The sequence below is a fragment of the Chiroxiphia lanceolata genome, chromosome 26 (assembly GCF_009829145.1).
Source record: "Chiroxiphia lanceolata isolate bChiLan1 chromosome 26, bChiLan1.pri, whole genome shotgun sequence".
Classification (NCBI taxonomy): domain Eukaryota; kingdom Metazoa; phylum Chordata; class Aves; order Passeriformes; family Pipridae; genus Chiroxiphia; species Chiroxiphia lanceolata.
The window spans coordinates 1608755-1745119 of record NC_045662.1 but is presented as its reverse complement, the minus strand read 5'-3'; the positions used below and the strand labels follow the sequence as shown (position 1 = coordinate 1745119).

Here is a 136365-nt window from a genome sequence, read left to right as displayed (position 1 = left end):
AGCCTCCCACAGATCCGATCCTCGTGGTCCAGGAAGAGCCGGAGCTCCAGCGGCGACAGCTCGCAAAGAATTCCTTCCAGATTCCCATGGCTCCCCTGCGCTCCAGGCTGCCCAGCTTCAGGAGCCCTCGGAAAGGGTTGGAAAGACCTGGGGGAAAAGAGTGTCTTGGTTTAACTGAAAAAGGAGAAGCCAGGAGAGAGAGAGAGAAAAGCCAAGGGGGGCTCGAAGCAAGCAACCCAGAGGCATGGCAGCTTAGAGAGCCTGTCCTGGAGGATGGTGGCATGGGGCAGGAGCTGACAGGACCTTGGTCTCCACCATTTGTCCACCTGCACTTGGGTTTCTGTCCACCTGCATTTGGGTTTGAGGCTGAGAATGAGTGGGATGGCATAAAGAAAAGGTGTCCTGAGGGTGGACAAACCCTCTCCCCCTAAAACACTTCCCACCAGAGCCATCATGGGCTCAGCAATGCCTTGGGAAGCTGCTCTACTGTCTTCTGTGGCTCTTAGTGCTGCCACCAGCTCACACCAGCCAACAGCTGCTGCCCAAACAGCCCATCATGACCCGGGATAATCCCTGAGCACTGCCCAGGGCAGGCACTGGAGGGAAGCAGGAGGTGGCACGTACCCATCTGCCGGCGGTGCACCACACTGAGCCCTTTTGCTCCCGTTCTGGGGGACATTTTGGGTTTCCCACTCTCCGAGGAGGGCACCGAGAGCCTCTCCAAGTCAAGGGCACTGACGAGCCCCGGGGCCAGCCCCTCACTGTCCCCCTCAGGCCCGAAGCCATTGGTGTCTGCTGTGCTCCCACTGCTCTCTCCTGGGGAAGGTCTGTAGAAATCATCTTCTGAGATCCAGCTCTTTCTTTTCTGTTAAAAAATTAAATATATTAATTATCAAACTTATCGAACACCCTGTGCCCCTCACACACACATGTCCACAAAGATCCCTCCTTTGTGCAGACCAAATTCCAGGCACTGATGTGTGGGATCCAGTGGGAGGTTCCTCTGCCCATAGCAGGGGAGTACAACAGATGAGCTTTAAAGTCCCTCCCAACCCAAACCATTCCATGATTCTCTGCTGCCATTCCCAGGAGGATGGCTCCCCCTGCTCCTTCCAGTCAGGGACAGTGGGACTGTGTCAACAGCTGGGAAATACTGGGATTCTCTCCTGGTGGGATTATAAAGTGCAAAATCAATCAGTTCTCTCCCCCTAAATCACTGTGGAGGGAGAGCACATTCCCTGCAGTGACCACAGGCATTTGGAGGGTCCTGATGGAGGGTGGGATTCCAGCCCTGCCATGGAACAGCATGAGCTTGCCTGGAGCAGCAGCACCAGCTATGTTCCAGGAGGAGCAGGGATGGGGAGAGGTACAGGAAGATGTCCAGGATGAAATAGAAGACCTGTGGCTCACAAACACTTGGCCTGAGCCATGCAGGGAAAAAATAAAGCAGGGAAGGCAGAAGAAATCTTTGTCTGCTATGTCAGGAGGGATGAGACCCATGGGCAGAAGAAAACATGGCTGTAACTTCTCCAGGAGTTCTTCTGGCTACAAGAATCACAGAATCATTAAGGTTGGAAAAGCCCTCCAAGATCTTCAAGTCCAACCTGTGACCAATTCCCCCTTGTCACCAAACCCAGAGCACTGAGTGCCACGTCCAGTCATTCCTTGGACACTTCCAGGAATGGGGATTCCACCACCTCCCTGGGCAGCCCTTTCAGTAAAGAAATTCCTCCTGAAAGGCACAAGGTTCTGGGACAAGGTTCCTGAACAAAGAGCAGTAGGAAAAAACCCAGCTCAGTGCCCTGGCACGAGGGAGCAGCATCCCTACACTCAGGGCTGCATCCCACCAGGAATGTCCTCTCAACTTCCCTTCCCAGCTTTCCAAGAGCCTTTTATCCTGAATAACAAGGTAAGTGACAGCACTAGAGCTGTCACCACCCTGTGGCAGAATCATGGGGGGGTGGTGCAGCTCCTGCAGCTCCCAGCTTACTCCTGGGGCAGGAATGCAGGTTGCTCCGTGAGTCATGGGAGAGCAGGGGGAATTTCCTGTTGACACAGTATGTTATACATAGATTAGGTCAAACTGGCTCAAGGCCACGAGGAAGCAGCGGAAACGGGATAAGCGGGAGGGAACTGAAAGGAGCAGAGAGCAGGAACGGTCTGGGGGGTATGAGGTATATCTTAACCTCACCAGGGTGGAAAGGATGGGAACCAGGATGGAAACAATGGGAACCAGGACGGAAAAGTCAGTAACAAATTAGACAGAGGACGAGGCTGTTCAAAGAGTTTCCTAAAAGCAAAAGCGAGTGGATGTGGCTCAGCTCCGTGTGGCAGCAGGGGAAATCCGCCGCTGCTCAAGCCCAGCACCCGGGAATGCCATCCCACTCTGGGAACAGATGTGCTGCAGGAGGGTTTTTTCCGCTGGGAAACTACTTTATTTCCTGTCCAGTCACCCTTTTCCTCCTCTTACGTGGACCATAAAGGAAGAAGAGTCCCCATGAGAACCTCGATTCCAGGGCTGTTGTATCTCTTGCACACAGCCCACAGCCAGATTTGGTGTGAGAGCTCATCCCTCTCCAGATATCCTTAACAAACTTCCTGCTGCAGCCACTCCTGGACAGGGATGACTGACAGGCCAGGCAGGGCTTCAAAGGCTTTGGTGTCTCTTTTACCAGAGAATACAGACTTTGATCCAATTTCTCCCAGAGCAGCTGCATGGATACTACTCCATGGAGTCCAGGAAGATGCTTGTGGAGTGGGAGTATCACTGGCAACCAAGTGGGAGCAGCGCAGAAGATGGGCGTTTGGAGAAATCAATTTCTGGGAGTGTTTAAAGCCAGGTTGGGTGGGCTTGGAGCAACCTGGTCTAGTGGAAAGTGTCCCTGCCCATGGCAGGGGGTCAGAACTGGATGATCTTTAAGGTCCCTTCCAACCCAAACCATTCTGGGATTCCCAAATTCTATGAAACCGCTGCCTACTCAAAAAACCATCGTGAGTTTTGTTTCTCCTTTTCCATTAGGTCAGGGAGCAAAACACCAAGGAGATGGGAAGGGAAGGAGCTGTAAGACCTACCGGACAGCCCAGCAGCGGAGAGAGCAGGTACTCGGCCGTGGGACTCCGGACTGCCAGGCTGCCCTCGCCGCTGCCGCGCTCCCCTCTGCTTGGACCATCCCTCCGTGGGGCTGGAATGCTGGCTGTGCCACCAGCATCTCCCTCCTCATGGCTGGTGGGTGCTGTGTCACCTGTTGGAGCGGAGCTGTTGGTGCCGGGGGGTGGTTCCTGGTGCACTCTGGGGGTCGGTGCCGGGGGTCCCGCGGGCAGCCGGGGGGAACAGCCCAGCACACTGGGGACCAGCCGTCCCTCCGGAGCCTCTGGGCTCGGCCTGGCTTTGCTGAACTCGGACAACACCCTTGAAAGGGAAAAATGATTGGTCTGAATGCAGCTGCAATGGCCAAAACCTGTAAAACCCCCCCAGTTATTGTAAATTATAACCATGTAAAAAGGGCTCGGCAGCACTGCCGGCCTCCATGGGCTGGCAGCACGGTGTGGGCTGGAAAATCCCAATGATGCCAACAGAAAAATGTGGGATTTGTGCCCCACAGAGCAGCCTCAGCCCCATGGCACGGCAGCAGGACCCTGCCTGCAATGGGAGCATTCCCCAGTTACACACATTAAAGGGGTTTGATTCCATGGATGCGGGGAGTGCTGGGTGCTCCCACAGCCCCAGCCCCACATACGGCTCCTGGATGCAAATCCAGCCTTGGACCATGTGCCAAATTTCAACTGTTTTCGTTAATGAGCAATTAATAGTGGAGCCTGGCCAGAGGAGTGGCTGTTCCCATGGCCCCGCTTCACTGCCAGCCCCAGAATCAAACCAGCCCAAGATTAAAACTTGAAACAGCATCTCCATCACGAGTTTAATCCAATCAAGGCAGGTTCTTCCAGGACCTTTGGAAGATGCAAAATCCTGAAAGTAGGGAATGATGCTGTTATAGATGGGGGAGCACAGCCTGCAGCTCTAAACCCTCCTGAAGACCTTCACTGGGAAGAGGCATCATCCCGAGGCTGGGCTCCCTCAGAGTCACATTTTAAAGGTGGTACGGAAAATATTTACTGACTTCTCAGAGCTTATATAACCCTGGAAATCTTTGTGCTGGATGCTCGGCAGGAATAAATCACAAGGATGACAAACCAACAACCTCCCTCCTCTGAATGATCTGCAGAAGCTGCAAATTATAACCCTCCTTGTGACCAAACTCATTTCTTTCCCCTCATGGAAAGCCCTGGAGTAACCCCCAGCGTGCACCAGGGAGATGTGACATTCCTGAAACCAGGGAGCAGCATTTTTCTGACATTTCTGCCCTGCTAAAGAGGACACACACACATTTCAGTGGCCACAAGCTCATTTGCAGTGCAGCAGGGGCTCAGTGAGCTGTGCCGAGCGGTTCGTAAAAACAACGAAGGCCCTTTCCAGGAGGAAAAAAATAGCTTGTGAAAGAAAAACAGGGAGAAAGGCTTCCTTCTTATAGAGAGAAAATAATGAGAGCCCAGAGAGGGTTAAAAATCCCTTTGGAGAGGAGAGCTGGGGCAGGACTCACTCTTGCAGTGACCTGTCCAGGTCCTCGGCGGTGGCCGTGCCCAGGTCGGAGTCGCAGGACAGCGGCTCCTCGCTGCGCTCGGGGCTGCGGGCACAGGGAGCTGGCGGGATGCTGTCGGAGCCCAGGCTGGAGGAGAGCTGGGACGAGCTCGTGGTGTTCAGGCTCAGCGAGGATGAGGTGAGCTTGATCTTGCTGCTGGCTTTGCCGATGGGCAGCACCGAGGGCTGGATCTCGATCTCGTCCGACCCCGACGACTGCGAGATGGAACCCAGCGACGCTTTCCTGTGGGGCTCGGATGTGAGGGGCTCCAGCAGCTCCGAAACGGGACACAGACCCGACAGGGACAGGGGGGTGATGGTCCACTCATTCAGAACTGCTGATTTATAGGACAGCTCGAAGGTTAGGGACGATAAACCCTGCAAGTAGCAGAGGAGAAACTCGCACTCCTCGGCATCCAGGAGCAGAGCGGGCGCTTGGTAGTACTCGGACAGTCGGGAGCGATCCCGCAGGAGCAGCTTCAAGTAACACTCCATGAGCCCATCATTCAGTGCCAGCCTCAGCCAGGCACGGCAGCGACCCACGTCTGTGTTGATAAACATGAGCTGTTCCAGTTCCGAGACAATATTCCTGGGAAAAAGGAGGACAAAGGACAGAACAGGACGTGAGCAGCTCCGTTTAGGTCCATCACGGGGCAGAGGAGAAGCAAAGCCTCCATCAGGAACTGCCCAACCTGCTCTGCTATGGGGAGTTTAGAAGCTGGGATAAATCAGGCTGTGGAAAATCTCTTTCCTTCATGGAAAATGTGGTTTGCCATGGAGAAAAATAGCTCCCGAATGCCCCAAAGCTAAATATGTTGGTAAGGACCGAAGGCAGCCCTTGGGTGCCTCGGCTTCTTCTCCTCTCTTTGGCTGGAGGCATCTCCCACCCATTGCTTGCCCTGGACCAAGGATGCAGAGGGGGGAATTCCTACTGTCCCTGCATATTAGTGGGGTTTGTGCTGGCTGGATCCTCCTTGGTGACAACCACGTGTCTAAATCCTCACTTCAAATTTAAAAGCAGCCAAAACACAGTGAAAACTGCTGTGGCAGCCCCAAAAAAACAACCTGGCTTGGGTCGAGCTCCTCAAGCAATCTCAGCCTCTGGAATTCAACTGTTCTTCCCTAAGATCCAACAGCGACACCACGGTCCCTGGATCCTGCCTGCTCCCAGCTCACACTGGCACCACAGACGCCTCAAAAACCAGGGCAAAAGTTTTGTAAGACTTCTTTTTTAATCTGTCTCTCAAGACAGAAGAAATAAACCTTCAAAGGGCACAAAAATATCCCCTGTAGAATGTGAAAGAATTATTTTCATCCGCTCTTTCATAATTCAGGAGTCGGTGATGGAGCTGGATGAGGCTTTCAGAACAATTTGTGTGGGGGCTGTTATTTACTGTGGGAGAATTTAGCTTAGGGAGTGGCTCAGAAAAACCCCAGTAAATAGTAGTCACCCAGAGAGACCTCCTCGAAGGCTGTTGGGATGTGGGGAAACAGGGCCAACCAGCCCCAGTAGATCCAGGTCAGGAGAGAGACCAGATCCCTGCATGTGCATCCCATAAACAGCTGCTGCCAGACACCACTGCAGTCACTGGGGTTCCACGGGGGACCTGGAACCACCACATACAGCCTGGCACCCAAAAATAAATAGAAAGGGGTGTGTCTTCACAGTTTCATCCCTCAACTGTTTGGGGACATCGGCTCACCCCCAGCACATGCTCAGAGGGGCCATAGGGGGCCCAGCCCCTCTCAGCACCGCAGGGGCTTCGTTCTCCTACCTCCAACCCCCCAAACCCCTGTGAGGGTGCCTCTTCCCCAAACTGAATGGACTGAGCATGCAGGATGGGGTAGAGATGCATTGAGCCATCCTGCTGTCCACCATTCCCTGAATTTTACTGCACCAAAGACAAGGGATAAATGCGAGCACACAAATCCCTCTCAGCGGCAACAGGCACTCACCGATGGGTGATGCTCTTCAGCAGGCCCCAAAAGACCGGCTGGGGAAGGGGTCCCCGACCCCCTGATTTCTTCCCTTTCCCCCCAGTCTGTGCCTTGATGTGCTTGGCCTTCAGCCCATGCACAAAAACAGCTTCCAGGGCGCTGCAGAGTGTGTTGGCATTGCCGTCATCGCTGGTGACGACGGCGTCCGAGCTCACGTACTGCTTCTGCAGAGCCTTGATGGCATTCACCAGCTGCTTCTTGATCAGCTGAAAGGCAGGAGGTGCATGTTTGGATCATAAAAAGAAAATGATTAGGAAGGTTTTCATGTAAAAGGGCTTAAAACCAGCAAGGCTCATTCACAGCAAAGCACCACGTGATTCCTGCCTCCTCCTTTGCAGTGGCTGAACTGGGAGCACTGTAGCTGAACTGGTTGAGCTGGGGTCTCACACTCTTGGCATTACAGTTCATGTAGCTTATTTTGTTAAAAAAATAATAATTAATGCAATTTTGTGGTGTTTCAGAGCTGGGGTTGCTTTTGGAGCATGTGGTGCTTCCTCTGCAGGCAGCAAATGGCTTAAGGGGGTAGGGAAGGCAATTTCTCGGGGGAAACACGAGGATTAAGTAAGTGTGGGTGAGAAAGGAGAAGCTCAGAGGAGGGAACAGAGCCCCTGAGCTCGTGCAGGTCAGCCCAAGTAGCATGTGACATGTGACACGCTGACTGGTCCCACCAGCAGAAATCAAAGCCATCGACCTCGCTGGTCATGCTGGTTAAACCTCAGGCACTGCTGGGATGGGCCCCCAAAACAGAGGGGTTTGGAAGGACACCGGGGTTCAGCTCCTGCCTTTGAAGAGACTCAGCAGGTTCTGAAGCTGGAACTTGGGATTTTTACCTTCCAGCAGCTTTGCTTCTCTCTCCCACCAGTCAAAAGCAGGAAGTTCAGTGAATTTTACGCTTGTGGAGAGGATTTTTTTCCTCATGCAGCTGAGCCTGGGTGTCTCAACCAACCTTATTTCAAATCCAGGTTGTGTTTACAAGCAGGCACTTGGAAAACACCACAAATTCCTCTGGGGCCCTGCCATGTTTCAGCATCAGGCAGCATTCCAGGCAAACGCTGAACATTCCCTGACCAGGGCTTGGGCAGACTTTGATTCGAGCCTGGGTTGGCTGCACTAACCCATATTAAATTTCCAGCCTGGGATATTTTTTTCAGCATCTAAATAAGATTTCCAGCAGCTGGAGCTCAAGGACAACAGTGGGGGGAGTGTGTCCCTTATTGGGGTGCTGTTTTCCAGCTGCCCCCCAGGTCTGCTGGCCCAAGGAAGGAGCACCACGGGCTGAGAGGATTAAAGAGTGCAAATGATTTTATCAGCCACATATGGAGTCATCCTGCTGTGGGATGAACTAAACACTCAGGTTTAACTGCTGCTGTTGATATTGTTAAAGGTGTTTAAACTCCCAAAGTTGGGTGAAGAGACCCCAAACTGGGGGGGGGGTGACAATACCACTTCACCCAGGTATTGGGGCTGAGCACCTTCCCTGCCCCACCCATGTGGGGTCTTGCAAAGCCCCACACACCTTATTTCCTTTAATCCCCCTGCCCAGACAAACCATCCCAATCCCAATATAAACCATCCCAATCCCAGCTGGCAGCACCCACGTCCCCAGCAGTGACTGGGGGTTGCACTGGGCAGTACCTGGAGCTATGTGGGGAGCACTGGGGTGGGTCTGGCTCACCTGTATAGCTTCCTTGGGATCATCGAGATGGCTGGAATGCATCTCCACTGCTGCCGCTCCCGGTGCCGGGCGCTGCCTTCACATGTCACCTGGGGAGAGGAGGAGATGTCTGAGCACCCAGTGGGGTTACACCCGACTCACTTGCCACCTGAAGGGCTTCTGGTGCCACACAAAAGGGGTGGATCGTGCACCGAGGAATTCTGCAGGTGCTCATGGCCAGGATGCTGCTGGATCCGAGCTGGGAGTGAGCTACAACCTCATGAAAAGGTGCCACACTTTCCAGGGACCAGGAGAGTTTTGGGCAAAACAGAGCATGGCCAAGAGCCTGGGAGGGAGTAATTAACCCCTGCGAGGTTCCAGCAGGCAGCCCCCAGGCTGGGTGAGCTGCCAGGCAGGTCCAGCCAGCAGCACCACATGCAGGGCCAGGGACGGCTGCCCTTCTCCCTGTGTCACCTGCAATGTCTGAGCCTGAAGGATGGCACCCAAAAACCATGGGAGTGGCATGAGGTGGCCTGGACAAGGGGGTGTCACCCCAAAGCAGGCTGTGGGAAGATATGAGGAGGAGGAGGAGCAGCAATGCTGCTGCCCAACCCAGCTGGGACAGACTCTCTGGGCACAGAGCCGTCTGGGAAGATGGGAAGGAATCATGGAATCCCAGAATGGCTTGGGTTGGAAGGGACCTTAAGGACCATCCAGTTTCACCCTCTGCCATGGGCAGGGACACCTTCCACCAGCCCAGGTTGCTCCAAGCCCTGGCCAACCTGGTCTTCGACACTTCCAGGGATGGGGTAGCCACAGCTTCTCTGGGCACCCTGTGCCAGGGCCTCACCACCCTCATGGATACGAATTTCTTCCCAATATACAGTCTGAATCTCCTCTTTTAGTTTAAACCCAGTCTCCCTTTTCTTGTCACTTGTCTGCCTGTGTAAAGTCACTCTGCACCTTTTTTATAAGCCCCTTTAAGCACTGGAAGGCTGCAGGTTCTCCATGAGGCTGATAAACCCCAGGACTTTCCCACTCCAGGGGGTGCAGATGCCAGGGCTGCTCTGAGGCTTTGGTGGGAGACAGAGAAAAATCAGTGCCCTCCCACTATGGGAAACCCTGGAAAACCAGATGTGAGCAGGCAGTGGCAGCCTGGCTGGGTCATCTGCCACTGCAGGGGGTTTGCAGACAAGGGACCTTTGACTTCTGACTCTTGGCTTCCTGCCCTGTTCCTCTCTGGGAGCCATTTGCCAAAACCGAGGTGTCCCTGGAGCCCCTGAGGGCAGAACACGTGGCTGTCAGAGAGATGCCCATGGCACAGCTGGATCCCTGACCAAAAACCATGGATCCCAGCATGGTAAAGGGTCCAAGAGCTGCTCCAGCACTTGCTACTGCCCCAAGTTTCCTAAGGATGTGAGAGGTTGGAGGAGGAATTTATTCACAGAATCCCAGAATTGTTCAGGTTGGAAGGGACCTCAAAGTCCACCTAATCCCACCTTCCACTAGCCCAGGTTGCTCCAAGCCCCGTCCAACCTGGCCTTGGACACTTTCAGGGATGTGGCAGCCACAGCTTCTCTGTGCCAGTGTCTGACCCCCCTCCCAGGGAAGAATTTCTTGCCAATACCCCACCTAACCCTGCCCTATGGCAGTGGGAAGCAATTCCCTCTTGTCCTATTAAGCCATTCCCTTAAGTTGGAATCACTTGACATCCAAGAGAAGGAGAGCCCAGCACTGGCCACAGGGTTGGATATGCCCCTGGCAGACAATGGCCTTGGAATGGGCATCGATGTTTTAGGTTTTATTTCCAAGCCAACACAAAAATCCCAGAGCTTTCCCTGAGCAGAGCTGATGGTATCAACCTGCCCCTCTGCTGCCAAGCCTGGGCAGAACTGTGCTTTACTGAACAGCTCCTACATGGCCATGGCCAGTCCCAAGGGCAGTGGTGGTCCAAATCCAGAGCAGTTTAAACCCAGAGCAGCCCAAATCCAGAGCAGTTTAAATCAGGAGCAGCCCAGACCAAGAGCAGCCCCTGCAGGTACCCCACCAGCCACTCCTGCTGGGAGCAGCAGGACAAGAGCTCTTTGGGGCCAAACCCTGGATTGATCCTCAGTGTTTCCAGAGTTCACAGGCAATTTCAGAGAAAAGGAAACTGTTTTTGCCACAACTTGTCATAAGATTTCCTCCCTTTGAGTTGCAACACAGAAATGGGAGAGTGCAGGGATTACAGGGAAGTTGACCTCTGGCTCAAGAGGCTGCTGGGGGGTTTGGGGAGCGAGGCAACCCCTAAGGGGCAGCAGTGGTTGATGAGGACAGCAGGGAGCCATCCCCATCTCTGCCCTCCATCCAGGAGGCTCTGGTTCTTTGGGGCTGGACAAACTCTGTACCCTTTCCCACCACATCCTGTGAACAAGAGACACATCCCACCTGAGACACTGAGGGTGGGAGAAGACCCAAGGGTGGGCATAGGGTAGCATTTCTCATGCCCAGACAGGCAGCACAGGTGTTTCAGCTCCAGGACTGCAGCCACCACCCGTGCTCTTGGCATTGGCCACCCTGACATCCTGAGCTGGTCACAGGGAAAGGGGTGACAGTGGTGGTTTTGCAAAGACCTCGTCTTAAGTTTTACAAAGACCTTGCCTAAGTTTTACAAAGCGAGTGTTATTCCCCCAAAAGACATGTTCCTTTGCCAACATCACCTCCTCCAGCAACTGCAGGAGGTAAGACACTGAGGGCACTCGCCGCCTTCACCACAGGACTCTCCACTCCCACCACGACCAGTCCGACCAGTTTGTTCCAGCACCACAAATCCACGCGGCACCACTTATGTTGGGACAACATTTTCCTGAATAATGAGTGCAAGGAACCAGCTCCAAGGTGGATTTCACCCAAGACTTGTGCTGGGAGGAAATTGAGGAACACAGGGAAATCGGATCGGCAGCCCTGGCACTGGCTCTAGAAGGAACCAGGGGGCTCTGGAGCACTACCAGGCAGATCCTGGAAAGCCACGGCTGTTCCCTGTGATCCTGAAGGCATAAGAGATGGGATGGATGTGCAAACACAGACAAGCCCATCTACAGCAGAGAAAACCCACGAGGTTTCCCAGCAGTCACCACCCCCGCAGCTCGAGTGAAAATCAAACAAGTGAGGAACAGCCCCAGAGAAGGAGTTTGACCTACCGAGGAGGAGAGACACTGGCGCAAGGGCAGAGCTGCTGCTTTCCCAAACTGCTGCAAACCAGCCAGATTCTTTGGGATTCTTGCTGGAATCAAGCCTTGTGCCAGCAGAGGCAGAGCCCCCCGTCCCAGAGCTCGGCTCCTCAGTCTCCCAAGAAGTGAGTTATAAATAAACAGCAGGTCACTGCCTGTGCTCAGCGGGTGGAAAACAACAGCCCACGACGGCGGCGTGAGCTGGTGACTCAAGGCCTGGACACGGGGCCAGTCATTTTCCAAGCACGAGGGCCGTGCCAGTCACCTTCTGCCCCAGGACATGGGGGTTCTGACGGGATGGTGGGTCCAAGGGCCGGTGTGGGGACAACCCTGTCCTCCCACCCAGCTCCTGCATTCCACCCTGGCCACGCTAAAAACACAAGCTGAGCCCAGGCAGAGGCAGCCTGGCAGCAGAGGAGGCAGCTGGCATGGCTGGTGGGGTGGCTGGGTGGAGGATAAAACCCCTTGGAAACAGGTTGGCAAGGGTTAGGGCTGGACAGATCACCCTCATGGTCTGACTTTGGCTCCTTCCCTGCACCCAGCCTGGCCTGAGGCAGCACTGCTGTGATACTCAGGGCAGGAACACAGGCCTGGCATGAGGAACAGGTCCATCACACCACCCTCATCCCCACGGAACCCTCTCCTCACAGCTCACAAACCTGCTGGTGGCCAGGGAAGTGTTGTCACCGATGAACCCTCCGAGTTCTGCCCCGCGGGAGCCCAGGAGCAGCCGGGGCAGGAGGAGCAGCCACTGAGCTCCCAGCCTGGATGGTGAGACTGCGCTTCCCAACACTCCAACCCGGGAATTCCCTTCAACCTGTTGCCTACTCCTGCACCAGGCTACAATTTGCCGGAGCCGCAGGGAGAGCTGGAGTTCATTTTCCGAGGGAGCTGCCGCGCAGGGGCAAAGCGGGTTCTGAAACCCCCAGCGTGTCGAGGCAAGGTGTTCCCAGATTTAATACTCCCAGTTTTTGTGTCCCTTCAGATTCCCGGCGCTGGAGTTTCCCAGTTGGTTTTCCCGGTGCCATCCGGCGCAGCGGGGGGTTCGCATCCGTGGGGATGGGAGACAGGGGGTCACTGGAAGGGAAGGCAACAAGGAGATGACTTTTTAAACTCTGTATTTTCACAATAACTACCCAGAGCTGGTCACTTTCAGTGAAAAACCCGTGGTTTATTGAGGATGGAATGCCTGATAAACCAGGGAAAGCTGCAGGGATCCCACAGGCAGTGGGATCTCGGGCCGGTGGAGGAACAGGCCGAGAGGTTTGGGGTGTCAGTGCTGGTGGGAGGGGATTGAGGACCAGGCACCAACCCGCTGTGGGACCCCACAGAAGGGTGCACCTGACCTGCTGCCACCCCACCCTAACCCTGACCTGTGTGGGGCCTGGCACGGGTGGGCTGGGGGTCTGGGGGCCGTTGGGTGGGGGGACATCGGGCCCTGCCTGGGGAGGTGCAGGCTGGTGTGGGGAAGGGTCAGTGGCCGTGGGGAGCTGGAGGGGGGCAGTGTTTGCTTGCACCACTCTGCACCCCCTCACCCTGCGCCCCATCAGACACCTCATCACCCTGTACCCCATGGCCCCCATCACCTGCACCCCTCGTCAGACCCCTCATTACCCTGCACCCCCTGTCAGACACCGATCACCTGCACTCCCTGTCAACCCACAATCACCCTGTACCCCCGTCAGACTCCCATCACTCTGTGCCCCTTGTCAGACCCCTCACCCTGTGCCCCCATCACTCTGTACCCCTTGTTAGACCTCAATCACCCTGTACCCCTTATCAGACCCCCGCTCCCCGCACGCCCCGTCTGCACCGCACGGGCCCTCCCCTGCACTCCACGGACGCCCAACACCCCTCACGCCATGTCAGACCCCCCCTCACACCGCCCCCCCGTTACCCCCCCCATTCCCACCCCCCCTCACCGGCTCCGCGCCTCCGCCCGGGGAACCCGGAAATGCCGGGAGCGCGCACGACCCGCCCCTCGTGACGTCACCGCGCAGCCGGGCCACGCCCCTCCCGCCTTCCCGCGGGCACCGCGCGGGGGCGCGCGCGGGCACCGGGACGGGGCCACAGGGACGCGGTGGGATGTCCTGAGCTGGGAGGGAGCGCAGGGAGCGTCCGCTCCGACCCCTGGCCCTGCACACACCGCCCAGCAATCCCACCCTGTCCCTCAGAGCGTTGTCCAAACCCTCCTGGAGCTCTGGCAGCCTTGGGGCCGTGCTCACTGCCCTGGGGAGCCTGGTCAGTGCCAACCACCCTCTGGGGGAAGGACCTTTCCCTGAGATCCAACCTGACCCTGCCCTGGCACAGCTCCAGCAGTTCCCTGGGTCGTGTCACTGACCACAGAGAGCAGAGATCGGAGCTGCCCCTCCACTGCCCCTCGGGAGGAATTTGAAAACACCGGTGAGGTCTGACCTCAGTTCCCTCTTCTCCTGCTGAACAAACCAAGTGACCTCAGCCTCCTCATACGACTTCCTCTCAAGGCCTCTCATCGTCCTCATGGCCTCCTTTGAATGCTAATATTCAGTGTCTTCTTTTATATTGTGTCCCCCCCAAACTGCCCCAATATTGCAGGTGAGGCTGCCCCAGGTCAGAGCAGAGTGGGACAGTCCCTTCCCTCTGGGCCCGATGCCCCCCGGGACGGGGTTGGCCCTCCTGGCTGCCAGGGCACTGCTGAGTCACGGCCAACTGGCCACCCACCAGGACCCCCAGGGCCCTTTCCCACAGCTGCTCTCCAGCCTCTCATTCCCCAGTCTGTACACACACACGGAAACAACCTCCCCCTGCGCCAGACACTTCCCCTTTCCTCCCCCCCCGACACCCGGCGTCTCACAGGACACTCTGGCTCCAGAAAAACGGGATTTATTGGGAGAGCATTCCCAACCGGGAAAGACAAAACCAGCTGAACAAAAGGGGCTGCGGGGAGGGGACTCTGCCACACGTGCTGACCCCCTGGACATTGCAGCCCTGGCAAGGCTGCGCGCTCCGGAGCCTGCGCGGCGGCAGCGGCTGCTCAGGACACCGGGGGCTGCCTGGATCACCTCTTCCTATTCCCTAAGGAGGAGCTTTGGAGGTCCCAGGGCATCCCACCCCCCTGTTCCCAGGTCCCCAGGGAGATCTATGGGGGTTCTAACCCATCCCACCTCCCTCTTCCCACCCCCCTGTTCCCAGGTCCCCAGGGAGAAGCTTGGAGGGTCCCAGGGCATCCCACCCCCTTTCCCAGGTCCCAGGGAGGCTCCTCAGGGTGTCCTGAGCACGGCAGCCACCTGCAGCATCCTCTCTGCAGAGAGGGGTCACGGAGTCAGCGGCCCAGATTTTGGGGGGCTGGAGGCAGGGCAGCGTCCGGCCAGGAGCATCTTGGCTCTGGGCAAAGGCATTTCATCAAGCTTCTTCCATCTGGAATAACAGAAAGGAAATCACATCCAAGGAAGTAACAGTGAAGGAAATAACATTCAAGGAAAGGGTCAAGGAAACATCAGTAAGGAAATAGCCAAGGAAACAGACTCCAAGGAAATAGGATCCAAGGAAATAAGACTAAGAAAATGACAAGGAAATAACAGTTAGGGAACTAGGTTTCAAGGATATAGCCACCAAGGGAATAGCATCCAAGGAAACCTCAACAGTTCCTATAGCAGAACAAGACCTGAAGAAGCAGCACAGGTATTGCTTGTCTTAAAACATCCATCAGGCCCTCGATTCCCAGGAAAACAACTCCCTGGATGTGCTGTGCAATGCAGAGTACTGGGGTCTGGAGGAAGAAATTTTCCTACACACTTCAACTTGCTGGGAATACTCTGGGTTTGACTTTGAAGTGGTGGGAAACAGGCAAGTGCTGGAAAGTGCCGTGGAGGGGAATGATTGGGAGAGGTGAGGGTGTGTGCAGAGGGGCAGCACTGGAATGTGCTCCCTGCTCTTACCTGCTCTACATCCTTTGCCTTGTTGTACTCCTCCTTCCTCCCTCTCCGCCACAGTATTTTAAAGAACCTGATAAAAAAAAGGGAAAATAAAGATCAAAAGTGAAGACAGCTGTTGATGGTGGTTGAGGGCAGAAAGGCTGAGTGTGCCCTGCCCTGTCAGGGAAGCAGCCACTGGAGGAGTCGGGAAGTGACATTTCCAGCAGGGCAAACCATTGGAGTTTGCAAGGGAGATGGGGTAAAAAAGGCTTTTGGGCATCATCTCCACAGAATTCCCTGCTCCCAGTCCATGAACAGGGAGGTTTGGCCAGGGAGGGCAGCAGCAGTGCCAGCACCTCTCCCTGCTTCTGGCAGGTGTTTCAGCAGAGCCTGAGGAATTTGGGGAGCCCCAGAAGGGACAGTGCTGGCTGGTGTGGCTGGGAATGAGCCCTGGCTGGGAAAGGCATCTGGAAAGGATGGGAACGAGTTCTTTAAAAGCCTCTCTGGGGAGCAGGGCAGGGAGAAATAGGGCAGAGCCGTCCCCAGAGGAGAGTCTTGCTGGGAACTGGAGCAGAGAGGGATTTCCTTGTGGTGGCAGCAATGTGGGACCCCCCAGAGCCCAACCCCCAGGCCAGCAGCGGTGCAGAGAAGGGCTGGTTGGGATGTGCTCTGACATCTGTGCCCATCGCTCCCACTCTGGGCTCCTTTGCTGGGTCTCTCCCAAAAGCAACGTGTTTTAAACACAGGCAGGGGAGTCTTTGGCAGCGGCTCCTGCAAGGCTGGGGGGCCTGGAGATGAGTTGCTCTTCAGAGTAAAGACTGTTGTTGGCACAGCAGTGGCACGAGCAGGGAGTGATTACCTTCTCAGCAATGATTTCCTACAGCATCGGGGTTGGAAATCATCTTCATGAGGCTCGGAGCATATCTGGGGATGGAGAAAGAGAGACTTGTAATATCAGATTTTTCTTGTCATGCTCTGCAAAAAAACGGAGGCCAAAAGGTTCTTCCTCCAACCCAGCCCATTCTACACACGTGCAAGTCTCTGCCAGCAGCCACAATTTTTACAAAAGACTGTCTGCCCTTCTCAGCTTCCTGTTTCCCCCTGCCTCCGGAACGTGAATGAACACCCAGAGCTCTCCTAAGCCCATTGCTGCATGGCTGAAGGCAGGAGAGCAAAGCAAAGCTTTGCTGGGGAGAGTCAGGACGGATGCCAGGACAAGCTTCCCCCAAGCAGGCTGAACCCTGCTGAGCTGGGGGTGTGGATGCTGCCACAAGCTCCAGGGTTGGCCAAACATCTCCTGTGCTACCCGGCACGTGCACGGGGCTCCTCAGCTGGGCTCTGCAGCTGCAGGGCTTGACTGACAGCTGTCTGTCAAAGGAGTTACTGGCTTACCTCAATGAGACAATGCAATATGAAATATGTAACATAGAAGATCAACACCAATATCGCAAACTGGAATCTCTCCCGGGACTGTTTCATTGCTTTCTGCTGGGACAAAATGAGACAAGTTCAGCAGGGGAGAGAGGGTTGCTCTTTCCATTCCCCATTGCCCTGAAGGACACATCCAGCAGTGCCCAGCAGCTCTCCTACCTCCTTTCTGTGTTCCTTGCCCTCCTCCAAGGTTGTGCGTCTGGAGATGTTCCCTCGCAGAAGACACTGTCTGGTGAAAGCAGAGGCTCCCTCGCTCTCTTGTCTCTTGCTGAGGAGATTTATAAGCAGCCCAGTCTTGGAGACCATCTTGGCACAGGCCAGCTGCAGCCCGGGCAGGCTGCAGTCCGTCCTCAGGGCTCGCTCCATGTGGGCCATGAACATCCGCAGGCCTTCGTCCGGCACCAGCAAGCGCAGGGAACGATCGACCGTGGTTTCAAAGTCCTCTCCTGGAACGGGCAAAACGTCTGGGCCCTCAGGGCTACCTGGCTTGTTGAGGAGCCTGGACCCTTCCTCTTGTTGCTTCCAGGCTGTCTCCATGGTGTCAAGGATGAGGGGGAAGTGCCCACCTGGAGAGGAAGGCTCTCCTTCAGCCCTGTCCTCTACCCTGCTGATTGCAGCGGGGCCGTTGTTAACCAGCGGGTCAGACAGAAAATCCAGGTTCCTGTTTAGACCCTGCTGGGCTTTGCTTTCTCTGCCTGTGGGCTCTCCCTGGGCTTTGGCAGGGCCCAACGCCTGGTAGAAAAGCAGATTTTGGCCAACCCAATACTGGCTGTCGGTCTTCTTGTGTTCTTTCTTTTTCCAAATGTATTTCCGTATTGGAGATGGAGCTACATCCACACCTTTGTGGTGTCCAAAGACAGAGTCTTCATCGGTGGGGTTTAACCCACCAGCTCCATCCCAGGGGTTTAATGCCTGCCAGTTCAAATGGGAGCCCTTCTGCTTTCGTTCCCAGACTATGATTGACTTTTGCTCCGCATCCTTCTCCCTGACAGGCTGGGGCTGGCGTGAGACGATGCTTTTCACAGTCATGATGTTTTTAGCCTTGTGCAGATTATTCTTGACATCATCATCAGCTGTTTTGCCTTCCTGCCTGGAGAGGTGCTCAGGGGGATATGAATTTGCTCTGGAATCCTTGAGGCTGCTGACATCCCCCTCAGTGCTGCTCAGGGTCAGGGCAACCCCAAGAGTTACAGTTCCATGGTCTCCCAGCGAAGGCTCCTTGGCCCTGAGGTTCAATACTGGGCTGCTCTTTGCTTTTCCGGAGGGCTCCACTTCCATTACTTCTCCCTGTGTCTGTGCCACAGGACCTGTGTGAGCTGGAGAACACCAAGACAGCAGATCAGCAACTCGGCACAAACACAGGGGCAGAGGTTTACCCCAGCAGCAGGAGCTCCTCTCTGAGACAAGGGAGTGGGTGAGGGGAGTGGTGGATGTGTTGGGGAGGGGAGAAGACTCCTTAAATCACTCTGATTGTCCCCTCAGGGCAGAACAGGAGAGGTTTCTTTTCTGGTGTCTCCCAGGGCTCTCTTTGGACGGGAGGGAAACATCCCAGGGAAATGGGTTTGCTGTTGGAGACTCTCCCACAGCTCGATGTGAGCCAGTGCTGGTTTCTAAATTCCCCAAAAAGCTTTGAAACTCCGAGTGAGCCTGGCAAGGAGAATCAAGTCTGACACGGGATTGTGGAATTCACCTGGAGCAGGAGCTGCAGGCTGTGCCTGGGCTGGGGCAATGGCTGGGTGGGGTGGTTGGTCACCCCGAGACTCTGCAGGAACCAGTGAAGAGAGAGAGAGCCCAGACTGAAGATCAGCCCAGAGGCTGCTGAGGCACTAACAGTGTTTGGTGTTCATCTAATGCCCTGCAAAGCACATGGGGGCTCCTGCCCTCTCTCCTGCACATGGGCAGGGAGGTGACACAGAGCCTGCAGAGCCTGTTGAGGGGCATCCACGCTCCTTCTGGGTCTTGGGCTTCCCAGGGTGGGTTTGAGGCAGGTTGGGGCCCACGTCACCGTGCCAGAGCAGCACAAACACTGCTGCACCCTTTGGCCACATGTGTGCTGGGTCAGGGACCCCTCTGGCCCCTGAGCTGTGACTGGCCTAGCAATGGTGGCACTGGAAAGGCTCAGGAGGTTCTCAGGGGAAATTGGGGGTTAGAAGCAGTGCCTGGGAAGGGCACAGGACAGGCCTGCTTTCCTTGGCCACATGCACAGGGTGGTTTGGAAGCTCCTGTGTTTGTTTAGCCCAGAGAGCTCTTTCTTATCCAGACAGTATTTGACACACCAGATATGTGTAATGACAAGGAACTTTCCAACCCATGCTTGTTCCAAGTCTTCTGTAAGGGGAGATCAGGAATTGCCCCAAAACGGGGCCGTGCTGCAGCATCTCCTCAGGCTGGAGGCAACTGGGCACATTTGAGGGCTCCCCCAACCTCAGCAGGACACCCACCAGCACACTGGGCACTGCTGCTGCTGCACAGGTTCTGGCAGAGGAACTGGATGGTCCTGCACGGGGTCTCGGTGCTGGCATGCTCCTGGCAGAGGCAGCAGGCCACATCACTGGGCAGTTTGCTAAAGACAAGAGGTTATTGATTGGAGGAAAACCCAGCGTCCCAATCCATGTCTCTGAGGCCATGGGGGGCAACCCACAGATAAGGCCTCGGGGATGTGCTTCCATGTCTGCCACAGCTCTGGAAAACTTCCCTCACGTGAATCCCAAAACACCAAAAACGTGATTTTTCCTTTGAAAGTGGAACTGGTCCCAAAAAAACACTTGAGAGAGAGAAACAGACCCGCCGTGATCTAAACCCCCCTTTGAAATTCTGCCTTGGAGCTGCTGAGTTTGGGAGGTTCCTGGAAGTCAACAGGAACCCTAAAGCTTCCTGGGGTTGTTGTGATTTAGTGGCAGAGGGATTTGTTTCCCAGGCAGCCCCTCTGTCTCAGCACTGAGGCTCTGCTGGTGGCTGGCCCTCAGTCCCACCTACTCACAGGGTTTCCAAGTGCACTGTTGTCTGCAGGAGCAGCAGCAACGTCTGCGGAGTCACTTGAGTTGCACTCAGGTCCCTGCGAGCATTTCAAAGACCACATTCAGTTTTCAGGTGACATTCCCACAGCTCTGCTCTGAGAGCAAGCCCAGGCCCCTGAGGAGCGTGGGGGTGCTGGCAGAGGGATCCACTTCTGCCTAATCAAAGACAAGCCATTCAAGACCCCACTGGCCTTCTGCTTTGCCCTGCTCCAAACCATGGCCTTGCAATCAGGAGGGGACCCTGCAGCTCTCGGGGCAGACAGATGCCAACAGAAAGGATTCTCCAGCTCCAAACCCTCCTGCTCTTCCCTGGGGGCAGCTCCAGTCCCTGAAGGAGGCAGGAGCCCCAGACTGCTGCCAACAGTGCTCAGGCAGGACTGGAGCATTCCCAGAGCCCTCTGGCCACTCCGTGGCCCCAGACCTGGATGGTCTCTTGTTTCTGAAAGTTTCTGTCCCAGCTGCTTGGGTGCTTTGCAGCTGGGGACACACCACAACTGATTGGACTTGTTCTGCCAGTGCCAGGGACATTTGTGCCTCCAGCACAAAGAGGCTGGGAGAAGAGGCAGGTTTGCTCCTGGATCTCTGCTTTCCTGAGGACAGGCCACTGGAGAGACACAAAGATCTCTGTTGATCTGCTCCAGAGGAGTCAATACTTACAAATAGTTGACTGAAGGCAGCTTGAAGAATGCTGTGTCAGCAATCACGGTCAGGGGGTTGTGGCTTAGGATCCTGAAAAAGCAACAGAGAGCTGTGAGGGGTGATGGGAAGGACGTGAGCTCTGTGGGTCAGGGCAGGTGGGGATGGCCTGGCTGGTTCAAGGAAGCCCTGGAGAAGAGAAGCAGGTCAAGGGAAAGGGGCTTTCTGGCTGCAGACTCCTGGTGCTCCCTGGCTGACATCCACAGTGGGATTCAGTACTTTACACAGGGCAGAGCAGCTCTGCCCCACTGTCCCTGCAGGGTCTGGCTCTGATGGGCCTTTGGACCTTGTCCCACTTACAGCTCCTCTAGAAACTGCATCCCGTGCCATGCCTGGAAAGTGCCGCTGTGGATCTGTGTGAGGCCATTCCCACTGAGGTTTCTGGGGAAAGAGAAGATGACAGAAATCAATCGGGTCTGTCCTACAGGATGCTGGGGCAAAGAAGGATCCCTTTGGAGGAAATGTGCTTTTACCAGGGGACATTAAGTGACTGTGCTGAAAACAGGAGCATTTTCTAACACAGAAAGGGTTCTAAACAGAAAGATTTCACTAAAGACACCACAAAGAAACTTCCTGACTCACAGAAGCCTCAAGAAAGGCAGTGGCTCAAAAGCACCTTCCTCAATCAACAGGATCCTATTGCCAGACAAGTCCCTGTTCCAATGAGAAGACAAAATGTTCATTCCATGGGCACTGTCCTTTTGACTTGCATTTGCAGCCTGGAACCCAGGAGGACAAAGGCCACTTGCCCAGGGCTGGGCTTGCCCAGAGCAGCAGGGCCCCAAGGGAGGGGGAGGCAGTAGCCCGGCATGGTGGGCAGGGGCCAGTGCTTACAGGTGCTTCAGCAGGAACAGCCCCTCCAGGGAATGGCTCTTCACTGCCTGCAGCTCATTGTCCCTGAGGACTCTGCAATGACACAAACGGACAATGGTACAGCAGCCGCTCCACAGGAGGCAATGGCATGTTCCTGGGAAAATACCCTGCGGCAGCTTTCCTGAAGCAGCTCTTGGGGCCCCTGCAGGGATGGTCCCCACTCATGGCCAGCAGGCCCTTGCTCCTGGCTGGCTGGAGCTGGGCGGAGCCTGATCCCTGGGCAAACAGCCACGGGGACGGTCCCGTGCCCGGCACACAGCTCACGGCGTTTCTTGGCATCCTGGGAAGGCCTGGGGAGTCACAGCCCTCCGTGCGGAGCAGCCCAACTTTGACTTCACTTGGGAAGGAGTTCTGTGGTGCTGCTGCTCCAAAACCAGACCAAAGGATGGAAAACACCCCAACTGCTGACATTTGAAATGCTGCCTGGCACTTACAGAGTCTCAGTCCAGGGGTATTCCTTCCATGCTTGTTTAGCCAAAGTAGCAATCGAGTTGCCAGTGAAATCTCTGCAAAGGAACAACAGACCCCTGAGGAAAAGCCCTTCCCCTGCCCATTTGGCTGTGGAGCTGGAAGTGGGATTTCCCTGGAGAAGGCACGGCTTGGCCAGCCTGGCTTCACCCTGACAGTGCAGCACAACCCCCCAAAGGCACCGTGTCTCCTGGCAGTGACTCTGCCGGCTGTCCCGGCTGGGCTTTCCAGCAAGAAGAAGGCGTCGAGCAGGGGAAGCTGGAGGGGGTGTGTGGGGCAGCCAGGACTCACAGGACGGTGAGGGCCCGTCGGGGGGTGGCCGGGGGCACGGTGGCCAGGCCGGCGTGGCGGCAGTCCAGCAGTCCACGCCTCTGGCAGCGGCAGGGGTGCGGGCAGAGCTCCTTGGACTCTCCTGGGCAGGGAGTCACTGCCAGCAGCAGGGCCAGCAGGAGCAGAGCACGCACGACACGTGTGAGGAAGTCCATGGCGAACCACGACTGGCTGGAGTCGCCTGGGATGCAGAAAGAAGGGCTTGCCTTGGTGGTGTTCATGTCACAGTGGGGATGGTGACGTCACAGTGGGGATGGTGACGTCACAGTGGGGATGGTGACATCACAGTGGGGATGCTGACGTCACAGTAGGGATGCTAATGTCACAGTGGGGATGCTCTTATCGCAGTGGTGGTGCTGCATCAGAGTTCACAGCTGGACTGGAGTTCAGGCGACTCTGTCACCAAATGACTCTGCCATAGAGCCATAAAACCATGGAATCCTGGAATGGATTTGCTTGGAAGGAGCCTTAAGGCTCATCCAGTTCCCCCTGCCACTTCCACGGGCAGAGGCACTTTTCACTAGAGCACTTTGCTCCAAGTCCTGTCCAGTCTGGCCTTGAACACTTCAGGGACAGGATGGGGGAGCCACAGCTTCTCTGGGCAATCTGTGCTGGTGTCTCAGCACTCTCACAGGGAAGAATTCTCCCCCAATACACAATCTAACCCTGTTCTCAGTCAGCGTGAAGCCATTCTCATTTGGATTGGGTTTGCGTGGCCAGGTTTTGGGAGTGGAGGGGAGGCTACAGGGGTGGCTTCTGTGAGAAGCTGCAGGAAGCTTCCCCCATGTCCAACTGATCCAATGCCAGCCAGCTCCAGGACGGACATGTCTCTGGCCAAGGCTGAGCCAATCTGAAATGGTGGTAATGCCTCTGAGATAACATCCTTAAGAAGGAAAAAAAAGTTATTGCACAGGTGTAATTGCAGCCAGAGTAAAGTGAGAATGTGTGAGGGGAACAGCTCTGCAGACACCAAGGTCAGAGGAGAAGCAGGGGCAGGAGGTGCTGCAGGCTCTGGAGCTGAGATTCCCCTGCAGCCCATAGTGAAGACCCTGCTGAGGCAGCTGTGCCCCTGCAGCCCAGGGAGGACCATGGGGGTGCAGAGATCCACCTGCAGCCTGTGGAGGAGCCCACGCTGCAGCAGGTGGATGCCTGAAGGAGGCTGTGAACCATGGGAAGCCTGTGCTGGAGCAGGGAAAGGACTCTGGCTCCTGTCCCTGAGCAGTGGCCGAACAACGTGGGATGAACTGACCGTGTCCCCCATTCCCGTCTCTCTGCGCCGCTGGCGCGGAGGAGACAGATCCCGGGAGGGAGGGAGGGGTGGGGGAAGGTGTTTTTAAGATTTATTTTACTCCTCATTTTGGCGCTCTGATTCTGTTGGCGATAAATGGAATTACTATCCCCAAGCTGAGGCTGTTTTGCCCATGACGGCAATTGCTGAGTGATCTCTCCCTGTCCTTATCTCAGGAACCTTTCCCTGTATTTTCTCTGCCCTGTCCAGTTGTGCAGGGTGCTGACAGAGGGACTTTGGAGGGCACCCGCCATCGAGCCGGGGTTAACCCACCACACGACTGCTCTGGGAGACCGAGGGGAGCTTTTGAAACCCGGGGAAAGCTCGACATTCCCGGCAGGAGACGCTGAGGGAGCCGCAGCCCCGCAGGGCGGGAAGCGTTGGGACCATGAGAGGCGGCAGCTCCACCTCAGCGCGGCGGCACCGTGAGGGAGCCCCGTCCCAAAGAAGCCGAGGGGAGCTTTGGGAACGCCGGCAAAGCCCCAAAGCCCCACAGCAGCGGCAGCAGAGGCGCCGCGGCCTCGGCAGGGAAGCGCCGCAGCTGCGCCTCAGAGGCAGCTCCGCCTCAGCGCGGCGGCCCCGGGAGCCGCCCCCCCCACGCCCTCAGCACAAAAGCGCGGGCCAAGGGGTCGGGCCGGGCCGGCTCGGGCAGCGCTTGGGCACGGCGGGCTCCAGGCACAGGCTCACAGCACCACGGAGGGTGGAAAAGGCCTCCGACACCATCCAGGCCAACCTGGGACCGGCCAACACCTTGTCAGCTACACCGGAGCCCTGAGTGCCACTGCCAGGCCTTTCTTGAACACCCCGGCAATGGGGACTCCACCACTCCCTGGGCAGCCCATGCCAAGGACTGACCACCCTCGCCATGCACAAATTCCTCCTGAGCTCTCTGTTTTCTCTCTCACACACCCTGACAATTATTGGAAGCCTATTCAGAGCCACATTAAACAAAGCTGTGTCACAAGGTTGTGCCTTAACCCTCTCTGAGATGATGGCCATGCTCGATGACACCGGCCCCTCAGGCAGGGTCAGTGTCCAGCTGGTGTCAGAAATCCTCTCACCTTGGAAGCCCTTTTTGCTCTCCAGCAGCTCAGGGGTCACAAAATCCTCCAGAACTACAGGGAGGGACGAGGCTGCCTGGAGGAGTGAGACAGGAGCCTCTGAGTGGTGGGAAATACCCTCGCCCATAAACTTCCCAGTTGTCACTCCTGAACATTTCCCTCCTCTCCCGGGGGTTCCCTGGTACACCAAGAGCTCCCTCTCTGTTTCCACCGCTCAGTTCAGCTCCCAAGGGTGTGCAGTGGCATCAGGAGTGAAAAGTCTCCAATCGTCAGCCTGGGAGCCAGGCGGGTCTGAGGGAGCAGGGCAAAGGGATGCCAGGAATGGACACAAGTCCCTACTTGGGGCAGCAGCAATTCCCCTTCCAGCCGGTCTCACCTTCCCAGGAGGTGGTTTTGCACCTTGAGGGCTGGGACAGTGATGCTGTGGATGAAGCTCTGTCCAGGCCTGAGGAGTTCCCCAGGGTGAGTCCATCCACCCATGCTGGTTGAGAGGGTCCCCTGGGACACTGCCCTGAGGGGCAAAGAAGTCCAGGAAGAGTGGACATTCTCCAAGAAGGAAACCTTAGGGCACAGGCAGGAACAGGCTGTGCCCATGTGCCAGAGGACAAGCTCGCAGGGAAGCACAGCAGCTGAGGAGGGAGCTTTGGCTGGGACTGAGGGAAAAGACAGAATTTACAGCTTTGGAAGAAGGGGCAGCAATGCAGGAGAACGGCGAGGATGTCACCAAGTTATGCAGGGAGAAAGTTAGAAAGGCAAGAGCCCAGCTCAAACTTAATCTGGTCACTGCTGTAAGAGACAACAGAAAGAGCATTTACAAAGACATCAACAAACAGAGGAGGAAAAAGGAGAATCTCCATTTTTTATTGGATGCAGGGGGTAACATTGCCACAGAGGATAAAGAAAAGACTGAGGGCTTGATGCCTTCTTTGGGGTGCCCACAGCCTCCTCTGTAGGGAGGGAAAAGTGCGCCGGCTCTGGGGGTGCACTGGAGTGACTGGGCACAGGCACCTTGTCCTGGGGTGCTGGCACTGCCCCACTGTGGCTTTGGGGTGCTTTTCCCTGGGGTGCTTTTGGCTTCCCTCTGCAGTAAGAGCAAGGAAATAACAGTCAAGGAAATAGCATCCAAGGAAAGCCTCGGCGGTTCCTCTACTGGAACAGGAGTTAGAGAACAAGCACTGCCATTGCTCTTCCTTCCTCCTCACCTCCTTGAAAGTCTTCTCTCCCTCACGTGCCTTCTTTATGTTGTATCGCTTTCCGGAATGCTTTTTCCTTGGCATCAAGGACATCCATGATGTATTGAACAAAGAGCAACTCAGCTTCGCTGAGCTTGGGCGTTCTCTGGAAAGTGCCATGGAGGGGAATGACTGGGAGAGGTGAGGATGAGCAGGCAGTGTGGGCAGAGGGGCAGCACTGGAATGTGCTCCCTGCCCTTCCCTGCTCTACAGCCTCTCCCTCGCTGTACTCCTTCTTCCTCCCTCTACATTGAAGTTTCTCAAAAAACCTGAAGAAATCAAAAGGGGAAAATAAGGATCAAAAGTGAAGACAGCTGTTGATGGTGGTTGAGGGCAGAAAGGCTGAGTGTGCCCTGCCCTGTCAGGGAAGCAGCCACTGGAGGAGTCGGGAAGTGACATTTCCAGCAGGGCAAACCATTGGAGTTTGCAAGGGAGATGGGGAAAAAAAGGCTTTTGGGCATCATCTCCACAGAATTCCTGCTCCCAGTCCATGAACAGGGAGGTTTAGCCAGGGAGGGCAGCAGCAGTGCCAGCACCTCTCCCTGCTTCTGGCAGGTGTTTCAGCAGAGCCTGAGGAATTTGGGGAGCCCCAGAAGGGACAGTGCTGGCTGGTGTGGCTGGGAATGAGCCCTGACTGGGAAAGGCATCTGGAAAGGATGGGAACGAGTTCTTTAAAAGCCTCTCTGGGGAGCAGGGCAGGGAGAAATAGGGCAGAGCCGTCCCCAGAGGAGAGTCTTGCTGGGAACTGGAGCAGAGAGGGATTTCCTTGTGGTGGCAGCAATGTGGGACCCCCCCAAGCCCGACCCCCAGGCCAGCAGCGGTGCAGAGAAGGGCTGGTTGGGATGTGCTCTGACATCTGTGCCCATCGCTCCCACTCTGGGCTCCTTTGCTGGGTCTCTCCCAAAAGCAACGTGTTTTAAACACAGGCAGGGGAGTCTTTGGCAGCGGCTCCTGCAAGGCTGGGGGTGAGTTGCTCTTCAGAGTAAAGACTGTTGGTGGCACAGCAGTGGCACGAGCAGGGAGTAATTACCTTCTCAGCAATGATTTCCTACTGTGTTGGGGTTGGAAACAATCTGCACAAGATCCGAAGCACAACTGGGGAAGGACAAAAGGAGACATGTAACATCAGAGTTTTCTTGCCATACTTTGCAAAACAAGAGAGGGCAAAAGCTCTCCTAACCCCATTGCTGCATGGCTGAAGGCAGGAGAGCAAAGCAAAGCTTTGCTGGGGAGAGTGAGGAAGGATGCCAAGACAAGCTTCCCCCAAGCAGGCTGAACCCTGCTGAGCTGGGGGTGTGGATGCTGCCACAAGCTCCAGGGTTGGCCAAACATCTCCTGTGCTACCCGGCACGTGCACGGGGCTCCTCAGCTGGGCTCTGCAGGCAGCTACAGGGCTTGACTGACAGCTGTCTGTCAAAGGAGTTATCAGCTTACATGGAGGACACACTTGAGCATCACAAAAACAGTGGTGACGGCAGACAGGAGTACCACTAAGGATATTTCTTTGTCCCTGGGCTGTCGTTTCTAGAGTGAGAAAAGGAAACAAGATCAGCAGAGGAGAGAAGGTTGCTCCTTCCATTCCCCATTGCCCTGAAGGCCACATCCAGCAGTGCCCAGCAGCTCTCCTACCTCCCCTGTGTGTTCCTTGCCCTCCTCCAAGGTTGTGCGTCTGGAGATGTTCTCTTGCAGAAGACACAATCTTGTGAAAGCAGAGGCTCCCTCGCTCTCTTGTCTCTTGCTGAGGAGACTTAGAAGCAGCCCAGCCTTGGAGACCATCTTGGCACAGGCCAGCTGCAGCCCAGGCAGGCTGCAGTCCGTCCTCAGGGCTCGCTCCATGTGGGCCATGAACATCCGCAGGCCTTCGTCCGGCACCAGCAAGCGCAGGGAACGATCGACCGTGGTTTCAAAGTCCTCTTCTGGAACGGGCAAAACGTCTGGGCCCTCAGGGCTACCTGGCTTGTTGAGGAGCCTGGACCCTTCCTCTTGTTGCTTCCAGGCTGTCTCCATGGTGTCAAGGATGAGGGGGAAGTGCCCACCTGGAGAGGAAGGCTCTCCTTCAGCCCTGTCCTCTACCCTGCTGATTGCAGCGGGGCCGTTGTTAACCAGCGGGTCAGACAGAAAATCCAGGTTCCTGTTTAGACCCTGCTGGGCTTTGCTTTCTCTGCCTCTGGGCTCTCCCTGGGCTTTGGCAGGGCCCAACGCCTGGTAGAAAAGCAGATTTTGGCCAACCCAATACTGGCTGTCGGTCTTCTTGTGCTCTCTCTTTTTCCAAATGTGGTTCTGCCTTGGAGACAGAGCTACATCCACACCTTTGTGGTGTCCAAAGACAGAGTCTTCATCGGTGGGGTTTAACCCACCAGCTCCATCCCAGGGGTTTAATGCCTGCCAGTTCAAATGGGAGTCCCGCTGCTTTTGCTGGCTGGCCTTCTTATTGTGCTGTTTCTGAGTCCAACCATAGTTCTGCTTTGAAGATGGTGCTTCCTCCTCCTCTTCTCTATCCTCCACTTCCTCCATCCCAATGATGTTCTCAGTCTGTTCCACAGCATCGTAGTAGTCCTGAATATTGACAGACCTGGAGAAACGACGGCCCTTTGCTGTGGAGTGCGAAGGGGAGTGTTTTGAAGGCAGTGTGGATACTTTGTGGTGTCCAGAGTCGTCCTCAGTGGGGTTTAACCCACCAGCTCCATCCCAGGGGTTTAATGCCTGCCAGTTCAAGTGGGAGCCCTTCTGCTTTTGTTCCCAGACTATGATTGACTTTTCCTCCGCATCCTTCTCCCTGACAGGCTGGGGCTGGCGTGAGACGATGCTTTTCACAGTCATGATGTTTTTAGCCTTGTGCAGATTATTCTTGACATCATCATCAGCTGTTTTGCCTTCCTGCCTGGAGAGGTGCTCAGGGGGATATGAATTTGCTCTGGAATCCTTGAGGCTGCTGACATCCCCCTCAGTGCTGCTCAGGGTCAGGGCAACCCCAAGAGTTACAGTTCCATGGTCTCCCAGCGAAGGCTCCTTGGCCCTGAGGTTCAATACTGGGCTGCTCTTTGCTTTTCTGGAGGGCTCCACTTCCATTACTTCTCCCTGTGTCTGTGCCACAGGACCTGTGTGAGCTGGAGAACACCAAGACAGCAGATCAGCAACTCGGCACAAACACAGGGGCAGAGGTTTACCCCAGCAGCAGGAGCTCCTCTCTGAGACAAGGGAGTGGGTGAGGGGAGTGGTGGATGTGTTGGGGAGGGGAGAAGACTCCTTAAATCACTCTGATTGTCCCCTCAGGGCAGAACAGGAGAGGTTTCTTTTCTGGTGTCTCCCAGGGCTCTCTTTGGATGGGAGGGAAACATCCCAGGGAAATGGGTTTGCTGTTGGAGACTCTCCCACAGCTCGATGTGAGCCAGTGCTGGTTTCTAAATTCCCCAGAAAGCTTTGAAACTCTGAGTGAGCCTGGCAAGGAGAATCAAGCCTGACACGGGATTGTGGAATTCACCTGGAGCAGGAGCTGCAGGCTGTGCCTGGGCTGGGGCAATGGCTGGGTGGGGTGGTTGGTCACCCCGAGACTCTGCAGGAACCAGTGAAGAGAGAGAGAGCCCAGACTGAAGATCAGCCCAGAGGCTGCTGAGGCACTAACAGTGTTTGGTGTTCATCTAATGCCCTGCAAAGCACATGGGGGCTCCTGCCCTCTCTCCTGCACATGAGCAGGGAGGTGACACAGAGCCTGCAGAGCCTGTTGAGGGGCATCCACGCTCCTTCTGGGTCTTGGGCTTCCCAGGGTGGGTTTGAGGCAGGTTGGGGCCCACGTCACCGTGCCAGAGCAGCACAAACACTGCTGCACCCTTTGGCCACATGTGTGCTGGGTCAGGGACCCCTCTGGCCCCTGAGCTGTGACTGGCCTAGCAATGGTGGCACTGGAAAGGCTCAGGAGGTTCTCAGGGGAAATTGGGGGTTAGAAGCAGTGCCTGGGAAGGGCACAGGACAGGCCTGCTTTCCTTGGCCACATGCACAGGGTGGTTTGGAAGCTCCTGTGTTTGTTTAGCCCAGAGAGCTCTTTCTTATCCAGACAGTATTTGACACACCAGATATGTGTAATGACAAGGAACTTTCCAACCCGTGCTTGTTCCAAGTCTTCTGTAAGGGGAGATCAGGAATTGCCCCAAAACGGGGCCGTGCTGCAGCATCTCCTCAGGCTGGAGGCAACTGGGCACATTTGAGGGCTCCCCCAACCTCAGCAGGACACCCACCAGCACACTGGGCACTGCTGCTGCTGCACAGGTTCTGGCAGAGGAACTGGATGGTCCTGCACGGGGTCTCGGTGCTGGCATGCTCCTGGCAGAGGCAGCAGGCCACATCACTGGGCAGTTTGCTAAAGACAAGAGGTTATTGATTGGAGGAAAACCCAGTGTCCCAATCCATGTCTCTGAGGCCATGGGGGACAACCCACAGATAAGGCCTCGGGGATGTGCTTCCATGTCTGCCACAGCTCTGGAAAACTTCCCTCACGTGAATCCCAAAACACCAAAAACGTGATTTTTCCTTTGAAAGTGGAACTGGTCCCAAAAAAACACTTGAGAGAGAGAAACAGACCCGCCGTGATCTAAACCCCCCTTTGAAATTCTGCCTTGGAGCTGCTGAGTTTGGGAGGTTCCTGGAAGTCAACAGGAACCCTAAAGCTTCCTGGGGTTGTTGTGATTTAGTGGCAGAGGGATTTGTTTCCCAGGCAGCCCCTCTGTCTCAGCACTGAGGCTCTGCTGGTGGCTGGCCCTCAGTCCCACCTACTCACAGGGTTTCCAAGTGCACTGTTGTCTGCAGGAGCAGCAGCAACGTCTGCGGAGTCACTTGAGTTGCACTCAGGTCCCTGTGAGCATTTCAAAGACCACATTCAATTTTCAGGTGACATTCCCACAGCTCTGCTCTGAGAGCAAGCCCAGGCCCCTGAGGAGTGTGGGGGTGCTGGCAGAGGGATCCACTTCTGCCTAATCAAAGACAAGCCATTCAAGACCCCACTGGCCTTCTGCTTTGCCCTGCTCCAAACCATGGCCTTGCAATCAGGAGGGGACCCTGCAGCTCTCGGGGCAGACAGATGCCAACAGAAAGGATTCTCCAGCTCCAAACCCTCCTGCTCTTCCCTGGGGGCAGCTCCAGTCCCTGAAGGAGGCAGGAGCCCCAGACTGCTGCCAACAGTGCTCAGGCAGGACTGGAGCATTCCCAGAGCCCTCTGGCCACTCCGTGGCCCCAGACCTGGATGGTCTCTTGTTTCTGAAAGTTTCTGTCCCAGCTGCTTGGGTGCTTTGCAGCTGGGGACACACCACAACTGATTGGACTTGTTCTGCCAGTGCCAGGGACATTTGTGCCTCCAGCACAAAGAGGCTGGGAGAAGAGGCAGGTTTGCTCCTGGATCTCTGCTTTCCTGAGGACAGGCCACTGGAGAGACACAAAGATCTCTGTTGATCTGCTCCAGAGGAGTCAATACTTACAAATAGTTGACTGAAGGCAGCTTGAAGAATGCTGTGTCAGCAATCACGGTCAGGGGGTTGTGGCTTAGGATCCTGAAAAAGCAACAGAGAGCTGTGAGGGGTGATGGGAAGGACGTGAGCTCTGTGGGTCAGGGCAGGTGGGGATGGCCTGGCTGGTTCAAGGAAGCCCTGGAGAAGAGAAGCAGGTCAAGGGAAAGGGGCTTTCTGGCTGCAGACTCCTGGTGCTCCCTGGCTGACATCCACAGTGGGATTCAGTACTTTACACAGGGCAGAGCAGCTCTGCCCCACTGTCCCTGCAGGGTCTGGCTCTGATGGGCCTTTGGACCTTGTCCCACTTACAGCTCCTCTAGAAACTGCATCCCGTGCCATGCCTGGAAAGTGCCGCTGTGGATCTGTGTGAGGCCATTCCCACTGAGGTTTCTGGGGAAAGAGAAGATGACAGAAATCAATCGGGTCTGTCCTACAGGATGCTGGGGTAAAGAAGGATCCCTTTGGAGGAAATGTGCTTTTACCAGGGGACATTAAGTGACTGTGCTGAAAACAGGAGCATTTTCTAACACAGAAAGGGTTCTAAACAGAAAGATTTCACTAAAGACACCACAAAGAAACTTCCTGACTCACAGAAGCCTCAAGAAAGGCAGTGGCTCAAAAGCACCTTCCTCAATCAACAGGATCCTATTGCCAGACAAGTCCCTGTTCCAATGAGAAGACAAAATGTTCATTCCATGGGCACTGTCCTTTTGACTTGCATTTGCAGCCTGGAACCCAGGAGGACAAAGGCCACTTGCCCAGGGCTGGGCTTGCCCAGAGCAGCAGGGCCCCAAGGGAGGGGGAGGCAGTAGCCCGGCATGGTGGGCAGGGGCCAGTGCTTACAGGTGCTTCAGCAGGAACAGCCCCTCCAGGGAATGGCTCTTCACTGCCTGCAGCTCATTGTCCCTGAGGACTCTGCAATGACACAAACGGACAATGGTACAGCAGCCGCTCCACAGGAGGCAATGGCATGTTCCTGGGAAAATACCCTGCGGCAGCTTTCCTGAAGCAGCTCTTGGGGCCCCTGCAGGGATGGTCCCCACTCATGGCCAGCAGGCCCTTGCTCCTGGCTGGCTGGAGCTGAGCGGAGCCTGATCCCTGGGCAAACAGCCACGGGGACGGTCCCGTGCCTGGCACACAGCTCACGGCGTTTCTTGGCATCCTGGGAAGGCCTGGGGAGTCACAGCCCTCCGTGCGGAGCAGCCCAACTTTGACTTCACTTGGGAAGGAGTTCTGTGGTGCTGCTGCTCCAAAACCAGACCAAAGGATGGAAAACACCCCAACTGCTGACATTTGAAATGCTGCCTGGCACTTACAGAGTCTCAGTCCAGGGGTATTCCTTCCATGCTTGTTTAGCCAAAGTAGCAATCGAGTTGCCAGTGAAATCTCTGCAAAGGAACAACAGACCCCTGAGGAAAAGCCCTTCCCCTGCCCATTTGGCTGTGGAGCTGGAAGTGGGATTTCCCTGGAGAAGGCACGGCTTGGCCAGCCTGGCTTCACCCTGACAGTGCAGCACAACCCCCCAAAGGCACCGTGTCTCCTGGCAGTGACTCTGCCGGCTGTCCCGGCTGGGCTTTCCAGCAAGAAGAAGGCGTCGAGCAGGGGAAGCTGGAGGGGGTGTGTGGGGCAGCCAGGACTCACAGGACGGTGAGGGCCCGTCGGGGGGTGGCCGGGGGCACGGTGGCCAGGCCGGCGTGGCGGCAGTCCAGCAGTCCACGCCTCTGGCAGCGGCAGGGGTGCGGGCAGAGCTCCTTGGACTCTCCTGGGCAGGGAGTCACTGCCAGCAGCAGGGCCAGCAGGAGCAGAGCACGCACGACACGTGTGAGGAAGTCCATGGCGAACCACGACTGGTTGGAGTCGCCTGGGATGCAGAAAGAAGGGCTTGCCTTGGTGGTGTTCATGTCACAGTGGGGATGGTGACGTCACAGTGGGGATGGTGATGTCACAGTGGGGATGCTGATGTCACAGTGGGGATGCTCTTGTCACAGTGGTGGTGCTGCATCAGAGCTCACAGCTGGACTGGAGTTCAGGCGACTCTGTCACCAAATGACTCTGCCATAGAGCCATAAAACCATGGAATCCTTGAATGGACTGGCTTGGAAGGAGCCTTAAGGCTCATCCAGTTCCCTCTGCCCCTTCCATGGGCAGAGGCACTTTTCACTAGAGCACTTTGCTCCAAGTCCTGTCCAGTCTGGCCTTGAACACTTCAGGGACAGGATGGGGGAGCCACAGCTTCTCTGGGCAATCTGTGCTGGTGTCTCAGCACTCTCACAGGGAAGAATTCTCCCCCAATACACAATCTAACCCTGTTCTCAGTCAGCGTGAAGCCATTCTCATTTGGATTGGGTTTGCGTGGCCAGGTTTTGGGAGTGGAGGGGAGGCTACAGGGGTGGCTTCTGTGAGAAGCTGCAGGAAGCTTCCCCCATGTCCAACTGATCCAATGCCAGCCAGCTCCAGGACGGACATGTCTCTGGCCAAGGCTGAGCCAATCTGAAATGGTGGTAATGCCTCTGAGATAACATCCTTAAGAAGGAAAAAAAAGTTATTGCACAGGTGTAATTGCAGCCAGAGTAAAGTGAGAATGTGTGAGGGGAACAGCTCTGCAGACACCAAGGTCAGAGGAGAAGCAGGGGCAGGAGGTGCTGCAGGCTCTGGAGCTGAGATTCCCCTGCAGCCCATAGTGAAGACCCTGCTGAGGCAGCTGTGCCCCTGCAGCCCAGGGAGGACCATGGGGGTGCAGAGATCCACCTGCAGCCTGTGGAGGAGCCCACGCTGCAGCAGGTGGATGCCTGAAGGAGGCTGTGAACCATGGGAAGCCTGTGCTGGAGCAGGGAAAGGACTCTGACTCCTGTCCCTGAGCAGTGGCCAAACAACGTGGGATGAACTGACCGTGTCCCCCATTCCCGTCTCTCTGCGCCGCTGGCGCGGAGGAGACAGATCCCGGGAGGGAGGGAGGGGTGGGGGAAGGTGTTTTTAAGATTTATTTTACTCCTCATTTTGGCGCTCTGATTCTGTTGGCGATAAATGGAATTACTATCCCCAAGCTGAGGCTGTTTTGCCCATGACGGCAATCGCTGAGTGATCTCTCCCTGTCCTTAACTCAGGAACCTTTCCCTGTATTTTCTCTGCCCTGTCCAGTTGCACAGGGTGCTGACAGAGGGACTTTGGAGGGCACCCGCCATCGAGCCGGGGTTAACCCACCACACGACTGCTCTGGGAGACCGAGGGGAGCTTTTGAAACCCGGGGAAAGCTCGACATTCCCGGCAGGAGACGCTGAGGGAGCCGCAGCCCCGCAGGGCGGGAAGCGTTGGGACCATGAGAGGCGGCAGCTCCACCTCAGCGCGGCGGCACCGTGAGGGAGCCCCGTCCCAAAGAAGCCGAGGGGAGCTTTGGGAACGCCGGCAAAGCCCCAAAGCCCCACAGCAGCGGCAGCAGAGGCGCCGCGGCCTCGGCAGGGAAGCGCCGCAGCTGCGCCTCAGAGGCAGCTCCGCCTCAGCGCGGCGGCCCCGGGAGCCGCCCCCCCCACGCCCTCAGCACAAAAGCGCGGGCCAAGGGGTCGGGCCGGGCCGGCTCGGGCAGCGCTTGGGCACGGCGGGCTCCAGGCACAGGCTCACAGCACCACGGAGGGTGGAAAAGGCCTCCGACACCATCCACGCCAACCTGGGACCTTGTCAGCTACACCGGAGCCCTGAGTGCCACCGCCAGGCCTTTCCTGAACACCCCGGCAATGGGGACTCCACCACTCCCTGGGCAGCCCATGCCAAGGACTGACCACCCTCGCCATGCAGAAATTTCCTCTCTCACACACCCTGACAGCTATTGGAAGGCTATTCAGAGCCACATTAAAGAAAGCTGTGTCACAAGGTTGTGCCTTAACCCTCTCTGAGATGATGGCCATGCTCGATGACACCGGCCCCTCAGGCAGGGTCAGTGTCCAGCTGGTGTCAGAAATCCTCTCACCTCGGAAGCCCTTTTTGCCCTGCAGCAGCTCAGGGGTCACAAAGTCCTCCAGGGCTGCAGGGAGGGATGAGGCTGCCTGGAGGAATGAGACAGGAGGCACTGAGCAGCAGAAAATGCCCTCACCCAAACACTTTCCAGGTGGCACTCTTGAACATTTCTCTCCTGTCCCAGGGTTGCCTAAAAGCAGCACATAAAAGAAACTTCTAAGACTGAATTTGTGAGTTGTAGAAATCAGGCAGTCTTTAATTGGCTCTGAGATGCATTGCTCATCATTTTGCCAAAATGCACCTGCTTAAAAAGGAACTGGGTGTTGCCTGGCTGGGGGCCTCAGTTCCCCTCCTCATTGTTTCCTTCAATCACTTGGCTCAGCTAAAGGGAGTTTCTATCTTGTACATACTCTCAGTTCTTATACATTTCTGAATTCCAATGTCACGCAGGGTTCCCAGGGCCACCAAGAGCTCCCACTCTGTTCCACTACTCTGTTCAGCTCCCTGGGCTTTCAGAGAGTCCAGCATCTCATCGAAAAGCTGTTTATGTCCAACCCAATCCTGGCTGCCTCTCTCCTTGTGCTCTTTGTTTGTGCTTGAGCTTCAGGACCAACCACAACCTTGTCAGCTAGAAGGGAGCACTGAGTGCCACGTCCAGGCCTTCTTTGACCACCTCCAGGGATGGGGACTTCCATTCCCTGGGCAGCCCATGCCAATGCCTGAACAGCCCTTCCATGCAGAAATTCCTCCTGATGTCTGTGTCACCTTCTTGAAAGGCTTCTCTCCATCACTTGACTTCTTCCTAATGTATCTTCTTCCAGAATGCTTTTTCCTTGGCAACAAGGACATCCCTGATGTATTGAAGGAACAGCAACTTCGCTTTGCTGAGCTTGGGCACACCCTGGAAAGTTCCTGGAGCTCTCCTAATCCCAGTGCTGCAGGGCTGAAGGCAGGAGAGCAAAGCAAAGCTTTGCTGGGGAGAGTGAGGAAGGATGCCAAGACAAGCTTCCCCCAAGCAGGCTGAACCCTGCTGAGCTGGGGGTGTGGATGCTGCCACAAGCTCCAGGGTTGGCCAAACATCTCCTGCACGGGGCTCCTCAACTGGGCTCTGCAGCTGCAGGGCTTGACTGACAGCTGTCTGTCAAAGGAGTTATCAGCTTACATGGAGGACACACTTCAGCATCACAAAAACAGTGGTGACGGCAGACAGGAGTATCAAAACCAACATTTCTGGGCTGTCATTTCTGGAGTGAGAAAAGGAGATAAGATCAGCAGAGGAGAGAAGGTTGCTCCTTCCATTCCCCATTGCCCTGAAGAACACATCCAGCAGTGCCCAGCAGCTCTCCTACCTCCCTTCTGTGTTCCTTGCCCTCCTCCAAGGTTGTGCGTCTGGAGATGTTCTTTTCCATAGGACACTGTCCCGTGAAAGCAGAGGCTCCTTTGTTCTCTTGTCTCTTGCTGAGGAGATTTATAAGCAGCCCAGTCTTGGAGACCATCTTGGCACAGGCCAGCTGCAGCCCGGGCAGGCTGCAGTCCGTCCTCAGGGCTCGCTCCATGTGGGCCATGAACATCCGCAGGCCTTCGTCCAGCACCAGCAAGCGCAGGGAACGATCGACCGTGGTTTCAAAGTCCTCTCCTGGAACGGGCAAAATGTCTGGGCCCTCAGGGCTACCTGGCTTGTTGAGGAGCCTGGATCCTTCCTCTTCTTGCTTCCAAGCTGTCTCCATGGTGTCAGACAGGAGGGGGAAGTGCCCACCTGGAGAGGAAGGCTCTCCTTCAGCCCTGTCCTCTACCCTGCTGATTGCAGTGGGGCTGTTGTTAACCAGCGGGTCAGACAGAAAATCCAGGTTCCTGTTTAGACCCTGCTGGGCTTTGCTTTCTCTGCCTGTGGGCTCTCCCTGGGCTTTGGCAGGGCCCAACGCCTGGTAGAAAAGCGGATTTTGTCCAACCCAGTATTGGTTGCCTCTCTTCTTGTGTTCTTTGTTTGTCCACATGTAGTTCTGCCTTAGAGATAGAGCTACCTCCACATCCTTGTGCTGTCCAAAGACGGAGTTTTCATCGGTGGGGTTTAACCCACCAGCTCCATCCCAGGGCTTCAGTGCTTGCCCGTTCAAACCGCAGTCCCGCTGCTGGCACTGGACACCCGAGCACAGCCTCCCTCCCACACACACACGGAAACAGCCACACACACACACAGGCGCTTCCCCCGTCTCACAGGACACTCTGGCTGCAGAAAACGGGATTTGTTGGGAAAGACAAACCAGCTGAACAAAAGGGGCTGCGGGGAGGGGACTCTGCCACACGTGCTGACCCCCTGGACATTGCAGCCCTGGCAAGGCTGCGCGCTCCGGAGCCTGCGCGGCGGCAGCGGCTGCTCAGGACACCTGGGGCTGCCTGGATCACCTCTTCCTATTCCCTAAGGAGGAGCTTTGGAGGTCCCAGGGCATCCCACCCCCCTGTTCCCAGGTGCCCAGGGAAAAGCTATGGGGGTCCTAAAGTCATCCCACTTCTCTCTTCCCACCTCTCTGTTCCCAGGGAGAAGCTATTGGGGACACAAAGGCATCCCACCTCCCTCTTCCCACCCCCATGTTCCCAGATCCCCAGGGAGAACTTGGAGGGTCCCAGGGCATCCCACCCCGCCTCCTTTCCCAGGTCCCAGGGAGGCTCCTCGGGGTGTCCTGAGCACGGCAGCCGCCTGCAGCATCCTCTCTGCAGAGAGGGGTCACGGAGTCAGCAGCCCAGATTTTGGGGGGCTGGAGGCAGGGCAGCGTCCGGCCAGGAGCATCTTGGCTCTGGGCAAAGGCATTTCCTCAAACTTCTTCCACCTGCAATAATGACGGCGGCCTGAAGGATGCTCTCAGACTGCAGGTTGGCAGGCCAAAAGATTTTCTTACAAACAAACTTGTTCTGTTTAGCTACTTTTCCTCTGTCCACGCGCTCATATAATACATGTCATTGGTTAAGTGTTCTTGTTCACCTCTCTGTATCTCATCACTAATTGGTCTCCAGCTTCTGTGCACACGCCCCATCCTGTCTCCTGACAGGTCACCGGCGCCATCTCTTCTCATGTCCAAACACATTCCTCTATCTGCAGCTGCTTTTCTTCTCTTTCTCACACTTTCTTCCTTAATGACCTTTTACTTGTTCCTTTGCCAGGCCACAGCTGTAGCTCAAGGTCAAAGCTGCCTTACTACAGAAGAACAGCAAGGAAATCACATCCAAGGAAGTAGCACAGAAGGAAAGAACATTCCAAAAAAGGATCAAGGAAATAGATGCTGTTTCCTTTCTGTTCTTTCCTTGGCTATTCCCTTGGATCCTAGTTCCTTGGCTAGTTCCTAGGTTATTTCCTTAGATCCTGTTTCCTTATTGCTAAGAAGATAACAGTTCAGGAAATAGCCCCTGAGCAAAGTCTCAGCGGTTCCTCTGTTGGAACAGGGGCTGGAGCACTGGTCTGTGAAAGCAGAGGCTCCCTCACTCTCTTGCCTCTTGCTGAGCAGACTTAGAAGCAGCTCAGTCTTGGAGACCATCTTGTGCTGAGGTGCCAGAGTCTGACTGGGAACATTTTAAAGCCTGGAGAGAAATTTATGGCACATGACGGGACTCTATCTTATGGACTTGCTTGTTTATATCCCGTTTTAAACACTGTTTGATGTGTTTTCCTCATATGATTGCATTAACCCCATTTTCCTGTGTAGCCCGGGGCATGGCCAGGCTTGCCCAGAGCTGTTTTCCTGCCAGGAGTTGTTTGCTCCCTCATTTTCCCGCTCATCCCGCACTGATTGGCTGAGCAGTGCTGCAGTGCGGGGGGAGTCCCCATTGGGCCCTAATGTCCGACTCCTCCCACGCTCCTCCTCCCTTCCTGAGTTCCCCTATCCTGTTATGCCCTGGGATGTCAATCTCATGCTCCTCCCCTGTTACCAAGCCCTTCTGGCCCAGACCCTATATAAGTCCCTGCTCTGCCTCAATAAATTGTCATTGCACCCCGACCTTCTACTTTGTCAGTGTTCTCTGTGGAGTGTTACGGTCCCATTCCCTCACCCACCAGACCGTTGTCTGGCACCAGGTGATGAGGGGGAAGTGCCCACCTGGAGAGGAAGGCTCTCCTTCAGCCCTGTCCTCTACCCTGCTGATTGCAGCAGGGCCGTGTCTATTCACGGGACCTGTCGCCGGCAGAGACGCAGGGGAGCCCCAGCCCCGCCGCTCCGCCGGCCCAGCGCGGGGAGCCTTGAGCCCCTGACGAGCGGCAGCTCCACCTCAGCGCGGCGGCCCCGGGAGGGAGCCCCGTCCCAAAGAAGCCGAGGGGAGCTTTGGGAACGCCGGCAAAGCCCCAGAGCCCCACAGCAGCGGCAGCAGAGGCGCCGCGGCCTCGGCAGAGAAGCGCCGCAGCTGCGCCTCAGAGGCAGCTCCGCCTCAGCGCGGCGGCCCCGGGAGCCGCCCCCCCCACGCCCTCAGCACAAAAGCGCGGGCCAAGGGGTCGGGCCGGGCCGGCTCGGGCAGCGCTTGGGCACGGCGGGCTCCAGGCACAGGCTCACAGCACCACGGAGGGTGGAAAAGGCCTCCGACACCATCCACGCCAACCTGGGACCTTGTCAGCTACACCGGAGCCCTGAGTGCCACCGCCAGGCCTTTCTTGAACACCCCGCCAATGGGGACTCCACCACTCCCTGGGCAGCCCATGCAAGGACTGACCACCCTCGCCATGCACAAATTCCTCCTGAGCTCTCTGTTTTCTCTCTCTCACACCCTGACAATTATTGGAAGCCTATTCAGAGCCACATTAAACAACGCTGTGTCACAAGGTTGTGCCTTAACCCTCTCTGAGATGATGGCCATGCTCGATGACACCAGCCCCTCAGGCAGGGTCAGTGTCCAGCTGGTGTCAGAAATCCTCTCACCTTGGAAGCCCTTTTTGCTCTCCAGCAGCTCAGGGGTCACAAAGTCCTCCAGGGCTGCAGGGAGGGATGAGGCTGCCTGGAGGAGTGAGACAGGAGCCACTGAGTGGTGGGAAATACCCTCGCCCAAAAACTTCCCAGTTGTCACTCCTGAACATCTCCCTTCTCTCCCAGGGGCTCCCTGGTACACCAAGAGCTCCTTCTCCATTTCCACCGCTCAGTTCAGCTCCCAAGGGTGTGCAGTGGCATCAGGAGTGAAAAGTCTCCAATCGTCAGCCTGGGAGCCAGGCGGGTGTGAGGGAGCAGGGCTAAGGGATGCCAGGAATGGACACAAGTCCCTACTTGGGGCAGCAGCAATTCCCCTTCCAGCCGGTCTCACCTTCCCAGGAGGTGGTTTTGCACCTTGAGGGCTGGGACAGTGATGCTGTGGATGAAGGTCTGTCCAGGTCTGAGGAGTTCCCCAGGGTGAGTCAATCTACCCATGCTGGTTGAGAGGGTCCCCTGGGACACTGCCCTGAGGGGCAAAGAAGTCCAGGAAGAGTGGACATTCTCCAAGAAGGAAACCTTAGGGCACAGGCAGGAACAGGCTGTGCCCATGTGCCAGAGGACAAGCTCGCAGGGAAGCACAGCAGCTGAGGAGGGAGCTTTGGCTGGGACTGAGGGAAAAGACAGAATTTACAGCTTTGGAAGAAGGGGCAGCAATGCAGGAGAACGGCGAGGATGTCACCAAGTTATGCAGGGAGAAAGTTAGAAAGGCAAAAGCCGAGCTCAAACTTAATTTGGCCACTGCTGTAAGAGAGAACAGAATGTGCTCTCTTCCCTTCCCTGCTTTACAGCCTCTCCCTCGCTGTACTCCTTCTTCCTCCCTCTCCACTGAAGTTTCTCAAAGAACCTGAAGAAATCAAAAGGGGAAAATAAGGATCAAAAGTGAAGACAGCTGTTGATGGTGGTTGAGGGCAGAAAGGCTGAGTGTGCCCTGCCCTGTCAGGGAAGCAGCCACTGGAGGAGTCGGGAAGTGACATTTCCAGCAGGGCAAACCATTGGAGTTTGCAAGGGAGACGGGGAAAAAAAGGCTTTTGGGCATCATCTCCACAGAATTCCTGCTCCCAGTCCATGAACAGGGAGGTTTGGCCAGGGAGGGCAGCAGCAGTGCCAGCACCTCTCCCTGCTTCTGGCAGGTGTTTCAGCAGAGCCTGAGGAATTTGGGGAGCCCCAGAAGGGACAGCGCTGGCTGGCGTGGCTGGGAATGAGCCCTCCAGCTTCAAGGGGAGCAATCTGAAACTATGACACCTCTACATCCTCTAACTTCTTGTTCTTTCTCCACCTCCATCACAGAATTACAAAGAAACTGAAAACAAAAGAAAAAAACAGGAAAAGAAGCAGGCGGGTTTGGACAGGGAGGGCAGCAGCAGGGCCAACACCTCTTCCTGCTCGAGGGGCCTTTCAGGAGAGCCTAAGGAAGATTGGGAGCCCCAGCAGGGATGGCACTGAGTGGCCAACTCATCCAAGCCATCCAGGGGTGAGCAGCACTGTCACAGAGAAGGGCTGGTTGGGATGTGCTCTGACATCTGTGCCCATCGCTCCCACTCTGGGCTCCTTTGCTGGGTCTCTCCCAAAAGCAACGTGTTTTAAACAAAGGCAGGGGAGTCTTTGGCAGCGGCTCCTGCAAGGCTGGGGGGCCTGGGGATGAGTTGCTCTTCAGAGTAAAGACTCTTGTTGGCACAGTATTGACACGAACCACTCAGCAATGATTTCCTACTGTGTCGGGGTTGGGAACCATCTGCACAAGATCCAAAGCACAACTGGGGAAGGAGAAAGGGAGACATGTAACATCAGAATTTTCTTGCCATACTTTGCAAAACAAGAGAGGGCAAAAGCTCTCCTAACCCCATTGCTGCATGGCTGAAGGCAGGAGAGCAAAGCAAAGCTTTGCTGGGGAGAGTGAGGAAGGATGCCAAGACAAGCTTCCCCCAAGCAGGCTGAACCCTGCTGAGCTGGGGGTGTGGATGCTGCCACAAGCTCCAGGGTTGGCCAAACATCTCCTGTGCTACCCGGCACGTGCACGGGGCTCCTCAGCTGGGCTCTGCAGGCAGCTACAGGGCTTGACTGACAGCTGTCTGTCAAAGGAGTTATCAGCTTACATGGAGGACACACTTGAACATCACAAAAACAGTGGTGACGGCAGACAGGAGTACCACTAAGGATATTTCTTTGTCCCTGGGCTGTTGTTTCTGGAGTGAGAAAAGGAGATAAGATCAGCAGAGGAGAGAAGGTTGCTCCTTCCATTCCCCATTGCCCTGAAGGCCACATCCAGCAGTGCCCAGCAGCTCTCCTACCTCCCCTGTGTGTTCCTTGCCCTCCTCCAAGGTTGTGCGTCTGGAGATGTTCTTTTCCATAGGACACTGTCCCGTGAAAGCAGAGGCTCCTTTGTTCTCTTGTCTCTTGCTGAGGAGATTTATAAGCAGCCCAGTCTTGGAGACCATCTTGGCACAGGCCAGCTGCAGCCCAGGCAGGCTGCAGTCCGTCCTCAGGGCTCGCTCCATGTGGGCCATGAACATCCGCAGGCCTTCGTCCGGCACCAGCAAGCGCAGGGAACGATCGACCGTGGTTTCAAAGTCCTCTCCTGGAACGGGCAAAACGTCTGGGCCCTCAGGGCTACCTGGCTTGTTGAGGAGCCTGGACCTTTCCTCTTCTTGCTTCCAAGATGTCTCTGTGTTGTCAGGCAGGAGGGGGAAGTGCCCACCTGGAGAGGAAGGCTCTCCTTCAGCCCTGTCCTCTACCCTGCTGATTGCAGCGGGGCCGTTGTTAACCAGCGGGTCAGACAGAAAATCCAGGTTCCTGTTTAGACCCTGCTGGGCTTTGCTTTCTTTGCCTGTGGGCTCTCCCTGGGCTTTGGCAGGGCCCAACGCCTGGTAGAAAAGCGGATTTTGTCCAACCCAGTATTGGTTGCCTCTCTTCTTGTGCTCTTTGTTTGTCCAAATGTATTTCCGTATTGGAGATGGAGCTACCTCCACATCCTTGTGGTGTCCAAAGACGGAGTTTTCATCAGTGGGGTTTAACCCACCAGCTCCATCCCAGGGGTTCAGTGCTTGCCAGTTCAAACCGCAGTCCCGCTGCTGGCACTGGACACCCGAGCACAGCCTCCCTCCCACACACACACGGAAACAGCCTTATGATATCAGGGCGATAGTTGATGGCCTGCTTTCCACTGTGCAATCATCAGCCTTTGAGGCTGAGTGGAAAAAGCTCATAATTAAATATGTCAATGAAAAAATTGATAGGCGAGGAATTCCAGCAAATAATGCAATTGTTGTGCTATATAGAGAGGGCAATTATACCCGGTGGCAAGACCAGGCCCTTGTAGATTTAAAATATTTGGATATTACAAAAGAATTGGCAGTTGAGGCCTTGAAGAAGGTGGCCGAGCTGTACATCCAGATGCCATCCTTCACACTGATAAATCAAGGACCCAAGGAACCATTTGTAGACTTCATCACAAGGCTAAGGGAGGCAATTGCTTGCCAGGTTCAGCAGAAAGAAGTCAAGACATTTTATTTAATAAATTGGTATATGCTTAAGGACCCTAGCCTCCTTGAAATGATTGACACGTGCAAAAATGTGGGGTCCAGGTCTCATAAAGCCAGACTACTTGCTGCTGCTCTAACTGGACCACAAACATGCTTTAATTGTGGCAAAAAGGCCACATGAAGAAGCATTGCCCAAAATCAGCCGCTAAGCCTGACCCCTCACAAACCCAATCAGCGCCCCTGCAAAATTAAAATGTATGACACCAGAAAAGAAGGATGGTGACGTAGTTGGAAGAGAGGCAGCCATGGTCTGAGCCACGAGGAGAGAGGGGCCAGGAGCCCCACTGGGAACCAAGGCCCCCCAGCCCCCCCCTGCCACAGCTCGTGGGTTGAAAGGAAAAGGATAGGGCACTGCAAAAAGGCTAGGACACAGCTGAGGGTGAGGAAGCAATGCCGATTTTATTGAGGGAAACACAGACTTATATAGGGTGACTTTAGGGGTTGGGCTCAAGCAAGGGGAGGAGGGAAGGATTGACAGGTCAGGAAGGGTAAAGATTGGATATTAGGACTAGGAGGGGTGGTGACTTAGGGTATCTGGGGGAAAGGGCCAATGGGAGCTACTTCTGCACTGCAGCAAACTGTAGCCAATCACAGGCAGAGGAGCGGGAAAGCAGGGGAGAGCAACAGGCTCTGGCGGGAAAACTGTGAGGGGAGGAAGGAGACAATATGGAGGACAGGGTTTTAAAACAACAACCAGGGGCACAAACACACTGATAACTCCATAATAATAAACTGGGGTAAACTGGAAACAACTGGGGGTAACAGGGGTATAACTGTCCAGTCCATGTACAGCCCTTTTAGGCTGGAAAAGTCCATTCCAGTGGTAAAGGTCTTTTTAGGAATTATAAATTCTCCTCCACGCCTGATATCTCTCCCATTCCTCTCGGTTGTTCTCTTCATCGTCCCCAACACCCCCCGGCTGGGGCTGCGGAAACTCGGAAACAGTGTTAAACTGGGCTGAGTACTGTGGCCAAGAGCTGAAGGAGCCTTTCTCCACTGTGAGTGGGCAGCAGGAGCGGCAGCAGAGACAGTACCGAACAGAGAGCTGACCCCAAAATCTGGGCCGCTGACTCCGTGACCCCTCTCTGCAGAGAGGATGCTGCAGGCGGCTGCCGTGCTCAGGACACCCCGAGGACCCTCCCTGGGACCTGGGAAAGGGGGTGGGGGTGGGATGCCCTGGGACCCTCCAAGTTCTCCCTGGGGATCTGGGAACAGGGGGGTGGGAAGAGGGAGGTGGGATGCCTTTAGGACCCCCATAGCTTCTCCCTGGGAACAGAGGGGGGTGGGAAGAGGGAGGTGGGATGCCTTTAGGACCCCAATAGCTTCTCCCTGGTGACCTGGGAACAGGGGGGTGGGAAGAGAGAAGTGGGATGACTTTAGGACCCCCATAGGGTTGGTGGGGGGAGCATTCTGGTTCTCTGAACACCGCCACGAGAGAGAGACTGTGTTACCTATCAGCCTAAGGGCTTTTCCTGGACTAAAGTTAAAGGGAGAGGCTTAAAAGGACTGATAGAAATGTATAATATCTATAGTTGCCTTTAGGTTGTACAAGTATTTATTGTGTATTTATTGTGTAGAATAAAATGTATATACTTCCCCTTTCCCCTAGAGAAGCCTCTTGCCTGAAAGTTTTCTCTTTGGTGTTGAGATAAATTGTGGGAAGGGGTGGGGAAAGCCTGGAAATTGGATTTTGGACTTCTGTGGTGGCTCAAAGTGCCACAAGAGGTAAGGGCAGGGAGCAGGTGCCAGTGCTGCCTGTCTGTCTGCACTGCCTGCTCACCCTCACCTCTCCCAATCCTTCTCTTCCATGGCACTTCCCAGGGCTTTCTCTGAGCTCGGCGAGGGGGATTTGCTGGTGGCTCAATACATCATGGATGTGCTTGATAAAAGGAAGAAGAATCCCAGAAAGAGAGACAGCAAGGGAACACAGATGCCTTCCAGAAAGAGACAGAATGTGAAGAACTTCACCTGCGAGAAGGCAGAGAAGAAGTAAGAGGGATGCCAGTGCTCCAGCCCCTATTCCAACAGAGGAACTGCTGAGACTTTGCTCGGGGGCTATTTCCTGAACTGTTATCTTCTTAGCAGTAAGGAAACAGGATCTAAGGAAATAACCTAGGAACTAACCAAGGAACTAGGATCCAAGGGAATAGCCAAGGAAAGAACAGAAAGGAAACAGCATCTATTTCCTTGATCCTTTCCTGGAATGTTCCTTCCTTCTGTGCTATTTCCTTGGATGTGATTTCCTTGCTGTTCTTGTGTAGTAAGGCAGCTTTGACCTTGAGCTACAGCTGTGGCCTGGCAAAGGAACAAGTAAAAGGTCATTAAGGAAGAAAGTGTGAGAAAGAGAAGAAAAGCAGCTGCAGATAGAGGAATGTGTTTGGACATGAGAAGAGATGGCGCCGGTGACCTGTCAGGAGACAGGATGGGGCGTGTGCACAGAAGCTGGAGACCAATTAGTGATGAGATACAGAGAGGTGAACAAGAACACTTAACCAATGACATGTATTATATGAGCGCGTGGACAGAGGAAAAGTAGCTAAACAGAACAAGTTTGTTTGTAAGAAAATCTTTTGGCCTGCCAACCTGCAGTCTGAGAGCATCCTTCAGGCCGCCGTCATTATTGCAGGTGGAAGAAGTTTGAGGAAATGCCTTTGCCCAGAGCCAAGATGCTCCTGGCCGGACGCTGCCCTGCCTCCAGCCCCCCAAAATCTGGGCCGCTGACTCCGTGACCCCTCTCTGCAGAGAGGATGCTGCAGGCGGCTGCCGTGCTCAGGACACCCCGAGGAGCCTCCCTTGGACTTGGGAATGGGACCCTGCAAGCTTCTCCCTGGGGCCATGGGAACAAGGGGGTGGGATGCCTTTAGGACCCCCATTGCCTCTTCCTGGGTCCTGGGAACAGGGGTGTGGGGAGAGGGAGGTGGGATGCCTTTAGGACCCCCGTAGCTTTTCCCTGGGAACAGGGGGGTGGGATGCCTTTATGTCCTGGTTTGAGAGCCCCAAACTCCAATTCCCGAGTCCAAGCCCCCCTCCCACATCTCAGCCCAGTGTGAGATGGGTTTTCCAAACACAAGACAAGACTCAATATGGGGGGAAGGGGATTATATTACAATGAGTAGACAACTGACTATTATAATACATCATATACATAATCTTCACTATCTCTCCAGTGATAAATCAGTATTTACAATGGATCAGTACCCCCCTGGGGTAGCCCTGGGGGGTTACCATTTTTTTAACTGCAGGGGGAAAACTTTTTTCCCCCAGCACACTTTAGAACCCCCATAGCTTCTTCCTGGGTCCTGGGAACAGGGGGGTGAGAAGAGGGAGACAGAATGGCTTAGGACCCCCATAGCTACTCCCTGGGCACCTGGGAACAAGGGGGTGGGATGCCCTGGGCCCTCCAAAGCTCCCCCTCAGGGAATAGGAAGAGGTGATCCAGGCAGCCCCAGGTGTCCTGAGCAGCTGCAATGTCCAGGGGGTCAGCACGTGTGGCAGGGTCCCCTCCCCGCAGCCCCTTTTGCTCAGTTGGTTTGGTCTTTCCCCAAAAATCCCGTTTTCTGCAGCCAGAGTGTCCTGTGAGACGGGGGAAGCGCCTGTGTGTGTGTGTGGCTGTTTCCGTGTGTGTGTGGGAGGGAGGCTGTGCTGGGGTGTCCAGTGCCAGCAGCGGGACTGCGGTTTGAACGGGCAAGCACTGAAGCCCTGGGATGGAGCTGGTGGGTTAAACCCCACCGATGAAGACTCCATCTTTGGACACCACAAAGATGTGGAGGTAGCTCTATCTCTAAGGCAGAACTACATGTGGACAAACAAAGAGCACAAGAAGAGAGGCAACCAATAGTGAGTTGGACAAAATCCACTTTTCTCCCAGGCATTGGGCCCTGCCAAAGCCCAGGGAGAGCCCAGAGGCAGAGAAAGCAAAGCCCAGCAGGGTCTAAACAGGAACCTGGATTTTCTGTCTGACCCGCTGGTTAACAACGGCCCCGCTGCAATCAGCAGGGTAGAGGACAGGGCTGAAGGAGAGCCTTCCTCTCCAGGTGGGCTGGAATCAAGAAGAGGAAGGGTCCAGGCTCCTCAACAAGCCAGGTGGCCCTGAGGGCCCAGACGTTTTGCCCGTTCCAGAAGAGGACTTTGAAACCACGGTCGATCGTTCCCTGCGCTTGCTGGTGCCGGACGAAGGCCTGCGGATGTTCATGGCCCACATGGAGCGAGCCCTGAGGACGGACTGCAGCCTGCCCGGGCTGCAGCTGGCCTGGGCCAAGATGGTCTCCAAGGCTGGGCGAGAGACAAGAGAGCAGGTGAACCTCTGCTTTCACGGGACAGTGTCCTATGGAAAAGAACATCTCCAGACACACAACCTTGGAGGAGGGCAAGGAACACACAGGGGAGGTAGGAGAGCTGCTGGGCACTGCTGGATGTGGCCTTCAGGGCAATGGGGAATGGAAGGAGCAACCTTCTCTCCTCTGCTGATCTTGTTTCCTTTTCTCACTCTAGAAACGACAGCCCAGGGACAAAGAAATATCCTTAGTGGTACTCCTGTCTGCCGTCACCACTATTTCTGTGATGCTGAAGTGTGTCCTCCATGTAAGCTGATAACTCCTTTGACAGACAGCTGTCAGTCAAGCCCTGTAGCTGCCTGCAGAGCCCAGCTGAGGAGCCCCGTGCACGTGCCGGGTAGCACAGGAGATGTTTGGCCAACCCTGGAGTTTGTGGCAGCATCCACACCCCCAGCTCAGCAGGGTTCAGCCTGCTTGGGGGAAGCTTGTCCTGGCATCCGTCCTGACTCTCCACAGCAAAGCTTTGCTCTCCTGCCTTCAGCCATGCAGCAATGGGGTTAGGAGAGCTTTTGCCCTCTCCTGTTTTGCAAAGTATGGCAAGAAAACTCTGGTGTTACATGTCTCCCTTTCTCCTTCTCCAGTTGCGCTTCAGATCTTGTGCAGATGGTTCCCAACCCCGACACAGTAGGAAATCATTGCTGAGTGGCTCATGCCACTGCTGTGCCACCAACAGTCTTTACTCTGAAGAGCAACTCATCTCCAGGCCCCCCAGCCTTGCAGGAGCCGCTGCCAAAGACTCCCCTGCCTGTGTTTAAAACACGTTGCTTTTGGGAGAGACCCAGCAAAGGAGCCCAGAGTGGGAGCGATGGGCACAGATGTCAGAGCACATCCCAACCAGCCCTTCTCTGCACCGCTGCTGGCCTGGGGGTTGGGCTCTGGGGGGTCCCACATTGCTGCCAGCACAATGAAATCCCTCTCTGCTCCAGTTCCCAGCAAGACTCTCCTCTGGGGACGGCTCTGCCCTATTTCTCCCTGCCCTGCTCCCCAGAGAGGCTTTTAAAGAACTCGTTCCCATCCTTTCCAGATGCCTTTCCCAGCCAGGGCTCATTCCCAGCCACACCAGCCAGCACTGTCCCTTCTGGGGCTCCCCAAATTCCTCAGGCTCTGCTGAAACACCTGCCAGAAGCAGGGAGAGGTGCTGGCACTGCTGCTGCCCTCCCTGGCTAAACCTCCCTGTTCATGGACTGGGAGCAGGAATTCTGTGGAGATGATGCCCAAAAGCCTCTTTTTTTCCCCGTCTCCCTTGCAAACTCCAAAGGTTTGCCCTGCTGGAAATGTCACTTCCCAACTCCTCCAGTGGCTGCTTCCCTGACAGGGCAAGGCACACTCAGCCTTTCTGCCCTCAACCACCATCAACAGCTGTCTTCACTTTTGATCCTTATTTTCCCCTTTTGATTTCTTCAGGTTCTTTGAGAAACTTCAGAGGAGAGGGAGGAAGAAGGAGTACAGCGAGAGACAGGCTGTAGAGCAGGGAAGGGAAGAGAGCACATTCTGTTCTCTCTTACAGCAGTGGCCAAATTAAGTTTGAGCTGGGCTTTTGCCTTTCTAACTTTCTCCTTGCATAACTTGGTGACATCCTCACTGTTCTCCTGCATTGCTGCCCCTTCTTCCAAAGCCATAAATTCTGTGTTTTCCCTCAGTCCCAGCCAAAGCTCCCTCCTCAGCTGCTGTGCTTCCCTGCGAGCTTGTCCTCTGGCCTGTTCCTGCCTGTGCCCTAAGGTTTCCTTCTTGGAGAATGTCCACTCTTCCTGGACTCCTTTGCCCCTCAGGGCAGTGTCCCAGGGGACCCTCTCAACCAGCATGGGTGGATTGACTCACCCTGGGGAACACCTCAGACCTGGATGGACCTTCATCCACAGCATCACTGTCCCAGCCCTCAAGGTGCAAAACCACCTCCTGGGAAGGTGAGACCGGCTGGAAGGGGAATTGCTGCTGCCCCAAGTAGGGACTTGTGTCCATTCCTGGCATCCCTTAGCCCTGCTCCCTCACACCCGCCTGGCTCCCAGGCTGACGGTTGGAGACTTTTCACTCCTGATGCCACTGCACACCCTTGGGAGCTGAACTGAGCGGTGGAAATGGAGAAGGAGCTCTTGGTGTACCGGGGAGCCCCTGGGAGAGAAGGGAGATGTTCAGGAGTGACAACTGGGAAGTTTTTGGGCGAGGGTATTTCCCACCACTCAGTGGCTCCTGTCTCACTCCTCCAGGCAGCCTCATCCCTCCCTGCAGCCCTGGAGGACTTTGTGACCCCTGAGCTGCTGCAGGGCAAAAAGGGCTTCCAAGGTGAGAGGATTTCTGACACCAGCTGGACACTGACCCTGCCTGAGGGGCTGGTGTCATCGAGCATGGCCATCATCTCAGAGAGGGTTAAGGCACAACCTTGTGACACAGCTTTGTTTAATGTGGCTCTGAATAGGCTTCCAATAATTGTCAGGGTGTGTGAGAGAGAAAACAGAGAGCTCAGGAGGAATTTGTGCATGGCAAGGGTGGTCAGTCCTTGGCATGGGCTGCCCAGGGAGTGGTGGAGTCCCCATTGGCGGGGTGTTCAAGAAAGGCCTGGCGGTGGCACTCAGGGCTCTGGTGTAGCTGACAAGGTCCCAGGTTGGCGTGGATGGTGTTGGAGGCCTTTTCCACCCTCCGTGGTGCTGTGAGCCTGTGCCTGGAGCCCGCCGTGCCCAAGCGCTGCCCGAGCCGGCCCGGCCCGACCCCTTGGCCCGCGCTTTTGTGCTGAGGGCGTGGGGGGGGCGGCTCCCGGGGCCGCCGCGCTGAGGCGGAGCTGCCTCTGAGGCGCAGCTGCGGCGCTTCTCTGCCGAGGCCGCGGCGCCTCTGCTGGCGCTGCTGTGGGGCTTTGGGGCTTTGCCGGCGTTCGCAAAGCTCCCCTCGGCTTCTTTGGGACGGGGCTCCCTCCCGGGGCCGCCGCGCTGTGGCGCAGCTGCCGCTCGTCAGGGGCTCAAGACTCCCCGCGCTGGGCCGGCGGAGCGGCGGGGCTGGGGCTCCCCTGCGTCTCTGCCGGCGACAGGTCCCGTGAATAGACACGGCCCCGCTGCAATCAGCAGGGTAGAGGACAGGGCTGAAGGAGAGCCTTCCTCTCCAGGTGGGCACTTCCCCCTCCTGCCTGACACCAGGGAGACAGCCTGGAAGCAAGAAGAGGAAGGGTCCAGGCTCCTCAACAAGTCAGGTAGCCCTGAGGGCCCAGACGTTTTGCTGGTTCCAGGAGAGGTCTTTGAAATCGTGGTCCATCATCACCTGGTGCCAGACAACGGTCTGGTGGGTGAGGGAATGGGACCGTAACACTCCACAGAGAACACTGACAAAGTAGAAGGTCGGGGTGCAATGACAATTTATTGAGGCAGAGCAGGGACTTATATAGGGTCTGGGCCAGAAGGGCTTGGTAACAGGGGAGGAGCATGAGATTGACATCCCAGGGCATAACAGGATAGGGGAACTCAGGAAGGGAGGAGGAGCGTGGGAGGAGTCGGACATTAGGGCCCAATGGGGACTCCCCCCGCACTGCAGCACTGCTCAGCCAATCAGTGCGGGATGAGCGGGAAAATGAGGGAGCAAACAACTCCTGGCAGGAAAACAGCTCTGGGCAAGCCTGGCCATGCCCCGGGCTACACAGGAAAATGGGGTTAATGCAATCATATGAGGAAAACACATCAAACAGTGTTTAAAACTGGATATAAACAAGCAAGTCCATAAGATAGAGTCCCGTCATGTGCCATAAATTTCTCTCCAGGCTTTAAAATGTTCCCAGTCAGACTCTGGCTCCTCAGCACAAGATGGTCTCCAAGACTGAGCTGCTTCTAAGTCTGCTCAGCAAGAAACAAGAGAATGAGGGAGCCTCTGTTTTCAGGGGCCAACGTCTTCTACAAGAGAACATCTCCAGATGCACGGCCTTGGAGGAGGGCAAGGAACACAGAAGGGAGGTAGGAGAGCTGCTGGGCACTGCTATGTGTCCTTCAGGGCAATGGGGAATGGAAGGAGTGAAACAGAAAATGAAATAAAATTTAGCTATTTAGCAAAGTGTGACTTTGCAAAATGTAAAACTGCTTAAAAGTTTCTGCCCAAACTGTGGGCAATTGAGATAAAATAGCTTAGAGAATGGGGAAAGCTTTTTAGCACATAGAGAGGGGTGGGAAACCTGAAACTGCTTGAAATGATAAAACTTTATGTAACTACTCTATAATGGTAAGAATAAGAAGTAAAACTAAATGTCTATTTAGATAAGGCAGACTGCAAAAAGAGTGTGTGTAAAGATAATTTTGAACTTGCTACAATCAAACTGTATAAAAGACTATGGTATTTCTTGGCTCAGCGGAGTGCACTGGGGAGAACACCTGCCCCTTTGCATTCCCCGGCTGTAATAAAAGTGCTTTTCAGGTTGTCTGAAGGTTTCTTTGAATCAATTTGGCACCCCAGATGGGACTGATCTCTGCTCGCCGGTGAGGACCCTCTGAAACCGGGGACCCTCTGCGCGCCCCGGGACGTTACTCCGGTGAGGCTCCCCGGGCTCCGCTGGATCACCACGGGAGTAGATGAAGACCCTGTGCACAGGTATACAAATTTTAAAGCACAAATATACAATTTTTAAAGTACAAATATACAAATTTTAAAGCACAAATATACAATTTTTAAAGCACAAATATACAAATTTTAAAGTACAAATGTACAAACTTTAAAGCACAAGTATACAAATTTTAAAGCACAAATATACAAACTTTAAAGCACAAATATACAATTTTTAAAGCACAAATATACAAATTTTAAAGTACAAATGTACAAACTTTAAAGCACAAGTATACAAATTTTAAAGCACTCTTTTATTTTTCCCTAGGGTTTTGGGAAGGAAACCGTAAGTTGTATGCTGGTTTTTAGGGCTCTGAGCTTGCTAGCAGCTAACAAGAGCAACACCCTTTTAATAGTAGGTTCGAGTCCTACTGGGAGGATGCATAGGCTTTGATTGTGAGTTAAAGTCTCACCAAAGCTATACCAAATTTCTCGGGCTAAGAGGAATTTTGGGCAGAGGGCCGCATCCTTCTGACTATGGGTTAACAGTCCCATTAAAGGGTGGCATAGGTTTTTGATTGTGAATTAAAATCTCACCGAAGGTATATCAAATTCCTCAGTCTAAGAGAATTTGGAAAGAGGTACAAATGTTTTTGGGTTTACCATTGTGGCTAGATTTGGGACTTGGTTTTGGAATTGCGATTATCATAAGTTTGGTAATATATTATATCTGGGTTTGTTTTAAACCATCTGTCTGTGTTCCATGTGTTTGCTGAATTGTATTGTTTGCTTTTGTCTGTAAGTATTGTCTCATGTCATAAAATTACTGCTGTATGTTAAGTAAGCAAATATTGAGAAATTATATTTGTTTTCATATATGTTACTGTTTTCTCCTAACCACGGCAAAAGGACTACCTTCGTGTGTTTATGGGAGATAGTGGTTTTGTGGTTTTGTGGTTTTATGGTTTTAGGCAGAACCTTAACACTCATTGTTTGCAGGAATTAAGCCAGGAAGTTTGCTGGCCGCTTGCAGATGCCACAAACTCCAGGGCTGACAACCTCTGAAAGTGCAAACCCATATCTTTGCTCAATTTGTAAAATTGTTCACCTCATACTTGTAATCTGTGTTAAATGTTGGCAATTTTGGCTTGTTAGGGGCAAGAGTGGCATTGAGAGATCTTAACATTGGAATAGTTAAGTTTAGATACGGTTTTATACAGTATCTAAGAGAGAGTAACAAAATCTGCAGGTAAAATAAGGCGAAAAAGGAATAAAAGGTGGTTCTTTTCTCATTAATACTTAGATTGTGAGATTGTTACCTTGTATCAGTAAGTGTGGAGCGTGGCTATTTTGCAAACACCTAAGAAAGGAGTTTCTTATTGCCAGACTGAGGATTGCTACCAGACAAGAGATACTTGAACAAGCCAACAGGGCTGACTCAGAACTTTCCTGCCTCAAAGCTGGTGCAGTGTGTATGGTGTGTGTTGAAAGTATATAACTGAAATTTGCAGATAACCACGAGTTTACATCTGTGCAAAGGGCACGACTAGAAACAGGCCAAAGCAAAAGCTAAAAATGGGAAGCCGGCAAGGAAAACAAGAGGTTGATAAAAGTCCATTAGGATGTGTCTTAGCACACTGGAAAGAAATTGGGGAATCTCAGGGTGAGATTACTAACAAGAAAACTGTAATCAAATATTGTTCAGAATGGTAGCCCCTCTATAAACTAGAGGAAGGAGCAAAGTGGCCAAAGCACCAATCATTAGACTATAATATTTTACTGCAGTTAATGTTGGTTTTGCAAAGGCATGGAAGATGGAACGAGGTAGTTTATGCTGATATGTTCTTTTGCTTGAGGGAACACCCAGAATGGCAGAGGGAGTGTGGCATTAATTTAGCCCCACGAGACCCGTTTGTTCTAACATTAGAGAAAGAGAATGTAAAACAAGGTATAAGAGAACTCAAAAGATGTTGTTCAGCCTGTTCAATAGGACAGAGATGTTTGAAATATACCAACAGGGAGTTAGAAAGTAGAATTAAGGATTATGTAAGTCCCTTTGGAGAAAGGGCAAATGAAATAACCGAAGGAGGGGCTCCTGCCCCCCCCTCAGGACCAAACAGTGAATTGTCCGCATCTTCAAGACAGCAGGGGAGGGACAGGGACGGAGAAAGGGGAAGATGGGGAATTTCCTACTCCCCATCCTTATCTCCCCTGAGCAGGCGGACACACAGTAAAACGAGAGCAAAATCTGTCTCCCCACACACAGAGGCCAGGCGGACTATACAAGCCCCTTTAAGAGAGGCTGCAGGACGGCAGGGGCCTATCAAACTTAAAGTCAATTTCTATATGGGAGATTTAGAAAATTGGAAGAATATTGCTCGTAAATATAGAGATGACCCAGTTGGAGTAGAAAGACAGAAATTAGGTAAAACCATCACAAAGGCAACCATCGCTGCCCTGGTGTTACGACCCGCCCCAGGAAAAGAGGGGGGAGGGGGTAACCCAGGTTTTATCAATAATTCCTTTGGGGTGGATTAAAGTGAAACGACACTTAATAATTGGTGTCTGAAAACATACATTGACAAGATTTATTTTAACAATTCTGCATCAATAGGTATGTTAACATTTTGGGTGCTGTCATAACCTTTCTGGGGAGGAGAAAAATGCATAGGGGAGAGAAAGACAGGGTAAGAGTAAGGGAGAGCAAGAAAAAAAAGAAGATGAGATAATCACCACCCACTGGATCCAGCGATGTCTTGATCCGCAGGTGGTGGGGGGAGAAGGAAAAGCAAAAACCCCGCCAAAACCCCAAAGTCACCAGTCAAAATCCATATCCTTTGCACCTCCCCTAGGGCGGGGAATTGTTTTCATAGGTTGGTGTCCCCCTTTTTGGCGCGGAGTTAACTCGGCTCTTCCCGCCTTTCAGGGCTTGCTGCACTGGAGGACGGGGGGGATGGGCCCAGTTGCCCATCAGAAAGTCAAAAGCCTGCAGAAGTCTCTTAGAATGCATAAATCATTAACTGTTTCAGTCTCTGACACCTGGATAAAAGAGACCGTCGCTCTAGGAGACCTGGACGGCACCCTGGAAGTAGTGACCATCAGAAGTTGAGACCAAACCAATGTGCAATTTGTAAAGAAAATGGACATTGGAAAAAACGCCCTCAAAGGAAGCAAAAAACCCTATTTTAATGGCAGAATTGGACCAGGATTAACGGGGACCGAAGGGTTTGCCTCCAGGGACCCCTTGGTTATAATGGAACTGGGGAAAAATAAACATAAAATAAAATTTTTTAGTAGATACTGGAGCAACATTCTCTGTGTTAAATCAAGAATTAAGCATTATGGACGATGTATCTTTGAATGTGATAGGAGCCACTGGTCAAGTTGAAAAAGTATCTTTTATGAAACCACTAAGTTTTAAATTAGGTAAAACTTTAGGTATACATAAATTCCTTTATATGCCTCATGCACCTAAATCACTTTTGGGAAGGGATCTATTAGAAAAATTGAATTAGGTTCAACAATGGAGATATGCAAATTAAAGTAAGAAAAATGAATTAATTGAAATTTTAAGTCTTGCTCTAATCCAGCCACAGATATCGGGAGAAGTACCACCAGCAATCTGTGACCAAATCTACCCTGGAGTTTGGGCTGATGGGACCCCAGGAAGGGCCAGACACGCTCAACCTGTAACAGTAAGATTAAAACCTGGGACACGGCCGGTAAGAATTAAACAACATCCTCTCAAACTAGAAGATAGAAAAGGAAAATTGTTGAAGAGCTCCACCTAGTGATAGCTAACCCATATACACTTCTAACTAAACTAAAAAAATGAATATGTCTGGTTTTCTGTTTTAGATTTAAAAGATGCCTTTTTCTGCTTGCCTTTGGACCCTAAAAGTCAAAATTTTTTTGCCTTTGAATGGGAAAACCCGGATACAGGAAGATGATCATAGCTCACATGAGCCCGCCGACGGGCCCTCACTGTAGAGAGGGGTGGGGAACCTGAAACTGCTTGAAATGATAAAACTTTATGTAACTACTCTATAATGGTAAGAATAAGAAGTAAAACTAAATGTCTATTTAGATAAGGCAGACTGCAAAAAGAGTGTGTGTAAAGATAATTTTGAACTTGCTACAATCAAACTGTATAAAAGACTATGGTATTTCTTGGCTCAGCGGAGTGCACTGGGGAGAACACCTGCCCCTTTGCATTCCCCGGCTGTAATAAAAGTGCTTTTCAGATTGTCCGAAGGTTTCTTTGAATCAGGAGCAACCCTCTCTCCTCTGCTGATCTTGTCTCCTTTTGTCCTGGGAGAAACCAGAGCCCATGGATGACACAATCACACTGGTGGTGTTGCTGTCTGTCCTTGCCATCATTACCCTGATGCTGATGTGTGTCCTTACCGTAAGCCAGTATCTTGTTGGAGACACAGCTGTCAGTCAAGCTCTGTAGCTGCAGAGCCCAGCTGAGGAGCCCCGTGCACGTGCCGGGTAGCACAGGAGATGTTTGGCCAACCCTGGAGCTTGTGGCAGCATCCTCACCCCCAGCTCAGCAGGGTTCAGCCTACTTGGGGGAAGCTTGTCCTGGCTTGTGGTTGGTCCTGAAGCTCAAGCACAAACAAAGAGCACAAGGAGAGAGGCAGCCAGGATGGGGTTGGACATAAACAGCTTTTTGACGAGGTGCTGGACTCTGTGAAAGCCCAGGGAGCTGAACAGAGCGGTGGCACAGAGTGGGAGCTCTTGGTGGCCCTGGGAACCCTGCGTGACATCATGGTTCAGAAATGTATAAGAACTGATAATGTACAAGATAGAAAGTCCCTTTAGCTGAGCCAAATGATTGAAGGAAACAATGAGGAGGGGAACTGAGGCCCCCAGCCAGGCAACACCCAGTTCCTTTTTAAGCAGGTGCATTTTGGCAAAATGATGAGCAATGCATCACAGTGCCAATTAAAGAATGCCTGACTTCTAAAACTCAAAAATTGAATCTTAGAAGTTTCTTTTATGTACTGCTTTTAGGCAACCCTGGGACAGGAGGGAAATGTTCAAGAGTGCCACCTGGAAAGTGTTTGGGTGAGGGCATTTTCAGCTGCTCATGGGCTCCTGTCTCACTCCTCCAGGCAGCCTCGTCCCGCCCTACGGCTCTGAAGGACTTTGTGACTCCCGAGCTGCTGGAGGGCAAAAAGGGCTTCCAAGGTGAGAGGATTTCTGACACCAGCTGGACACTGACCCTGCCTGAGGGGCTGGTGTCATCGAGCATGGCCATCATCTCAGAGAGGGTTAAGGCACAACCTTGTGACACAGCTTTGTTAAATGTGGCTCTGAATAGGCTTCCAATAGTTGTCAGGGTGTGTGAGAGAGGAAACAGAGAGCTCAGGAGGAATTTGTGCATGGCGAGGGTGGTCAGTCCTTGGCATGGGCTGCCCAGGGAGTGGTGGAGTCCCCATTGGCGGGGTGTTCAAGAAAGGCCTGGCGGTGGCACTCAGGGCTCTGGTGTAGCTGACAAGGTCCCAGGTTGGTGTGGATGGTGTTGGAGGCCTTTTCCACCCTCCGTGGTGCTGTGAGCCTGTGCCTGGAGCCCGCCGTGCCCAAGCGCTGCCCGAGCCGGCCCGGCCCGACCCCTTGGCCCGCGCTTTTGTGCTGAGGGCGTGGGGGGGGCGGCTCCCGGGGCCGCCGCGCTGAGGCGGAGCTGCCTCTGAGGCGCAGCTGCGGCGCTTCTCTGCCGAGGCCGCGGCTCCTCTGCTGCCGCTGCTGTAGGGCTTTGGGGCTTTGCCGGCGTTCCCAAAGCTCCCCTCGGCTTCTTTGGGACGGGGGTCCCTCCCGGGGCCGCCGCCCTGAGGTGGAGCTGCCGCCTCTCATGGTCCCAACGCTTCCCGCCCTGCGGGGCTGCGGCTCCCTCAGCGTCTCCTGGCGGGAATGTCGAGCTTTCCCCGGGTTTCAAAAGCTCCCCTCGGTCTCCCAGAGCAGTCGTGTGGTGGGTTAACCCCGGCTCGATGGCGGGTGCCCTCCAAAGTCCCTCTGTGCAACTGGACTGGGCAGAGAAAATACAGGGAAAGGTTCCTGAGTTGAGATAAGGACAGGGAGAGATCACTCAGCAATTGCCGTCAAGGGCAAAACAGCCTCAGCTTGGGGATAGTAATTCCATTTATCGCCAACAGAATCAGAGTGCCAAAATGAGGAGTAAAATAAATCTTAAAAACACCTTCCCCCACCCCTCCCTCCCTTCCGGGATCTGTCTCCTCCGCGCCAGCGGCGCAGAGAGACGGGAATGGGGGACACGGTCAGTTCATCCCACGTTGTTCGGCCACTGCTCAGGGACAGGAGTCAGAGTCCTTTCCCTGCTCCAGCACAGGCTTCCCATGGTTCACAGCCTCCTTCAGGCATCCACCTGCTGCAGCGTGGGCTCCTCCACAGGCTGCAGGTGGATCTCTGCACCCCCATGGTCCTCCCTGGGCTGCAGGGGCACAGCTGCCTCAGCAGGGTCTTCACTATGGGCTGCAGGGGAATCTCAGCTCCAGAGCCTGCAGCACCTCCTGCCCCTGCTTCTCCTCTGACCTTGGTGTCTGCAGAGCTGTTCCCCTCACACATTCTCACTTTGCTCTGGCTGCAATTACATCTATGTAATAACTTTTTTTTCCTTCTTAAGGATGTTATCTCAGAGGCATTGCCACCATTTCAGATTGGCTCAGCCTTGGCCAGAGACATGTCCGTCCTGGAGCTGGCTGGCATTGGATCAGTTGGACATGGGGGAAGCTTCCTGCAGCTTCTCACAGAAGCCACCCCTGTAGCCTCCCCTCCACTCCCAAAACCTGGCCACGCAAACCCAATCCAAATGAGAATGGCTTCACACTGACTGAGAACAGGGTTAGATTGTGTATTGGGGGAGAATTCTTCCCTGTGAGAGTGCTGAGGCACCAGCACAGATTGCCCAGAGAAGCTGTGGCTCCCCCATCCTGTCCCTGAAGTGTTCAAGGCCAGACTGGACAGGACTTGGAGCAAAGTGCTCTAGTGAAAAGTGCCTCTGCCCGTGGAAGTGGCAGGGGAAACTGGATGAGCCTTAAGGCTCCTTCCAAGCCAGTACATTCAAGGATTCCATGGTTTTATGGCTCTATGGCAGAGTCATTTGGTGACAGTCGCCTGAACTCCAGTCCAGCTGTGAGCTCTGATGCAGCACCACCACTGTGACGTCACCATCCCCACTGTGACATCACCATCCCCACTGTGACATCACCATCCCCACTGTGACATCAGCATCCCCACTGTGACACGAACACCACCAAGGCAAGCCCTTCTTTCTGCATCCCAGGCGACTCCAGCCAGTCGTGGTTCGCCATGGACTTGCTGACACGTGTCGTGCGTGCTCTGCTCCTGCTGGCCCTGCTGCTGGCAGTGACTCCCTGCCCAGGAGAGTCCAAGGAGCTCTGCCCGCACCCCTGCCGCTGCCAGAGGCGTGGACTGCTGGACTGCCGCCACGCCGGCCTGGCCACCGTGCCCCCGGCCACCCGCCGACGGGCCCTCACCGTCCTGTGAGTCCTGGCTGCCCCACACACCCCCTCCAGCTTCCCCTGCTCGACGCCTTCTTCTTGCTGGAAAGCCCAGCCGGGACAGCCGGCAGAGTCACTGCCAGGAGACACGGTGCCTTTGGGGGGTTGTGCTGCACTGTCAGGGTGAAGCCAGGCTGGCCAAGCCGTGCCTTCTCCAGGGAAATCCCACTTCCAGCTCCACAGCCAAATGGGCAGGGGAAGGGCTTTTCCTCAGGGGTACCAGCATCTGTTGTTCCTTTGCAGAGATTTCACTGGCAACTCGATTGCTACTTTGGCTAAACAAGCATGGAAGGAATACCCCTGGACTGAGACTCTGTAAGTGCCAGGCAGCATTTCAAATGTCAGCAGTTGGGGTGTTTTCCATCCTTTGGTCTGGTTTTGGAGCAGCAGCACCACAGAACTCCTTCCCAAGTGAAGTCAAAGTTGGGCTGCTCCGCACGGAGGGCTGTGACTCCCCAGGCCTTCCCAGGATGCCAAGAAACGCCGTGAGCTGTGTGCCGGGCACGGGACCGTCCCCGTGGCTGTTTGCCCAGGGATCAGGCTCCGCTCAGCTCCAGCCAGCCAGGAGCAAGGGCCTGCTGGCCATGAGTGGGGACCATCCCTGCAGGGGCCCCAAGAGCTGCTTCAGGAAAGCTGCCGCAGGGTATTTTCCCAGGAACATGCCATTGCCTCCTGTGGAGCGGCTGCTGTACCATTGTCCGTTTGTGTCATTGCAGAGTCCTCAGGGACAATGAGCTGCAGGCAGTGAAGAGCCATTCCCTGGAGGGGCTGTTCCTGCTGAAGCACCTGTAAGCACTGGCCCCTGCCCACCATGCCGGGCTACTGCCTCCCCCTCCCTTGGGGCCCTGCTGCTCTGGGCAAGCCCAGCCCTGGGCAAGTGGCCTTTGTCCTCCTGGGTTCCAGGCTGCAAATGCAAGTCAAAAGGACAGTGCCCATGGAATGAACATTTTGTCTTCTCATTGGAACAGGGACTTGTCTGGCAATAGGATCCTGTTGATTGAGGAAGGTGCTTTTGAGCCACTGCCTTTCTTGAGGCTTCTGTGAGTCAGGAAGTTTCTTTGGTGAAATCTTTCTGTTTAGAACCGTTTCTGTGTTAGAAAATGCTCCTGTTTTCAGCACAGTCACTAAATGTCCCCTGGTAAAAGCACATTTCCTCCAAAGGGATCCTTCTTTGCCCCAGCATCCTGTAGGACAGACCCGATTGATTTCTGTCATCTTCTCTTTCCCCAGAAACCTCAGTGGGAATGGCCTCACACAGATCCACAGCGGCACTTTCCAGGCATGGCACGGGATGCAGTTTCTAGAGGAGCTGTAAGTGGGACAAGGTCCAAAGGCCCATCAGAGCCAGACCCTGCAGGGACAGTGGGGCAGAGCTGCTCTGCCCTGTGTAAAGTACTGAATCCCACTGTGGATGTCAGCCAGGGAGCACCAGGAGTCTGCAGCCAGAAAGCCCCTTTCCCTTGACCTGCTTCTCTTCTCCAGGGCTTCCTTGAACCAGCCAGGCCATCCCCACCTGCCCTGACCCACAGAGCTCACGTCCTTCCCATCACCCCTCACAGCTCTCTGTTGCTTTTTCAGGATCCTAAGCCACAACCCCCTGACCGTGATTGCTGACACAGCATTCTTCAAGCTGCCTTCAGTCAACTATTTGTAAGTATTGACTCCTCTGGAGTAGATCAACAGAGATCTTTGTGTCTCTCCAGTGGCCTGTCCTCAGGAAAGCAGAGATCCAGGAGCAAACCTGCCTCTTCTCCCAGCCTCTTTGTGCTGGAGGCACAAATGTCCCTGGCACTGGCAGAACAAGTCCAATCAGTTGTGGTGTGTCCCCAGCTGCAAAGCACCCAAGCAGCTGGGACAGAAACTTTCAGAAACAAGAGACCGTCCAGGTCTGGGGCCACGGAGTGGCCACAGGGCTCTGGGAATGCTCCAGTCCTGCCTGAGCACTGTTGGCAGCAGTCTGGGGCTCCTGCCTCCTTCAGGGACTGGAGCTGCCCCCAGGGAAGAGCAGGAGGGTTTGGAGCTGGAGAATCCTTTCTGTTGGCATCTGTCTGCCCCGAGAGCTGCAGGGTCCCCTCCTGATTGCAAGGCCATGGTTTGGAGCAGGGCAAAGCAGAAGGCCGGTGGGGTCTTGAATGGCTTGTCTTTGATTAGGCAGAAGTGGATCCCTCTGCCAGCACCCCCACGCTCCTCAGGGGCCTGGGCTTGCTCTCAGAGCAGAGTTGTGGGAATGTCACCTGAAAATTGAATGTGGTCTTTGAAATGCTCACAGGGACCTGAGTGCAACTCAAGTGACTCCGCAGACGTTGCTGCTGCTCCTGCAGACAACAGTGCACTTGGAAACCCTGTGAGTAGGTGGGACTGAGGGCCAGCCACCAGCAGAGCCTCAGTGCTGAGACAGAGGGGCTGCCTGGGAAACAAATCCCTCTGCCACTAAATCACAACAACCCCAGGAAGCTTTAGGGTTCCTGTTGACTTCCAGGAACCTCCCAAACTCAGCAGCTCCAAGGCAGAATTTCAAAGGGGGGTTTAGATCACGGCGGGTCTGTTTCTCTCTCTCAAGTGTTTTTTTGGGACCAGTTCCACTTTCAAAGGAAAAATCACGTTTTTGGTGTTTTGGGATTCACGTGAGGGAAGTTTTCCAGAGCTGTGGCAGACATGGAAGCACATCCCCGAGGCCTTATCTGTGGGTTGCCCCCCATGGCCTCAGAGACATGGATTGGGACGCTGGGTTTTCCTCCAATCAATAACCTCTTGTCTTTAGCAAACTGCCCAGTGATGTGGCCTGCTGCCTCTGCCAGGAGCATGCCAGCACCGAGACCCCGTGCAGGACCATCCAGTTCCTCTGCCAGAACCTGTGCAGCAGCAGCAGTGCCCAGTGTGCTGGTGGGTGTCCTGCTGAGGTTGGGGGAGCCCTCAAATGTGCCCAGTTGCCTCCAGCCTGAGGAGATGCTGCAGCACGGCCCCGTTTTGGGGCAATTCCTGATCTCCCCTTACAGAAGACTTGGAACAAGCATGGGTTGGAAAGTTCCTTGTCATTACACATATCTGGTGTGTCAAATACTGTCTGGATAAGAAAGAGCTCTCTGGGCTAAACAAACACAGGAGCTTCCAAACCACCCTGTGCATGTGGCCAAGGAAAGCAGGCCTGTCCTGTGCCCTTCCCAGGCACTGCTTCTAACCCCCAATTTCCCCTGAGAACCTCCTGAGCCTTTCCAGTGCCACCATTGCTAGGCCAGTCACAGCTCAGGGGCCAGAGGGGTCCCTGACCCAGCACACATGTGGCCAAAGGGTGCAGCAGTGTTTGTGCTGCTCTGGCACGGTGACGTGGGCCCCAACCTGCCTCAAACCCACCCTGGGAAGCCCAAGACCCAGAAGGAGCGTGGATGCCCCTCAACAGGCTCTGCAGGCTCTGTGTCACCTCCCTGCCCATGTGCAGGAGAGAGAGCAGGAGCCCCCATGTGCTTTGCAGGGCATTAGATGAACACCAAACACTGTTAGTGCCTCAGCAGCCTCTGGGCTGATCTTCAGTCTGGGCTCTCTCTCTCTTCACTGGTTCCTGCAGAGTCTCGGGGTGACCAACCACCCCACCCAGCCATTGCCCCAGCCCAGGCACAGCCTGCAGCTCCTGCTCCAGGTGAATTCCACAATCCCGTTTCAGGCTTGATTCTCCTTGCCAGGCTCACTCGGAGTTTCAAAGCTTTTTGGGGAATTTAGAAACCAGCACTGGCTCACATCGAGCTGTGGGAGAGTCTCCAACAGCAAACCCATTTCCCTGGGATGTTTCCCTCCCATCCAAAGAGAGCCCTGGGAGACACCAGAAAAGAAACCTCTCCTGTTCTGCCCTGAGGGGACAATCAGAGTGATTTAAGGACTCTTCTCCCCTCCCCAACACATCCACCACTCCCCTCACCCACTCCCTTGTCTCAGAGAGGAGCTCCTGCTGCTCGGGGTAAACCTCTGCCCCTGTGTTTGTGCCGAGTTGCTGATCTGCTGTCTTGGTGTTCTCCAGCTCACACAGGTCCTGTGGCACAGACACAGGGAGAAGTAATGGAAGTGGAGCCCTCCAGAAAAGCAAAGAGCAGCCCAGTATTGAACCTCAGGGCCAAGGAGCCTTCGCTGGGAGACCATGGAACTGTAACTCTTGGGGTTGCCCTGACCCTGAGCAGCACTGAGGGGGATGTCAGCAGCCTCAAGGATTCCAGAGCAAATTCATATCCCCCTGAGCACCTCTCCAGGCAGGAAGGCAAAACAGTTGATGATGATGTCAAGAATAATCTGCACAAGGCTAAAAGCATCATGAGTATGAAAAGCATCGTCTCACGCCAGCCCCAGCCTGTCAGGGAGAAGGATGCGGAGGAAAAGTCAATCATAGTCTGGGAACAAAAGCAGAAGGGCTCCCATTTGAACTGGCAGGCATTAAACCCCTGGGATGGAGCTGGTGGATTAAACCCCACTGATGAAGACTCTGTCTTTGGACACCACAAAGGTGTGGATGTAGCTCTGTCTCCAAGGCAGAACCACATTTGGAAAAAGAGAGAGCACAAGAAGACCGACAGCCAGTATTGGGTTGGCCAAAATCTGCTTTTCTACCAGGCATTGGGCCCTGCCAAAGCCCAGGGAGAGCCCAGAGGCAGAGAAAGCAAAGCCCAGCAGGGTCTAAACAGGAACCTGGATTTTCTGTCTGACCCGCTGGTTAACAACGGCCCCGCTGCAATCAGCAGGGTAGAGGACAGGGCTGAAGGAGAGCCTTCCTCTCCAGGTGGGCACTTCCCCCTCCTGCCTGACACCATGGAGACATCTTGGAAGGAAGAAGAGGAAGAGTTCAGGTCCCTCAACAAACCACGTAGCCCTGAGGGCCCAGATGTTTTGCCGGTTCCAGAAGATGTCTTTGAAATCATGGGGTACCATCACCTGGTGCCGGACGAAGGCCTGCAGATATTCCTTACCCATGTAGAACAAGCCCTGAGGATGGACTGCAGCCGGCCCGGGCTACAGCTGTCGTGTGCCAAGATGGTCTCCAAGACTGAGCTGCTTCTAAGTCTGCTCAGCAATAGACAAGAGAGCGAGGGAGCCTTTGATCTCATGGGCCAGTGCCCAATAGATGAGAACATCTCCAGACGCACAGCCTTGGAGAAGGTCAAGAAACACAGAGGGGAGGTAGGAGAGCTCCTGGGCACTGCTGGATGTGTCCTTCAGGGCAGTGGGGAATGGAAGGAGCAACCCTCTCTCCTCTGCTGAACTTGTCTCCTTTTGTCCCAGAAGAAACCAGAGCCCGTGGATGACACAATCACATTGGTGGTCTTGCTGTCTGTCCTCGCTGTCATTTCTCTCACAGTGATGTGCGCCCTTAAGGTAAGCCAGTATCTTGTTGGAAACACAGCTGTCAGTCAAGCCCTGCAGCTGCAGAGCCCAGCTGAGGAGCCCCGTGCACGTGCCGGGTAGCACAGGAGATGTTTGGCCAACCCTGGAGCTTGTGGCAGCATCCACACCCCCAGCTCAGCAGGGTTCAGCCTGCTTGGGGGAAGCTTGTCCTGGCATCCGTCCTGACTCTCCCCAGCAAAGCTTTGCTTTGCTCTCTTGCCTTCAGCCATGCAGCAATGGGATTAGGAGAGCTCTGGGAGTTCATTCACATTCCAGAGGCAGGGAGAAGAGGGAAATGGGGAAGGGGGGACAGACTCTTTTAAAAATTGTGGCTGCTGGCAGAGACTTGCACGTGTATAGAATGGGCTGGGTTGGAGGAAGAAGCTTTTGGCCTCTGTTGTTTTGCAGAGTATCACAAGAAAACTCTGATGTTACAAGTCTCCCTTTCTCCTTCCCCAGCTCTGCTCCCGACCCTGTGCAGTGTTTTGCCGATGCCTGTGCACTGTGTGGAGAAGGTAATTACTGCCTGCCCGTGCCACTGCTGTGCCACCAACAGTCTTTACTCTGAAGAGCAACTCATCCCCAGGCCCCCCAGCCTTGCAGGAGCCGCTGCCAAAGACTCCCCTGCCTGTGTTTAAAACACGTTGCTTTTGGGAGAGACCCAGCAAAGGAGCCCAGAGTGGGAGCGATGGGCACAGATGTCAGAGCACATCCCAACCAGCCCTTCTCTGTGACAGTGCTGCTCACCCCTGGATGGCTTGGATGAGCTTGGCCACTCAGTGCCATCCCTTCTGGGGCTCCTGATCTTCCTTAGGCTCTCCTGAAAGGGCCCCTGAGCAGGGAGAGGTGCTGGCCCTGCTGCTGCCCTCCCTGTCCAAACCCGCCTGCTTCTTTTCCTGTTTTTTCTCTTGTTTTCAGTTTCCTTGTAATTCTGCGACGGAGGTGGAGGAAGAACAAGTACAGGAAGTTAGAGGATGTAGAGGTAAGGGCAGGGAGAAGGTGCCAGTGCTGCCTATCTGTCTGCACTGCCTGCTCATCCTCACCTCTCCCAATCCTTCTCTTCCATGGCACTTTACAGGACTTTCCTGAGCTCAGCGAGAGTGATTTGCTGGTGGCTCAATACATCATGGATGTTCTCGATAAAGAGGAAGAAGAATCCCGAAAAGAGAGACAGCAAGGGAACACAGATGCCTCTCAGAAAAAGACAGAATGCCAAGAACTTCACCTGCAAGAAGGTGAAGAAGAAGTAAGTGGGATGCCAGTGCTCCAGCCTCTGTTCCAACAGAGGAACTGCTGAGACTTTGCTTGAGTGGTATTTCCTTAACTGTTATCGTCTTAGATTCTGCTTCCTTTCTGTTATTTCCTTGGCTATTCCCTTGGAACCTAGTTCCTTGGCTGTTATTTCCTTAGATCTATTTCCTTACTGCTATTTCCTTGATTCTTTCCTTGAATGTTATTTCCTTGGATGTGATTTCCTTTCTGTTATTCCAGATGGAAGAAGTCTGAGGATTTCCCAGAGCCAAGATGCTCCTGGCCGGACGCTGCCCTGCCTCCAGCCCCCCAAAATCTGGGCCGCTGACTCCGTGACCCCTCTCTGCAGAGAGGATGCTGCAGGTGGCTGCCGTGCTCAGGACACCCTGAGGAGCCTCCCTGGCACCTGGGAATGGGGGTGGGATGCCCTGGGACCCTCCAAGCTTCTCCCTGGGGACCTGGGAACAGGGGGGTGGGAAGAGGGAGGTGGGATGCCCTGGGACCCTCCAAGCTTCTCCCTGGGGATCTGGGAACAGGGGGGTGGGAAGAGGGAGGTGGGATGGGTTAGGACCCCCATAGTTCTCCCTGGGGACCTGGGAACAGGGGGTGGGATGCCCTGGACCCTCCAAAGCTCCTCCTTAGGGAATAGGAAGAGGTGATCCAGGCAGCCCCAGGTGTCCTGAGCAGCCGCTGCCGCCGCGCAGGCTCCGGAGCGCGCAGCCTTGCCAGGGCTGCAATGTCCAGGGGGTCAGCACGTGTGGCAGAGTCCCCTCCCCGCAGCCCTTTTTGTCCAGCTGTTTTGTCTTTCCCTTTTGGGAATGCTCTCCCAATAAATCCCGTTTTCTGCAGCCAGAGTGTCCTGTGAGACGGGGGAAGCGCCTGTGTGTGTGTGTGGCTGTTTCCGTGTGTGTGTGGGAGGGAGGCTGTGCTCGGGTGTCCAGTGCCAGCAGTGGGACTGCGGTTTGAACGGGCAAGCACTGAAGCCCTGGGATGGAGCTGGTGGGTTAAACCCCACTCTGACAACTCAGGTTTTGGACAGCACAAAGATAAGGAGGAAGCACCAGTTCCAAGGGATTTGTTATCAAATACACACCCCCCAACCCCTCAACCTCATGATTTGGTGAGCTTGGTGCCCCTTCCCATTGCTTGTCCTGCCTCCACACTACAGAATTTTATTTAATTTAATGAAAAGCATGTTTGAAATGAAAAAGATTCTTTGTTTTACATAATGATAATGCTCCAATTACTTATAGTTCAACACCTCTGGCTCACTTGGCACAAAGGTCTCAACACATTGCTACAAGACTTAGGCTTATTTCTTTAAAACAGTTTTCACTTAGAGAAATACTTTTCCTGTGCCTGTGCAAAAGACTGTCAGTCCCACAGCTACTCCTGCTGGTGAGATGCCTTCCACCTCCAGCTTTTTCCCATGGATTCGAGCGACTCTGAGCCTTATGTGGGTTCCTGCAGGGAAGGCTTGTTCCTTTTGTTGTTCTGGGATTGCTACACACACCTGCTATTCTGTCTAAATACTCATACAGCTCCACTGGTTCCAGATATAGATGACCTCAATAAGTTGACAGGAAAACAATTTTTCTCCAAAGCCAGCATATATTTGGGGTCTTAATTTTAGCAACATTAGGTTTATTGCCCATTTCTTTCACTGTTACATATCTGGAAGAAAAGCAAATGTTGTTTATGACGCACGTGGCATCTCATGGAGTTCAAATTTCATCCCTAATGAAACACTGCAAAACTTCTGGAAACGATGTGAAGACAGAGCTGCTCTAATTCAGTGGCATCATCAAAACTGAGATGAGACAAAACTTTTTCTTTGAGCTCCAACTGCTCCAAAGACAATTCATTGACCTGCAAAGAGAAATCAAGGGCAAATTTCCCTCCCTAAAACAAATTTTATCTTCATCCCTCTGCACCTGGAAACGTATTTTTACCACGTACAAGGGGCAGTCTCCCTGAAATTCACCACTCAGGAACATTTCTGCTTTGGAAAGGTTGACTGACACCCAGCAAGTTCTTCCAAATTCCCTTTCCATCAGTCTGGCTGGTGCTTTGTGGAGAGTGAGTGCTGAATTCCCTCCCACAGGGAGGGAATACCTCCACAGAAGGGGAGTGAGAGGGCAGGGAGATGAGGGATGACTGCTGGGAGAACAGAAGTTTCTGTTTGACTCTGCTGCTTGCTTCTCTTACGGTCAAGATTAGTTAGGTCAGCTCTCCATGGGTTTAAAAGAGGCTGGATAGCAGGGGCTGTACAGAGGAGAATGTGAAGAGAGAACAAACCTGGAGACATTTCGTCTCCTGGACTTATAAAAAAAATTCTGATGGATATTGGTTATGTCACACTCCAAAATACTCCAGTTTTGCTGCTACTCTTCAGTAAGGGAGGGAGCCAGTTCTGCCCGTGGACACCAGGTGACTCAGTGTCACCAGGTGGAACAAAGTGTCACGAGGCTGGTCAGACACTGCTCCAGGAAAACTGCAGGAGGAATGAACCATGGAATACCTGAGCTCGAAGGGACCCCCAAGGATCATCGAGTGCAGCTCCTGTCCCTGCAAGAGTCACCCCAACAATCCCACCATGTGTCTGAGAGTGTTGTGCAAACACTTCTTGAGCTCTGGCAGCCTTGGGGCCTGTTCCAGTGCCAGAGGCAGCCCCGGGGCTGGCTCACCACAGGAGCAGCTCCAGAGAGGCCAAGACCACCCTGGACTTGGCTCCTTTCAAGCCAATGTGCAGACAAGAAATTGCAAAAAGTCCCTTTTTGTGGGAAAAATGGAAGCAAATCAGGGTCACAATAAATGACACTACGAGTGCAAGCAGCGATGGAGCTGAGTGCTGGCAATGACCTACAACAACTGAGGGGATTTGGGGACACCTCTCTGTGCCCTCATTTCAGCTACTCTAATAGCAGAGGAGCAGGACCCAAATCATGACCCTCACAAGCCAGGGCTTCCCTTGCTGTCGTTGCCATGAGGGTTGTGCTGAAAAATGCCTGTACCTGCTCAGGTAAGCCGGGTAACCTGGACAAAAAGCCTCCCCAGATAAGCCATGGTGTTTCTAGATGGAGTGAGATGAAAAGCCCCTGCTCAGGGCTGGCTCGTGCTGGGGCTGGCCCACAGAACTCACCCCCCCAAGCACCATGAGCAGTTTTACCATGGTATTGAGGTATTTTTGTTCAGATCCCACAATCACGTGCAGGGATTCTCCAAAGCTTTTACCAGGCATTCCCTCTGGGTAAAAGGAAGCTTGCAAAGTGCGTTTTTAGATGCAAAGTTTGATTTATTTAAGAACTTATTAAAAAATCATTTGATTTAACCTACTGTGGCTTTACCAGGATTTTCCCTCCCACAGATTCCATAAAGAGCAGCCCTGGATGCTGTCATGTGTCAGACTTGTCAGGTTGCCCTGTAACAATCCTGTACCCTAAATGCATGTTTTTCCATCCCATCTAAAATATATATGTGCATTTCTGCACAAAGATACCCCCCAAAAGTAGTTTTACTGTACAATTCCAAGATGTAATTTCTTCTCAGGATTTAAGTCAAGGCAACTGCAGCATCAAGGAGTAAATAGTCTCTCTCCCTGTTTCTTGTAGACCCCCTTCAGGCCACAATTAGGTCACCCTGGAGCCTTCACTTTTCCAGGTTGGATCCTGACTAAGAGAATCCCAATTTTCTTACTCATCTTCGCCCCCACCTGCCTCCTGCCATGCTTTGTGTGGATTTACTGTTCAGTGAAATATTGGCACAGCGTTTTGCAGGCAGATTAATGGGGTTTGGTTCCAGCTCTTCCACCTTGTGCTGGGCTCTGGCCAGGGAATTGGGGCTGGAATTCCCCCTGGGCTGGGCCAACATCCCTGTGGTGGAGACAAGGGAACTGAAAAATTATTAAAAACAAAAAAAAAAAAATAGGAGGAAAAAAAGGGAAGGATTTAAAAATAAATTATTAGTGTGGTAGCAGCACATTAGTAAAGCCTTCAGTACAGATGGGGAGGGCTGAGGCCTTGCCTTGAGGGGGAGGAGAGATAACTCAGCCCTGGGGGTGCCCTGGGCCTTCCTCCCCAGCCCTGGGGGGATCCTGGGGGATCCAGAGGGGTCCCGGGCCCTGTTCCTGTGGCCCCGGGCAGGTCCCAGGCCCCGCTCCCCACAGCTCCAGCCCCTCGGTCACGGCAGGGATGGAGCTGCCACGGCCCGGCCCGGCCCTGGCCCGGCCATCCCGCTCCTGCCTCGGCCTGGAACGTGAGGGGAAAGTGCCTCAAATCCACCCCCCAGCCACAAATCCATCCCCCTCAGCCCCGAATCCAGTCCCCCCAGCCCCAAATCTACTCCCAAATCCACCCTTCTCAGACCCAAATCTACCCCCCAACCCACCCCAGCCTGAAATTCACCCTCCTCAGGCCCAAATTCACTCCCTCGGCCCTGAATCCACCACCCAGACAAAAGTCCACCCCCCTCAGACCCAAATCTACGCCCCAAATCTACCCCAGTCCCAAATTCACCCTCTAAGCCCCAAATCTCCCAAATCCACCTTCCTTGGACCCAAATTTACCCCCACATCCACCCCAGCCCTAAATTCACCCCATCAGCCACAAATCCATCCCACTCAGCCCCAAATCCAGTTCCCCCAGCCCCAAGTCCACCCAAATCTGCTCCCAAATCCACCCTCCTCAGATCCTAATCCACTCCCTCAGCCCTGAATCCACCACCCAGACAAAAATCCACCCCCCTCAGACCCAAACCTGCCCTCCAAGTCCACCCTCACATCCTCAAATCTGCCCCTGCGCCAAATCTACTATTCAAATCCACCTCCCACCCCAAATCCACCCCCTCCAGCCCTGAATCCACTTCCTCAGCCCCAAATTTACCCCCAAATCCACCCCCAGCCCCAAATTCACCCCCTCAGTCCCAAATCTACCCTCCAAACCCACCCTCTCAGCCCCAAATGCACCCTTGTGCCAAATCTACCACCAAACCAACCCCCAGCCCTGAATCCACTTCTTCAGCCGCAAATTTACCCCCAAATCCACCCTCAGCCCCAAAACTGTCACCACGTAGCCCCAAATCCACTCTTCTCAGACTCAGATCCACCCTCTAGCCCTAAATCCATCCTCAGCCCCAAATCCTCAGCCTCCACTCTCAAATCTGCTGCCTAGACCAAAATCTACTCCCAAATCCACTCCTAGCTCCAAATTCACTCCCCTTAGCCCTAAATCTGTCTCCCAGCCCCAAATCTACCCCAGCCTCAAATTCATCTCCCCATCCCCAAATCCAGTCCCCCCAGCCCCAAGTCCACCCTCCTCAGACCCAAATCCCCCTCCAGCTCCAAATCTGCTCTTCAGCCCCCAATCCTTACTCTCTAGCCTCAAGTCCATCCCACAGCCCCAAATCCACCACTCCAGCCACACCCTCATCCCCAAATTCACTTCCTCAGCTCCAAATTTACCCCCAAATCCACTCCCAGCCCCAAAATTCTCACCACCCAGCACTCAAATCCACCCTCCTCAGCCCCACATCCACCTCCAGCCCCAAATCCTCCACCCAGCCTCAAAACCTCACCTTCCAACCTCAAATCCACTGCCAGCCCCAAAGCAACCCCCAAATCCACTCCCCCAGCCTCAAATCAACTGCCCAGCCCCAAATCTACTCCCAAATCCACCCCAGCCTCAAATTCACCTCCCTCAGCCCCACCTCTACCCCTCAAAGCCAAACCCACCCGCTAGCCCCAAATCTACCCCCAAGCCCACCCCCAAATCCACCCTGTCAGCCTCAAGTCTGCCCACCCCACCCCAAATCCTCCCCCCCCACCAGCCCCAAATCCCCCCTGTCCTGCTCCAAATCCACCCTGTCCCGGTGGCAGCTCATTCTTCCCTCTCCCACAAGAGCCTGTCCCCCCAAAAAAGCAGAGGCCTGTTGGCAGTAGCAGGTTTATTCTCCGATTTTCTCTCCTGGGAGCAGGGCAGCTGTGGCAGAGGGCCTGGAGCAGGAGGGGGATCCATCCCGGGGGTCAGACGATGCAGTTCCCCTCTCCGTAGCGCCGGCACTTCATCACCTTCAGGTAGGTCTCCACCTTGTGCAGGTCCTTCTTGAAGCAGGACAGGAGGCCGTAGTTCTTGAGCAGCGCGTCCTCGCCACGCGGGTGGACGTCGAACTTCTCGTAGGTGGGTTTGAGGATCTGAGGCCCCCGCGGGCTCCGGTCGTCCAGCTCCTGGGGGAGGATGGAGAGGTGGCAGGGCTGGGCATGAGCATCCCCAGGCTGAGCTTTGGGAGAGGTCAGGGGGGGTTTTCCCCTGTGGCAGTGCTTCCCCAGGCCGCTTTACGGTCTGAGAAATGCTCATTGAGCCTTGATGGACCTGAGAAGTGGTCACAGACCCAAGCCTGACAGAGCTCGAGAGTTTGGGCGATACTCTCAGGCACAGGGTGTGACTCTTGGGGATGGTCCTGTGCAGGGCCAGGAGTTGGGCTCGATGATCCCTGTGGGTCCCTGTGGGCTCAGCATATTCTGTGATTCTGTGATTCTGTGATTCTGTGACCTGGGCCGAGCTCCTCTTGACCTTATCAGAAACACTCTGTGCTCGCAGGAGCTGGTGCTGTCTGCCGAGCTCCTGCTTTTTTTAACAAAGTCTTGGAAACTTATTTTTTCCCCTGAATAACAACCCAAGTGGAATCATATTTTTGTTCTCAAACTTTCAAAGAAAGTCGCTGACTTGAATTGTGGCCAGGATGGACAATTCCTGTGGCTAAAGCCTCCTCTGTGCGGGTCCTATAACCAGCAGTGCTGAGTGAGACCCTTTGAGCTCTCCTGTGACCAGTGACCTCCCTGTGCTGGGGCCTCTCAGAGCCCTCAATTTTCCGTTTTGCTGCACTTGGAAGATCCCAATCCACGGGGCTGATCCCCCCACTCCTCAAGGCTCAGCCCTTCGCCTGCTGAGAAGGTCTAAAGGTATCCCAAGGGAGGATTTCCCTGAATCCCAGGGGAATCGTCCACAGGTACCTTGTCCAGACTCTTTATGTCTGTGTGCATATGCCATAGAAGATGGTAATGCTGCTTTCCTGGATTCTGATGTACTTTAGATTTGTGAGTTAGTACTGTGAGTTACTGTTGTGGTGTAGTAAATCTTGTATGAACCCTTTGCTAAATTGTTTAACTTCAGTTATGGTTTAAGTTAAATGCTGTTAAGTGCTCTTGTGCCTTTAAACCGTATTCCTTTTTATCCTTACCCTGTCCTACCCTTTTTCCTCCCCCCCCAGTCCTCCACATAGATAGTTTTGGGTTTGTTTTGATTTGGATTGATTGATTTTGGATTTTTGTCTGCTTTTCCTCAGTGTGCTTTAACCATTTGGTAAGGGGTAGAGTGAACCTTGACAATGAACTTTGTTGTGCTGTCCTTGAGAGCCAAGTGCCCCGTGCCCAGGAATTCTCTTACTCTACAGTCATGCCATGTGCTGTGACTTACCCTCATTAGAGCTTGGATCCCTTCTTCCAGGTCCTTTAGTTTTTCATACACTCTGTCTGAGGTGCCAAGAACCAGGTTGTTTGTGAACACCTTGCTTAGATACTGCACCGGGGTCAGCCAGGACTGGATGAGAACCAGGGAAAAACGAAGCAGCTCCATGTCCTGAAATTAGGACAACAAAGGGTGAAAGCTGTGTGTGGGGTGTTTGGTAGAGTGTCCTGCTCCCTCTGGGACAGCCTGGAGTGACCCAGAGATGTGTCACTGCTCCTGCAGCCTCAGCAGACAAGTTTTCAGCCTGAGAAGCACCACCCAGACCCAGGTGCTGTGCAGACAATGCTTGAGGTGAGAATATGGTTTATAATGTAACCCAGAAGAGTCCTCCTTTCTTCATGCAGGGTTTAAATAGTGAAAAAGGGAGAAGAGGGAGGAAGCACCAAAGTCCTCACAGATGGAAACCCTCTGTTCCTGCCACGAGGACTCTTCAGACAGGTCTGTGCTTGCCCTGGGGGAGAGAACTTACCGATTTCTGCTGGGCGTCGTCCTTCCCCGTGGGAGCAGGGATGGTCTCTGAGTAGCAATATGGCACCTGGGAATTTTTGTTGGTGTGTCTTTGGTCCTCTGGAATATAGCTGCGTTCCTGCAGAGACATCCCAGATACACTCAGATCTGTCACCTGTGTGCTGGAGGAGACCACAGACATTTCCCAAGCTGTCCTGCATGGTTACTCATTGGAAAGAATAAACGTGAAACACGAGGTACCTCTGGACAGGGTGGGAAACAGGAGCTTGTGTGTTGGCACAATAGTTACTGGCCCTAAAGATCTTCCTCTCATGAAGGAAAGGTGCTGAGGTGAACTCAGAACACACCTGGTACTCCCAGGGAGCAGATGATCCCCAAGGAAAGCTCTTGCCAAAGGGACATCTCAGGCCAGTGCCTGGCAGCAGCAGCCACTGGGTGGTTTTAAGCACTCAGGCTCTCCCAGGGCCAAAGGTGATGGACACAGGGAAATCTTGCAAAATATCAGTGCCACCTCCCAGCTTATCCTGTGCAGTGGGTCTTGACATGGGCAGAAATGTCCTGAGGAGGGAGTCAGAGATGGGACAGGGAGCTGAGAGGAGGAGAGAGTCTCCAGGCTGATGGGAGAGAGCACGAGGATGGCACAGCAGTCTCCCTTCAATATTAAATAGTAAAACTTAAGCATTGTACAGCTAATTAGTGCAAGATACTAACAGAGGACAGAATGGGAGATGTTCAGACTTGACAAGTGCCAAAATGTGGAGCTGGAAACACTGATTGTGTAAGTGCCTCTGAGAGCCCTGGAAAATTCTTAGAATGAAAGTACACAGAAGTTTGAGGCATTCAAACTCATCTCTTCATTTCAACCTGCTTGGCCATGACTGAGTCAATAGGCTGATCCTGACAAAAGGTTTACAGTCCACAGCTGAAATTACAGACATACACATCTAGATATGAAGCAAATACCATTTTCAGAATTTAATGCTGGACAGAAAAAGATTCTGACTACTTATAACCTGTTCTGGTGTCTCTCCACAAATTGTGGACTCTTTCTCCTCACTGAGAGCTGACAAAGACACCAACAGCAGAAAAGTCTCTGTCTCTAGGAAGTCCTACAATCCTGAGTAACAGGAGAAGGTGCCCTGAGGCCACATCACTTACAAACTGCTTGTAGGTCTCTGCAGCCAGGAGGTGAAGGTGCTGAGCCCTCAGCACAGCATTGGCAAACAGGCTGGAAAGGGGCATGGCCGGGAAGGTGGCAACTTGCTGTGGCCACTGCAGTCCCAGAGTGATCAGGGCAATGGCCAGAGGAGAAAACCAGGACCCTGCAGCAAAGCAGAGAGGAGGCTGTTAGCAGGGGACTGTGCTGAGGAGGGGGTGGCATCTGGGAATTCACTCCCAGCCTCTTCTGTCCATGCTGGCTGAGCCCTCACCTGCCTTGGTCCTTGTTGGATGCTGTGGGTGAGCTCAGCCCTCCCCAGAATCAAGGGAATCACAGAACATCCCGAGTTGGAAGGGATGCACAAGGATCATTGAGTCCAACCTCTGGCCCTGCCCAGGACCAGCCCAAGTGAAACCCTTTCACTAGACCTGCCCTCAGGGCTTGTACTGCTCTCAGTGTTTTCAGCAGCATATTTCTGCCTGGAGTCATGGCTGCTCCATGAAAACTGAGGTGTGTCCCTACAGTTTTCCCTGACACACTCGTGTTTTTCCATAGGCTTGGCCTGTGGAAAGGCAGGGGATGGTGAGACCAGGTGAGGGCCTGGGAGCATCTCACTTTAGCTGTGGTTTGATGAGGTGTCACCTTCTGCACTCACTGGGATGAGAGCTGGTGACATTCCCTGTTCTGTGACCAGCTGCTTTTGCTCTCTGGGACAGACCTGTAGGATTTGGTGACATTTGTCAAGCCTAAAGCTTTCCAACCCATGACGTTTCACACAAGTGTCCATCTGTGCTTACAAAGACCACAAAGTTCATCTCAGACAAATATCTGTTGGAGGAGGAATGACCTGGACCCTGTGGGACTTGGACATGAGAATTAGACATAATCCTGATCCCTGTCCTAAGCTTGGAATATGAGTTTTAATATTCATGCCAACATTTATGGTAATAATAACTATTATAACTGTGACTTGACCTTGTTCTTCATGTTCTCCACCCTCTCCTTGCCCCGTTTAGGCTGAAGATTAATTCATGGATTAAAGTCACACTGCAGGGGAAAATTTCATGGATTTATAAATTTCCATATTTTAATTTAGGGATAGCAAGGAGGGTATAGCTCACCACAGAACCCACCCCATTGTCATCTCCCATCACCCTACACATGCAGCAGCACTGCCAGTCCCTTAAAACTGAAATAAAATGTACCTGGAGCCATTTCTGCCTGGTGAGTTGCTCAGGTGTTCCTTGACACTGAATGTTTCCTCCTTTCATCTGGTAAAGGAAACTGTGGAGGCACCCCCTTATATAGCAGGGGGTCTGTTTAAAATGGATCTGTGTGTCCATGATCACAACAACAGCTCCATATCTTCCCATTGAATAAATGCACAAGTGCTCAGGGAGGTGTCACCTCATCACACACGTTACACACACGAGTGAGGGCTGGGGAGGTTGTTTGCCTGGGGATTAAATCAGTGTTCCATGATTTCACCATATTCTGCTGTTTATTGCAATTAGAAGTTTCCTGATCACTGCAAGACCCATCCCAGATCAGATCAGTGCTTTTACATGGTGGAATTTGTGGTGTCCACTCGATGTTCCTGCAGGGCTCTGCAGCCTTGGCCCACAGTCCGCAGGGCTGACTGGCCAGCTGGGGACACTTTGGCCTAAAGCAACTGGCAAGTTGCACCAGGGGAGGTTTAGTTTGGATATTAGGGAAAATTTCTCTATGGAAAGGTTGTCCAGGCCTGGCACAGCTGCCCAGGGCAGTGGTGGAGTCTCCATCCCTGGAGGGATTTAAAAGATGTGTGGTTGTGGCACTTGAGGACGTGGGTTAGTGGTGGCCTTGGCAGTGCTGGGGGGACAGTTGGACTGGATGGTCTTAGAAGACTTTTCCAACCCTTCTGTGATGTTTTCCTCTATATTATTTTAGCAAGGATACACCTAGATGGATATTGTCACGAGTCCTACTTCTACCAAGTTATTGCTTTCTACCAAAAAGCTGAAAGTTCAGCAAATAATTTTGCTGAGCTGGTTTGCCAAAGGTGGGACATGAAGCTGTCCTGTCCAGGTGCTCGTTTGGATCCCAGCCAGCCCACTGCAAATCCAGATGCCAGAGCTCTGGGGGGTTTCTCTCATCCTCAGCTGGATAAGGCTGTGGGAAGATCTGGTTATGAGCATCTTCCTGCTCTTGCCTGAGAAATACCTCTGGATTAAGGAGAGGGTGGGTTTGGAAAGGAAGTGGAGGAGATGGGGAAGGGACTGATGGAATCACAGAATGGTTTGAGTTGGAAGCGACCTTAAAGACCATCCAGATCCACCCCCTGCTATGGGAAGGGACACCTACTAGACCAGGTTGCTCCAAACCCTGTGCAACTTGGCCTTGAAGAGGAGAGGACACAGAACACTATCCCTGCTTTTGAGAAAAGCAAGACAGAACCTGGGATTGGCAACTCCAGTGCTCCCCACAGAGCACTGATTGCCCCAAGCTGCCCTTTTTTGGCCCTTTTTCTGGTGTTCAGGGACTGTGCCTGGTTGGGTGGTGATTTAGCTCCCCCCAGGCCCTGGGTTTGCTGTGCTCCCCAGTGTGGCTCTGGTTTCAAAGTAGCAGCATCACCCCCAGGGCAGCTGGAGCAGAGGGTGGAGAGCTCGTTAATAATCATTGGGTGTGTTCCGAGAAGCCCCCGGCTGTTGCTGCTGGAGACGTGGTGGTGTCACAGGGTAAATGTCAGTCCCTAGAGAAGAGGGAACAGTGGGTCCTGCAGTATCAGGTGTCCTGTCACCCAATAGCCAGCAACATCTGGGTGTGTTTTTGTGTTTTTCTACTCCAGATCGTGTTTAAATATGTCAATATTTGTCAGAGATGAGCAGAGCAGCAGCTCCCCAGCCCAGCCCGGGCACTGCTGCCTGTGAATCATAGAATATGCTGAGCTGGAAGGGACCCATCAGGATCATTGAGTCCAACTCCTGACCCTGCACTGGACACCCCAACAATCCCACCCTGTCCCTGAGAGCGTTGTCCAAATGCTCCTTGAACTCAGATAGGTTTGGTGCTGTGACCACTTCCCTGGGGGGCCTGTTCCAGTGCTCAAACACCTTCTGGGTGAAAAACTTTTTCCCAATATCCAACCTAAACCTCCCCCAACTCAGGTTCAGCCACTTCCTCGAGTCCTGTTGCTGGTCACAGAGAGCAGAGATCGGAGCTGCCCCTCTGCTGCCCCTCACGAGGATGTTAAAGACACAACGAGGTCTGACCTCAGTCTCCTCCAAGCTGAACAAACCGAGTGACCTCAGACTCCTCATAAGGCTTCCCCTCCATCCCCTTCCCCACCCTCGTGGCCTCCTTTGATGCTCTTTAATTGCTCAATATTTTTTTTTTATATCGTGGTACCCAAAACTGAGCCCACAGGACTGAAGGTACCACCTCGTTACTCTGTGCTCTGGCAGCGGGAGCACGGTGCTGAACCCGCGGTGTCTGTGCCGCAGCCGAGCTCGGCGGGGCCGGGCCGGGCTGTGCGGCTCCCCCGAGGCTGGGTTTGTCCCCAGCCGTGTCTGGGCAGTCAATGAGGCAGAAGCGCCGGCGAAGGCAGCGCGTGACTGCAGCGCTGGGCTGGGCAGGCGCGCCCAGGGCACGACTGCGGTTGCATAAGCGGCTCTCAGACCTCAGCTCGGCCCTTTTTCCAGCTTCCGAACGCCTGCATTTGCAACCCTAAAGCATCCCGTGTCCCCCTGTGATTTCCGAGTTCCTTTTGTTTTTTGAAAGAGGAGAAAAAAAAATGTCCCTCAGTTCTCTTCGGGTTGGGGGTTGGTCCCGTGTCCACCCACCTTACCCTGAGCATCTAAACAAGTGAAAACAGCTTTCCTTGCTCCCTGGATTCTGGTGACCTCCAGCCTGGGTGGCTGTGTGGGGAGGACCTTCCCACCCCGATGGGTGAGCACAGCCAAGTGAATCCTGACCCAGGAGCTGCTGCCAGCCCAAAGCCCAGGCTCTGCAGAGCTTTTAGGAGATGGGTGATTACCTCTGCCAGCTCACTGCTCTGAAAATAAATTCCATTTCGGATTTATTTGCTGCAGCTGGAGCTGCTCAGTTTCCCTGAATCCATCTGAAAAGGTGAGGCTGAAAAGGTCCGGGATTGCAACCCTGTCTGTTTGCCTGAGGATCCCACTGGTGGCAGGGAAACAGGGATTTCTGCTCTCTACAGTCACCTAGAGGGAGGTTATAGGCAGGTGGGGGGTCAGTCTCTTCTCACAAGAACGAGAGGAAATGGCCTCAAGCTGTGCCAGGGGAGGTCTAGATTTGTTATTAGGGAAAATTTCTTCCCCAGAATATTTGTCTGGCCCTGGCACAGCTGCCCAGGGCAGTGGTGGAGTCCCCATCCCTGGAGGGATTTAAAAGCCCTGTGGATGTGGCAGTTCAGGACATGGGTCAGTGGTAGCCTTGGCAATGCTGGGGGAATTGTTGGACTCCATGATCTCAAAGGGCTTTTCCAACCTAAATGATTCAGGGATTCTATGATAGAAATCAGGACAAAACACAGAGACTGGATTGTATATACTGACATGTATTTATTTACATTAAATGCATTTTAAACACAGACCTATCTCAATACAGAATGAAGCCAAACCACATCTCTAGGCTCCCTAGAATCTAGTCTAAGCATCTAAAATAAACCAGTAACACCACAGAAATATTGGTTTACTTCTGACATTTTAAAGGAAGCCAAAGCCTCTGGAGCAGCAGAGCAGAACTGGTGTCACTGAAACTGCTTTTGACACTTGTGGTTCCTTGCCAGCTGCAAACAGCAGATTCTCCTTATTTTTTGTATTACTCAGCTCAACCAGTTGAATTAGTTGCATACATAGAGCTGAGGAACCCCTTGGGAGCTGGGAAGGCCAGAAAATATGCCTTCCTCTTCCATTTGGAAAATGAAAGCAGGGGATGGAGGGATGAGCTCTGCTACTCCTAAAATCTTGGTAAACATGGAAACCAGGAACAGCCAGTTCTTTTCTCTCACTGTGAATGCTCCTTTCTTTAAAAAACCAATTTAATAAGTAAAATATGTTTAAGCAACTTTTATATACATGTGGTGGAACTAGTTCAGGGTAGTTTTATTCAACTAGTAAAAATCAGTTTCAAAATGCTGGTTTTGTGCTATTTAAACAGAATTCCAGTTTTCCATGGAGGTGGTTTGTTGGTAAACAAGAACCATCCCGTTCCTTCTGAAAAGCCCTGTTTGCTCATAATTTTACCTTCCTCTGGCTGTTTTGGGGTGTGGAGCAGTTCCAGCTGCTTCTTGGAGGCCCAAAAGTTGTGAGCCATAGGGGCATGGGGGCCCTGGGCTCTCCGAGGGTGACAGCAGTTTAAGCCACAACATTCTTGTCACCCCCTTGTGCTGTCTCCTCCAGCCAACCCCTCTGGCTCCCCAGCCTTGGTTTAGGTGCCCAGCTGGCCCTGAGCCCACCCCCCCTGCAGCTACTGCTGCTGTGCCAAGATAGTTTTATTAACAAACCCAATTAGCACCGCTCTGCTCCTCTCCAGATGGTTTTTAGTCTCTCCTGCAAGACCAGAGGCAGCCACGAGTGGAGCTCCTGGCTCTGGGCCCTGTTCTCATGCTTTGGATCCTGGAGATGCTCCTTTCCATCCCTGCCCACCCTCAGGGTGACGTTTGAAGGGGTGAAGTTTGGTTTCTAGCTAAGCTGGACCCATGAAAAACTGCTCCTTGTTCCCAGGGCATCCCAGGGCACTGGCACCAGGCTTATGGGACAACCTTAGACCATGCACAGCAGGATGGAGCAGGATGAGGTTTATCCATTACCTTTATTAGGGCTTCAAAATGCAGTTGGAGGTTTGTGTCCCACAATTTACAGCTTTCCTGTAGGTTCTGAGGCCACATGTGTCCCTCACCATGGGGTTGTCCTTGTGACATGGGCCAGCTCTTGCCTGGGGAGGAGCAAGCCTTTGGCTGAGACCTGTCTCCCCAACTTCCCTTGTAGTCTTTGGGGAGAAAGAGGTGCTTTTGGAGGCTCCTCCATCTCAGATATCTGCCAGCTTGGCCTGTGGACACATCCACGACTTGACAGACAGTTAAGAGTGGCCCAAAAGTCACTTCTCATAACACTCACACGGTGCTGCACACCTCAGCTCCTCTGCCAGGGCTGCAGCAGGGGCTCACAGCCCAGGAGGGTCCTTGCAGCTGGAGATGGGTCATGCCTGGTCCTCTCCTTCCCGGGGATGGTGGGACTGGAGGACATCCACTTTCCCCCAGTACTTCCATTGCATTAACCATGCAGGAACTCAGGTCTGGGCTGTGGGGCTGCCTGTGGTGTGGGGCTGCCCAGGTGTGGTGGGGCTGCCCGGGTTGTGGGGCCATTTTGCTGCTGGGGGGATCACAGATAGCTCCTGATTTCTACACAGGGGTTCATTTCTAGTTTAGGGGTTCATCAGTGGGGCGGGGACAGCGACAGCCGGGGCAGGGCAGCCTCCTGTGCACAGCAAAGCGAGCGCCCGAGGGCAGCAGGATCCCAGCCCCGTGCAGGGCTGCTGGAGGTGGTTTGCAATCCCAGGACTGCAGCCCGGGATCCAGGTGCCCGGCAGAGCTGTGGTCTGGGGGATCCGCCCCCACAGGTCCTGGCAGGGTGTTGGTGCCGGCCTGGCCGTGGGTGCAGGAGCCCTCACTCTTCACCCGGGTGCTCCCCAACTGTCCACTTGGCCTTCACGTCCCGGAAAGGAGTGATGTCCTCGTAGGTGGCCATCTGCTCCACCTCCAGCCCCTGCACAGATAAGAAGGAGGTTGAGACGTGGCAGGAGGACCATGGTTCCATCCACAGCACATCCCCCCCTTAGGACCTCCAAGTGGGGATCCATCTCCAGGCTGTTCTCCCCAAGACTGGAGCAGCTTCTGGCAGGGAGAAGATGGAGACATGGCTGGCTGTGCTCTGAGCTTGGCTTGGTTCTACGAGCGGCTCTTTATGGCTGATGTGAACTTGGGAGGAAGGTTCCCAAGGAAGAAGGCTACAGGGGCTGGTGACACCCAGCAGACACCCAGCAAAGGCACAACTCCCTGTTTCAAGGCCCAGGTTGATATTAGAAAGGTCCTTCTGTAGTTAATTACCTCATAGGTGTGGTCCTCCTCTGGGCCTTTCTTGCCTTCACCCTGTGGAGAGGAGAGTCACAGGTTGGTGTCAGCACCCACCAGGATCCCCTGTCCCCAGCCTTGGTCCCCCAGGCCAGGTCCCACCACTTCCACAGGCAAATCCACATAGTCCCACACAGCATTTTAGATGCCTGTTTTCCCACTTTAGCCCCAAAATTGGTGCTGGTCCATCCCCATCCCCCTCACTGTCCTGCCCAGAATGGACACTGCTGTGAGCACCACAGTGGCACAGCTGGGGACATCTCCACTGCTGGAGACACTGTCACTTACTTTGTCCAGCAAGAGGAGTATGGGGATGCTGATGAAGATGACAAGCAGGATGGACTGGATGATGATGATGGCATCTTTCAGAGTGTTCCTGTTCTGGATCTGCTTGAGGCTGCTGTGACCTGGGAGCAATATCATGGGGAGAGCCCAAGTCTCACCTCTGTGCCAGACTCCCAGGGACTGGGGATGAGCTCGCCATGGCCACAGGTTGGTGTGTCAGCAAGGGTGGGTGGAGGGACCAGGATGACATGTCCTCCAAACTGGGAGAGACCAGAGCACTGTAAACTGCCCCCAGGATTGGCATCAGGGACCATCTCTGGGATGAGACAATTTGGGCAGAACCCACCACTGGCCAGGAGCAGGATAAATCTGATTTATTAGAGAAACGTGGTCCCTGGGGTGTATTTTTGCAGGATGGGCATGCCAGGGCAAACCAGGGAGGGTTGTCCTGCTGTTTGGCTGGCAATGAGGAACCACGTGGTGCCATGGAGCAACAACCCACGGTTGTATCTGAGGGGTCCCACCAGCACAGGCAGAGGTGGGTGTGTAGGAGCCTGATGTGGGGTTCACATGGAGGTGGAAGGGTGAGAGGAGGAGGAGAAGGAACATTCCCTGGAAGCTCCCACTCACCCAAGACTCGGAGCTTTGTCCCACACGCATGCAGGTCCTTCTTCTCCAGGACGTTCTTTCTGTCACACACGTAGATTGCACTGTCCTCAAAGGTGACACTGAGGATGGTGAGGTTGATGGAGGTGTCTGTCCTGTTGATGGTGTACTGGGAGGTGTTATCATCCAGCCCACAGATGTTCTCACTGTCCTCTGCTGTCTTGTACCACTGCATTATTTCGGGGTTGTCGGAGTAGCAGATGAAGTAGATGGGCATGTTCTTCTTGACCGCCACGTACCGTGGGTGCTGGTGCACGGAGGGGCACACACTGCCTGCAGGGACAGGGGCAGTCACAGGTCTGGCACCCACGAGAGCCCCCAGTATCTCCCACATCAGGAGCTCCCCACTTTCATGGATTATACTGCTCTTGAGCATTCAGCTTTGGTTTTGAATTATCTCTGTCTGGGATAGTGGTCATGGCCCCAAACCTGCCAGAGCTCAAGGATTGCTTGGGCAATGCTCCCAGGCTCATGGTGGGATTTGGGGTGTCGTGTGCAGGGTCAGGAGTTGGACTTGATCCTTGTGGACCCAGGATCATCTCCCAGCTCAAGATATTCTGTGATTCTCTGAAATTGGAGCCTTTTGGTGGAAACACACTTTTAATGGAAACTCCATTTTCTGTGGGAATGGCTTCACTCCAATACTTCGGTGCTGCTCCCACCACTCTCTGTGTACATCCTGTTAATCCCAGCTCCCAGATTACAGCCAGTGCTGGCACCACAGAGCATTGCTGGGACAACCCCATCTCCCCATCTGACTTCTCTCAGACTTCCACATTTTTTGCGTTTTGCTTTATTTTGTTTTTTTTTTTTTTTTTTTTTTTTTTTTTTGCCATGTTTTGGTCCCAGAGTGGTGAGTTTGAGGGCTCCTTTGAGTTGCAAACTTCATGCTTAGAGCCCTATGGGGGGGAATGGCACAAGTACTGTGGCATGAGCCCAGTGCCTGGCGCCAAGGAAAGGCTTATTCATGCAACATTCTCTGCAAATGCAGAGGGAAAACGTGTGGGTGCTTAGGAAAGACAAAACAGATCTGGCTTTGTGGAGGGAGAGGAAGGTGCGGGGCTGGGGATGTGCCATGGAGGAGGTCACAGCCTGCAGGACCGTGGCCAGTGGAGGTGGGAGGGACCCTGGGGACACACAGGGGAGGAGCCCAGTGGGTCTGAGCCGTACCTGTGCTGTTGCTGGTGTTGTTCTTGTCTGCTGAGATCCCACCTGCAAGACAGAAGAAGAGCCCTGAGATAATGGCCAGGAGCTCACGGAGGGTGTCCCCCATGGAATGGCATGAGCCATGGGTCCTTCGTACCCACTCCATATGGAGTGGAGTGCTGGGGAGCATCAACAGAGCCCTGCTCAGGGGACATGGGGCAGTGCAGATTTGGGTACAAACCCTTCTGTTTCCATCCTATCTCCTGAATCTTCTGCAGGTTGTTTTTGGGTTGACACCCCAGTGAAAATCGCCTTCACTATTAATGATCCCGAGGCTGATGCCTCTCTGGAAGGGTCCAGACACTCATCCCTCTCTATTTACACTCTGAATCAAACAGAAACACTTCCCCTGCTGGGACTTCCCTGGATTCGGAGCCCTGTGATGCTTGGGGGGGTTCTCAGACCCTGTGACCACACGGCCCCTCGGGACCAGGGCTGTGGCTGGAGCTGTGGGGTCTGCGATGCAGCGCAGGAAGCGGCGTGAGGTGGGGACCCCCCCAGCCCCCATGGGTGCCTCTGCCCACAGCTCCAGTGCCCCTGTGCCTCAGTTCCTCTTGCTGCAGCTGCGCAGGAAGCACCAGCCCTGTTTACTGCCCCGCTTCAGTGCCCACTCTGCTTCTGGTGAAGATTTGCCAAATCTCACTGTGGAGGAGCTGGCATGGAGGTGGGGGCTGCACCACCTCCCAGCACACTGGGGCAGCTGCAAACCACCCCCCCAGAAGAAGAAGAAGAAGAATACAAAGAAGAAGAAGAGAGGTTCAATTCCCCAGCCCGAGCTTCACCTCAACTTATGCCACCTTGTTGCAGACCTCCTGCCCCAGGCACATCCTGGCTTGGCCCTGGGCCCCTCTCCCTGCCCCACAGCCCCTTCCAGGTCTATGCTGCCCTGTTCACCTCCAGCACTGACATCTCTGCAGGTGAACTCTCCCTTCCAGCCCCATTTCATTTTTTCCAGGATGGGGAGATGTGCCTTGACCAGGCTGTGTGCTGGGTACGTGTCCCTGTCACCTATGGTGCCACCAGTCAGCGAGACACAGGGCTTTGTTCTCCGTGTTCTGTTGGTGTTTCTAAATGAAGACCAGGCTGGCTCCTCACCCTGAAAGTCCTCACACCCTTCCAAAGCAGGAGTTCTGTTGCAGCCACAGGTGGGCTGAGCTTCCCCTTTCCTCCCCTGAAGTCACCATGAGAACCACGTTGAAACCCTGCGACCTCAAATCCCTACTGGACTTGTGTGGCCAACACAGAAACACTTTAAATGCCCTTCCTCCCATGGGCTCAAGTTTCCCCTGCCAAGGAATCTGTGTGGGATCTGCTGCAGGTTCTCGTGGGTGTCCCTGCAGCAGGCAAGGGGCGATGGAAGGGGACAGGAGTCATGTCCTGGGTTTAGCTGCTGCTTCTCCATGGGGATGCCAAAGGGAACAGCACAGGGATGTTCACACAGGGCCCACAAATCTCCCCCAAAAGCCGTTTTCCTCCTATTTCTCCTCTACTCCCAGGCACTGAACCCCACAGAGCAAAGGGCTGTGGCTTGGCCATGGCCTCAGTGATGTGCCTGCCCCATCTTCAGGTCTTTGAGAGCAAAAAATAGTTAAAAAGACCACAACAACCCTTCTTTCCTGACAGCTGCAACCACAGCCAGGCAGGCCCTGAACCCGCTTGGCACTGGGCTCCTGCCAGAGCCAGCTGACCAGCCAAAAACGTGCCCTGTCTCCACACCCCAGTGGGAAGCAAAACCTAAAACCTGAGGCGGGCGTTAAGTCCTGAGCACTGTGTGTCCCCCCCCAGGCTCTGCTGCACCTGGGAGGCTTCCAGCCCAGAGCAGGACTGAGAGAGGCCAGAGCAAAGCTTAAAACTAACTCAGGGAAAGGCAGGGTGAAGCCCCCAAGCAGGGGACACGTGCCAGTGCATCCCCTGGGCACAGAGTTCATGCCAGTGCATCCCCTGGGCACATGGTTCATGCCAGTGCATCCCCTGGGCACAGAGTTCATACCAGTGCATCCCCTGGGCACACGGTTCCTCGCTCTGAAGTGCAAACCCCCTTTGATGCCTACCTGTGACCAGAGCCAGCAGCCAGAGGTTCACCTGGAGCACCCAGAGCCTCATGCACAGATCAGCCATGTTTCACCCCACGGGGCAGGGAGACACATCCAGCCTTTGCTTCTGCAAAACGCAGCGGCTGCTCCCGCCGGCCCGGCCCCGGGACCTAAAAATGGCAAAGCTGCTGCTGCGCGAGACGGCCCCTTTCCTGCTCATGTAAATCCTCCTGCTGGGGACTTTCCCCTCGGGGCTGGTTTTGAATGCAGTGCAGACGCTGGGCCAGCAGGTGCCTTTGCCCTGGGCACTGTCCAGCCCCGTGTCCCTGGGCACTGCCCATTCTCGTGTCCCCGGGCACTGTCCAGCCCCATGTCCCCAGGCTGTGCCCATCGTGGTGCTGATATTTGATGGAGGTGACCAGGACTGTTGTGGATCTGCAGCAGAGCTGGAGAGGAGCCCTGGCTGCAAAGCCCTTTGTGATGCCAAACCTGGGATGAGCACAGGGGATGAGTCCAGGGAGCAGGATGTGACTTCTTCCCGGCCATGTCCCTGGGGGATAGAGGATGGAGGTGACCTCCAGGGTTTCCCCCAAGCTCCAAAGATCCCCTCCAGGGTGTTTGGCCCTTCAAGTGGTGGGCAGGGGTTGATGTTGGCCCAGTTGCCAAGAGTTGGAGCAGGGGTAGGAACAGAGGATGTTTATGGAGTTAATTATGGATGTACTTATGGATGTACTGCCATCGCTGCACCCCTGCAGAGAGTCCCTGCAGCTGCCCTTCCAGGGAAAAGTGGAATCCAGAGTCATAAAATCATGGAAGTGTTAAGGTTGGAAAAGATCTTCAAGTCTAGCTGTCGACCCATGTTCACAACTAAATCATGCCCTCAAGTGCCACATCCACAGGTTTTTTAAACACTTCCAGGGAGAAGAGAAGGGGGGAAGAGATGGCCAAAATAAGGTCTCACCTCCCTGGCCACCAGCCATGCCTGAGTGTTGTGGGTGCTTCACACCCCATTTTCCATGACCAAGACCCTTCTCCATGAATCCTTTGGAGACAGACCGACCCTGGGGAAGCACAGTGAGGCACCCCAAGGTGAATTTTGATGCACGACGTGATTTCCCTCCGTGCTGTGCCCCCTGAGCTGCAGCACTTTAGTGGCTGCAGGTGAGCACTGAGCTGTGACTTCAAGTGAAAAACACCTTTGGGTCTTTTGCCAGTCGTGTTGGTCCCCAGAGTCTGGGTGCCACTGCCTGGGGCCTCCCCAAACCTTCATCTTCTGCAAGTTTGGTGGTTTTTTTTGCCAGTCCCGAGCATCCGGCGGATGCTGGGAACCAGCTCGAGCCTCACCTTGTGTGCAAAGGGACAGAAAAGAAGAGAAATAAAGTTTTCCAGAGAAATACTGGCTCCGTGAGGGAAAGAGGGATGATGGGAGGGGTGCCTTCTCCTGGCACTGCAGGAGAAGGGGCTGTGTCGCTCAGTCCCTGCTGCCATCACCCCCTGGGTCCTGCTGGAAGAGCAGAGTCTGGCCGTGACATCCCAGCAAGGCAAAGGCAATGGGATGCCCACGTGCTTGGTGGGCACTGGAGGGGGTTTTAGCAGGCTCTGGGGCTGGAGATGGGAGGTGGGATGCTGGAAGCACCTGGGAAAGCCCGGCAAGGTAAAACCAGGAGCAGAGCACAAGCTAAAGAGGGTTTGCAGTGACAATGGCCAAATCACCCACTGCACTGCCTGGGGGCTCCTTGGCATCCTGGAACAGGCACAGACCTGGGCTGGAGGGGCTTGGTCTCCCCTGGAAGTCCCCTGTGTTTGCAGTAACATGTGACAAGGGATGCAGAGGGTCCTGTGTCCCCATGCCTCCTCTTCTGGACCACCCTGACTCCATAACTCACAGTCCAGAGCCACTGCCGGGCAGCTGCACCTTCACCAGCCCGTCCCTATTCATCAGGGTTTGGGTTTCACCACTGTCCTTTCCAGGGCTGTGCCACCTCCCTGCTCCAGCCCCCTGGCTGCGTTGGTACCACGCTGCTCCCAACTTGAATTACACCAGCCCTGGGACGAGCTGTTCCAGCAAGAGCAAAAACACAGCCATGCCGTGTCCCTCGGGGATGTCACCGAGTCCCAGAGGTGTCTCCTCCTCCAGCCACACACTGATGCAGGAACCTCCTTCGCCCACCACTGCCTTCTCCCCGTGATGCTGACCTGCTCCCACATGGCTGCTGGGGGGGGGTTGGCCCCACAGAGCCTGCCATGGGGCAGCTCAGGGGGTCTGCATCTCCTCCAAGCCCACCCCTCTCCTTGGAACCTGCAGCAGCACCTCCTGTAGCTCCCAGAGTTGGGTTCATCGCTGTGAGCACTGAGGGCTCCAGGGGATGGATTTGTCAGCAGAGCAGAAGCTCTGGGGGCTGGGTTGGACGTGCCTGGGGGTCTCTAGTGCAGGATCAGACCACCAGGCTCTACTGAGGATGGCAGGTCCAAGGCCAAGCCTTGGAGCAAAGGGAGGGGCTGTTCACCCCTCCCAGCTCAGGGAAAACATTTCCCCCCTCTAACACACCCCAATGCACTTGGTATCGTAATAACAGATCATTTACAGTTGTTTATTTTAAGAAATGTACAAAGTAAAACAGCTTTAGCTCACACAAATCCTGCTCTGTGGCACTTTTCCCATCACTGACGACACGTACGTACAAGCAGCATCGATTGTGAACCACAACCCGGGCTGGGAACCGCCGTGCCAGGGATGCTTCCCACAGAAACGCTGCTGACACCAGCTCAGGCTCCTGTTCCAGGGAGCAACAACACAGAAAAGAAAGCACAAGGCTATGGGATGACACGTGGGTAGAAGCAAGCTCAGCACCGCTCCTGGCCAGCCTGAACGTGGGGCATCCGGAACGGCTCAGTGCCCAAATCAGCCCGAGAAAAGAAATTAATTAGAATCATACAAAAAAGACAGACCCTTTGGTTTCAAGAAACAGCCCTTGTTTTAAGTGGAAGAGGTTTTGGTTCGTGGTTGTTTTTGATCTCATGAGGCTTTTTTTTTCCCCTTTTGAAGGCAGAAGGTGGTCAGAGGTGAACTCGGGGCCTTTTGTGTGTTTTTTGTAGAATCATGGAACGGTTTGGGTTGGAAGGACCTTAAAGCTCATCTTTAATCTAAAGTTCCAGCCTCCTGCCATGGGCAAGGACACCTCCCACTAGACCAGGTTGCTCCAAGTTCCATCCAACCTGGAACTGAACATTTCCAGGGATGGGGCATCCACAGCTCCTCTGGGCAACCTGTGCCAGTGCCATTTTGCTTGGTTTTCTTTCTTTTTGACCACCTGTTTAAAGAGCAACAAACCTCTTTTTCCCACAGGAAAACACTCCTCTACCCAGAGATTTCCTGGTAAGGACCTGAATGGCCCCATCCAGCTCTACAGAGAACCCAGCACGTGCCACAGGATCCTCTCTGGAGTCCCAGCCAAGGGAAGGAATCTCTGCTTGAGGATTTTGGGATTCACACCCTGGTAGGAGCATTCATTGCATTGAACCCCCCGGGGCTTGTGTGGGATTTAAGGGACCCCATTGAAGCAGCTCATGGAAAGGATCATCCAAACACCTGCTCCGATCCCTGGGGGTCCATCTCCTTAATTAACACTAACGAAGAGGACATTGGGAACGCCAATCAAGAGCACTCCAACAGGACATTTCCTCTTGCAACGGGGGTAGAAAAAACCCTAGAAGGTTTTGTCACAGAGACTGGGGATTCTTGGAGGAGGTTTTCCAAACCCTGCCTTTGCCCATTGCTTTCCTGTCACAAAATCTGGATGAAACAGGAAAACAGAGAAAAAACATGACTATGAATAGTGTTTACATTCGTATCATAGAGCCCTGAATGATTTATGGTTTCAACGCATATTCAGAGACCTCAAAAACCTGATATTTAACCCTGAGAACATTTCTGCAGATGCTTTGTTTTGGCTATGCAAACCAATTTTTAAGACATAATTGCACTTTCTCTGTAGGTAACAAAAAAATAATCATCAAGCTTATTCAAAGGTTCAAAAGAAAGGTGCTACTTTAAGACTTTGGAGATTTTTGTTCACAAAACCTTTTGTTTTCTGTAATTATTCTTAATGTTATTTCACTTGGCTCATCTTTCACTGGTTGCTTGGCTGCACTCTGGAAGAATAATATACAAGAAAATCTCTTAATTGTGAAATAACGTTAATAAATAATTACCTTAAATGTACATACTCTTTTGTTAATGTCTGAAAAACATCGTTACCGTGATGAGATCATTTCAAAACTAACATGTTTCTCTTTCACCAACAACAGCTTTCACATTCAATTCTCATAAGAAAAATAATTAAACTCTTTGCAAGTGCAGTGAGCTGGAAAACCCGGGAGGAGATCCTGCTTCGAAAGGTGGCTGCTTGAAACATCTGAAATTAGCTCAATATATAAGATCTAGTGATCTGTGCATGGAAGAGCTCTTGGGCAGGAGATACAAATGAAGCCTCTTCAGGCTGGGCCAGAGGTGGAAGCTCCTTCTGTTACACCAGCGACTCCTTCACCACGCGCTCCTTCCCCCAAGCTTTTGCTTCCTCAGGAGCATCTCGCGTCTCTGAGCTGGGAATGGGCTCGAGGCCAATGGCAGGGGTTGTCTCCACCTCTGTCCCACTGTTCCCATAGATCTCCTGCATTTTGGTGGCAATCAGACCCTCCTTCTCGGGCGCATCCTCGCCCAGGGCGTCCTCGTCCTTGCTCTGCCTGTACATGTAGGACGCCTGTTTCACCGAGCGCCTCAGGAGGTACCTCCGGAAGGCCCTCTGGATTTTGGTGGCACACACTTCCTCGTGTTTCCTTTTCAGAGTGGTGGTGATGGGCTCATAGGAAACCTTCGAGGGGTTTGCAGCCATGAACTTCTCCTCCATGCTGGCCTTCAAGGCATCCATCTCTCCTGAGTCTCCCAGCACCTCCTTAGTCAGGGCAAAGAGGATGTCCAGGCAGTGGATTTTGTCCCCAGCAACCATTGGGAGATCCATGGTGATTAGTTTGATCTTGTTTGGCTTGGGAATCTTCAGTGGCTCCTGTAAGGTGTCCACAAAGTCAGACAAGGTGCTGTAGGCGATGAATTGGGTGGCATCCGGGTCGAACTTCTCCCAGGTTTCATAAAACATCTCAAAGTCGTCCTCGCAGAGGGGCTCGCTGCTCTCCTCCGTGGCCACGTTGAAGTTCTCCAGGATGATGGCGATGTACATGTTCACCACGATGAGGAAGGAGATGATGATGTAGCTGCAGAAGAAGAAGATGCCGATGGAGGGGTTCCCACAGTTCCCTTTCACCGAACTTCCAGGGTTTTCCAGCTCGGGGTCGCAGTCTGGGGGGCCGCTGTTCAGGATTGGGTTGAGGAGCCCGTCCCACCCTGCTGACGTGGTGATCTGGAAGAGGCAGATGATGCTGTTCCCGAAGGTTTCGAAGTTGAAGATGTCATCAATCCCCGACTCCTTCTTCACGTAGGCAAAGTTGGACATCCCGAAGATGGAGTAGATGAACATGACGAGGAAAAGCAGGAGGCCGATGTTGAACAGGGCAGGCAGGGACATCATCAGAGCAAAGAGGAGAGTCCGGATGCCTTTTGCCCCTCGGATCAGCCGGAGGACACGGCCAATCCTGGCCAGCCTGATGACCCTGAAGAGAGTGGGTGACACGAAGTACTTCTCAATGATGTCGGAGAGGACGATACCTGGGAAGGGATGAAGGAGAGGTGAGTCTGCCCTGCTCTGCAGCCACCATCATGTGCCAGAGCTGGGCAGACACAGGGATGTGAGGCCACCCCTGATGGCACACAACACTCTGCTCCTCTGGGGACAGAGGGGCCATATAAAAAAATAAACTCTGAGCACAGGGTTGACACAAGGGTTAAACACTGGCTGCTCCATTTCAGCAGCATGGAGAGAAGGGGGAATAACACCAAGGAGGAGCGAGAAACATCCCCAGCCCCTCACCCAGCTGGTGGTATGGGGTGGCCTCACACCCCTCCTGTCTCAGGGTCCTGCTGGCTTGGCCCTGCTCAAAGCGTGGGTGTAAGAGGGGACCAGTAGCAGCTTAGTGGTTGTGGACTGGTGAGACCATTTCCACTCTTCATTATCCAGTGGGATCCCTGAGGAACTGGAGGGACCAGAAGGACTCACCTAGGATGGAGAGTATGACCACCACAAAGTCAAAGATGTTCCAGCCAACGGTGAAGTAGTAGTAACGCAGGGCAAACATCTTGAGCACACACTCCCCGGTGAAGATGACGATGAAGACCATGTTTATCTTGTAGAGCACGGATGTTTTGAGCTCACTTTGATCATCTGTTTCCACCATCATGGTCACCATGTTAAGACAAATCAGGATCATGATGGTTATGTCGAACACTTGCTTGGTAACGAAGTCAAACACCTTCCCTTGGAACTTGTTCTGCCGTAGGGGCCACGTGGGTGATGATGGAGCACCAGAGGTGGGGTGGGAACACAGGATAGACACACACAAAATAAAAGACACAAACAGAAAGAGAAGAAGGAACCGCATTTAAAAGAGCACTTAAAGCCTCAGGGTTGTGGCTGGTACAGGTCTCAGAGCCCCAGAAGTTATGGGGGGAGGATACCCAGCACCTCACAGGATGGAGCCCATTGGTAACACCAGATCAGGAGGTGTGGGCACGGAGAACAGTCACTTTCTAGTAATATCCACAGTTAACAGGGCACAAACACATGGAAAAGGCCTCAGTTGTGCAAGGCTACCAAACCCAAATCCAAATTTCAGTCGTGAATGCATTGGCTGGACCAGTGTCCCTTCCAGGGGGGTTGAAGCTGAGCTTTCCCCAAGCCCAGTTCTCTTCCACAGAGGAGCTGGGAGCTGAGTTAGGAGAAAACCTGCAAAAGGCATGCCCTCAATGCCCTTGCCAGCAAAGCCAGGGCTGAAGGGCAGACACAAAGGAGGTGGCCTGATGTCAACTTCTTCTGAAGCCCCAGCTTTTAGAGAGCTCCTGTCTGAAAAGTAGCAACAGGGAGCCAGGATGTGGCTCCTTGCCCTGCAAATGATCTTCTCCAGATCCTTCTCATTCCCTTTGGGACAACTGGTGGAACGAAGTGTTCCCTGCATGCTCCACTCCAGGGGGATTAACCCAACCTACCGACGGTCTGGGGATGGGCTTCTGGGGTTTCTTGGAGCCGAGCTTCTTCATGGCATTGTAGTATTTCTTCTGCTCTTCTGTCATGAAGATGTCTTTGCCTCCAAAGTATAGAGGGAATCGCTGCTGTTAGTCTCCAGAATTCACCTCTCACCACCAAACATCTCTGACCATGTTCCTGCCCACCAAACATCTCTGACCATGTTCCTGCCCACCAAACATCTCTGACCATGTCCTTGCCCACCAAACATCTCTGACCATGTCCCTGCCCACCAAGTGTCCCCAGCCAAGCTCCTGCCAGGCACTGCTCTCTGCACTGGCTCAGTGGTCCTGCTGGGACCTCACTCAGCACCAACAACGTCCTGCCCTCCCTCCTCTTGCTTCCCCGCTCCAGCACCCCCGAGGTGTCAGTCCTGTGCTACTTGCTCAAAAGCAGGACTTGAGCCTCAACTTGATGCATAGAAAATTAATGAGAAATGGTCACAGGGTGGGAAAGGTGATAGCACAGGAAGAAGAAAATGCAGTTTCCATTTGCCTCCACCCCCTGAAGCCATGAATTAAATCCTGTGTAAATGCTATGACCAGGACACCAAGCCTTGTGTGCCCTTTGTCCAGTGCAGGGAGCCACTAATGGATGAGAGTCCTGGGATCCATCTGAGCCCTGGGTGTGGTGGCTCTGGTCCCCTCACCCTCCATCCTGGACCAGCACCCCAGACAGAACAGCACTGCAGGACCCAGAAAATACTCATCTTTTTCTTCTGCTGGTTGAAGTTGTCAATGATGACGCCGATGAAGAGGTTGAGGGTGAAGAAGGCGCCGAAGATGATGAAGATGACGAAGTAGATGTACATGTAGATGTTGATCTCATACTGTGGCTGCTCTTCAATCTGTCCAAGAGACAGAGGAGATGTGAGGTTAATCCTCTCCCAAAAGTGTGTCCCCAAAACCCCGGAGAAGGGGTCGTGGTGTTGGGACAGAGCCGTGGGGTGGCTGCTCCACAACTTTTGGCCCTGTGGGTTGAGTGATCCCTGTGGGAACAACCACAGGAAGGGACACCCATGTGACACTCTCTGGGGGGACAAGGAAATGCTGACCCCTGATCCCACAGCATGGGCTGGGGAGCAGGAAAGGATGCCCAGGTGCAGAGATATCAATGAGCAAAAGTGAGTTTCCTCCCAACAGTCAGCATTCCAAGGGCTGAAGTACAGCCAAGAGGGGAAAGGAAAAAGTGGGTTAAGTTGCCACGCCAGCACATGGGGGTGGCTCAGCCTGGCAGCCTTGGGCAACACTCATCTCAAGGGGCATCCCTTAGTTCTGCTCTGCATTTGGCTGGAGATGTGCCAAGCTGTCCTCACTGGCTTCCCCCATTTCGAAGAAAGCTCTTGGCAGGACAGGGTGGGTTTGCTCCCAAACCAGCTCTTTGCCCCAGGTGCTCTGGGAGGCAGGAGCCTGAGCTCTGTTTGCAGAGGGCCCTGGAAGCTGAGCACCAGCAGCTGCCCCTGGGGTGAGCAGAGCTGCTGTTTCTGGTGCTAAAAAAAGGCAATGAAAACAATGAGTTTGGGCTGTGGGTGTGTGGGATGACCCTCCCTGGTTTGTTAGAGAACAGCAGGAAGCCCTTCCTGCTGCATCAACTCATGGCAGTGTGTGTCCACATGGACACTGCTGGGGATGGATCATGGTAGAAACAGCCTTTGCATGACACTCTTCAGAACAGCTGGTTGGGTTTTTTTAATAACCCATTTAACCCAGAGGTTAAATGTTGGCTGCTTTGTTTTCATAACCCATTTATTGCTCAAGGCAAGCCAGGCACTTTCTGCAGGGTGGGATAAGCTTTTCCAGCTGCAGGGGACGTGGAGGGCATCAGCTCACAGCAGGGTGAAGGATGAGCCCTCCAGGCTGAGCAGGGATTTTGGACTCCGAACTGAAGCCAAAAGGAGTGGACTCAGCCCCAGCTGTATCTGGGTGGGGTGGGAACCTGGTGTGGGGGCCAGGCTGCAGCTGGGATGCAGGTGACAGTGACATGGGTGGCACAGGGACTCAGCTGGCTGCTCTTTTTGAGGCTGTGCACCTCAGCAGGGGGGATGTTGTGGCTGCCCCATCCCTGGAATGTTCAAGGCCAGGTTGGATGGGGTTTGGAGCATCCTGGGCTAGTGGAAGGTGTCCCTGCCCATGGCAGGGGGTGGGACTGGATGAGCTAAAGCTCATCTTAAAAGATCCCTTCAAACCCAAACCATTCTGGGATTCCATGGTATGATAAATTCTGTGGGTGTCCCCAGTCTGTAGCCCATGCCCCTGCTGAAGCCATGGGTGGGATGCAGGCAGCCCCCAGCACCAAAGGGCAGAGCCAGAGGTGATGCTGCAGCTGAGGATCTATCCCAGCCTGTGCTGAGCTGCACCTCAGCTCCAGGACCCTGTTCCCAGTCTGCTATGGGGAATCAACCCCTGAGATGGTACTTGGAGCTGGTTGTGAGACCTCCCTGCGTGTCCCCTCACCTCGCGTGAGTCCACGGCAGCGTACATGATGTCCATCCAGCCCTTGAAGGTTGCCTGAGGGAACAGGAATGGTTGAATTCAATGATCTGAGAGTATTTTCCAACCTAAATGAATCTATGATTCTCTGAAAGTGCAGAACATGTTTTCTGGGAGGTGTTTGGGGCTGGGAGGGGAGGGAGTGTGATGGGTGCGTGTCTGGGGTTTAGCTCTGGGCGCTCCTGCTCAGCCTGGAGTTACAGCTTCTCCATGGGACTGGCAGGAGAGGGGGGACATGGCTTGAATCCACAAGAAAAATGTCCCAATGCAGAAACAGGGAGATTTGCCTGTGCACATGCATGGGCTGTTCTGGGGCTGAGATTACCAGTGTTTCCCAAAACACTGCTGCCAACCAGGCTGGGAAAAGAAGATATTGATGCTTCTCCCCAAACCAAAGCACATTTTCCCAACAGCAGAGCTGCACCCTGGCTCCCTCCCACTCCCAAGCTGTGCCACCTCCATAGCCCTGACTTCTGTGCCACTGTTTCCATAATCAGTTGGATTCCCATCCCAGCAGGGTGAGGGTCTACACTGCACCTTTTATGGGGACTACACTGCGTCTTTTACAGCCTTTTGCTGCTGATTTGTTAAACAAAAGGTCTGAACATCTTGTTTCCTGAATCTGATGGAACAACAAGACTGAAGAGGAAGCTGAATTTAAAAGCAGGTTAATCAGCCTGGCTCATGCTCTGATTCTGCAGCTGCCAGTGGATCTGATGGGAGTAGCCCCAGCCCGGCCCATAACGGAGCCCACAGCTCTATTTTTATTAAAACTGTGCTAAGCAGTTCCCCTTTGCTGCCTGGCTCAGCTGGGGTGAGTTCTGTGGAACTCGGCTGCGTTCACCCACCACCTGCAGGGGACACGTGCCCCCTTTTTCCAGGCATCACCCTCCCTGTGCAAAAGTTCCACAGCCCACAGCTACGGCAGACTGGACTTTCCAAATGGGTCAGGGGGGTAAGAGAGAGCCTCTCCTCCTCACTCCTGCATCCTGTGCTGTGCAGGGGTTCTTTTGCACCTCCAGGCTTGGGGCTATCGATCCTCTGCAGCAGCTCCCTGCTGACACCTTCCCCTCCCATCTAATACCCTGTCCCTTTCCTCCTTGGCTCTGTAGTGGTTTTTTGGTGTTAAAAACCAGCTTTGGAGCTAAGAAGCAGCTCACAGACCCCATGTGGGCATCAGGGCAGCATCCCACTGCAGCCCTGATGCCAACCACGCTGCCCTGCACCTCGGATGGTGGCAGCTGCCCTTGGTACGTACCACCTGCAGCAAGGAGAGGTATCCCAAGCCCACGTTGTCGAAGTTGACCTTGACGTTGACCCATCTGACCTCGTTGGTGTAGAGCAGGGCCATGCAGTCGCTCTTGTTGTTCACCACGCTGGTGTCGAAGAGCTCCCCCGTGGTGGTGTTGACACACCTGTAGTACTTCCCCGCGAAGAGGTTCACCCCCATGATGCTGAATATCAGCCAGAAGATGAGGCAGACCAGCAGCACGTTCATGATGGAGGGGATGGCGCCCAGCAAGGCGTTCACCACCACCTGCAAAGGGAGAAGAGACCCTGGAGGAACCTGGCTGGGGCATCAGGCCAATAATGACCTGGACCTTCACGTGCCCGTGCCCCAGCAGCACCAAGTGCACTCAGACTGGACCAAAGCATCAGTCCCTTTGATCTGGAGGCCCCTGAAAAGCAGCTGGGACGTGTCCCTGGTGCAGGTGGCTGCTGAAGGGTGCAGTGTTGCATGTCCATGTCAGAGCCAGCAGCACACAGGGCAGTCACTTACCCTCATGCCTTCGAATCGGGACAGGGCACGCAGCGGTCTCAGAGCCCTCAGTGTCCGCAGGGACTTGATGGCTCCCAGCTCGGAGTATCCCAGCCAGTTTGCTGTCAGGCTGACCAGGGAAACCTGGAAGGAGCAGCCCAAGGGATCAGCAGCATCTCAGGTGGAAACACAACTAAGCCACGTCCTCCAGCTCCTGCCTTCCCTCTCTCCCCAACACTTCCTCAGGCTGGTGGCCATGCTCTAGTTTTGGGACATAGACATTGAGTCCTTGGGGTCTGTGGTGACCAGCCACCTCAAGGATCACAGAATCCCAGAATGGTTTGGGTTGGAAGGGACCTCAAAGCTCATTCAGTTCCACGCCCCTGCCATGGTCAGGGACACCTTCCACTAGACCAGGTTGTTCCAAGCAGTGTCCAACTTGGCCTTGGACACTTCCAGGGATGGGGCAGGATGTCCCCACCTCTTGAGTGTGAGGGTGGAGCTGATGGGGGACACAGAAATACTGCACAGGAAGAACAGCTTGCTCTGTCACGGAGCATTTAGGAGACCCCATGTCCCTTCATATCCCTGCTGGGATCTGGTAGAACAGCACAGGCTGTTCTTGGCTTTGGTGTAAAACAGAGGTGGTTTGAAAGGGTTTCTGCAACCAGGGAAAGAAATGGTCCATCCCGTGGAAGACCATTATTTTAACAAATGTTCCCAGCCCTTGTTCCACAGCCACACCATTATCCTTTCAAATACAGTGTGGGTTCATTTCCAGCAGCCTGCTGCAATCCCCTAATGCCCCCAAACCCCTTGGCTCCGGCTCTAGAGGTGCTCATCACGTACATCAACGATGAGGAAATCCAGCCAGCACCAGGCATTGGTGAAGTACACCTTGAAGCCATAGGCCACCCACTTGAGCAGCATCTCGATGACGAAGATGTAGGAGAAGACCTTGTCGGCGTATTCCAGGATGGTCCGGATCACCTTCCGCTGCTCGATGTAGATGTCCTCGAACGCCTGGAAGAGGCACGGAGCTACATGACAGTCATTCTGCCATTAGACCCGCTGCTTCCCAGGGCAGCCACATCCACACCTGCTTCCCTAGGGCTTGGGGAAGCGTGGGAAGTTGAGAGCCTGATGATGGGTGGCATTTATTCATGTACCCGATCAACTTGGGGCCTAACTCCTGTTTGCAAGTTCCTGTTGGCTCTGTGGGGTGGTGTTTGACTTGAAGCAAAAAAGTCCAGCTGCATCAGATTCCCACCCATCTGAAGTCAAAAGCCAGGACACCAACCCACGCCTTTGGATGCTTTGAAAACGCCCTCAGGAGTTTGGGTGACTGCTCCACCCCCGTGGTGTGTGAGGTGTCAGCAGTCAGAGGTATGGGTGTGGTGACCAGGTGTTGCACAGCTCGTTTAGCACAGCTTTCAATTCCGGCACCAGCTACAACCTCAGACATCCCCAAACTGCACCTCAGAGCACGATGCAGACATGTAAAGTATGTCTGAAAACCCCCCTCAGTCCCTCTGTTCTCCCTCCTTCTCTCTTCGCCTCCAAACCTGCAGAGAGGTTGGTCTTTCCAGGGGCCTCTGGGTTATACCCAGCCCAAAAATTCAGAAGGCCAACGGGCTGACACACAGCTTATTAATGAGGTGGATTTAAATGGGCACCCAGGTCACAGAATCACAAAATATGCTGGGTTGGAAGGGATCCACAAGGATCATCGAGTCCAGCTCTCGGCCCTGCACAGGACCTTCCCCAAGAGTCACACCCTGTGCCTGGGAGTGTCATCCAAACACTCCTTGAGCTCTGGCAGCCTTGGGGCCGTGCCCACTGCCCTGGGGAGCCTGGTCAGTGCCCAGCCACCCTCTGGGGGAAGAACCTTTCCCTGAGATCCAACCTGACCCTGCCCTGACACAGCTCCAGCCATTCCCTGGTTGCTGTCCCTGGTCCCCCCAGAGCAGAGCTCAGTCCCTGCCCCTCCTCTGCCCCTGCCCAGGCAGCTGTAACTGCAATGAGGTCTCCCCTTTGTCTCCTCTTCTCCAGCTGAACACACCAAGTGCCCACGTGAGGCCAAACAGAAGGTGCAGAAGGTAGTTTGTGGTTGACATCAATAACTGGAGTGGGAGCTGCAGTCACGTCCCTCGAGCCCATGGACGCTGGGGAGGGGTGGCCACACTATATCTTAGAGTGTGTTTAGACCCCCTTGCAAGGCTGTACATTGGACAGACCTGAGCCAAATGGGCTTTTCAATCCAACATCTGCCCACAGCTGTGTGACAGCACAGGAGGCAACCAGGACACACCCAGAGCCCGGGTCCTCCCTGTGCTCCCCCACGCTGGGAAGCTGCTGCAGAGCAAGTGGGACCAGGCGGAAGGTGGGACCTACCAGTGCCCCACTGCTGAGGAGGATCATGAACACGATGAAGGTCTCGAACCAGTCGTGCTCCACGATGCGGAAGCAGGTTTTCCGGATGTTCCACCATGTCCTCCCCTTCTCGCTGGTGATGTCCACGTAGAGGCAGGGAAACCGCTTCACGCAGGCTGGGGGTGGGACACAGAGCCGGGGGTCACCTCCTGGCCAGGGTGTTTCCACCACGGAGACACTATCCATGGTTTTTATTGGCGTTTCAAACCGTCAGTGGTGGAGGCTGGAGCAGGACCCTGCTGGGCTTAGGTGGGGTGGAAGAGGGGAGTCCCATGGGGATCGTCTCTGGGGTAGTACAGGAGGATTTGGAATTTGGGCTGAGCTCAGTGAGCCTGGGGGGTCCTTATGCTGCAAGAATTGGTTGGCACTGGCCCCTCCACACCCCCCTGCCCCTCTCCACAGGGTCTCCTGCCCTGCTTGGCCCCTCACCTTCGGTGAAACACTCCTCGGGCTCGTTGCTCTCCTCGGCCACTTCTGCCACCTCCTCCTCCTCGGGCGCGGGGGGTTTGTAATCCACGGTGCTGCACAGGGATGAGGCGTTGTCGCTGCACAGGGGGTTCTGCAGAGGGACAGGAGGATTCAGGCTGTCCCCCCTGCAGGAGGGACACTCCTGGGCTTTGGCTGCCTCCAGCCACCCTCCCCCTGCCCCCGGAGAGACCTGGCAGTACCGGGACAGCTGGCTGGTGGGACCCCGTGGCTTGGAGGATGCCCCAAGTCCCTCTCCTATGGAAACACAGCCCAGAGTGAAGCTGTTGAATTGTCCAGGGCTGCAAACCTTGGAGGGTTGTTGGTACCTGAGCTTTCACAAGCTTCACTTTTCATCCAGCTTCAGAGGAGCAAAAGGTCCCCTCATCCCAGCCTTCCTCTCAGCACAGCAGGTCCACTTCCCATCTACTTGTACCATCACCTCAGGCTGATTTTCTCACCTCCTCCTCCTCCTCCTCTGCGTGTCCCCATTCAGGAATTCCTCTGCCAAACCCCCTTTGGTGCAATAAGACCTACAGAAACCTAAGAAGCCACCATGGCACTCCTCTCACATCCTGCCGGCTCGGCTCGTGCCGAAGGGCCCTTTGCCTGAGGTTCACCCAAGTTCAAAACCTGCATCCCAAATACCTCTCTCCAGCTCCATCCTGCTCCACAGCTCAGCTTGGCTGACTTCCCAGACACCACTCAGCAAGGCCCGGAGGGGCTGATGACAAGAGAAAACCTTGGCAAGCCCCTGGGATTCTTTTTCCTCTGTGTTTTTTTTTTTTTTTTGGCTTTCCGAGAAGACCTTCTGCAGCACTTGAATAAAGAGCAGACCCCCAACCCTGCCTGTCCTACCTGGGAGCAGCAGGAACCAGAAGATCTTGGATAGGTATCTCCAACACAGGATGGTGTTGGTTTTCGTGGGAAGGAGAAAATCCTCCCCCGAGGCTGCTCGTGCTTTTGGAAGTGCATAAAAGAGCTGCTCCATCCTCCAAAAAGCAGGGAAGAGCCCCTGGAGTGAACTGAGGCACTGTCATTGCCTGCAGCTCCAGCGGCCACAGCCACATCTCCATGAGAAGATGTTGCTTTGGGGGAGCCTTTGGGAAGGCACAGGACACTGCCCGGAGGAGCCCAACATGGCACCGGGGGTGGCACGAGCTGTCAGCTGGTGGCTCTCCAGGATCAGTGGGACCACCCTCTGCTGGGGCTGGAGGAGGGGAGAGGAGGGCCAAGGGGATTAGGAGGCCTTGGTGTGGGGCCAGGCAGGCTGTGACCCCGGGGAAGGACACAGAGACCATCTGCTCCAGGACAATCCTGCAAAGGGACGAGGTGGGGACAAACCAGAGCAGCCACACTGGAGATGGGGGGAAAGGTGTCCCTAGAGGGGCACTTGGACAGCTCATGGAACCCAGGAGCTCTCTGGCTGGTGCTCAGGGCAGGTCCTTTTGGGTGGGGATGGGGATAACTGTGCTGGTCCCATGGCAAGAGCCCCCAAGCCCCATCCCTGGGGGCTTATGAGCCCCCCCACGCTCCCCCAAACCCGCAGGTTTGCAGAGCAACTTCCATCACAGACCTGGTACAGCACGTCCACCCTGGCTGGGGGTTTCCACCCAAATCCAGGGCTTTTGGCATCCTTGCCAGCCCTGAGCCTTGGCATTCAGATGCTGCACACCCCCGCGACCCCCATAATTCAGAGCATTTAAAATCCTTCAGGTTGGAAAAATCCTCTGAGATCACCGAAACCCCCCCACCCCCCAGCACTGCCAAAGCCACCACTGACCCATGTCTCCATCCAGACAGCTTTTAAATCCCTCCAGGGATGGGGACTCCACCACCTCCCTGGGCAGCTCTGCCAGGGCTGGACAACCCTTTCTGCAGAGAAATTTTCCCAATATCCAACCTAAACCTCCCCTGGCACAGCTTGATGCCATTTCGTTTCTTCCTGTCCCTTGTTCCCTGGGAGCAGAGCCCGACCCCCCCCGGCTCCCCCCTCCTGTCAGGGGGTTGCAGAGCCAGAAGGTCCCCCCTGAGCCTCCTTTTCTCCAGGCTGAGCCCCCCCAGCTCCCTCAGCTCCCTTGACAATATCCCTGTGATGCACCACAGCCCAGAACATATCCCAGGACACATCACCCTCCCCAGCAGGATGAGACCCCCAGGGAAAAAGCCTCCAGGAGGAGCCCTGAGCCCCTGCACTCATCCTGCACATCCAGAGACCAGCCTGTCCCCTCCTCACTGCTTTGAGCTGCAAAGGATGAAACAACCATAAGATGCTAAAGTGCTCGAGCAGAGCAGCTGCGAGGATCCTGCTGCTCTCATTTCACCCTGAAAACACCTTTGCCTCGCAAAGGAGCTGCTCTGGAAGGGGGAGAGTATTTATCAGCATCTTCCGAGCAGCCCATGCGGAGAACCCCCCCGGTTTTCTCTCCTCACGGCGGGCTGTCCTCGGTACCAAGCGGTGTGCTGGGCTTTGGCTCCACCTGGAGCTGATCTCAGGCATGTGAGCACACCCTGCCGGCACCAACCCTCCCCAGGGGCCAGCTCAGGGCTCTCACCAATTAGACCTGATTTCTGATTACCATTTCACATGGGCTGGGGGAGCTGGGGGTATTCAGCCTGGAGAAGAGAATCATAGAATCAGAGAATCAGCCAGGTCGGAAACGACCTCCAAGATCATCAAGTCCAAGCCTTGATCCAACCCCGCCGTGGTTCCCAGCCCATGGCACTGATGCCACATCCAGTCTCACCTTAAAAACCTCCAGGGATGCTGACTCCACCCCCTCCCTGGGCAACCCATTCCAATGGCTGATCACTCTGTGAAGAATTTCTTCCTAATATCCAACCTAAACCTCCCCTGGCACAGCTGAAGACTGAGCCCTCTTGTCCTACTGCTGCTTCCTGGGAGAAGAGCCCCATCCCCCCCTGGCTCCCCCCTCCTGTCAGGGAGCTGCAGAGAGTGAGAAGGTCTCCCCTGAGCCTCCTCCTCTCCAGGCTGAGCCCCCCCAGCTCCCTCAGCCTCTCCTCACAGCACTTGTGCTCCAGTCCCTTCCCCAGCCTCGTTGCTCTCCTCTGGACCTGCTCCAGCCCCTCAATGTCCTTCCTGAGCTGAGGGCCCAGAACTGGACACAGCACTCCAGGGGTGGCCTCACCAGTGCTGAGTCCAGGGCAAGAATCACTTCCTTGGACCTGTTGGCCACACTGTTCCTGATCCAGGCCAGGATCCATTGGCCTTCTTGCCCCCCTGGGCACAGTCTGGCTCATGTTCAGCTTCCTGTCAATCCAAACTCCCAGGTCCTTTTCTGCCTGGCTAAAAGGCAGAAGATTCCAGGGAGACCTTAGAGCCCCTTCCAGGGCCTAAAGGGGCTCCAGGAGAGCTGGAGAGGGACTTTGGATAAGGGCCTCGAGGGGCAGAACAAGGGGGAATGGCTTCCCACTGACAGAGGGCAGGGTTAGATGGGATATTGGTGAGAAATTCCTCCCTGTGAGGGTGAGGAGGCCCTGGCACAGGTTGCCCAGAGAAGCTTTGGCTGCCCCTGGATCCCTGGAAGTGTCCAAGGCCAGGCTGGATGGGGCTTGGAGCAACCTGGGCTGGTGGAAGGTGTCCCTGCCCATGGCAGGGGGTGGGACTGGGTGGCCTTTCAGCCTTCTTCCAACCCAAGCCATATGGTAATTCCATGGTAAGTGCCAGCCCTTTGCCCACCCTGCCTGTTGGGGCAGAGACCAGGTTGTGAAGGCCCCCCCTTGGCTTGCACATCCCTTTGACTGGATTAAGCCACCAAACCCAGCAGCAATGATGGTCTGAACTGGTATTTAGTTGTTGAGAGATGCTCTTTCCCTCCCTGCATGTGCTGAGCAGCCAGGGATGACTCTCAAGGTCTCTCTGCAGGTTGTTGGAGTGGGTGCCATCAGCTGAACACGCTCCCTAAACCCCAGAGCTGTGCCAGCACGTGTCCAATAGCTGCACTCTGAGGTTTTTCTCCAGCTGCCAGGAAGCACATCATGGTGGCAGGGAACTGAGGTTCCTGGGGACCCCACAGCCCAGGCTGGGTGTGTCCCCCTGTGGTGGCCAGGTTGGCATTGGCATCACCTCTGTGAGGTGTGACATCACCTCTGTGCAGTGTGCTCTGGCACAGACTGGGTGTGCAGGGGATTAGTGCCATGGGACTGCAGTTGTAGTAGGAAAAATTTGGGGGAAAATACCAACTCTCAACCGTCCTGCTGGCAACAATAAAGGGAATGACAGCACAACCCCTCCTTGTCCATTGCTTTGACCAAGGTGCTCCAGGCACACATGTCCCTTCTGAGTACAGCTTAGCAGCACGTCACAATGGGTCACAGCCAGCCACCACCTTTCCTTCTGTCCCCTCCTGCAGCTCCAACTGCTGAAAGCACTGTTTTCCCAGCTCAAAACAAAGAATCAGGATAGTCTCCTCTTTTTGCAGAGCCACTGTCACTGCGCTGAGCTGTGAGGATCCTGCAGAAGGGGGGAGGCAAGTGGCTCCAGGGTTTTGGGAACTCTGGTTCATTCTTCCTGGGCTCCCTGTGCAGTCACATCCAGGTGCTCAGCAGCACCGTGCTGCCTTCTACCCTGGCACACAACAGGACTAGTTGGGACAGAGCTTCCCACAGGCCCCTCAGCTCCTGGGCAGACACGTTTGCCAACGACAGTCATGACAAACCCCCCCATCAGAACTGCTTTTTATTCCTATGAAACCCCTTTCCAGATTGATTTATCTGCTTCTCTCCACCACAGCACCCTCAGCCTCCCCACATTTCCCCAGGACCTCGGTGTGAGCAGCAATTTCCCACCAGCCCATCACCCTCCTTTCTGTGTCCACTATTCCTGAGTTTCTTGTCCCCCTGCCACCCTCCCAGTGAGGTGATCAGTGTCCCATGAACCCTGACAGCTCCCCCCACACCTCAGTGCTGATCTCAGCTGTCTGATCAGCTTTGGATCCAACCTGCATCGCTTCATGTTCACTCCTGCTAAGCTCCTCCATCTGGTTTCATGCCCCCCCTGGTGATGCTTTTGGAGGCATTAGCAGTGGATCCAATGATAGTGCCATCAGCAGATTTCCTGGCATCAGATTCCTCTGGAACATCTTTAACCCCAAACTGAGCACTCTGGTCCCTGCACCATCCCTGGGGTGTGAGGGCCCCTCTGGCATTAGCAATAACCCCATAATCTGACCCCAAACAGGCCAAACCTCTGCTTGGACCCGACCCCCAACTCTAACTTACACTGGGAAATGCCAGGTTGGGAAACCCCAAGTTTGGCTCCTGCCACACACTGTGGAAAAGCCAAAAGTAACTCAAACAAGCACCATTCTTTTAGCAGCAGAGCAAGAACGGGGCAAGCCCTGGTTTGGGGTGAGACCTTTCCACCTGCCTTCCTTACCTTGGTGGTGTCCTCGGTCTCAGACTGGGTGCTGGTCTCCTCGTAGAGGTCAGACTCCTCCGAGGCGATGGGGACCTGCACCGTCAGGTTGGGGTTGTTGATGAAGTTCATGTGATCCAGCTCGTCCATGAAGATGTGCTCCTTGCCGGCGATCCCGTCCAGGTACCCCCCCGACTTGGTCTCCTGGGTGGTGTCCACGTGGTTCAGCACGGAGTTTTCCCTCTTGCTGGGCTCCTGCTCCTCCTCCGGGGCCACCTTCTTGCCCTTGCAGAGCCGCCGGAGCAGCGTGAGGAGCGCGGCCTTGGCGAAGGCGACGCCGCGGCTGATCCTGCCGATGGCGATCTGCAGGTTGTTCAGCTCGCCGTCGTCGTCCGACGCCGCCAGGCTGTCGGCGCTGAAGGAGCTCAGCAGCAAAGCCAAGAACAGGTTCAGCACCTGGAGGGGGGGGGGGGGACACACACACAAAACCACAAAAACACCAGCCTTGACATCCAGCACCAGGCTCAGCTCCGCAGGGACCACCCAAAGGGGCTGTGCAGAAACCCCTTCGCTGAGCGTGTCGTGGGCTCTGTGCTCCCCTCACCCAGCTCTGGGGACTGCAGAGATGCCAGCCTCATCTCCTGGAGGACATGGACATGCTCCTCCTCACTTCCTCCTGGGCTCTGATGCCCTCAGCATCACCCCCAGCTGCCTGGGTCCTGCTGATCCATTTGTAAGTCATACCAGCCATGGCTTCAGCCCCTCTCAAACCAGCTTCACCGTGTCCCTCCCTTTGGTCTCTTGGACCTCTTGGCCTGGCTGGTCCCCATGTGGGACTCCCCACCACCCACAGGGATGCAACTCAGCTCTGGTGAGGAAGCCCCATCTCTGGAAGTGTCCCAGGCCAGGTTGGACGGAGCTTGGAGCAACCTGGGGTAGTGGAAGGTGTCCTTGCCTATGGCAGGGGGGTGGAATGGGAAGATCTTTAAGTTCCCTTCCAACCCAAACCATTCTGGGATTCTCTGATTCTATGGTTATGTCATTTCTCTCCCCAAGCAGAAAGCTCCTGCTTGTTGTCCTCCCAGCTGCAACTCTTCTTCTCCTCTTCCCTGGTAGTTCAGATGCCCAGCATGCTCCTGAGGGTCTCCCACACCCCGGTGCCACAGAGGAGCCTGACCCCCCCACACCTCATCCCTGTCTCCCAGAAACTGCTCTGCTCCATGAAAAATGGGATTTCATCTCAACTTATGGGATGCAAATGCTCTGTACAGCTCCAAACGTGGGCTCTTCTGCTTCCTCTAGATCTCTCCTACTTCACCATGCCCAAAACATGACCGGGCCCCTCCACAGCCTCCCCTGGCACAGTTTGACTCCCTGCATGCCAGAAATCTGGAGCAGCCCATGGGAAGAGGAGTGGGACAGGCACCCCTGCACCCAGCCAGGCACCCACTGCCTGGAGCAGAGATGGGCCCAGCCCACAGCTGTTGATGTTTGTGCCCTGTTGTGCCAGCAGTGTATCTGAGCTGGGAATTAGCTGCTATCCAAGGTCACTGCTGCTTTCACATGGCTCATACCATATGCCTTAAACCTCGTCTTTAAATAAATCCCCCAGGCCCATCAGTTTAATGCTTACGTTAAGTACCAATTACAGCTAATAGCTGCCGTTGGCTCTGGCTTTGTTGGACAGGAATCCCTTACCTTGTCACCCGACTGACTTCCTCCCTTTTCCCTTAATAACCCCAAAGGAAATGCTCAAAGTGTCATTAACAGTAAAGGACGACCAACCCGTCACCTTATGCCTCCCGCAGGGGAAGCGGAGAGAAACACACACCTCCCTGCTCTGGGATACTTGGGAGGCTCTGGCATACTTGGGACAGGCTCCAGGACTTGGAAATACCTGAGACAGGGCCAGGAGAGCCTGGCAGAGGGGATGAAGGGGGCAGAGACGGCTCTCTACGTGTTTGTGCTCCATGTTTCTCTGCTTTGCAGCGCAGAGCGTGGCAGGAGCTGCCAGGGCTGGGGTGCAGTTCAGGGAGGGGAACCCCTGCACCTCTGGAAGGGCTGTCGCTGGCCCCACCAGCTGAAAATCCTGCTGCCCCCCTGTCTTTTCCAGGAGAGTCTCTTGGAGGGTTGTATGGGCTGTCCTATTCCAAAAACAGGCTCCAGAAGAGGAAACATTTCCAGAGGCCCGGCTGTGATTCCCAGTCTTCTGTGCTCTCTGCAGATGGTTTTGCAGAGGCTCCAGCTGTTTATGGGTGATTTTCAGCCTCATTCACCATTACAATCCAAATGAATGGGTTCCCCTCCAAAGGTGGCATCACAAACCATTGCTGAATGGTGGGTGATGGGCAGCTCAAGGGGTGCACAGGGCTGCTCCCTTCGTCTGCCCAGCACTACCCACAGACCTCAGGACACACTGGGGCGAGCTCTGTCCTGCTCTGGGGACCAGTTCAAAGCCTCAAATACCTTTCATGAGCCAGGGAAACCAAGCAGCACTGAAATCCCAACTTTCTGTCCTGGAAGTGGCATGCTCCAGGCTGTCCAGTCCCTGACCCGAGCCATGGGGTGCTCTGTGTTTCTCCCTGGGGCTCCTTTCACCCCTCTGGAGGGCTTTGCCAGCCGCCCTGGGGACGGAGGCATCAGCAGCTCCCCGGGCAGATAGTTTTTCAAAGCAAATTCCAAAGGGCTTACACAACCCCAGCAAGTAACAGGAGCGACTCGGGCAGGCGGCCGCTTCCCTCCCCTGCCCTGCTCCTCAAGAAGGGAGAGCAGGGCCCACACAGACTGGAAAACAAGCTTCAAAGCTGCCAGTGAGAGGGTTACCAAGTTTAGAAAGGATTTCATGCTCTCCTGGAACTTGCAAACCTGCAGGACAGGCAGTGAGCAGCTTGGATTAGTGGGGAGGGAGGTAGGCAGGGAGGGGGTGATGAGGACCAGGACCCATGGAAGGAGGTGCAGAGGGGTCCAGGGTATCACCTCCTGGACTGAGGTGAGGACTGGGAATGTTGGGAATCTCCAAGAGCCTTGGGTGGGGGGGCTGCTGCCGAAAGCAAAGGGCCAGCCTTGGGATGTGCTGGATAGAGCACTGCCTCCATCCCTCACTGCAGGGGGTGGAAGCAGGGAGGAAAGCCTGAAAAGCCAAGTGGAGAAGAAAGGCAGCTTGAAGCTGAGCTCTCTTTTGTCCCAGAGTTGCTCCTGCCTCTGCCTAGAGCCCGTTGTTTTCTGTGCCTCAGTTTCCTCTTCAGTCCCTGATCTGGTTTCAGCTGAAGGTCCCTCAGAAATCGCTTCTCACCCTGTTTCACACAGGGCTGACACACAGCACGTCCCACCAGGCCCATGGAAGGGAGGTGGAGCCCTGTTCCAGTGCTCCTGTCCAGCTCCAACCAGCCCTGTAGATGAGCTGAGCTGGACAGCCTTAAGTTGCACCAGGGGAGGTTTAGGTTGGACAGTAGGAAGAAGGAGTGATTGGGATTGGAATGGGCTCCCCAGGGAGGTGGTGCAGTCACCGACCCTGGAGGTGTTTAAGAAGAGACTGGATGTGGCATCAGTTCTCTGGTCTAGTTGACAAGGTGGGGTTGGGTCATGGGTTGGACTCGATGACCTCAGAGGTCTTTTCCAACCTGGCTGATTCTGTGACTCTGTGATTCTGTGACTCTGTCTCCACCCCACCACACCCTCTGCCCTTGCCCCCCACCTTCCACCCCCACCCTAAGAGCTCACCACGAGGTTCCCGATGACCATGACCATCATGAAGACGATGAGGCACATGGTCTGGCCGGCCACCTCCATGCAGTCCCACATGGTCTCGATCCACTCCCCGCAGAGGATGCGGAAGACGATGAGGAAGGAGTGGAAGAAGTCGTTCATGTGCCAGCGGGGCAGGGTGCAGTCCACGGAGATCTTGCACACGCACTCAATGTAGCTCTTCCCGAAGAGCTGCATCCCCACCACGGCGAAGATGAAGACGATGATGGCCAGAACCAGCGTGAGGTTCCCCAGGGCACCCACGGAGTTGCCAATGATCTTGATGAGCATGTTGAGGGTGGGCCAGGACTTGGCGAGCTTGAAGACCCTCAGCTGTGGGGAGCAAGGAGGGGAGGTGTTGGTTTGGCTTGGGGCTGCTGTTGCCACAGGGTGTCAGCAAGGCTGTGACGCTGCCATCTCACCTCCATGTGGCTGATTTATGAAGGCAGGAGGGGTCAATCACTCTGGGAAGAGCACAGGCTCTGACTTTCCTAAGTGTTTATCTTGACTCTCAGTGTTATCTTTAGTTGGTGACCGCTATAGAGGAGGCTGAACAAGCCATCTCCACCCAGGTGCCAATCACAGCCACAGCCCCCAGGCACTGAGAGTCCTCCCCAGCACCTACCAAGCGGAAGGAGCGGAGCACGGAGAGCCCCTGCACGTTGGCCAAGCCCAGCTCCACCAGGCTCAGGGTGACGATGAAGCTGTCAAAGATGTTCCAGCCCTGCTGGAAGTACTCGTAGGGATCCAGAGCAATGAGCTTCAGGACCATCTCCGCCGTGAAGATCCCTGTAAAGACCTGTGGGAAGCAGCACCCTGTCACTTCGGTTGTAAACCAGTGCAGAGCCTTGGGGTGGGGGTGGGCAGCACCTCTCTTTTTTGGTGTATTCCCAAAGAATTTTGCCCCTTTAGGTCCAGTCCCAGCTGGGAACAAGCTCCCCAGCTGCTGCCCAGTGTGGCTGGTAAAGCCAGACTGGGAGTACTGGTGACTGATTCCTTCTGGAGGGACACAGAGGTGTGAGTTAGCAGCTGGAAATTAAAAATTAAAGTTTCACTGGCAAAGAGACCCCTTTTGAATAACTGGTGAATCACAGACACCCAGCACTGGGAATTGGGCTGCTACTGGGATGCCCCTGTCCCTCCCTGAGCCTTGTGACAGCTGATCTGGATTTTACACATTACTCCTTCCCTGGGACTACAACAGCTCTTGTATTATCATGTTACTCCAGAGAGGGCTCAGCGATGTGACAATTACCATCCTCGATGCAGTTCCATGACACAGCACGTGCAGAGGGGCCCAGGGACAGATTTGGCCTGGATGTGGATGGTGTTGGCACACACAGGTCTGTGCCTCCACTGGGCAGGGAGGAGAGGCTGCAACATCCCAGCTTCTGCTCCAGCATCCCAGGGGATGGTCCTCACATGGCCCTTGCGTGCCAGCCCACAAATGTCCCCTGCTCTGTTCATGCTCCAGCATCCCACGGGATGGCCCCTGCGTGCCCTTTGAATGCCAGCCCACAAATGCCCCCTGTTCTGTTCCTGTTCCAGTATCCCAAGGGATGGCCCCCACATGCCCTTTGAATGCCAGCTCACAAACACCCCCTGTTCTGCTCCTGCCAGCTGATCCCTGCTCTTGCCCTTTACAGCCTGCATGGGACAGGCAGCAGCACTGTAGCTTTAATTCTGGCACAGACAGGAAATCTGGGGGGAAACCACATCTCAGTGGGAGCTACTTCTCCTACTCCCATCCCTACCTGGCCCTTTCCCAGCAAATCATGCCCAGCCAGAAAAGCTGCTGGCCCAAAGGAAGGGCTGGAGCCATCCTGCAGCACGACCGTGCCTTGAGCACCAGCCCATTAATCCCCTTGTATTTCCTGCCTGAAATCAGAGACAAAGCAGAAATGTGCTGCACAGTGTCCTGCCCGCCTGGGCACAGCCACTGGCATCTGTCACTCCAGGGCCTGTGCTCACAGAGGTCTCAGCAAGTGCTGGAGCAGGGCAAGGTGGGCAATGCATCCCTTAATGCATTTCCCCCTGCTACCAGGGGCCTCCTGGTCTTGTCCCACCAGCAGATTCCATCCAGCTCAAAGCCACTTGCCCTGAGCTCGCAGCAGGAGCAGCCACAGCTGGGTGCTAAATACGCCTATAAAATCAGGACAGCTCAGATTTGCAGTGATTTCACAGGGAAAAGCCCTGATTATTACTATTTTTAGTGCTACCAGTGTTGTTTCTTCCTGCTCAGTGGGGACCAGTTTGCTCCCACAGTCTGGAATGCCCCCTCTCTGCCCCGTGGCCACCCAGCATCATGAGGACAGCGTGGTGTCAGCCAGGGCTGGCAGCAGCTCGTGCCTGACCCTGGGTTGTGATGTAGAGGATGCTCAGGAGAGCTCTGCAAGGCCGTGGCCACACTGGAGATGCACCAAGGCAGGCAGAGGCTGCAGCAGGAGGAGAGCAGGGAATGATGGATCCCACCCCCACACCAATTCCCTTGATCTGGACCATCCTGGATTCCAGCCCTGGGGAGGGATGCTGTGGTCAGGCCCCTGCAGTGCTTTCTCAGGGATGTGTTTTCAGGCAGGAATCCATACTGTTTGAATATCACAACAGCAGCAGAGGGGGGGATCTGCCCACAGGGTAGGAGATGGGGCTGCTGTGCCCCTAAATGGGAAGGATGGATTGCCCAGAGCTGCCTACCAGGTTCCCCACAGACAGCACGTTCTCAAACTCCTCTGTCATGGGGTAATGCTCCATGGCCATGAAGAGTGTGTTGAGCACAATGCAGATGGTGATGCCCAGGTCCACGAAGGGGTCCATCACCACCATCTTGACAAACTCCTTCAACTTCACCCACGGTAAACAGCAATTCCAGACCAGGAAGGTGTGGGCAAATTTGTACCACCAGGGCGGGCACTTCTGGTGAGCTTCCTCCAGCTCTGAGGGCAGGAAAAGATGATGATGTCAGTGCAGGGTTATCCTGTCCTCACCCTGGTGGGCAAGTGCCCTCTAGAAGTGACTTCTCCTGAGGCCCTGAACCAGCCCTAGACCACCTATGAGTTTAATATGGGGGCTCCCAAAAGGAGGAGCCCTCCCATGCCCGGGCACAGTGATGTTGCAGACTTTACCCTCCCAACTGGAGAGGGATGTAAAGGCAGATCAGTCAGGGAACTGTTGGTCCAATCCTGCTCTCAGCCTCTGGGCAGGATCCGAGGTGTCCCTGCCACACTGAGATTGGAGGAACATCCAAGGGAACTCCTCTGGGGTGGTCAGAGGGTTTTGTGCCCGTTCTCAGGGAGGACAGAGCCTGCTGTTGCTGAGTTTATGGTATTTTTTGCTGAAGCTGAAACAGCAGCTCCTGAGAAATTGGCTCTGGAGACTTCTCTAATCAACTGTAATCCCTAATTTGTGTGAGATATTGGATTATTGCCTCCAGGCACCATCCAAGTGAGCTAGGATGAAAAGCCTTGCTTGGGCATCACTGCAGTGCCCCGACCCTGTATGGAGACCCCAGGCCCAGACCCATCCCTTGCATGGGGCTGGGGATTTGGGACAGCCACTATCACCAACCCAAACCCACCAACACACCACAGGGCACCCACAGCCCTCACCCAGGCTGGGGGAAATGTACCTTCTACAGCGTTGGAGATGACACTGATGGCACTTCCCACCCTCTTCTCGAGTCCTGGCCCGTCTTGGTTGCCCACAGTGAGGTGGTTGTGGTCCTGTTTCTCTGGCTCAAAAGTTGGGTTGAACTAGAAGGGGAGAAGGGATGGAAGGGAAGAAGCTGTTTAATGCACTGAAGGACAGCAGGCAGAGAAAAGGGCACGGTGTGGAGAGACCTCAGGGTGCAAGGTGGGAACCCCAGGTGGGCTGGAGGCTTGTAGGACCCAACCCACAATGAGCTGGGCACAGGCCTGTCCCTCCAGGGGGGTTTGTCAGGGTGGGCACCCTCAGGGGATGGCAGAGGCAGAGCCAAGCACGTACATCAATCACTGTGTCAGATCTCTGCAGGGTGATCTTGGGGATCACCTGCCCGTTGCAGTCCTTGGCCTTGTCCTGGTCACTGTTGAGGTCCGAGTCGTGCTCCTTCTGCTCCTTCTCGGCCACAGTGCCTCGCAGGGAACTGCTGCTGGACCGCCGGTCCTGCAACTGCACAACAACCCACAGCCCCATCACCCCCTGCCACAGCCCTGGGACCATCCCACAATGGGCACCAGGCTGGGGAGGGCTTGGGAAAACCCCTTCCACCCCTGGAAGTGTCCAAGGCCAGGTTGGATGGGGCTTGGAGCAACCTGGGCTAGTGGAAGGTGTCCCTGCCCATGGGACTGGATGGGCTTTAAGGTCCCTTCCCACCCAAACCAGTCTGGAATTCTACACCTCTTTGCAGTAGCTCACCAGCAGTTCCAAGCCTTTCCCTTTCACTTACACTGATGAATTAAATCTGTTCAAATTTGGTCAAGAGGAATAATTCATAAGGACAAAACTATGCAAACCTTCTCACATCTGTCTTGCAGGAAAATTTACCCTTTGAAACATGCTTTCATTCCAAATGGGAAAGAAGAAGAATCTTCAAAGATAATTCTGAAGTGCGATCTCCAAGATTTTTGGACTTGCACTGAATTTGTGAATGTTTGAATCAAAATTTAATTACTCCCCCCCCCCAGATGTTGTATTATTGCACAACGAATTATTTATTTTTTTTTCTTTTTCTTTCTGACACTGCTATTAACATCTGAAGTTTACTACACCCTAAGGATGCCACAGAGGACTGGGGACATCTCTATTCCCACTGCACATCACTGAGATCTAACACAGTTTCCACATTTAGTCATGGCATATTAAACAGATCCAAGCACCTCGTAGGTGCTTTACCCTCACACTCAGCCTTCTTCTCTCTGTCTTTTTAATCTGTCTATGGGACTAGAAAGGAATAACATCCCTTAATAAAGCCTCTGGCCAACTCCTGGTTAATTTGCTCATCCTGACCCCCCAACCCTGGAGTCCCTCGGGCAGGGTTTGCCCAGCCCCATCCTGCAAACAGGAGCAGCCAGATAAAAACAAGCCACTTCCTCAGAGGATGTTGTGGCTCAGCACAGATAAGCTCTAGAGACAGTCAAACATTGTTTTGTGTCTCTCTGCATGCAAGGGAGCTGGTGTTTTGCCCAAACTAACAGATTTGCAGGGATGGCTCCCGTGGATGTTGCTGACATAGATCAAAATGATGATTAGAGATGGTCCCAGACATCATGGAGGCTTTTGGCCATGTTTTTACAGGCACATTGTGCTGAAAAAACACACCCAAGGACCAAAAAGGGGCTAAGGTAACACCCTGGGATCACGACAGAGCAAATGTCTCTTGTCCAGGTCATGCTTTTGCCAAGAAAGGTTGGAACAGATGATCCTGGAGGACCTTTCCAATCTGGTATTTATGGAATCCCAGAATGGTTTGAAGAAGGGACCTCAAAGAGCATTCATTTCCAACCCTCCTGCAATGAGCAGGGACACCTTCCACCATACCAGGTTTCCTTGGCTCCCACGAGGGCACCAGAACTTCCCCAGTGAGACTCAGGGTCTCTCAAGCCCTTTCTTCTGTCTCCAGGCCAAAGCAAATGGTTTGCAAACACACTGAGCTTTGCTGCAGCTGCCCCATCTTCCTTGGGCACCACCTCTGTACCCTGATGACTCTGTGCCTGAGCTCCCTGCCAGCCTCCTGATGTGCTCCAGGGAGATTTATTGTTATTTCTGGTGACATTCATGCCTTGTCCCTCACCTCCTCCTCTCAAACACCACCCCCCTCCATGCTGCTCCTCTCTGCTGCCTCCCAGTGCTCCCCGTCCTGGGATTTGCATATGGAAATCAAATATTTTCAGCCTTTTTTTTTTTACCCCACAGGATCATATCTCAACTTTTTGATTCATCTGTGACCCACAGAATAGTTACTCAGTGATTATCTTCCTTTCCTATGAACCAAATGGGCCTCATGCTTGGATTTTACATAAATTGATGCACCACTACACTCATTGCTGCCTCCCTTTTCTCCCTCATTCCTGAGATTTCGGCCTCCACACTTCCCACCAACCATCTTTTCTTGCTCCTCTTGTTGCTTCTTCAGCTGCTCCATGAGCTGCTGGAATTCCTCCTCCTTCTGCTGCTCCTCCAGCAGCGTGGCATCGTTCTGTTCAGCGTAAGCCATGGCCACCACTGCGAGGATGAGGTTGATGAGGTAGAAGGAACCAAGAAATATGACCACCACGAAGAAGATCATGTAGGTTTTCCCCGCTGAACGCAGTGTCTGTGGGAAGAGGAGGCAGGGCTGTCACAGCATCGCTTTGGCGATGATTCCAAGGAAATGTCCTGCCCTGGGACACCCTCTCATTTGTGGGAGGAGGAAAATACTTTGCTCCCAGCTTCCCTAAGGGCTGGTCATTGCCCAGTGGACCTTCCTGCAGCACTGGGTTAGGAATTGTGGGAAGCAGCCATAAGTCTCAGCACAGCCCTCTTGTTCCCAGGGCTGCGAGCACGTGTGGAGGTGGGACAGCATTTCCTCAGTGACTCGCTGTGCTGTGAGGGGCTGATGTCCCTCAGCCCCCAGCTTCTCAGGTCTCACCCTTGGGACAAGGTGGTCCTTTTCTCACTCTGGATCTGGGTATAATCCTTTCCAGAGGACACGGGTAGCCTTAGACATAGGATTCCTTTTACCTGAACAGCCTCTGGACCCAGGTTTTGTGGTGTCTCCCTAGAGGATGACTCAATGAGGGCACAAGTGACATGTCTTGTCCTCCTTACCCTCTCCCTCAGCTCAAGCCAGAGCTGCAATAAATACCCTTATAAATCCCTGATTTCTATGACAGAGCTGACAGCACCACTGCAGCACACCCGGGCTTTGCCCTGGAAAATAAACTGCACTCTCAGGTCAGGGAACTGGATGGGACCAGGCACCACCTCTGCTGATCCTGGCTGGATCCATAAACCACAAGACAAGAACCCACAAGTTTCCAGTCAATGACTTTTCACCTGTCTCAGACCAGAGGCAGCACTGAAACAAGAGGAGCTCTTGCACAAGGACAGAAATGTGGTGCCTACCAGCTGGAAGAGGTTCTCCCAGTAGTCCTGTGTCATGAGGCGGAAGAGGGCCAGGAAGGCCCAGCTGAAGGTGTCGTAGCTGGTGTAGCCGTAGTTGGGGTTCCTCCCTGCCTTCATGCACTCGTACCCTTCGGGGCACTTCCTGCCAAAGGAGCCGCGGGGGCAGCTGGTGTGAGCCCCCCAAACTGCCCCTTCTGGCACCCACAGCCAGACCCTCCAGCCCTGGGGACGTGGAGATGCGCTGGGGGGACCCTTCCCACCAGGCTGGTACAGTTTGGATGCCTGGACTGATATCACCTTCCCCACAGCTGATACAGTCAGGATGCCCTGAGAGATACCACCTCAAGCTGATACCATTGGGATGCTTTCCCCCAGCTGATACAGTTGGGATGCCCAGAATGATACCCCCCAAATGTGATACAGTTGGATGCCTGGACTGATACCACTTTCCCCAAAGCTGACACCACCAGGGTACCTGGACCAACCCCCCCCCAAGCTGATACAGTCAGGATGGCCAGACTGATACTCCCCAAAACTGATACCAGCAAGATGTTCCAACCCATACCCACCCAAGCTGGTGCAGTTGGGATGCTTGGACTGATACCCCCTCCAAGATGATACAGTCAGGATGCCTGGATCCATATCTGCTCAAGCTGATACCATTGGGATGCTCCAACAGATATCCCCCCCCAAGCTGATACCATTGGGATTCCCAGACCGATACCCCCCCCCAGGCTGATCCATTGGGATTCCCAGACTATTTGCCTGCAGAGCAACATTCCCAGCCCCGTCCCATCCCAAGCTGGCTGCACCACCTCCCTCATCCCCTCCCAGGGATCCAGAGGGGCCCTCAGCCCCCAGCAGGGACTGCACTCACCCGGCATCGCTGCTGTTCCCGCAGAGCAGGGCATCGAGGGCTCCCTCCAGGAAGTAGAAATTGGCTTTGGAGTTGAGGAAAGAGCAAGACATAACAATAAATAAATAAATACATAAATAAATTTTATTGATTGATTTTCAAATTCTTGGTAGCAACTTGCTGTCAGGGAAATTCCTTGAGTCCCAGGGAATGTCACTGAATCCCAGCACTGGACATTGGGGTGTCTCTTCTGACTTTACTCTCTGTGTTGGTGCTAGTTCATGGCAGTGTTTAATCAGAGGACTCCCAAGCCCATGAACAGCTTTGGAGCTGGCCAGGGTCAGGGGTCCTGGGAAAGTGGGTTAACATGTGGTCAAAGGATCAGGGCTGGCCTGTTTTGCTGGGAAAAGCAGGGCATTCACAGGGAACAGTGAGCATGGGGGACTGCAGGAGTCCCAGAAAAACCTTGTGAAACTGCTACTGCTCCATGGCTTTTGCCTTCCTCCTGTTGCTCCCATCCCCTCCCCAGTGGAGAAGCTCACCCTGCTCACAGACCAGGGCTCCTTAAAGCTCCTCCTTAGAACTCCAGTGCAGACCCAAAAACTCAAAACCAAAGAACAAACAAAATCCCACACTTTGGGACCAAATTTTCAAAGAAGGGATAGGAAAGGAGCAGTTTTGGATGACTGCCTGAGGACCTGGGCTGGTCCCACCTCTCCCTCCTTCCCCTCCCGTGGCTGTCGTGGTGTTGCAATGCTCACTGTGGACCTGGGGAAGGACCCAGCTATGATGCAGCTGTGAAAGTGGGTGAGAAATGTTATTGCTGCATCCTTCCCTCTCTGTTTCCATCTGAAGTCCCATCTGCTCCTGCAGGGTTTGGTCTCCCTGCTTTGACCATCCCAGTGGGAGATTGTGCCCTCATGAGCAAGTGAGAGATGCAGACACTGGTTTATCCAATGGTGAAACATTTCTGGAGGAGTTAGATTGTCCAGGAGGACCACATTTTCCCTGTCAAGGTGGATTTGATCCCATCTGTGCCTCCTGTGTGTGTGCACAACCTGTTTCACCCACCACCACATCTCCTTGCAAAGCACCCAGGCAGGAAGATCTGTGTGACCAAACCATCTTGTTCTGGCACAGGAAGAGCAGGGAAACAGAGGAGCCAACCAGGGTGATGGGTGTGGAGAGAAGGGGCTGTGTGAGCATTTACTTACCTTCATCACTGATGTAGGCCTCGAAATCAAAGGTGCTGTTGCTGGTGAAGTTGCCGGTGAAGTTGCCGGTGAAGTTGCTGGCAAAGTCATCCACAAAGTCATAAAATGTTGAGTTGGCCAACGTGTCATTGTCCAGCTCCAAGTCCCCCGGGAAGGTGATGTTGGGAGGGGGCCACCGCACACACTTCTGCCGGAGGTTGCCCATGAAGAGCTGGAGGCCGATCAGGGCGAACACGCTCAGGCAGAAAACCGTGAGGATCATGACATCTGAGAGCTTCTTCACTGACTGGATCAGAGCCCCAACGATCGTCTTCAGCCCTGAGGAGAAGTTGTGTCACCACTGAGCTAATTACTCCTTTGCTAATCGTGGGGGAACGTGCTGTGGCGTTCCCAAAAGCTACCGGATCTGGTGGGGATATGTGGTGTCATCAAGTTCCCCTCCCATGGGCTCAGACCCCCAGCTCTGTGTCCTGTGTCACATCCCAGCTGTCCCTCTGTCCCCACACATTGCTGAGCAGTAAAAACCCTTCTCCCAAAACTTTCTCCCTTGGACTGATGCTGGCCAAGCCTCCCCATCCCAACCTTGAGACATCACGAGCCAAAGCTCACCCCAGCCTGTCAATGCCTTTGGACTTTCTGTTTCCCCCAAATGTCACAATCTGGCCTTTTTTGGCCCGAACCACTGCAGTGGCACATGGAAAAGCTCTTGCTGGCCCAGCTGCACAATGCTGAGCACCTCCCTCAGCTCCAGGAAAGCCTCTGTGGTCCAACACCACATGTGCTGCTGTCCCTTGGGTGGTCAGGAGCCCAGCCAGACCCTCCATCCTGATCCTTCAAGCTGGAGAATCCCCAGTGTGTCCAAGTGAAGGTGACAAAGTGACATCTGCATTAACCACCTGGATTAACTCATCTCCCCTTCCCAGCATCGCTGCTTCCTCCACAGAGGAGGCTCATCCATGGATCCTTGGTGGGCTTTTACCAGGGAGGATGGTGTTCCCATCACCCAAGGTCTGCACGGGTGATGGGTGATGCTGGGACATCCCGACATTGATCCTAAAAGCATCTCTGAGCACAGAGCTTTCTCATGTGGAGGCAGTTCTCCAAAGACATGATTTTCAGCCCTCTCATCACACTTGCTCCTTACTTCCCAAACTATTGAGGTAAAACCTTGTTCTCCAAGGGTTTGTCTGTGTTGGGAAATGGCCAAGGTCAGCCATTCTCAAACCAGCTTATTTTTGCAACTGCTATTTCTGCAGGGCCTCTGGGGGATGTCATTCCCTAAAAAAGCAGCAGTTTACATTTTGCTAAATGCAATTTTTAGCCTGTTTGATGAGGGCAAAAAATGTTCAGATGCGAACCCTAAAGATCTAGAGGCTGCAGGGACACGAGAATTTATTCACCACAGGGGATTATCAGTTCCAGTTCAGTCTCGTGCTTCTTCAAGGGGTCTGAGTGATCCCTTCTGTGGGATCACTGGTTGCATCAGCTGGTACCAAAGCAGGGTGGTATCAGATTTGGGGAACAGCCATCAGAGGTAATTGGTAACGTGCTCCTCACACCACAGGCAGGAGGTTTGGGGTGATATTAAACACTCACCACGTGGCTCTTGCACCAATACCCATTGAATATCTCAATCCAAGCAAACTCAGCAGTGGGGACAAAACTGAGTTCATGGCTCCAAGAACTGAGCTATTTGGTTTATCAAGCCCATAAACACACTGTGAGCACAAACCCCCTTAAGGCATCTCCAAGGAGCCCTAAAAATGATGTCTGGCTCAGCAAGGGTTTTTCCTGCCAAACAACCCAAAAGCTGAATTTTGTGGAAAATTGTAAGCATGGAATACCTTATTTCCTCTGTTTTCTCTTAGAGCTGTCAAAAGAACAAGGAATTGCTGTGAAAGGTGGGAACATCTGAGCTCAGGGGAGGACACAGAGGGGAGAGCCCTTCGTTAAGTCCCACCTGGTATGACGGTGATGGTTTTCAAGGCGCGGAGGACGCGGAAGGTCCTGAGAGCAGAGATGTTCCCCAGGTCCACAAACTCGGTGATGTAGCTGCAGGACAGGAGAGGAAAGGGCTTCAGGGTCTCTGCCAGGCACTCAGCAGTGTCCACACCTCCTGTCATCCCCCATCCCACCAAACTCACGCCATGGAGATGACCATGAAGTCCAGCCAGTTCCACGGGTCGCGCAGGAATGTGAAGTCGTCGATGCAGAAACCTCTCGACAGGATCTTGATGAGGGACTCAAAGGTGTATATCCCAGTGAAGGCGTATCTGGAACGGGAGCAGTGACTCGGGGGATGCTGCACAAGGTCCAAGGGATGAGGTTTTGTCCACCCCTGACAGTGGGACCACGCTGGGGAGCGGAGTCTGGGGGGCTGCTGAGTTTCTGGGGTGCTTCAGCACTGGGGGAGTTTTTCACCTCACCTCATAAGGTAAGTTGGGACATCTTGAGGTACCCATCCCTCTGGGGACTATTCTGCAACACCTCTGATCCCTGCTGATGTCCCAACACCACCATGCTCTCTGTAAAGCCCCACTGAGACCTGACTGTGCAGAACCACAGCAGGAAATGCTGGATAGCCCCCTCTCACCTGGGACAGGTTGTCTATGACCCTTGCACAGGTGGATCTGCTCACCCTCTCCAGAATGTCACCAGTGACCCAACCCAACCCAACCTGCTCTACAGTGGACTCCTGTCATGGTGCCCCTACCACGTTTTGGGTAGCTCTGAAACACTCTTTGCAATGCCTGGCATAGATTCCTCCTGAGATCAAGAAGGTCACCAGCATTTTCCAGTGACACCCCTCCTGCTCTGAAGGGTGCCTGGAACTCAACACCCCTCTCTCAGCCTTGGTCCTGTCAAGCTGGGGTGGCCCCCATGGCCGGGGGAGGTCACAGGGACTTACTCCACATTCTTGGACCACGCCGGGGGGTTGTTCATGGTCATAAACACACAGTTGGTTAAAATGGTGATCATGATGAACATGCTGAATAATTTAAAACCTGGTCAAGGAGAAATGCTGTGGCTGTTGCCTGGATCATCCCCTTCCCACGGTTATGAAGCCAAGCATCCCTGCTCCTTCTGTCCTGGCTCCCACCTGACCTGCTCCCTCACCCTGACCTGCTCCTCCTGTGCCTACACTTTTCCCTTGGACCCTCTGCTCCCATGTGTGATCCTGGCCTCTTCCCTTCCTTTCTGCTCCCCTTCCTGGCTCCCTGGTGCTGGCTCTGCCTCCCTTCTTGCCCCCTGTGCTCCTTGCTCTCCATCATCCCAGGATACAGCTTTCCCTGCCTCTCTGACCCCTCTGCCACAAACACCCCCTCTTTTTCTACCCCACTCCTGGCCACCAACCCCTGCTGCCACCTGTGAAGGACCAGGAATCAGAATGGGGAAAATCTCAGAAGTGGAAAAGGATGTACAGTGATTGAACGGACTTTATAATGCAGACTTTATAGTTATTATGTACACACACATTGTATGTTCCCCCAGAATTTGTATCTTCCGGGCATATCCCGGCCTGTTTGCCTCCCGGCTCCCCTGTTTCTCTGCCGATTGGCTGGAGGAGCTGCAGGGAGGAAACAGCCTCCATTCGCCCCTTCTCTCCCCGGTTCCTCCCACGTTCCTCTCTCTTTCACCTCTGCCTTTATCCTGATTTGCTCCCCCGTTTGTCTGTCTGATACCCCACCCTATGTTCTGGTCCTTTCCCTGCCTGAACCGATAAGAATCCTGCGCACGCCTGAATAAATCATTCTACCTGCATCCCACCCTCGTGTCCTGGACCCGTGCTTATCCCCCCCCTTTTCGGACTGCGGCAGCCACCAGAGCTCTGCTGGGATCACTTCCCACCCACCCTAGTGCCCCTCTTGCTCTTGGGGTCCTTTCCTGCCTTTCCATCTCTGCTTGTCTCACATCAAAAGCCCCAGCACTGCCCAAGTTGTCCCCTCCCCTGCACTGCAATGTCCCAGTTCCTCTCCCTTCCCTCTCCCAAATAATCCTTTGAGCTCCCCAACTCACCCGCTTCCCAGGTGGGACAGGATCCCCTGACCCATAAACATTTCCCTTCCTTTCCAAGTCTCTCCGGACCTCAAACACCTTCAATCTCTTCCTAGGAAGCTCCACCACTTAGATTTCTTCCCTTCTTCAATCAAACAGATTTCTCCCTTCTCCAACCAAGGCTGAGCTCTTGGTGCCACCAAGGTGCCCAAAGCCTTCAATCTCCCACTCCTAAAGAACTGGATGGCTGGTCAGTGGGTCCTGACCACGTTGGGGGGCAGCCCAAGAGGTTTCCTCACCACACCATCATGAAACCCTTCTCTCAGCCCTCTCCCAGATCTGTTTGCACCCTGAGCACCAGGGTTTGAGCAGCAGAGCAGCATCCCAGAGATCAAAGGATATGAATGGACGAGCACTTTGATGGCTCCTCTGCGGATGGGGTGGAAGGGCCCCAGCATGTAGAGGGCAGGGGTGGCCGAGAAGCGGAAGATGGACTTCCCTTTGTTGAGGACTATGAATGTCTGTGGAGAAAAGAGGGGAAGGAGATGGGTTAACCCTTCTGCACACCCCTGACACACCCACAGACCAAGAGCTGCTGTTAGACGAGAGACCTCTACGCATATTTGCACCTCCAAAGGCTTGGGGCTTTCCCAAGGAACAGGGAAAAGCAACCACAGTCTGGGGCTGTGGATCATCAAGAGGAGACCCTGGGGCATGGTAAAAGGGAGAGAAGGTCCCTGCTTTGGTCTTTTCCTTGGGACTTACACCTAACACCAAGCCTACCCATGGGCTGAGCTTTGCCCCTCACCTTCTTGTCCTTGTAGAAAGGGTCCAGGTCCTCCAGCGGGGTCCCGATGAGCTCCGGGGGGGGGTCGCCGTAGATGAGGGGCAGGTTCTTGCCGGCTTCCAGGTCACTGCTGGGCTTGACCTCCTCTTCCTCGGGCATCTCCACATGCTGCCTCTTTATCCGGAGCGCCTCGGCCTCGGCCATGCGCTGCTCGATGGCGGCCAGCGAGGCCGGGGTGAAGGGGCGCAGGTTCTCGGGGCCCGGGATGAAGGGCAGGCTGGCCATCCTCGCATTCTGCTTCCGGGCCGGCCGCGCCCAGCCTGAGGGGACAGCGGGGGGTTGGGGGTGTTTCTGCCCAGGTGGTGGCAGGATCTTGGTGGGGTTTTTGCGAATGGGTTTGGGGGTGTTTCTGCCCAGGCGATGCAGGATCTCAGTGGGGTTTTTGCGAATGGGTTTGTCACAGGAATGTTGGGCTGGCGTGAAGGGTTATTATGTGTGGATCGCTCATGGATAGAGCATCCCATGTGTTTCTCCTCAGGATCACAGAATGTGCTGAGTTGGAAGGGACCCACAAGGATCATCCAGTCCAACCCTCAGCCCTGCACAGGTCCATCCCCAAGAGTCACCCCCTGTGCCCCAGAGGATCATCCAAACCCTCCTGCAGCTCTGGCAGCCTTGGGGCTGTGCCCACTGCCCTGGGGAGCCTGGTCAGTGCCCAACCAGCCTCTGGGGGAAGAATCTCTTTCTAATATGCAACCTAACCCTGCCCTGACCCAGCTCCAGGCCATTCCCTGGGTCCCATCCCTGATCCCCCCAGGGCAGAACTCAGGGCCTGCCCCTCCTCTGCCCCTCCTGAGGAATCTGGAACTGCAGTGAGGTCTCCCCTCAGTCTCCTCCAGCTGAACACACTGAGTGCCCAAAACTGCCACAGTATTGCAGGGGAGGCCACCCCAGTGCAGAGCAGAGTGGGACAGTCCCTTCCCTCACCCAGCTGGGGCGAGGTTAGGGTTAGTTAGAGCACCAAGTGAGCTTTTCTCCTCCCAGACCCCATTCCACCTCTGATCAGAAGGCCCTGTGAAGCTGAGCACCATATGAGCTGAGCAGTTGGTGTCCCTGGCACCAGCTGGGTGTGTTAGACACGAAATTTCACAACCTAGAGCACGGCTGTTCAACAAAACAAAACACCTTGGGCAGCAGTGGCACTGCTCCAGCTTCCTCCCCTTGGCAGGGCAGCAACAGCTTCCCTCCTGCTCCTCACGCAAGGGACGTGTGGTGCCCAAAGGAAGAGGTTCCTCAGCCAGAGGATCCGAGTCCTGCAGGGCCATGGCCATGTCACAGCACCCAGCCACAGGGAACACAAGGAACCTGCAGTGCTGGGTGGCTCTGCTCCCAACAGCAAGGGCTTAAAGTCTTACCTGGAGCCAAAAAGCAAAGCAATAATGGCACTTTCTGATGTTAGGACAAATCCCCAGACAGGAATAGGCTGGGTGGTTTAGGACAGCTAAGGATGGCTCCTCTGCAGCAGAACAACAAAAATGGTTGGAGAGGGGAAAGTGGGGAGGGGAGGGGTGGCTGCACCCGGAGGGTGTGTCTGCCATGCCCTGAGAGAGGTTGAGGCACCTGGCACAGAGTTCCTCAACACCAGGAAGGTTCTTGCTTTGAGCCCCTGTACCTTGGTTCGCCTTGATTTGCCTTGATATTGACCCATAACCCCCAGCTTGTGCTGGAGATGAGCCCAATATTCCTCAATGCTCAGTCTTGCTTTGCAGGGATACTGGGATCACTGGACCTCTGTGCCTCACCCTCCCCAAAACAAGCATCCCTCTGGCAACCCAAAACTTCCCGTGATGCTGTCGAGCACCTGACCCTGAAAAGCTTTAGGATCAATACTCCTCAGAGCCCCAACTCTGCTGTGCTGAGAGCTGTAAACCCTCAATCCTTTGTGGCTGGGGACAACTGGACATTTACAGCCCTGATGGGAAGAGACACTCTGGGTGCATAATGGTATTGCAACGTTCCTGTGGTGATGGTGAAGCCAGGGGATAAAGCAATGGCACAGGGAGGTCTTGATTTTGAGCAGAGCAGTGTAACTGCATTTTAGAAACCTCCACAGTCCCTTGCTGTCGCTGCTGAATTGAATTTTGGCACCATGGCTTTGGTGCTCATTCAAAATGCAGCTGCTGCAGGGATGGCAGCAACCTGCTGCCTTTCAGAAAGGGCAACTTTTAGAAAGAAAATCAAGTGGACAGAGCGTCAATTTTTGTATTTAAATCTGTGGTCTGGAACACAGGGGAGCTGGGGGGGCTCAGCCTGGAGAAAAGGAGGCTCAGAGGGACCTTTTCACTCTCTGCAACTCCCTGACAGAAGGGGGGAGCTGGGGGGGGGGGATCGGGCTCTGCTCCCAGGGAACAAGGGACAGGAGAAGAGGAAATGGCCTCAAGTTGTGCCAGGGGAAGTTTAGGTTGGATATTGGGAAAATTTCTCTGCAGAAATGGTTGTCCAGCCCTGGCAGAGCTGCCCAGGGCAGTGGTGGAGTCCCCATCCCTGAGGGATGCATATGTAGATGTGACACTTGGGACCATGGGTTAGTGGTGGCCTTGGCAGTGCTGGGGAATGGTTGGACTTGATGATCTCAGAAGGGTTTTCCAACCCGAAGGATTCTGTGATTCTGTTTTAGGGAGGCTTTTGCCATTGCTGTACAAGGTTATTTAATAGCATGGACTGAGTCACATCACTGCAAAGTGGAGTCCAGCTCCAACCCAGCTTGTGGCCCAAAGTGATGCAAATCAGAGCCCAGAGCAGCCACTCTAGAAGGGCACAGCCCATCCCCTCCCACTCCTGCTGGACCCAAGGATGGGACCTCATCAAAGCCAGCCAGAAGAGAATTTTTGCCCCCACGTGTCTCTGTGAGGGGCTGGGATGGTGCCTGGGCAGCAGGTACCACCACTGCTGCTCCTCATGGAATTATTCTGGATTTACACCCATTTCATGCTCTACTTGAGCAGCTCTAGAAACTTGCTCCTCGATACCAGTGGCCCCAAAGCTCAAGCCAGAAACTGGGGCTGTGTCTGGCCCTATCACCCCAAGTCCCAGCAGGGACACACTGGTGCATGGGTCACAGAACACCTCCCATTGGAAGGGGCCCATTGGGATCACTGAGTCTGACTCCCTGGAGCATCATTCAGACATGCTCAGGCAGGACCCACAGCACCCGTGGGGGTCCTTCCCACCTCACCTTCTGGCAGCTCTGAGGACTCACAGGAGCTTGTTGCTCGCGGTGGCCTCAGTTTCCCTGGGAACAGGGTTTCGCAGAGCTGTTAGGACAAGTCTGTGCTATGGGATGTGTAGTGGGGCTCCAGCCCCTCCAGCAGCAACGCTGCTGTCCAGCTCTTCAGTGCAGGGGGTGCTGCCTGCTCCACGCTTTTCCTGGAGCCTCCCACCCGCGGCACGGCCGTGTCCCCTCGCTGTGCCCGGCCCGTGGCGCGGCGGAGGTGGCTCTGCCTCCAGCTGCCACCAGCGATCAGCGCCGGGCTCAGGTTTCTGCAGCCCCATGACTCTGCTCATTCCTCTCCCGGCGGGAGAGGGAGCAGGAGGGGAGCTGGAGGAAGCAGCACCGGCTTTGCTCCTGCCCGTCTGCTCTCCCTCTCGCTGGGATGAAGCCATCGTGCCGTGTCGGTGGCTGATGGAGCAGAGACAGGCGTGGCTGCTGAGGGGTCAGAGAGACAGGGAAAGCTCTGTCCTCGGGTGATGGAGAGGAGGGAGCACAGGGGGCGAGAAGGGAGGCAGAGCCAGCCCTGTGGCTCTGGGAAGGGGAGCAGAAAGGAAGGGAAGGTGCCAGCAGGGCCATGGAGGGAGGTGCTGGGGGTGGGCACCACCCCACAAGGCTATACTGGGAGGCCTCAAAGGGGATGTTGCCCTGAGTATGAAAATGCTTCCTGGCTTTTCGGGGTCTTTTGCAGCACCTGGTCCTGCTCTGACCCCTTTGTGTCCACACAGAGATAGTGAGATGACCCCAGGGATCAAACACAGGACTTAAACCCATGCCCAGCTCCCACATACCACAGCTCTGAAGCCACCAGCATCTCTGGTCGATTGTTGCTTCCAAAAAGAGGAACCAAGAGCCGAACACAGGCTGTGTGAGGGGCTCAGCCCAGCCCCTCTGTCTCCCCCAGTTCCCACACCAGAGGGGGTGGGACACAGACAGCCCAGTCCCCCACCCCACGAGAGGTGTCTCACCCTGGGACCAGCCTCCCTGGCCATGGGGATGGGGTGAGCAGCCCCTGCTCCCGGCCTGGCACATCCTGGCACATTTATAGCAGCTGCTATAAATAACCCAGATCAAACTCTTTGCCTCTCCAATGGGTAAAAGCAGTTCAGGCCCAGAGACAGGAGCTGCCCTGGGCACGAATCACCCCTGTGGTCCCACGGGGCTCTGCCCCAGCTCTCCAAGACCTGGGACCTCTGAGGGTTCTGAATTAAAGGCAGACTCCTGCCCATTGATTATCCTGCTGAAAAATCAGTCATAAAGCTCTGATCTGCTATTTATTGCCTTCTTAAATTTTGGCAGCCCAGCTAAGCCGGGTAACTCCTTTATGCTGTGACACACATGAGCTGCAGCTTTTGGACACACCTCCTGTGACACAACATGGATGAGCATCTCACCCCCCAGTCCAGCATCAGCAATTACCAGCAGGCAAATGGGAGCAGCTTCTTGCTCAGAAGTACCTGGCCTTGACTTGGAAGGAAATTCAGTTTGCTCTGATATTTTTGGTACTCTGAGGCAACATGTAAATGAATCAGCCTCCAAAATAACAGAGGTGGTTTGGGAGGTACCAGTGGTGCTGGTTCTGTTTAACCAGCACAGATGGCAGGGTGGCAGGGTCCTGTCTGAGACTGCTGGGACAGTCACCTCACCCAGAGCTGGCACTTCATCCCTGCACAGAAAATAACCTCTCGTGGGCTGAGGAAGAGGGGGAAGGATGTTCTTGGCTGTTGCATACAGACACGTGGTGGTGGTGGACAAAGAGTCTCTGAGGTCACCCTGGCCCTGGGGCTCTGCCCCTCCCTCTGCTCTGGGAGAGCATCTGCAAACCTGGAGTCTCCTGGGGAATCAGTCCAGAGGGATGCAGCTGTTTCCCCACCATACTCAGGGCTGGGTTAACAAGGACAGATACAACTGGGGGTGTTTCAAGTGAAGACAAGTTGCTCCTGAGAGATCTCAGCCCTATGGATACCCAGAACCTGGGAGGCAGCAGTGGGACCCCCTGACCATCTGCAGCATTCAAACACAGCTCAAGGAGCTATAAGTTAAGTTTACCTGTAAACCTGCCCTGCAAGATTCAGCCACATAAGAGGTCACACTGTAAAAGCACCAGAGAGACCAATAGGGACGTAAATCCAAGTGAGAAGACAACCAGAATGGCCACCAGCAAGTGTAAATCAGCTTCACTCAGCAACAACCAGCAGAGCCAGGTGATGCTCAGCCAAGTGCTCCCAGTGCCCGGCACGGGGGCCCTGGAGCAGGGATTAGTGAGGAACAAGGGGCTCGTGTGACAAAGGAAATGAGCAGGGGACAGATGGTGCCAAGTGAGCCCAGGGCTGGCCCACACTCTTGGAGTTGTGTTAGCACCAGGGGAGATGAGCCAGCACCCAGCAGCTCAGGAAACCAGACCCACACACAGTCCAAACCCATCACAGCACAAGCAAAGCCCAATCCTGCAGCACCCCCTCCTTTGCTACCTGCAGCCCAGAACCTTCTGGGAGGCACCACTGCCACCCCACCAGCACCCAGAGGCTGGAGCACATGGGATAACCCAACCCTCTGCACCCCATTTATTTATGCCCATGGGGACACCCCGGGGTGGGGCAGGACAGTGCAGCTGGCCCTGAGAGGTTTGGGGATGAGTCACAGCTCAGCCATGGGTGACATGTGTCCCAAGGGCTGCCACAAACACCATCCACGCTCCTGCTGCACATCCCCACCGGCCCAGGAGGAGACTTACAGCCCAAAAAGCCAATTGTGTCCTGGGCTGACCCCCAGCAGTGTGGGCAGCAGGTGAGGGGGGGATTCTGCATCCAGCTCTGGGGCCTCCAACGTAAGAGGGATATGGAGCTGCTGGAGAGAGTCCAGAGGAGGCCATGGAGATGCTCCAAGGGCTGGATCCCTCTGCTCTGGAGCCAGGCTGGGAGAGCTGGGGGGGTTCACCCGGAGAAGAGAAGGATCCAGGGAGAGCTGAGAGCCCCTTCCAGGGCCTAAAGGGGCTCCAGGAGAGCTGGAGAGGGGCTGGGGACAAGGGATGGAGGGACAGGACACAGGGAATGGCTTCCCACTGCCAGAGGGCAGGGTCAGATGGGATATTGGGAAGAAATCCTTCCCTGTGAGGGTGGTGAGGCCCTGGCTCAGGGTGCCCAGAGAAGCTGTGGCTGCCCCTGGATCCCTGCAAGTGTCCAAGGCCAGGCTGGATGGAGCTTGGAGCAGCCTGGGCTAGTGGGAGGTGTCCCTGCCCATGGCAGGAGGTGGAATGAGATGGTCTTTAAGGTCCCTTTCAACCCAAACCATTCCTTGATTCCAAGACCCCTGAGCCATGCCTTGGGTCTTGCTCTCCCAACCCATGAATCCTCCTTAGTGGGTCCCCTCTCTACCCCTGCACACATTAAACAGGTTTGAAAAACCCCAAATCCCATGGACTAGGAGTCCACTGCCAGGAGAACATGCATTTGTTTGAAAGCCAGCCAAGGGCACAGACACTTGGCATGGTCAGGACAGCACAAATGTACAGGGTGACAAAAAACTTGGCTGTAAGGTCTGATGGTTGAAGAAAAAAACCTTCCAGCATGGTCCTAGGGGCTGAAAAAGTCCTCTGGCATGTTTATTTGTTTATTTCCTAATGTAATTTCCATAAATTTGGGGGGGAAAAAGTGGGAAAACTGAAAAAATCTAATGTAAAATGTTTTTTTTTTCCTGTCCACAAATAGCACTGGGGGTGGAGAGGTTCATGCTAAGTCCTGCAGGTGGGGGATTTACTGGCTGCTGAGCAGGGCCTGGAGCCACATTACTGTTTTCAGGATTATATGTATTTCTATCAGTAACTCAGATAAACACCCTCAGTTGTGCCAGACAAAACGAGCCATTTTATAAACAAGTTTACACCCCTTTCTGTAACACGATAATGAGCCATTTAAGAGTCTGATGTTTACCATCCCCGGATAAATTGTCATCCCTTAGTGCCTTGCTGTGACTACATTACAAACACCATCTGGAAAGATAAGCGAAGTCTCCAAAATTTTCTTCTGCAAACAAATGGCTCCTACAACACTGCTGTGGGATGCTGGGTCTCCACCACTGTGGCAGTTCTAGAAATTCACTGTATTTTTAGGCTGCTTTGCTGTGAAAGCAGAGGGGGCTCAGTTTTCACAAGGAGAAAACACCAATGAGGAAATCAGGAATCACCCCAAGCCTTTTCCCACTCTGTTATCAAATAGTAGTTGGCTCAGAAGAGCTAGAGAATGAGAAAAAAAAATCAGTATTTCAATTTTCAGCATTATCCTTTGAATTCCTGGGGTTTTAAAGCGCTCAGCGGGGCAGCCCCGTGGACTGGGTGGCTCAGGCACCTCTGGCTGCCCTCAGTGCCCCCTGTGCTGCCTCCTGTCACCACCGTGGCTTTTTACCCTCCTCCGGGTGTGGTTTGTTCCTGTGCCTGAAGCGTGGCCCAAGCCAAGTGTGCCAGCAGGAATGTGGGATGCTTCCAACAGCATCCGTCATCCCGGGGCGCCGGATGAATCTGTGCTGCTGCAACCCCCCCTTAACCCCCAGCGAAAGGGGTGGCCTGAAAGCCTTTGGAAAGTAATTCCAGAGTGAGCCCAACAACAGGAGATGCCTTTCCCCAGCCAGAACAGGGGCACTGAGATGCTGCAGCAGGTTCCTGCTCCCCATGTGCCACCACAGTCCCCCAGGGGGGTCCAGACCAGACCCATGGTGTGGCTGCCTGGGTCAAATTCAAGAGGTGGAGAGGGACTTTAGACACAGATCTGGAGTGGCAGGACAAGGGGGAATGGCTTGCCACTGACAGAGAGTAGGTTTAGGTGGGATATTGGGAAGGAATTGTTCCCTGTGACGGTGGGGAGGCCCTGGCACAGGGTGCCCAGAGAAGCTGTGGCTACCCCTGGATCCCTGGAAGTGTCCAAGGCCAGGCTGGACGGGGCTTGGAGCAACCTGGGACAGTGGAAGGTGTCCCTGCCCATGGCAGGGGAGTGAAACAAGATGATCTTTAAGGTCTCTTCCAACCCCAATTATTCCATGACTGTGATTTTAAGCACATGGTGAATGAGTTTCCTGCTAAGGGAGTGATGCTGCTCTGCTGTTTTCTGCCTGCTGGAGACTGCCTGTCTTGAGCAAACCAAGAGGAGACCTCCTAGCACTCTCCAGCCCCTTTCCTGGCAGCAGCCAACCCACTCCATCTTGGGACAAGGACACCAGTGAGCTGAGGGCTGTGCCAGCGCTGGGGGATTTACAGGGAGGAGAAGGACACGATGCACAACCCTGAGTGTCACAGCCCATTGCAGCAGCACCTTCCACGGGGTCCCCACCACCACAACTGCTCTGCACCTGCCAGACAAGGTGCTGCTCCCTGGCCCCAGCTCCTTGGAAAGACACAGCTAAGCCCGTCCTGTCCCTGGCGGATTTGACAGGGAGTCAAATCCTTAATACTCAACGTGCTGAGGGGGCACCAGCACCCTTGGGACACAAACCACTGTCCCCCCCGAAATCCTGAGCCCTGCAGGTGCCACCAGCATCATAAGCCACGTGGAGATTAATTTCATACAATTCCCTGAGTTCTGCTGTCCTGGAGTTGCCGGGGACTGTGGCACTCGATGCCCGTGTGCCCACAGCCCACCCCAGGGTACCTGCTGTGCTGGGGGCGGGGGTGGCACACACAGCCCGGGAGCTGTGAAGTCCTGGGATACTCTTCCCGGCCACAGATGGAAATAGGAGGTTGCAACACCCTGCAGCAACGCACTAACCCCCTCCTGCCCGGAGCGGGGGATGCCACCCCATCCCCCCTCCCGCCATCCCGCTATCCCTGTGACCCCCGGGAGGGGATCGCTGCAGAGGGGACACCGGGGTGGAGGGCGATTTGGGTTTATTTTGAGGGGAGGGGGGGTTGGTAGAGGTGGAGGCTCGAGCAGGCGGTGAAGGGTTAAAGAGGGGACCCTGCGCTTGCCCACTGCCCACTGCCGGCACTCGGGTGTCGTCCCGAGCTCCTGCTCCTCCCTGCCGGCAGCTCTCGTGTCAGGCTCGGAAAAGATCTGAGCTGTGCTGAGAAGGCAGCGAGGGGACAGCGTGGGGGAAGGGAGGATGACGTGGGGCTGGAATTACCTGCTATCCCCCCGGGGTCCCCCACACTCGAGGAACACGGGGGGCAGGGATGCAGCACCTCCAAGGGATGCCAGAATTGACACCGGCTCCCACAGGGATCACCAACACGGCACTGGGAGCAGGTCTGGGACCTGCTGCTCCTGCGGGATTTGTAATATCCCTGCAGCATCCCAGGGCTGAAGGATGCCCGTTTTCCCATCGCAGCCTCTGTACCCCAATACCCCGGACCAGACATCCTGAAAATCAGGACCAGCACAGAGCACCTGCAGCTGTCACAGCCCTCTGGGTGCTGCCCCCCACACCACCACTCTTGCCCTCCAGCTCCCAAGGGATGCCATTCAAATCCACATGGAGATGGAGAATGAAGACCCAAAGATGAGATACTCCAAGGGCTGCGTGAGTAACCAAGGAAGGAGGCAGCTGGATAGGCACAGAGCCTGGGCACCCTTCCCACTATCTCTGCAGCTACAGCTGGGAACTTTGCCCTCACAATTCCCCAAAGCATCCATCACTTTCTCCCCCTTCCTCCCCTGCACAGAAACGACCTCATTAGTCCAACCTGGAAACAGAAACGATGATGGATTTCTCTTCATGACCCGCTGCTGCTTGCTCTCCTACCCCAAATCCAGCAAATCTCCGAATGAAGCTGGAGCTGACCAAAAAACTCCACAGAGCCCTTCAGTCCTGACCTTCTGCCCACACCAGAAAACAGAACATTCTGTTCAAATATTAGCACTATAGAGTCAAGGCAGGACTTTGTGCTATTTAACCAGTTCCTGGAAATATGCTCTTTTGGCCCCAAAACCATTTTCAATCAGGCATTTTCCTGGCAAGGGCTGGAGGAGGCAGTTCCGGCACTCGCGGCATCAACCCACTCAGGATGTCTCCTGTGTGTCGGGACCGACTGGGATTTCCTGCTGTTCCCAGGGCTTTATGGAGTTGTTGCCTCCCTGAAGTTCAATCCTTTGCCTGCCACATTCCCAGGCTGATCCCTGACAACTCCATCAGCGGCAGTGTGGGCAGGGGAGGAAATGCTCCTGCTTGTCTGCAAACTGCACTCTGCAACTGAGCCCCGGCTGTGGGGAGTGAGGGAGCAGTCAGGGATGGGGGGCCAGGGGGGTGATTGCCCCTGGGTAAACCCCAGAACGTCACAAGGTGCACGGTGGGTCCTGCCCGTGCAGCGAGTGATGGAAGCTGGCACAGCCACAGGCACATGGTGAATACAGCACCCAAAAAATGAGCTGACTCCCACCCTGGCACTGCCTGTTTTTCTGCTTCCCATGGCAGGAGGACGTGAGCCCACAATGGGCTCATCCCCCCTCCCCAGCACCCCAAAGCTTTGGGCTGTACCTGTGTCCTCACGGCCCCCGCGTGTGAAAGGCCTCCCACCCCTGTGCCATCCCATCACTGCCATCCCAGCACGGCAGAGGGGTCCCACCTCCTCCCCTTCTCCCCACGGGGGTCCCTCCCTGCTGCCCCACGGGGGACAGTGGCTCTGCAGGGGCAGGTGCCTTCCCAGAAGGAGACACTGCGAAGCACCCGCAGACCTTTCCTACAACCTTGGCTTGGCCAAGCCGAGGTTTATATTTAGACCTCCAGGAGGAGAAGCCAGGAGAAAGGAGACTTGCGACTTTTAAGCCCTGCCTGTAGCTCCCCTGCTCCGGGTGGGAAGGTGGCTCAGAAATCAGTTGCCCGTCACGTCCCTGACCGTCCCCTCTCGTCCCAGCACAGGTCAGTGGCCACTGAGGGTCCCCTGGCTGCTGGCACACTCCTCCTCATGCCCTGCCTGCACCTTTGAGGGCACTTTCTCCCCTCTCACGGGTTGTTTTCCATGCAGGGGGGTCCAGCAGGTGCCTACAGCCCTAAATACCACCCCGGTGACTCTGGGGGTGTCCTGCTCCCATCCGCCTCCAGCACCAAGACTGCACACCCCAGGCATTGCTTATACACTGCAGGCACAGCGAGAATGACAAACCTGGGGACATCCAAGACCCCATAGACCCTGCCCAGGTGAGCGGGCAGCAGCCCAGGGCCTAACCCAGTACTTACTGTTGGGTGGAGAGAGAGCGAAATCCCAAGGAAGAGACTTTTTGGGGCCAGAATTTCCTTCTCCCTTCGACTCCTGGAGGAGGCTTTGGCTCCGCGAGTGCCTGTTGGCAGAGCAGCTGCCGCTGCTGTCAGATGGTCATGAGTGAAACCTGAGGACATGCGGGGTCCTTCAGGTAGCCTCGGCCCGTCTCAGCTGTGGCGTTCGTGTGTCCCCCCCCCGCGCTGATCCCGGGGCCGGCGGCGCCCGCAGCCCCCGCAGCCGCATCTCCCGCAGCTCGGGGGGTCCTGCCCGAGGGGACCCCCCCTGCCCTGGCCATGCTCCCGGCCGGGGACGCGGTGTCCCAGAGGTGGAGGTGGCTCTGGGCTGGCTTCGGCAC

General features: G+C 54.5%; 8 protein-coding genes across 11 annotated transcripts in view; 1 reads left to right on the top strand and 7 right to left on the bottom strand.

Moving 5' to 3' along the window:
* PLEKHM1 (pleckstrin homology and RUN domain containing M1) overlaps positions 1 to 13480 on the bottom strand; it is a 22096-nt gene extending 8616 nt beyond the window's left edge. The window contains 10 exon segments of the mRNA XM_032711470.1: positions 1 to 2; positions 4 to 67; positions 70 to 147; positions 625 to 865; positions 3073 to 3409; positions 4599 to 5225; positions 6593 to 6840; positions 8310 to 8398; positions 12157 to 12574; positions 13420 to 13480. The exon segment at positions 1 to 2 is cut by the window's left edge and continues 62 nt beyond it. Coding sequence (XP_032567361.1) covers positions 1 to 2; positions 4 to 67; positions 70 to 147; positions 625 to 865; positions 3073 to 3409; positions 4599 to 5225; positions 6593 to 6840; positions 8310 to 8351 — 1639 coding nt within the window. The 5' untranslated portion in view covers positions 8352 to 8398; positions 12157 to 12574; positions 13420 to 13480.
* An 881-nt stretch (positions 13481 to 14361) lies between these two features.
* Positions 14362 to 22360, bottom strand: LOC116798533 (leucine-rich repeat-containing protein 37A3-like). Its single transcript, XM_032711029.1, has 13 exons — positions 22167 to 22360; positions 21842 to 21913; positions 21369 to 21440; positions 21117 to 21188; positions 20835 to 20915; positions 20496 to 20567; positions 19802 to 19876; positions 19263 to 19384; positions 17388 to 18137; positions 16981 to 17267; positions 16783 to 16878; positions 16250 to 16314; positions 14362 to 14893 (listed from the first exon to the last, which is right to left on the bottom strand). Exons 1-13 carry the CDS (start codon positions 22358 to 22360, stop codon positions 14791 to 14793), a joined length of 2061 nt encoding a protein of 686 aa, XP_032566920.1. The 3' UTR covers positions 14362 to 14790.
* A 3016-nt stretch (positions 22361 to 25376) lies between these two features.
* LOC116798532 (leucine-rich repeat-containing protein 37A3-like) lies at positions 25377 to 36956 on the bottom strand. The gene is made up of 15 exons (XM_032711028.1): positions 36579 to 36956; positions 35243 to 35318; positions 32923 to 33142; positions 32598 to 32669; positions 32125 to 32196; positions 31873 to 31944; positions 31591 to 31671; positions 31252 to 31323; positions 30558 to 30632; positions 30019 to 30140; positions 27416 to 28893; positions 27221 to 27310; positions 26817 to 26881; positions 25757 to 26055; positions 25377 to 25635 (listed from the first exon to the last, which is right to left on the bottom strand). The coding sequence occupies exons 1-14, from the start codon at positions 36954 to 36956 to the stop codon at positions 25779 to 25781; spliced, it is 3150 nt and encodes a 1049-aa protein (XP_032566919.1). The 3' UTR covers positions 25377 to 25635; positions 25757 to 25778.
* Positions 36957 to 41382: 4426 nt separating this feature from the next.
* Positions 41383 to 43194, bottom strand: LOC116798531 (leucine-rich repeat-containing protein 37A3-like). Its single transcript, XM_032711027.1, has 4 exons — positions 43186 to 43194; positions 42458 to 43030; positions 42263 to 42352; positions 41383 to 41469 (listed from the first exon to the last, which is right to left on the bottom strand). The coding sequence occupies exons 1-4, from the start codon at positions 43192 to 43194 to the stop codon at positions 41383 to 41385; spliced, it is 759 nt and encodes a 252-aa protein (XP_032566918.1).
* LOC116798823 (leucine-rich repeat-containing protein 37A-like) lies at positions 41820 to 67167 on the top strand. 3 transcript variants are annotated; one of them, XM_032711473.1, is made up of 15 exons: positions 41820 to 41824; positions 59869 to 60074; positions 60336 to 60407; positions 60809 to 60880; positions 61061 to 61132; positions 61323 to 61403; positions 61671 to 61742; positions 62362 to 62436; positions 62854 to 62975; positions 64102 to 65249; positions 65352 to 65444; positions 65913 to 65968; positions 66372 to 66435; positions 66532 to 66699; positions 66945 to 67167. In XM_032711473.1, the coding sequence occupies exons 2-15, from the start codon at positions 59881 to 59883 to the stop codon at positions 66957 to 66959; spliced, it is 2304 nt and encodes a 767-aa protein (XP_032567364.1). In that variant the 5' UTR covers positions 41820 to 41824; positions 59869 to 59880; the 3' UTR covers positions 66960 to 67167. The 3 variants fall into 3 exon arrangements, with proteins under 3 accessions (XP_032567364.1, XP_032567366.1, XP_032567363.1); XM_032711475.1 differs by lacking the exon at positions 41820 to 41824 and having other exon boundaries at positions 59826 to 60074; positions 65355 to 65444; XM_032711472.1 differs by lacking the exon at positions 41820 to 41824 and having other exon boundaries at positions 59827 to 60074.
* A 5505-nt stretch (positions 67168 to 72672) lies between these two features.
* GH1 (growth hormone 1) lies at positions 72673 to 77126 on the bottom strand. The gene is made up of 5 exons (XM_032711495.1): positions 77057 to 77126; positions 75851 to 76014; positions 74694 to 74810; positions 74174 to 74335; positions 72673 to 72924 (listed from the first exon to the last, which is right to left on the bottom strand). The coding sequence occupies exons 1-5, from the start codon at positions 77064 to 77066 to the stop codon at positions 72724 to 72726; spliced, it is 654 nt and encodes a 217-aa protein (XP_032567386.1). The 5' UTR covers positions 77067 to 77126; the 3' UTR covers positions 72673 to 72723.
* A 5393-nt stretch (positions 77127 to 82519) lies between these two features.
* CD79B (CD79b molecule) lies at positions 82520 to 87279 on the bottom strand. The gene is made up of 6 exons (XM_032711486.1): positions 87192 to 87279; positions 85105 to 85146; positions 83899 to 84207; positions 83272 to 83390; positions 82960 to 83001; positions 82520 to 82618 (listed from the first exon to the last, which is right to left on the bottom strand). The coding sequence occupies exons 1-6, from the start codon at positions 87256 to 87258 to the stop codon at positions 82520 to 82522; spliced, it is 678 nt and encodes a 225-aa protein (XP_032567377.1). The 5' UTR covers positions 87259 to 87279.
* Positions 87280 to 90480: 3201 nt separating this feature from the next.
* Positions 90481 to 136135, bottom strand: SCN4A (sodium voltage-gated channel alpha subunit 4). Of its 2 annotated transcripts, none has more exons than XM_032711464.1 (26): positions 135989 to 136135; positions 124585 to 124883; positions 124179 to 124297; positions 122689 to 122778; positions 121925 to 122053; positions 121741 to 121832; positions 119781 to 120098; positions 118588 to 118651; positions 117711 to 117852; positions 116707 to 116919; positions 114612 to 114776; positions 114256 to 114379; positions 113325 to 113563; positions 111256 to 111429; positions 110607 to 110963; positions 106908 to 107342; positions 101474 to 101603; positions 101006 to 101160; positions 99461 to 99634; positions 98633 to 98755; positions 98111 to 98389; positions 96817 to 96870; positions 95073 to 95210; positions 94327 to 94431; positions 93341 to 93611; positions 90481 to 92892 (listed from the first exon to the last, which is right to left on the bottom strand). In XM_032711464.1, exons 2-26 carry the CDS (start codon positions 124846 to 124848, stop codon positions 91700 to 91702), a joined length of 5547 nt encoding a protein of 1848 aa, XP_032567355.1. In that variant the 5' UTR covers positions 124849 to 124883; positions 135989 to 136135; the 3' UTR covers positions 90481 to 91699. The 2 variants fall into 2 exon arrangements, with proteins under 2 accessions (XP_032567355.1, XP_032567354.1); XM_032711463.1 differs by lacking the exon at positions 135989 to 136135 and adding an exon at positions 134499 to 134617.
* Positions 136136 to 136365: the final 230 nt, after the last annotated feature.

Bases quoted from the DNA above. Each gene is read 5' to 3' on its own strand.
- GH1 (XM_032711495.1), bottom strand. The intron at 74,811-75,850 runs GTAAGTGATGTG...ATGTCTCTGCAG, and splicing joins CAGAGACCTACAAGCAGTTT to GAACGCAGCTATATTCCAGA. The intron at 74,336-74,693 runs GTAAGTTCTCTC...TCCTAATTTCAG, and splicing joins ACGACGCCCAGCAGAAATCG to GACATGGAGCTGCTTCGTTT.
- SCN4A (XM_032711463.1), bottom strand. From the start codon at position 134,532: ATGAAGAGAAATCCATCATCGTTTCTGTTTCCAG. The intron at 122,779-124,178 runs ATATCCTTTGAT...ACCAGGTTTTAA, and splicing joins ATCAAAGTGCTCGTCCATTC to ATTATTCAGCATGTTCATCA. The intron at 113,564-114,255 runs GTACATTTCCCC...TCCTGCCCTCAG, and splicing joins CATCTCCAACGCTGTAGAAG to AGCTGGAGGAAGCTCACCAG.
- LOC116798531 (XM_032711027.1), bottom strand. The intron at 42,353-42,457 runs GTAGGAGAGCTG...TTCTCACTCCAG, and splicing joins GCAAGGAACACACAGGGGAG to AAACAACAGCCCAGGGACAA. The intron at 41,470-42,262 runs GTAAGCTGATAA...TTTTGTTTTCAG, and splicing joins TGTTCAAGTGTGTCCTCCAT to TTTCTTTGTAATTCTGTGAT.
- LOC116798533 (XM_032711029.1), bottom strand. From the start codon at position 22,360: ATGGACTTCCTCACACGTGTCGTGCGTGCTCTGCTCCTGCTGGCCCTG. The intron at 20,916-21,116 runs GTGAGTCAGGAA...CTCTTTCCCCAG, and splicing joins CTGCCTTTCTTGAGGCTTCT to AAACCTCAGTGGGAATGGCC. The intron at 16,315-16,782 runs GTAAGCCAGTAA...CTCCATCCCCAG, and splicing joins TATTGCATTGTCTCATTGAG to ATATGCTCCGAGCCTCATGA.
- CD79B (XM_032711486.1), bottom strand. From the start codon at position 87,258: ATGGCTGATCTGTGCATGAGGCTCTGGGTGCTCCAGGTGAACCTCTGG. The intron at 84,208-85,104 runs GTACGGCTCAGA...CTGTCCCTGCAG, and splicing joins CAACACCAGCAACAGCACAG to GCAGTGTGTGCCCCTCCGTG. The intron at 82,619-82,959 runs GTAATTAACTAC...TTATCTGTGCAG, and splicing joins AGGAGGACCACACCTATGAG to GGGCTGGAGGTGGAGCAGAT.
- LOC116798532 (XM_032711028.1), bottom strand. From the start codon at position 36,956: ATGGAGACAGCTTGGAAGCAAGAAGAGGAAGGATCCAGGCTCCTCAAC. The intron at 28,894-30,018 runs GTGGGTGTCCTG...GGTGTTCTCCAG, and splicing joins CAGCAGTGCCCAGTGTGCTG to CTCACACAGGTCCTGTGGCA. The intron at 26,056-26,816 runs GTAATTACTCCC...TGATTTCTTCAG, and splicing joins AGGAAATCATTGCTGAGAAG to GTTTTTTGAGAAACTTCAAT.
- LOC116798823 (XM_032711473.1), top strand. From the start codon at position 59,881: ATGGACTTGCTGACACGTGTCGTGCGTGCTCTGCTCCTGCTGGCCCTG. The intron at 61,743-62,361 runs GTAAGTATTGAC...AAATGCTCACAG, and splicing joins CTGCCTTCAGTCAACTATTT to GGACCTGAGTGCAACTCAAG. The intron at 66,436-66,531 runs GTAAGGGCAGGG...GGCACTTTACAG, and splicing joins GGAAGTTAGAGGATGTAGAG to GACTTTCCTGAGCTCAGCGA.